Raw genomic sequence first — 139649 nt, forward strand, 5'->3', positions numbered from 1 at the left:
CCCCGAGCTCCGAGTGCCACCTCCAGGCACTGCTTGGACGCCTCCAGGGATGGGGATCCAAACCTCCCCGGGCACTTGCAGTGCCTGACATTCCCTGCCATGTAGAAATTCTTCCTGATAAACGAGCCTCTCTCCCTCTGGGCTGCTCTGCAAGGAACCGAGGCTGGGATGGTGTCTCAGAGCACACCCTGGGCTCCTCAGAGTCTTTCTCTGAACCAGATAAGCAAAGCAGCTGCTGCAGACTCTTCATCCCCTAATCCAAACACTGCTCCGTCCATAAATATTTGTGTTTTAAAGCTCCTCGCTTTGCCAGGAGCTCGCAGGGAGAAGGAAAACACTCCAGACATTAAAACTACAGTCTGGAAATCCTGAGAGAGAAACCTGCTCCTCAGGGAAATCCTTCTTAAAGGAAGAATGTCCCATTTGGAGCTGGAGCCCCGAGGAGGAGGGTACAGCCAGCTAAAGATGGAAAACTCAGAAACACAACCGGGGTAGAAGAGAGAAATCAGTGTAAAAGCTACAAAAAGAAACCCCCAGTACTGCTGAAATCTCTTCAGCTAAGCTTTAATTCAACAGCCACATACCCCTTGGATGACAGCTCCTGTAGGGTGTAACAAGGAAATAATGTGAATTCTGGCTTCCTTTGCTGCTTTATGGCACTTTTCAAGGGAGAGTTTATAACCACCCACATCCTTGAATTCTCGGATTGTCATAATCTTGGAGAAAGTACCCAAACCTCTCAGCAGTAGCACATTAAAAGACTGTTTTTCAACTTGAAAAGAATTAAATGTGAGGAGAAGGCCGCCTCCCGACTCCTCTGTGATGAGAATCTCAATTTTGGCAGCACCCAGAGCACGGACACGGAGCAGGAGTGTAGCACTCGCTGCTGCTCCTGCAGCTGTGCAATTACTGCTGCGCCGCCAGGCCCTGCTGCAACAGCAGGCTCTGTGCTACCTGAGCAGTTTGCAAGCAGAACATTTTCAGTTTTCTATTGCAAGCCTCTGCAGAAAGAACTTTCCAGTGATACCTCGGTGAGTAAGAAGCCCACACGGGGCTGGCGTGAGTCACCCCGAGAGCAGCAGATGATGCCACAGGAACCCCGAGCGGCTCAGCCACAGCGGGCTCCCCCTGGCAGCCAGGCCGGCCGAGGGGAGGAGGAGGAGGAGGAGGAGGAGGAGGAGGAGGAGGAGGAGGAGGAGGAGAGGAGGATGCTCGGCAGGCAGACATCGCTGACAGCCATCAGGGAGGGGACAGCCCCGGCTCAGGGCTTTTCCTGCCCGCGGCAGTGGCACGGTGCCTGGCACGGGCACGAGTGCCCGCCCGTGCATGGCAGCTGCAGCCCTGAGCCAGCTGCTCCAGCTGTTCCAGCTGTTCCAGCTGCTGGGAGCAGCATCCCCGGGAGCAGCAGGAGCAGCCACCTGAAGGCCAGTCCTGCTGCTCTGGTACTGAGTGGAAGTTCAGACACTCCAAGTCCCCTGTGCCCGTGCAGACCCCCAAATGCCCTCCCTCAGGAGCAGCTGTGGCACTGTGCTCCCTGGGATTACCACTGGCACAGCCATGAACCGGTGAGGGCATTGTGCCCTCTCTGCTGGGGGCACACTGTGCTCACTGGGATTACCAGGGGCACAGCCATGAACTGGTGTGGGCATTGTGCCCTCTTTGCTGGGGGCACACTGTGCTCACTGGGATTACCAGGGGCACAGCCATGAACTGGTGTGGGCATTGTGCCCTCTTTGCTGGGGGCACACTGTGCTCACTGGGATTACCACTGGCACAGCCATGAACTGGTGTGGGCATTGTGCCCTCTTTGCTGGGGGCACAGAGCCCAGGCTGGAACGCAGCGAGCTGCAGGAGCGCTGAGCCGCGCCGCAGGCCAGCCCGGCAGCAGAGCAGAGGTGCTTTAGGAACCTTTGTGGCTGGCTCTGCAGAGCAGAGGTGCTTTAGGAACCTTTGTGGCTGGCTCTGCAGAGCAGAGGTGCTTTAGGAACCTTTGTGGCTGGCTCTGCAGAGCAGAGGTGCTTTAGGAACCTTTGTGGCTGGCTCTGCAGAGCAGAGGTGCTTTAGGAACCTTTGTGGCTGGCACTGCAGAGCAGAGGTGCTTTAGGAACCTTTGTGGCTGGCTCTGCAGAGCAGAGGTGCTTTAGGAACCTTTGTGGCTGGCACTGCAGGCTCGCTGCTCGCCAGGCACAGGACTCCCAACACGTTTAAAAACCCCGTCCTTGAAGGGGCAGTGGCTGTGTCAGACAATGAAGCTGAAATAAGAGATGTGGAAGGAATAAAACTCTCTCCGTGCGGCGGAGCGGGACCCGGCCCTTTCACCCCCGACATGCCAGGATGTCTCTTTCCCCAAAAGATAAGCTGAGAGAGATGACTGTTCTGAAAATTACACTTTAGCTCCCATGAATCACATTTTCCAGCCTGAAGTCACTCCCAGCGAAAGCACTATGTGCCCAAGGACTCTTGATTTCCAGAAATAATGCTTGGAGTGGCTGGGGAAAACCCAGACTGCAGCAGCTGGAGGGATGCAGGGCTGCTACCGAGATGTGCCAAAATTTCCTGCAGAGACCACGAGCATCCCTTCCTTTTTAATCCCCCAGGTTTAGCAAAGGACAGTTGTGCTCATTCTTTACCGGCCCAGCGCAGGGTAGAGATACCCAGAGGTTGTGCCAGGGAGAGCCCGGGCAGAGGAACACGGGCAAACCCCCTGGTGCTCTCACATCTTTCACCTCCCCACCTTCTCCCCAGACTTTGTTTTCTCCTTCTGCTGGCAAAGGTAATTATGGTTTTAAATGCAAGATGAAAGGGATGAGCCGGTTGCAGAAAATCACAGTGCTTTATGTACTCACCAAATTGAATGTTTTCCTTTTCTTGGATGTTCACATGAGCTATTAATTTTGTTTTCTTTTAGGTATGGAAGTCGGAGCTTCAGAATAATCACTTGGCTTGTTTATTTGCAGAAGATTTTCTGATTTAATTATTTATAAGAATTATGAATTAAGAACGATGAATAAACATGTGTGACAATTAATGGATTCTTTGTTGAATTCTCCTATGGAACCAGATGGTCTGACTGATGCATGTAAACAGATCATTTATTTCATTTGGAATTCTGAATATTGAATAAGAAATGAGATATTTGCAGTTGAAAACCTCACCAAACGTTCAAGCTAATTCAGAACAGAGCTGGGGAACGGGTCGGACACGGAAATCCATCCAGAGCCTCAGCAGAATGGCCAAAGCTGAACAGGAGCTGATCACAACTGCCCGGGGGGAAATGTTTGCTGCCAATATTGATCAGTGATCAATGACCAGCTGATCCTGCTCCCTGCCTGCCCACTATTGATCAATGATCAGCTGATCCTGCTCCCTGCCTGCCCAATATTGATCAGTGATCAATTATCAGCTGATCCTGCTCCCTGCCTGCCCCACTATTGATCAGGGATCAATGACCAGCTGATCCCACTCCCACCATTGCTAATTGATCAGGGATCACTCGGGTCCTGTCCCACCATTGCTAATTGATCAGGGATCACTCGGGCCCTGCCCCACCATTGCTAATTGATCAGGGATCACTCAGGTCCTGTCCCACCATTGCTAATTGATCAGGGATCACTCAGATCCTGCCCCACCATTGATAATTGATCAGGGATCACTCGGGCCCTGCCCCACCATTGCTAATTGATCAGGGATCACTCGGGTCCTGTCCCACCATTGCTAATTGATCAGGGATCACTCGGGTCCTGCCCCACCATTGCTAATTGATCAGGGATGAGCCGGGTGAGTGCAGGGCAGCTCTGCACTCTCACTAACTGGCCTGGCTGATTGCTCCGAGCCCTTCTCACGGTGGCCCTGCAGGGACTCAGCTCCCAGCCTGTGACGCTGCTGTGGATCCAGGAGCCGAGGGGCTGAGCCCGGGGTGGCACCAGCCCCTCCCAGCCCCGACAGACAGACAGACAGACGGACAGATGGACAGATGGATGGACAGCCGGCCAGCCACTGCCCCGGACCCAGGCTGCCCAGCGCAGCTCCTCTCCCTTTTCCTGTGTGCAAGTGGCACGGGAAGGTGCAGGCGGGTCCCCCTGATGGGGTCTGCCCTCTGCTGACCCCGTGCCAATCCCAAAATGGTTCTGCTCAGCCCAGCTTCGCTCCTCACCAAACGAGCTTCCTTTGCTCTTCAGCCCCAGCCTGCACTCCTGTGATAGGCAACAACATTCACCTGCTTCGGAGACAATTACCATCCTTAATTAAGGACTGTTCAGCCTTGAGATGCTCGATGGCAAAGTTTATTCTTTATTATCAGAATAATCAGCCCTTAATGAGGAAAAATGCAAATTACTGCCAATAAATTCACACATGCACGTCCATCAATCTTTTTTGGATGTGATTATTTTGCAGTCCTGCTGGGTGAAGCCTCCTCCACCCCTGCAGCTCACCCACAGCTGGCACAGCAGCCCCGTCCTGGCGCTGCCCATGCCAGCCTGGACTGGCACAGCAGCAGAAATCTGCTCTGGGGGGTCTGGGGGGCTCTGGGGGGCTCTGCCCTCACCCCGAGCCCAGCCTGGCCACCCTGGCAGTGCCCGAGGCTGAGCCAGCCCTGGCAGAGCTGCCCCTGGGCAAACATGCAGAGGAGCCAGGGCACAGGCACTCTGTTGTGCTCTGCAGTGCTCTGAGGCGCTCTGCTATCGACTACAACATGATTCTCCTCTGCAATTGCTGCAATTAAGCTATTGAAAAAGCAAGGATTTAAAAATGAACTCCCCGGCTATATAAAAAGTAAAAAATCCAATAGTGAAAGTGTCATTAGTGGTAGAAATCACAAAGATTTTCACAGCATTTCACTATAGATGGAAGAATGAAAATTTTATCTCTAATTTTGAGGTCTGGGAGGGCCTGAGGTCCAGCTGGGATGATTGGAGCCAGCAGCACCAGTGGAAATCAGCCCCTATTCAAGCACTGAACAGAGGTTTAAAACAGCAGCATTATTGTTTATTTGACAGCTCATCAGCCTTGGTTTTAAAATTCTAGGAAATTCAGGGCACACACCTGGAAGTGCCTGCTCTGAGCCAGGGAAATGTGCCTTTGCAGGACAGCCTGGGCAGGAAGAACCCAGTGCCTGGCACACAAGCGAGCCGTGCCAGTGGGTGGCTGGAGATGAAAGGTGCTCCTTTCCCCCTCCCCACGTCCAGTTATCTCCCAGCCTCAATTATCCCCAGCCCTGTTTTCCTGTGGGTGTCCCATGGATTTCCTTTATCTGCACAGCACAAAGGGCACCCAGCAGTGGCTGAGGGCTGCCTGTGCCACCCCTGTGGGCACACAGGGGCTGTCACCCAGGCACCAGCAGGGCACAGGGCTCTGAGTCCCCTCAGAGCTCTGAACCCCCTCAGAGCTGTGCCTCGGGCACGCTGCAGGATCCCAGCATCCCTGAACCTGGAAAACAGCTCCAGGACCATCCTCACACCCACCCTGTGCCCCATCCCCACCCTGCCCCCAGCCCGGAGCACCCAGAGCCACCTCCAGCCCTTGCTGGGACACCCCAGGGATGGGGATCCAAACCTCCCCGGGCAGTTCCAGTGCCTGAGCCCCCTTTCCATGGGGAAATTCCTGCTGATGTCCACCCTGAGCCTGCCCTGGTCAGCCTGAGGCTGTTCCCTCTCCTCCTGTCCCTGCTGGCCTTGGAGAAGAGGCCAAGACCCACCTGACCACAGCCTCCTCCTCCTCCTCCTCCTCCTCCTCCTCCTCCTCCTCCTCCTCAATTTCCTTAACCCAGACCTGGAGAAGCTCAGTTACTTTTATCTGTGTTTGTTTTTCATCTCTAACTCGGTGCCCAGCTCTGCCCTGGTGCTTCCCCCAAGCTCCCGCTGCCAGGGGCTCCTGACCTGACCCTCACAGGAATTTTGGGCTTCAGATGGGATCTGGGACCTCCCCTGGGCAGGGGAAAGCTCAGCCAGGCTGCTGGGCCCGTGTCAGGCGTGGTGCTGCTGCTGTTTTGGGGTTTTTGGGAGCTGCAGGCACCCAGTGAGCAGCGCTGGGGGCTGGAGCCAAGCGGTGCCATTCCCAGAATTTAAATGATTAGCTGGGCTCAGGAGATGCAGCCTCCTCTAAGTGGCTATGAATATTCAGGTAAATATGTTTAGCTGAAATATTGAGTCAACATGCACAAAATGTACTCCTGCCTATTTGTCCTTAATTTCAGCAGCGTGCTGGCCAGCAGTGCTGGCAGCTGCTCTGCCGGGCAGGCCGGCTGTGCCCGGGCGGGCACTGGGGGCACACAGCCCCAAACCCCCGCCTGCAGCTCGGCCGGGGCTCGGAGCCCGGAGAGGAAGGATGGCCCGGCTCTCCTCACGGAGGGAGGGCTGCTGCTGTTCTGTGGGTGCTCCTCCCGGATCTCCGGGTTCTGGGGCAGGCAACCTGAGGGCTGCAGGCTCATTCCCGCTCCGAGCCGCACAGGGAAGCCTCTGGAGTCCAGCCCAGCAGCCCAGCCCTGCCCTGCTGCTCCTGCAGGGCAGGCTCAGCCCTGGAAGGAGCTGCTGTGCTCTGCCTGCCAGCCCCGGGTGCTGCTCCTGCCCTGGGAGCAAGGGAGGGAGGGAGATGCACCCTGCATCAGGGAGGGATTCCTGCAGAGCCCCCGTTTGCTGCTGTACCAGTTCCTGGCACAGAAACCCAGGGCTGGGAATGCCAGCCTGGAGAATTGCAGCAATCCAGGCAAACGCTTAAAAAACAAACTGGCGACAGAAAAGGGCGAACCCAGCACCCAAGCACATGCAAACGTCCGTGGATGGAAAAGCCAGGATTTTATCCAATATCAGTTGGGATTCAGCCAAGAAAATAGCCAAGGAAAACACGGGGTGGGCAGGAGTGGTGCAGCTTTCCAAGCACTGCTGGCACTTAGGGCATGGATAATGCTGGGCTGGCTGGAGTCTGCTCCCCTCGGAGGAGAACGGGTCCCTTTCCCTGCCACAGCTGTCAATGGACGTCTCCTGTCCTTTTCTGCACGTCCAACTCCTCATTCAGTGCCTGCAAAGTGTTCTGGGTGGGCCAACATCTGCACTGCACAGGGCAGAGCCACATCAAACCCCCGAAGGCAGAGAGAATCCCCGAGCTGCTGTGGGGCTCCCACAGAGCTGCCCTGGCTGAGGGGGCACTGCGATGCCCCACGGGCAGGTTTGGGGGGTAAAACCCCAGTGCCACACTTCTCCTTTCAACTCTACCCCGCAAGCCAGGAAAGTTCCCCGGGCTCACCCTGGGGAGTGGCACCGGCCCTGCCTGAGCTGCCCCAGTGAGCAGCACTGGGAGCACTGGGGGGTTTGGTGGGCACAGCACCCGTTCCCATCCCCAGGGTGGGCACAGCACCCGTTCCCATCCCCAGGGAGGGCACAGCACCATCCCCATCCCCAGGGAGGGCACAGCACCCATTCCCATCCCCAGGGTGGGCACAGCACCCATTCCCATCCCCAGGGAGGGCACAGCACCGTTCCCATCCCCAGGGTGGGCACAGCACCCGTTCCCATCCCCAGGGAGGGCACAGCACCATCCCCATCCCCAGGGAGGGCACAGCACCATCCCCATCCCCTCCCCAACTCGCAGGGCCTCCTGCCAGCTGCAGCCCCTCTGCTTTGCCATTTTTCCTGCTGCTGCTGCAATATAAACAGCCCCGGCTCTGGGTAAATGTTAGCTCTCGCTGACAGCCCTGCACGTATAGATTGCATACAGTTTACTCTGCCTGTTTTGGTTAGAAGGTCACAGGAGTGCTCAAATATTTGGAAGAGGCAGGAAATTTATAGCAGCTGAGGAGCTGGAGCGCCCAGCAAGCACACATACACCCGTTTGTGTGTCTGCTCACACGGGAGGAGCCTGGCAGGGAGTTCTGTCCTGCTGGCAGCCGGGGCCAGGCAGGGAACCCAAAGGTGAAGTTTTTCCCTCAGATGGAGTTTCAGGACAGGGATAGCCCCCCGCAGTCGGAGCTGCTCTGTTCTCTGCCGCCTGCTCAGCCCCAGCCCCACCAGAGCTGCTGCCCAGGGCTCTGCGAGCATCCCTGCAAGCATCCCTGCAGGGCCTGACCCCTCCAGGCTCAGAGTTACAGGCGAGCAAAACTCACAGAAACTTCAGAATTCCCCACACAGAAACTTCAGAATTCCCCACACAGAAACTTCAGAATTCTCCACACAGAAAGCATTTAAAACCCCTCATAATTAAAATAAAATGTGGTCATGTTTATGTACATCATCCTTTTCCTCCTTGGCCTATTTTTAGAGTTTGAGTTGCCATAACAACATATTTGACCATATAGCACATCCTGAAATGGGCCTGGGCTCCTCGTGGGGTGCAGCAGAGCCCTGACCGCGGGCACAGCCTGAGGGGAGGGAGCTGCCCCATCCCGGGGCACCCCCAGCACCAGCACCGAGCCCACCCAGAGCAGGGCCAGGAGCCAGGCACGGCCCCGGGGTCCCGGGCACGGCCCCGGGGTCCTGGGCACACGGAGCACAGCCCCGGGAGCAGCTCCAGCACCCCAGAGCAGCTCCAGCAGCCCCGGGGAGCCCCTCTCCCAGCCCAGCACCCCAGAACAGCTCTTACCTGTGCCCAGCGCCCTCCTGCCAGCAAAGCCACCCTCGGGGAGCTCCAGAGCCTGGTGCCTGCACTGGGGGACAGGAGAGAGTGAGGGGCACGGCCAGGGCAGGGGACAAGTGGGAAGGGCACATGGGGAACACCTGGGGGCGTGGGGACAATGGGCACATGGGGACACTGGGGTGTGGGCATGGGGACGTTGGGACACCTGTGGTGATGGGTAGTTTGGCATATTGGGAACACCTGTGGGCATGTTGGGAATACCCGTGGTCACAGGCAAATCAAGCACATTGGGAACACCTGTGGGCAGGGGCATGTTGGGAACACCTGTGGTGATGGGTAGTTTGGCATATTGGGAACACCTGTGGCATGGGCACGTTGGGCACATTGGGAACACCTGTGGGCAGGGGCCAATCCAGCACATGGGGAAGAGCTGTGGGGATGGGGGGCACACGTGGCTCATCACATCAACCAAATGGTTGTTGTTGGTCCCTTCCAGCTCCAATACCATGCCATGCCGTGCCGTGCCATGCCGTGCCATGCCGTCCCCCATGTGCCCAGGCACACCTGCAGCCCCCTGGCCCCTCTGTGCCGTGCCCAGCCCAGCAGGCTGGCAGGAGCAGGATGCTCTGTGCTGCCCCTGGCAGAGCTGGCACAGGGGTCCCAGCTGGGCAGGGGGACAGCGGCGGGCAGGGAGGGTCTCTGTGCCCATTACCCTGCTGCTGCCAGCACCCGGGAGTCTCCGTGCCTGGGTCCTGCTCGGGGGCTGCTCACTGCCTCAAACCCTGCTGGAGCAGGAGCGCTTCCCCTCGGTGCCAGCAGGACCTGGCTGCCAGGAGCGCCTGTCCCCGGGCAGGGGGCTGGGGGTGCTGGGCACAGCTCTGCCCGCTGGCTACTGAGCCTTCAACATTTCAGTGTTTCTGCTCTGCCCGGCTCCCCTTTCTGCCAGGAGGCTGCAGCTTCCTCCTCACAGCAAGGGGCAGGGCAGGGCAGGGCACGGGCAGGGGTCCGGCCGTGGGCATCCCCCAGCCCCGGGGAGGGACGTGCTCAGAGCAGCACAGGGCTGGGGAAGCACGTTCCCTGTCTGAGCAGCTGAAGGGCTTTAATGGAAACCAGGGGGAAAAGTTTTAAGTATAGAAAACACTATTTTCTCCAAAATTATTTGCTCTGCTTGAAAGCTAATGCTCTGTTTAAAGTCTGCTTTTATATGTCTCTTGGACTTGAGTTACGGCACATTAATTATGGCCCGAGGCAATGAAGAAGTGTTATTTCTTTACAAAGGAGACGGAGAAATTCAGTTAAAAATAGATTATAAGGCAGCGCTGTCAGGCACAGGCGTTTTCCTGCTCCGCTGGATTTCTGTTTTCCATTGACCAAGGAGGAATTTGCTTGCAGAATATAAGGAATTTTTTATATTACTCAGCATAATTAAGTGTAGCTGGTTAAACGACTGTGGAGGTCACTGGAACAGCCAGGAACTTTTCCCTGCTCAGGGAAGTGGCAGGTGGCCAGGACCCATCATCCTCTCCAGCCTTTCCTGGCTTTTGTAGCAGGGCTGCAGAGGATTTGGAGCTTCTGTGGGGAGGGCGAGGAGCAGGGGGCACACGTGCCCTGTGCCCCGGGGCTGCACCCCGGGTGGCACCCAGCTGGCTCTGGAATCGGACCCCAGGGACCCTCTGGGCACCCCGGTGACCCTCTGGGGACCTCGGTGACCCTCTGGGCACCCAGAGTCATCGCTGGGCTGGCTCAGCAGCACAGAGCCTGGCGACAGAAAATGCCAAGCATCCCTTCCTTCTCTTTCCAAATGAATCCCTGCGTCAGCTGAGCTGCCAGGGCACGGGCTGGACCTGATGATCCTGAAGGTCTCTTCCAGCCCCTCGATCCTGTGAATTCTGTGGGTCAGGGGGAAGCTCTGGATAATTCCCAGATCAAAGCAGGGCTCTCTCCTATGCTCGGACACATTAAATGTCTCAGCCGCGTCACCAGGGGTACCCCAAAGCAGCCCCAGCTCCGGCGGGCTTTGGGGGGCTCTGCCTCGGTGCCCCCCCTGCCCCTGTCCCCCTGCAGCTCCCTGGCCCTGCTGCGAGCCTGGCAGCAGAGAACGGATCCTGCTGAGGACGGACAGCGAGGGCAGAGCGGGACAGCTCCGGGACAGCTCCGGGACAGCTCCGGGATAGCTCCGGGGCAGCTCCGGGGCAGCTCCGGGACAGCTCCGGGGCGGCTCCGGGACAGCTCCGGGACAGCTCCGGGGCAGCTCCGGGACAGCTCCGGGACAGCTCCGGGCCAGCTCCGGGGCAGCTCCGGGACAGCTCCGGGATAGCTCCGGGGCAGCTCCGGGACAGCTCCGGGGCAGCTCCGGGACAGCTCCGGGGCAGCTCCTGGCCCCGCTGCAGCTCTGGCACCGCAGGCAGTGCCCAGACAAGGCCCGCAGCCGGGAGCGACCTCACCCGCAGCATCCCACAGTGTCCCCGCAGCGTCCCACACTATCCCACAGGGTCCCGCAGCATCCCACAGCATCCCACACTATCCCACATTATCCCGCAGCATCCCACAGCATCCCACACTATCCCACATTATCCCACAGCATCCCACATTATCCCGCAGCATCCTACAGTGTCCCACAGCGTTCCACATTATCCCGCAGCGTCCCACAGCATCCCACAGCGTCCCACATTATCCCACAGCGTCCCGCAGCATCCCACAGCATCCCACACTATCCCACATTATCCCGCAGCATCCCACAGCATCCCGCAGCATCCCACAGCATCCCGCAGCGTCCCACAGCATCCCACAGTGTCCCGCAGCATCCCACACTATCCCACATTATCCCGCAGGCTCCCGCAGCCCGGGCGCTCCCGGCGCACTCCGGGACTCGCCCATCGCAATGTGCCGCTTGCCATCTAGTGGCACCCAGCGCTGCCCTCCGGAGCCGGCTGCTCCGTGCCCGGCGTGGCCGGGCTCTGCTGACCCTGCGGCCCTCTGAGGGCTCGGGGTCCTGCCCGTGCCCCCAGAGCTGTCCCTGCCCCGCAGGGGTTCCCGGGGACCGGGGTCACCCTGGCTGGTGCCCCAGCCGGCGTGATGCTTTAAGGTGGGGATGGAGCCCGTCTGCAAAGCCTGGGCTGAGTTACACATCTGTGCACATCTGCCCTCCAGATCTGTGCCTGACATGCAGAATCCCTCTGGAGATGTGCTGAAGTAAAGCCTGGACGCAGTGAGAAGTATCGAGAAGCACAGCAATAAAAAAGCAGGCAGAAATTGCTGGTGCAGAGAATGATGCAGGTGGGTCGCTGGTAGCAGGATTGGTGAGCAGAAGGTAGAGAGGTAAACCCTGCCCTGCTGGGGCTGTTTGCCCAGCACACCTGGGGGCCTGGGCCTGGGTCCTGCTCAGTGGCCTCCTAACAAACATCCCCTTCTCTGTGCCCCCGTCCTCCCTCTGCCACGCAGAAATGACAACAATTAACCAACACCTCTGTGAGCTGCTCTGCAGGGAGAGGTGTCAGTGCCCAGGGGGCTGGGGGGGCTGCAGAGGGGCTGGGAATGGGCTGGGAGGGCTGGAGAGGGACTGGAGAGGGGCTGGCAGCGTTCCTGCACCTCCAGCCCATCCCTGCCCGGCTCATTCCCCACGGAACGGGCCCAGCCCGGCCCCAGCTCCCTGCGGGCTCCATCCCACAGGGGCTGGAGAGCAAACGGGGCCATGGCAACCAGGCCAACAGAGCTGGGTGGGATCTAAACACGAGCCCGGCGGCGGCCGAGCACACCGAGTTGTTTGGGGGATCACACTGCAGGTTTCCATGGAAAAAGCTCCCGCAGAACAGCCTTCCAGACAAATTACTGGGTAAACTGCAGAGGTTTCAGAGCTCCAGCCTGATGGGTTTAATGGGTCTTATCTCGCTGCTGCCAGCACTTTACAGGTCCAAACCTCAGCTTCGCTGCCTCTCCTCCAGTGTCCAGAATTGCGCCTGTGTTTGTTGGAAAACAGTGAAGGGCCAAGAAAGGGAGTCCCTGGCCACTCCATCACCTGCTCAGCAGCCCGGGGAGCCAGCAGGGAATGTGCAGAGGCAGCAGCAGGGAGAGAGCCGAAGGCAAACCCTGCTGCTCCCCCTCAGCAGGCTGGCTCTGTGCTCTGGGTGCCCCCAGAGCTCCCTGAGCTCGCTGAGCTCTCCCCCAGCCCCCAGCCCCGGGGCTTTCTTTCCTCCTGCCACCTCTAACAGCCCCTGGGCCTTGCAGTGGATCGGAGGAGTGGGGGGGGATGCAATCCCATTCCATCCATCAGCTCCAGCTCAGCACAGCCACCCTGCTGGGAATGGGGCTGGTTAGTGGCAGCTCTGACTGGGTGGGGAACTCATCCCGGCTGGATGTAGGCAGGAGGAGCAAATTCCAATTCAAACTCTACATTCAGGTCTGGAACAACACTAAGAATAGATTTGAGGCAGAATTAGGCCTTTTAAGCTCAATTAAAGCTCAGGCAGAACATGAAGATCATCAGCACAGGAGTGAAGATCTCTTGATTGCTGCAAATTTATTCTGAACTAACAGCGGTGGAAGGAGGGAAGAATTAATCCAATGATCAGTGATTGCACTGATCAATCATTTGTAATTATTGTAATTATTATCTTCTCTTTTGTCAATATGCACACTGGAAACTTAATTCTGATGGTATATCCAGCAATGACAGGAAAATCACCAGGGATGAAGAAGTGAAATTAGGAGAGGCCCATGCAATTAAAACCAACAAAACCCCCACACAGACTTTGATATTTAAAGCAGATAATTAAATAAATGAATGGAAATAAAGTACCCCATGGTGTTAGAATTGTCATCTTGACTGCGCAGACATGTGAATGCATCGATGCATTCTGACTGTCGATGCTGAAATCCCCTCAGAACTATTTCCTATCACCCAAGGAATGAGACACAGCCAAGGCTCCCCATTCCCAGGAGGAATCCGGGCCCGCAGCATCCCCATCACGCTGGAAGGGATCCGGGCCCGCAGCATCCCCAGCGCGGCTGGAACGGATCCCTTCCCTGCCAGGGACGGAGGCAGCTGGAGCACGGGAATGCGCTGCTGCTGCTGCGGGACAGCAGCGGGGAGAGCGGGAGGAGGGAGAGGCTCTCCAAGCGCTGCCCGGCCCGGCAGCAGCTCTGAGCGCGGCCGTGGGACCGCGGCGCTCCGGAGTTTGTACACACGGACCCGGATCCAGCGGGATTTCTGCGTGGGAAGTGGTTAAACCCTGCCAGGGGGGTTTGGATGCCCTTCGCCGGAGGTGCCCAGGGAATGCCTGGGCTGGGGACAGGCTGGGGTCGGGCACAGCTGGCACTCGGTCCGGAGGTTTCCCCGGCGCTGCCGGGCTCCGTGCCCGCTCCGGGAGCTCATCGGGAGTGCTGCACACCCACCCAGCGGACAGGCTGCAAACAGCAGCGGCCGCAGCCCGGCCCTGCGGCGGCCGGGGGACACCGGGGCTCGGGGGCTCGGGGGGCTCGGGGGACACGGGGGGACACGGGGGCTCGGGGGCTCGGGGGACACGGGGGCTCGGGGGCTCGGGGGACACGGGGGGACACGGGGGGCTCGGGGGGCTCAGGGGACACGGTGGGACACGGGGGCTCGGGGGCTCGGGGGACACGGGGGCTCGGGGGGCTGGGGGGACACGGTGGGACACGGGGGCTCGGGGGGCTCGGGGGACACGGGGGCTCGGGGGACACGGGGGCTCGGGGGGCTCGGGGGACACGGGGGCTCGGGGGACACGGGGGGACACGGGGGCTCGGGGGACACGGGGGCTCGGGAGACACGGGGGGACACGGGGGCTCGGGGGCTCGGGGGACACGGGGGGACACGGGGGCTCGGGGGACACGGGGGGACACGGGGGCTCGGGGGCTCGGGGGACACGGGGGGACACGGGGGGCTCGGGGGACACGGGAGGACACGGGGGGACACGGGGGGCTCGGGGGGCACGGGGGACACGGGGGGCTCGGGGGACACGGGGGCTCGGGGGGCTCGGGGGACACGGGGGCTCGGGGGCTCGGGGGGCTCGGGCAGCGCTCTGCCGTTGCCCCCGTGTCCGGGCAGCAGCCGGGCTGCGGTGCCAAGGCTCGGGCGGGTCTTTAACCCCCCAGTGCCCAGCCCCACAACAAAGCCCGGGCGCTGCCGGCAGAGCCGGAGCCGCGGGGCAGCAGCCGCAGGGACCCCGCAGCCCGGGGCTGTGCCAGCCCAGCCCTCGCCCCGGGCACGGCCCCAGCTCAGCCCAGCGGAGCCCTCCGGAGCCATCCCCGCAGCCTCAGGCTGCTCCAGAGCCACAGGGGTGGCAGGCACCTTAAAACACGCGGCTGGCGCTGGAATTTGCTGCTCTGGGAACAGAACCGGGGCAGCAGCTGCCTCACAGCACAAGGGACCTGAAAACCAGAGCCACTGTCACATCAGCAGCCTGGGCAGCATTTGAGGACTGGGGGAGTAACAAAAGTGGGTTTGAGAAGGAACTGCAGCGTTTGGTTTTGTGCTTTACGCTGAGCAGCACAAAGCCAAAGCAGGAGAGTGGTGCTGGCACTGCAGCTGAACCCAGGTGAGAAGGTGGGGGAAGTGGGGAAAGTTCAGACATGGAAAGAAAAGTCCTAATTGAGAAAGGCAAATGTGGGAGTACAGAACTACAGCCTCCAGTGCTGACATTCTATGGGAGGGGGACATTGAATCATCTGAAATGTAACTGAAATTGAAGCAAGAACTAGGACAAAACTTCATTACAGAAAGTCGATGGGATTGATTTTGGAAAGGCAATAAAGAGTCAAGGCAATCACATTAATTACTGAAGCAGAAGTTCGGGATCTTTAAGACAACCACTCTAGAGTAACACTGGTTTTTATCAAGTCCTCCATGAAGTCAAGTGTTTGACCTCCTGCTCTCATCTGCTTCTCTCTGCTCCCCAGAGACCACTCAGAAATTCAGTTACAAACTGCTGAATTCCATGCAGAGGAAACTCCGGGGCCAACCCTCGCTGCTGGAGCAGAGCGTGCAGCGTCCTCCACTGCTGACTTTGTAAGCATTTAAATCTAAATAAATCCCTTTTCCTATGGTTTCTCCAAACTCAGCAGCTCTATTGCCAGGGCAACACTGAGCTGCTCTTCCCGTGCACTGAAGTTTGCTCATGCTGTGATGAAAGAAAACATTATTTATAGTATTTTAATGCCCAGGTGATCACCCTGGAAGGTGCCTATGAAACCACTGCAAGGCCTTAATAACCTCCCCTCTGGATGTGCAGGATAAGCTGAATTAGCTGTTCCCAAAGCGCAGTATTAGTGTTAGAACCTTGCTCAAGCAGCTGAGGGAGCTCTTCTGTGTCCTAGAGCTGTGTTAATTTGGCTCACTGGCAATCAATGCTATTGATCTGCACAGACACAGGACAGGACTCCCTCCTGCTCGTCACTCACTGTAACAAACACCAAATCCACCCAATGAATTCAATTTTAAATGTGATTTTGTTTCAACATGAAAGTTTCTATTTTAGTAACTGAACATCAAAAATAAAGGTTAGGAAAATCAAACACCTTTTTCAAAATTTAAGGAAAATTTAATCAATATGCCTTAAATTATTTTACAATAACTACAATACTGACAAGCATAACGTTTTCCAAATGGTGTTTTCCTTGGAAGCACTGTGAGAGAGATTCCTCTTCATCCATCCAGCAGAATGTGCACCATGAGGGAAGGAACCTCTGCCCACATCTTTCAGAAACCCCAATTAACATAAAGCTACAGACACTCCAATGTGGTCATGTTTCAAGTGTGACAGAATCACAGATCCCTTTTCACTTTTAAGCATCTGTTTTCTACTTCATAATTTGAGTATCTCAAATCCTGAAATACTCTCACAGCAAATGGACAAATAATTGTGACTGGAGAGCTTAGGAAGATATTGGTTAAAATACGGGAAATACTCTAATTACATTTGTTCATTTGTGCATTTTTGGTGAGAGGGGTCAGGAAACAGGTTCCTCTTTCCTGCAGATTTATCCTAAGTCCCCCAAATTCACGGCAGCTTCTTTAACTGTTTGGATAAAAATCTACCAATGTGTAACTGCAACCCTTCGCCCTCCCCAACAAAACAAAACAAAATGAACAAAAATCTCAACCCTCAAATAAACAACCAAAAGTTACTTTTTCTAAATATCTAGGAATGGGAAAGAAATCACAGGAACTTGATAAGCATGAACACGTATTAAAGCTCTGGACTCCCCAGGTCATTGAAAACAGTATTCAAGGTCCTAAAAAAGTGAACACGAGACATTTCCATTGTTCCAGGTGATTCAAACAGGTCTAAGTTTCATGATAGCAACACGAGACAGTTGTTTGCAGCTGTTTCTGGTCCAAGTCCATGTTCCAAGCTGGGATTTTCCCCCTGGCCCCCCAGATCAGTTCAGAAGACGGAGATGAGGGCGAAGACTCCGTAGAGCAGCGCGCAGGGGTAGGCCACGAGCAGCTGCTGGCCCTCCATGGCTAAGGCAGAGATAAAGATCTTGGAAGCGGAAAAGCTGCACCAGCCAATAATTCCAGCCGTGAGAATGATCCCCAGCGTCCCCCTGGAGAGGCAGAGAGAACAGAACTCCTGAGAGCCCCGTGGGTATCCACCTGCAGGAGTCACACCCGGACTCATCCAACGCCTTTGCAGGCCCTGGCACCAATTTCAGCATTTGGCATTAAGTGAAATATTCCCTCTGAAAGCACTGGGAAAGCCCTGGCACAGGTGCCCAGAGCAGCTGGGGCTGCCCCTGGATCCCTGGCAGTGCCCAAGGCCAGGCTGGACAGGGCTTGGGGCAGCCTGGGACAGTGAGAGGAGGTGTCCCTGCCATGGCAGGGGTGACACTGGGTGGGCTTTTCCAACCCAAACCATTCTGGGATTCTAGAATTTTAGAACACTGTCAGTCAATTATGACAGTAAAAAGCCTCCTCAAAATTATGCATATGAAAATTTCAAAGCAGTGAGTAAAATAATTATGCCAAGCTGTTTCTTTTCAGTCCCTAAATTCACAGAGCCAAAAGGAATCATCTTTATTTTCTGGCATTTGTAAAATCCTAATTTGTGTCTTCAATAATAATTACTTTCAGACTTTACAGGTGCTGAGACCTGTCAGATTCAGAGCTGGCTGAAAACAAGCCTGAGATTGCTCCTGGAGTCTATGTATTCAAAAGCTGTTTAATGAGGTAAAGGCAGGATTCACCCCCTTTCCCCCAGAAAACACCTGGAGCCATTGACAAGGAATTCTTGCCCTGAGTGGAGATGATCCAGAGGTGCAGCACTGAAGGTGGGAGCTCCCCTCGGGGATTCCCTCCTGTGCAGAGGAAGGTGTGCCCGAGGGGCGAGCGCAGCACTTACTGCAGCGAGAAGAGGACGGCGAAGGAGGAGAGCAGGATCATGGGCAGCAGGCAGTAGCCCAGCACGCTGGCCACGCAGCCGAAGGACACGCCCGTCATGCTCATCAGGTTCAGCAGGCAGAACATGCCCAGGCAGCCGATGGCGCTGATCCCGTACACGTACCCGAACTGGATCTTGCCAGCCTGCAGCCGGGCACAGCAGGGGTCAGCACGGGGCTGGGATGGAACTGGGATGGGGTCGGGATGGGATTGGGATGGGATTCGGGATGGGGGTCGGGATGGAACCAGCATGGGATGGGCTCAGGATGGGATTGGAATGGGATTCGGGATGGGGGTCGGGATGGAACCAGCATGGGATGGGGTCAGGATGGGATTGGGATGGGATTTGGGATGGGGGTCAGGATGGAACCAGCATGGGATGGGGTCAGGATGGGATTGGGATGGGAGTCGGGATGGAACCAGCACAGGATGGAACCCGCACAGCATTGGGTCAGCAGAGGGTCGGGATGGGTCCAACACAGGATGGAATCAGGACCGGGGTCAGGATGGATCCAGCACAGGATGGACTCAGGACTGGGGTCAGGATGGATCCAACACAGGATTGGGGTCAGGACTGGGGTCAGGATGGATCCAACACAGGATTGGGGTCAGGACTGGGGTCAGGATGGATCCAACACAGGATTGGGGTCAGGACTGGGGTCAGGATGGATCCAACACAGGATGGAAGTCAGCATGGATCCAGCACAGGGAGCAGATCTACCCACCCTGGAACACAGCAGGGGTGGGCACAGGCACTGTCCCCCAGCCCCAGCTCCCTCACTCCCATCCCACACAGAGTTTCCCCCCAGAGTCCCAGGACATCTCATACTCCAGGAGCCTGGAATTCCTCCTGATTCTGTGGATCCTAATGAACAAGTTGTGATCTGATTTTTATTCTCTGATCTCAGCCCAGGAACTGTTTAGGGTTTCATCAAGGACTTCTCATGCTGATTGATTACTTGCAATAATGATCTTTACAGAAATAGGTGTAAAGACAAAAAAACTGTAATTTGGGAAGTTCTTGACAAACCCAGAGCTGAAGTTCTTTAATTTGTGGGAGAATGCACAAAGTTATAGCACAAGGAAAACTATTAAAAAAATCCCAGGAACAGCTGAGGCTAAGCTCTGGATTAGCTGAGGGAAGTTTTAAAAAGCCAAACCCAAATTTTGGAAGCACATGTGGGTTATGTCCATGTATTCAGGCCATCTCCTGGTTTTCCCACGCTGAGACTGCTGCTTCCTCTCCAGCAGCTGCCCAAGGCACCCCTGCAGGACACGGGGCTGGGCAGCTTCCAGGGTGTCCCCTCCAACAACTTCCAAACTGGATGTGCTTAGACCCAGCTCTCCTCCTCCCCAAGCAGCACAGGAAACAATCACACCTGCTGCAACCTCTGTGCCAGGCTCAGCCCACTTCCTTGCACCACATTCCATGGATTTTTTAAAAAGGAAACTGGAGAATTAAATTTTTAGGAAAAGAAAATTCAAATGTATATATTATAAACATGTTCATTAATGTGACTGGCCTAGTTTCCATAAATAAAAGTTACTTATTAAAGTAGGCTTGAAGGCCCCTTGGTACCAAAGTGTGTTTTAACTGTCAAAGCAATGTGAAATTTTAGGCAGAAATGACAAGTAGCGCCTGAAGCATTTAAAGCTAAAACGGATTAAAACCCCTGAAGCTTTCAATGCCAAGGAACACTGCTGTCATCATGAGCCATTAAAGCACAATGATTCCAATTAAGCTCAGTTAGAAAAGGTGACCAGGCTCCAGCAGTGAGCAACACAAACAGTGTGAAGCAGGTGTGCCCCAGAGCGAGCTGACCCTGACGCCCCACTGGAGTGCCAGAGCTCGTCCATGCCAGCAGGGTGAGAGGCCCAGCAGCTCTCCCACGCACACACACGTTTTTGTGCTGTGCAGGGTGAGGAGCTGACTCTGATCTCCCTGGGGTCTCTTCCCACTCAGGACATCCATGGAAAGGACGAGCTTTGCTGGCCCAGAGCTGCAGGGAGCCTGCAGTGACCCTGCAGCCCGTGTGTGCCCAGCCCAGCCGTGCCCAGCAGCCCCCTGGCAGTGCCTCACCAGCAGCAGGGTGGCCCCAAAGGCCAGGCAGAACACCATGGGCCCGGCCAGGTCCGTCTCGTTCATGATGGTGCCGTCAGCCACCTTCAGGGGGTGCAGCACCGTTAGTGTTTTCTGCCAGATGTGGTCGAAGTTGATCCCCAATTCTGAAAGTGAGCAGAATGTGGATTTCATTGGATTTAATTTCTTCCCTTCCTGGCTGCCCCACTCACTCCCCTCTTCCCATCTCCCCCAGATCTGTGGTGGGCACCAGGGACTTGAGCCCTCCCCTGTCTCCTCCTGCTGCCTCCACACATTCCCAGGCCCAGGTGATTTCTGAAGGACCAGGGAAGAGCCCAAGCACAGAGTTCTGGGTCCTTTTCAGCCCAGCTCCCTGACCCTGTTTTATTTATGTAAATAAAGTTATTAATAAAAAAGCCCAGGGGGTGGAAGGTGTCATGCCTGGGGACACGTGTGACAGATGCCTGGCTCTCCACCCTGTGACTGTTTATTCAGTTGTTTGGAACTGAAAAATAACAGAAATAAGCTGGAAACTGACCCCAGCAAGCCAGACTTAGCTGAATATCCAGCCTGGCACTCTGCACAGGCTGTACTCCACACAGGCATTTCTGCAGTGTTTAGCATTCCTGGTTAGCAATGAAACATTCCCATTCCAACCACGAATCAACTCTCAGCACCTGCAGGCACTTATTTTACAAAGTGGGCAGGTACAATTATTATTTGCAACATGAGCAATATTAAGCGTTTTGCCATGAAGTCAGGTCTCCCAGTTAACTGATTTAACTGCCACAGAGCAGCTGGTGTGAGGCAAGAAAGCACAAATTTCCAACTGCAGAAGTTCACACAAGAACAAGGATTTCACATGCCAAAATACAGGTTCAAATAGATAATCAGTGAGATTTTCAAATGCACTGAGCACTCCCAGCAGCAGGGAATCCACACACTGCTACCAACTTACGCCCAAACTAAGAGGAATTCTGGATTTAGGCCACTTTAGCAAAGTTTACCTTCTAATAGTGGAGGCTCATCCTCAAAGTTGCTTCCATAAAAAGACTGAGCTGAGGCTGGAGTGTAGCCCTGTGTGGGCTGGTAGATCTGCCCCGTGTAGGGCTGCTGCTGCTGCATCATGTCAGGGGGCATGAAGCCAGCCTGCTGGGGGTAGTCGTAGCCTCCATAGTGCCTGCAAAGCACAACCCCACGTTAGGGCACAGCCAGAGCTGCTGCTCAAACACCTCCTGCAAGGCAGAGCTTGTTCCAGTCAGCACGTCACAGCAACCCCTTCCTTCGGGCTTAAGGAGTTCCACAACATGACCCCACAGGAAGCATACCTCTTCAGGTGTTCTTGCCACTAATCTACCCCAAGTCTAACCACAGAGATTTCCAGAAACATTTCCAAAATCTTTATGGGAAGAGAAGGGAAATGCAGAATTCCTTGTGCCCCAGCACAGGGGGCACATTTGTTCAGGTCCCAGACGGCACTGACCTGCTCCATCTCAGGGAGCACACGGAGGGAGCAAAGCCCTCAGCCCAAGGCTGGACGTTCACACAGGGCTGCCAGGATCCCCCTGCCCCAGGAACACCCAGCACACCTCCCTGCTGCAGCCTGAGAGTCACCAGAACATTGGATGCTCACTTAGGTGACACTAATTTCTAGTTCCCAAGCGAGTGACTGGATATGGAGCTGCATTAGAACAGTATTTCTTCTCCCAAGGACATGAAGATCACTTGTATAATTAAGACTGTTCATACAACATGTCATTCAATCTTCTCTAACACTTGCTCTGAAATCTACCAGGCAGAGAGCTGAACACAAAATTCCTTCAGATCTCCACTTAGACAATGAGTTCAGCTCTCCATCGGAACAACTGGGACTCATTTCCAGAAACCAGCAGCTGGCTGACATGCAGATACAGACTATCCCAGAAGTATCCCAAGGAAGCCTAGAGGAGAGCTGGAGAGGGACTTCGCACATGGGCCTGGAGTGCCAGGACAAGGGGAATAGCTTCCCCCTGCCAGAATGGATGGGATATTGGGAATTAGGAATTGTGTCCTGGCAGGGTGTGAGGCCCTGGCAGCCCCTGGATCCCTGGCAGCGCCCAGGCCAGGCTGGACGGGGCTGGGAGCACCTGGGGCAGTGGGAGGTGTCCCTGCCACGGCAGGAGGGACGGGCTGAGACCGGGGCTGCCCCCGCCTTGCCCCGGGATGCGAGCCCGGGCAGGGCACACGAGTTACTTGTTGTACGGCCGCCCGCCGTAGCCGTAGGGCTGCGCCTGCTCCTCGATGCTGTAGCTGGTCTGGAAGAAGTCGGTGTTGAAGCCGTCGAACCCGGACATCGCCTCCCCTGCAAGAGACCAGCGGGGCGGGTTCGGGCGCTGCCGGCCCGGGCCCGGACCTCGCGCTGCGCCGGCCGCCGCTCCCCGCTCCGGCCGTGCCCCGCGCTGCCGGCCGCCCCTCCCCGGGGCTCCCGGTGCCGCTCCCCGCCCCGGGCTGCCGCTCCGTCCCCGGTGCCGGCCCCACCTGCGGCCCCGGCCCGGCCCCGCTCCCGCCGCCGCGGCCCCTGCGACGTGTCACGGCCGCGCCTCCGCTTCCGGGACACCGCGCGCCGCTCCGCGCACGCGCCGCACGGCACGGCACGGCACGGCCCCGCCCCGGCCCCGCCCCGGCCCCGGCCCCGTCCCGCCTCGGTTCCTCCCTCGGCCCCGGTCCCGCCTCGGCCCCGGTCCCGCCTCAGCTCATCCATCCCTCAGCCCGGCTCTCCCTCAGCCCCGGCCATCCCTCAGCTCATCCATCCCTCAGCCCATCCATCCCTCAGCTCATCCATCCCTCAGCTCATCCATCCCTCAGCCCGGCTCTCCCTCAGCCCATCCATCCCCCAGCCCATCCATCCCTCAGCCCAGCCCTCCCTCAGCCCGGCTCTCCCTCAGCTCATCCATCCCTCAGCCCATCCATCCCTCAGCTCATCCCTCCCTCAGCTCATCCATCCCTCAGCCCAGCCCTCCCTCAGCCCGGCTCTCCCTCAGCCCATCCCTCCCTCAGCTCATCCATCCCTCAGCTCATCCCTCCCTCAGCCCAGCCCTCCCTCAGCCCATCCATCCCTCAGCCCGGCTCTCCCCCAGCCCAGGCATCTCTCACCTACCCATCCCTCAGCTCATCCCTCCCTCAGCCCAGCCCTCCCTCAGCCCATCCATCCCTCAGCCCGGCTCTCCCCCAGCCCAGGCATCTCTCACCTACCCATCCCTCAGCTCATCCCTCCCTCAGCCCAGCCATCCCCCAGCTCAGCCTTCCTTCAGCTCATCCCTCCCTCAGCCCGGCTCTCCCCAGCCCGGCTCTCCCCAGCCCATCCCTCCCCAGCCCGGCTCTCCCCAGCCCATCCCTCCCTCAGCCCGGCTCTCCCCAGCCCGGCTCTCCCCAGCCCGGCTCTCCCCAGCCAATCCCTCCCCAGCCCGGCTCTCCCCAGCCCGGCTCTCCCCAGCCCGGCCCCTCTCTCGGCCCGGCTCAGCCACACGGGGTCGGTGTGGCTCCTGTGCAGCGCCTTCGCTCCCTTTCCTATGTCCGCGTGAAACATTTTCCTGTGGCCGCACGGAAACAGTTTGAAACTAGAGCTGTGAATCTTCTTGTTTCGTTACAGCCCGGCTTTGGCTCACCCCTCCCAAATAAGCTGCAGGACCTGGGCACACGGGGGAACTGAGGAAAACACTGGCACTGTGAACACACTCGTGTGAAAAAGCTCCTTTTGGGGTCACTCGCTGTTTATCAGCAGGGCTGGGGAAAAGGATTTTAGCAGCCTTTGGAAGCCTGTTAGCTAGAATTTGTTTTTATTAACCCTCTCATGTTCCAGAGCGGAGCATTGGGAGGAGCGACCATGCTGTGCTGGCTTGGGTGGGCTTTGAGGTGGCAGTGAGGGAAAACCCCGGCTGAGGAGGTGCAGCTGAAACTTCCGAATGAGCTGGGTCAGGACCGCTGCTTCGTCCTTGTTTTACAGCTTGCTGAAGGGGTGTGAGGTTCACAACTACACCAGAACCAGTTTCCATCCCGTGCACGATGCACTCCGAGCTCTGGCAGCCTCCTGGAGCCGAGCCCCAGCCGTGGGGGCACACGAGATTACACAGGCCATGCTCCTGGTTTAGGTTTGTGTGTGTTTTTCCTTTTGTGAAAAACGCCAATCCCTTGGTTTTTAAAAAATTTAAAAGTTTAATAATAATAATAAAATGGTTATAAAAATAGTAATACAATTAGAGTAATAAAATTTAGAGTTAGGACAATTACAAGACAATAAAAAGTTAAGAATTCCAGATGTCCGGATGCTCTCAGACACTAAGTCATGAAAAGCATGACTTGTGAACAAAGGAATAACCTTAAAACAATACACTTGTTGCATATTCATATATCCTTCATGGTTATGCATACATTCTATTTAAAACAAGAACTCTGTCTGTTGTATGTCAACTATTTCCATTAATGCCCATGGTGTCTTCGAGTCTGAGCAAGGCCTGAAGGAATTAGCTTCTTCTGATAAGAAAGCCATAAATTCCTCCCTTCTGGAAGATTCAGGTATTCCTTGAAGCAAGTATCTCATTCCTAAAAAAAAAACCTCCCCCCACATACACAGTCTCTATTTTAACTACTAAAACCTCATTTTAACTACAAAAGCACAAATGATCAATATAACGTAATACATATAGTAGCTATCTGTGTAGAGCCATATAATATGCATTTTTCACACTTTGGTTTTTTGAATTCATTTTGGCTCAGGATGCAGTTACAGTAATATTGTTACAAACCTGCATGTGCAATATTGTGCTGGTGAAATGACTGCATTTAAATTGCAGCCCTGTTCCAAGCCTCGCTGCAAAGCAGAGCTGATGGTGCGGAGTCCGTGGCACTGCCGAGAGCAGGCTCTGGAAATGTGTCACTGTAGAGCTGAATGGAGAGTTCCAGCCATGGAAAACAGATCAGTAACTGTGCCGTGAGCTGCTTCCTGCAGATTTGCGCTGCAGGAGAGTTAGTGTTTGGAGGCTGAGGGGGTGCCAGCGTTCATGCAAGACCTGCACGATGTGCGGGGGCCTCTGATGGCTGCGGCTTAGTGCCCCGGGCTGAGCTGTGCGACTCGCTGCGGCTCACTGGGCAGGGAAATGAGACCCAGCCCAGGCACTGGCCTGTGTAATTGGGACCTGCCGGGGAAACGCTCTTGGCCGAGGAATCTCTCTGGCTTTGCTTAGACTGGTAGGATTTCCTGGCGGCTTAGGTGGAGCTTTCGCTGAGGAGCTGTCCCTGCAGCGGGCATCTCAGCACTGCTGTCGGCACTCAGGATGGGCTGCCAGCCCTGCGGGACAGGCTGCTCTGCACAGCCCGGGGGCTCTAGGGGTGCGCGGGCACTGCAGCTGCACAGCTGCTCCTTCCCAATGCCTTGGGAAGGGCAGTGCATGGACAGCCTGGAGCTGCAGCCTGGAGGCACCAAACACCAAACACCAAACACCAAGCACCAAGCACCAAACACCAAACACCAAACACCAAACACCAAACACCAAGCACCAAGCACCAAACACCAAACACCAAACACCAAACACCAAACTTCAAACACCAAACACCAAACACCAGCACCGTCCCTTTGCTGGGCACCAGCTCCAGCTGCACTGGGGGCTACCACACAGTGCCAGAATCCCACTCTACTTTGGGGTGGAAAGGACCTTAAAACTCATCCCATCCACAGCCCAGATTGCTCCAGGCCCCACCTGGCCTAGAACACCACCTGGACAGGGAATTTGAATTTGCAAGAGACCTTGAAATGGCTGCAACCTGGGAAGAGTAAAAGCACACATTAAAGTACTCGTGTAGTACATGGGTTACACAGTGCTGGTATCATGATAGTGCTACCAAAGTTTGTTTTAGCTGTAATGTTTAAAAACACACTTTAATTACACCAGTGTTGATAACAGAATAATTTGAATCAGACTGAGAATAAAAGTATTATTCAAAGAACTGTGGAGGATGGGGAGGATGGGGAAAGGGGGAGGAGGAAGATGTCTGCTGAAACAGGCCTTCTTATGGCAGAACTCGAAAGGGCCTTGCAGAGGGGAGGCTGAAAACTGTGATTTTTGATTGATTTTAGTCCTTGGTTGCCAATGTGTCCGTGAGGTCTCTGCCTGCCTGCACATGCTGGCTCTCTTGCAGGGTCAGGGCTGTTTGTGTAGCAGATTGCTTTGTTGAACAGTGGCCATGGCATTCCAAAGGAGTTGTCAGCACACATATATCAATTATTCTCCAGAATGTTCCCTGATGTGCAGTGATGGATTTGGAGATCACTGGAACATGATTCCCTCGCACTGTCAGCTTTTGGAAGGCTCAGACCTTGTGCTGTGCGTGTGCTGGGGGTCTGGTGCTCCCCAGAAGGAGCAGAGGGATTCTGAGCAGGAGCTGTGACCCCTCTCTGTGTGGTACACGATGACAAAAAGCCATGTCGTGTCTCCATCTGAGCCTTGCTCCCAGCCTGTCTCACAGCCTGAGCAGCTGGGAAAGCTGCTCTTCCCCTTTGCTTGTTTGGGATGAAAATACATTATGCACTTGAGTTATGAATAAAAGATCAAGGGCAAATCTGTGTAATGCTTTGCTCTGTGAATAAACCCGCCTTCATGGCACTCACGCTCTTTGCTGGAAGATCCTTTCTCAGGGACACTCAGCCATTTAGTGCTGCTTTATGCTTTTTCTTCAAAGTGAAAGATTTGTTAGGGCTTCCCATTCGCACGTACCGCTGGATTTGAGCAGATGAGAATTTCACTGTGTGTAATTCACACTGCTGGATCAGGGGCTAATCTCTGATTTAGCTTGTTCTTGCCTGGCTCTCCTTGCAGGGAGCTCAGTCTCTGGGTGATGGGGAGGATCCTGCCCTGCTGGAGAGGAGCCTGGGTTAGAGGGCTGGAACTCGCAGGAGTCTGGGATGGGTTCCTCCAGGCTCTGTTCTCTGTGTGGCCCGAGGCTGGGCTGGCAGTCCTGTCAGGGAGCTCCAGTGCAGGACACCCTTTCTGCCTCTCGGGGAAACCGCTGGCCCTCTGACAGGCCCAGTGCAGACACTTATTGCTCTGCCACGGCACCATTCTCAGAAACTGCCCTCTTGCCGCTGCCTTGATGGAGTTCTGCCCTGGGAAACGCTGCTGGGCTCAGGGCTCAGACACAGCCTGCTGAGAAGCACAGAATGTTACAGGGAACAGGGCTGAAGGACGATTCATCCATCCTTAGGTGGCACCTTGAAGTCGTTCCTGAATCAAAGTGCCAGTCTGGAACTGGAAGTGCTGTTCTTCTTTCTTCCTTTTTTATTTTAACTATTGTGTGTAAAGATCACACAGAGTGATGAAAGTTCTCATGTGGCTTTTTAGGTAGAATCTTCTGTCCAAAATCCAGCTTGGATGTATTTTTTCCTCAGAATTACTACTTCAGCTTCTTCTTCTTTCAATTGCTCCTTCTCCAGTCACCCCAAAGCTCTTGTGTTGTTGCTGATAAACAGCTTCCATGTTTCTCACTACGTGTGGGCGACTTGATTGGAATTTCCAGCCTGTGTGTTTCCTCTGGAGATGGGAGGTGATGCACACAAACACACACACTCTGCTACTCCAGCCCAGGTACCGCTGCCCTTCCTTTCTAGCACTCATTGCTGCTGCTTTTCCGACACCTATTTCTAACACCCACCACATTCCATAAAGTCACTTGTTCCATGATTTCCTGAAATGCCAATTTAGCACTTTGTCATAAGGAATGACCTCAAACCTGTGAATGATGTCACTGCCTTCATGGACTGGCTTCCAGCACAGCTATGCTGGGACTTTTGGAGCATACACTTTAAGCTCAGGCTAAATTTTCCCTTGCCTGTGCTGGGAGTTATGAAGGCATGTGTCAGAAGTGAGAAGTGCTTCATCCTCCCTTTGATGGATACTGCTTTCCTCTTCCATCAGAACTGTAGCTGCTCCTCGATGTGGTCCTGACACATATTTTACATTTAGGTCATCATGTATTTAGCCCAGATTTTAAAGTTTCACTCTCTCAGGCTGCATTTTGATGCATTTGGTCCATGGCTTGTATTTAGCTGGGGAGCATTACGTGATGCTTTTACTCCTGAAGTCATCTCATCAAAGGAAATTGTGTTACAGTGAAATGATTGGAATGTCCCCGTGTGAAGAAATAAAAGCAGGTGCTGAATTGCTTTCATTGCTATTTGAAAAGTGCAGTTGCATTTCTAAAGCTGTTGTGATTAAAATTCTATGGTTTTTGTTCTTTTCAAAGAGCAATTCTGATGATAATGTTTCAAAAAGACTTCGAGCTTAGAGCTGTCTCTACTGGCTAATCACAGGGAGTCCGTGCCTGATGCTCATTAGAGCTTGCCAGGAGCCCCAGGTGTGGGTGACTCCTGTCCCCTCTCACCGAGCACCTGCACATCCCACTCGAGTGGTGCCCAGCAGCGCCGGGCTCAGCTCCACCCCAGCCTCAGCCTTTGGTGCTGTCACAGGGACATCACAAACGCTTCCGTGCTGGTTTGGACACCGCCAGCTCTTACTGGGGACAGGGAATGCATTCTCCAAGCCCTGCCTTTATGAAAATAGATTTTAATTAGATTGAAACTGCGTATGAACTAGCATGGACAACTGAAATATTTGCGAAAGCTGATGCAATTCTCCCTGCTTTTAACTGGGACAGCACTGTCACTGCCAGAGGCATCTGTCATTCCCTCTGGCTGGTCATGCAGGTGTTAAATCCTGTCTGCACCGACTGCGCCAGGCTCTTAAAAAGGTAATGAAGACATTTAAGTGAACATGATCTCACATGCCACCTTTAAATCCTCTGTGCAGGTGTTATGGAGCACTTGACCTGCGCTGCTTCAGCTGCTCTGCTGAGGCACAAGGGCAGGACACAGGGCTTGGGCTTTTCTGAGGCACAACCAGCACACCCTGTAGTGGCACCAGATTCTGCTGGTTTGAAAATAAGGATCCTGAGGTGAGAGACAGGCTCTGCTCAGGAGTGCAGCAGTTGCTTCAGAATGAATGAATTAAGGTAAAAATCAAGGGTTTGATTAACTGTTCAGTTCTCAGACTTAATTTGAAAAGTCTGTAGGCACATAAGTAGTGATTTTCTGTCTTAGCCTTGAAAATTATTCTTTTTGGCTATTTCGTTTTAAATTACAGCCATGTTTTCAGAAGACTCTCACTGAAGTATCTGCAGCCTCAGCTGGTGCTAATACAGCAAGGTTGTGGATTCAATTCCCGTGTGGATTTACTTAAGAGCTGGGCTCCATGATCCTTGACCCTTCCAACTCAGAATATTCCGTGAATCTGTGAACTTAAGTGCAGTCAGCAAAATCTACCCCTGCATGGTGACTCCATCAGACACAGACTTCACTCTAAAGCTTTCCTAGGGAAAGGCTTTCTTTTCTCCTATGTTACCATTCCGAGAAGAGTGTTTTTGCCCAGAAGCGGTGGGAGCTGGCACGGGGCTGTGCTGCCCCGTTCCCCGGATGCCCGGCAGTGCGGGGTGCTCGGGAGCCGCTCCCGCAGCTCCTCCGCTGGCTTTGGGCCGGGCGGCGGGGACGGACACGAGGTGGCGGTGCCGGCGCGCCCGCGGCTCTCCCCGTTAGAGACCCACGAGTAAAAGCGGGTCCTCCGCACCGCCGGAGCCGCCCCCGGTCCCTCCTCCTCCCTCCCGCGCCCCGCGGGTCCCCTCCCTGCCGGCTCCGGGGAGATGAGGAGCGGCGGCGGCGGGAGCGCGTCCCGGTGCTGCCCGGCAGCCGCGGCCGGGAGTCCCCGGGCAGCGCTGCCCGCCCGCATCGCCGGCGGGGACGCCGCGGAGCCGGGACAGGCACGTTGCGGGCGGGCAGGGGACGGGCGCTGCCGGCCGAGGGACGGAGCGGGAGGGACTGCGGCGCAGCTCGGGCGCTGAGCGGCGGCCGGCCCGGCCCGGCCCGGCCCGGCCCGGCCCGGCGAGGCGCTGCCCGGCGCTGCCCGCGGTGCTGCCGCTGTCCGCGGTGCTGCCGCGCTGCCCGGCGCTGTGCGCGTCCTGCCGCGCCCGCCTGTGCCCGGCGCCGGCGCTGCCCGGCTCTGCCCGGGGCCGCGCGGGGCAGCCCGCCTGTGCCCGGTACCGGCGCTGCCCGGGGCCGCCCGGGGCCGCCCGCCTGTGCCCGGTACCGGCGCTGCCCGGCTCTGCCCGGGGCCGCCCGGGGCCGCCCGCCTGTGCCCGGCGCCGGCGCTGCCCGGCTCTGCCCGGTGCCGCCCGGCGCTGCCCGGTACCGGCGCTGCCCGGCTCTGCCCGGTGCCGCCCGGCGCTGCCCGGTGCCGGCGCGGGACGCGGCGCCCATCCCGGCCCGACTCCTTTAAGATGATGCAATCGGCATCGCGCTCCGCGCCGCCGGCCCCGCGCCGCTGAGCGAGCCCGGAGCGCGCAGCGGGCGGAGCGGAGCGCGGCCCCGGCGCGGCCGCCGCTCCCGCCGGGCCATGGGGGAGCCGCCGCCGCGCTGCCGCCGCGGGAGCCGCCGGAGCCCGGCAGTGCCTAGCGCGGGCTGACGGCTTTCTGCAAGTCATCGGGGCCGGCGGACGCGCCCCGCTGCCCTCCCGCTGCCCCGGCCCGGGGCATCCACTCGGGAATTATTTTATTTATTCTTTTAGTTGTTTGTTTTAATTATTTTCTTCCGCCGTGCTGTATGTACTGCTTTCCTCGTCACTCGCCACGGTTAACTTCCCTGTGACTCGGTTTTACACTCGAGACCTCCGTGGATGCTGCTAAGAGCACTTCTGTTGCCTTTGCTGTCCCTTGCTTGGATCGGATTCACACTACCCGGACCCTGTGTGCCTGTATGTGTGTTCTGAGTGTCTTGACATTTTGGTTTTCTTTACAAGAGCTATGCATGAATTGTTACCAAGGTAAGAGTCCCCGTTCTTGTTCCCTCATGTGCATGTCTAATTTAGATGTTTCTTTAAAGATGAAGTATGCAGTTTCTTTTAAACGGTGGAGTCATATGTAGCCCTTCCATTGATGAATACTTGTGAAATAGAAGCGTAGAACTTGCCAAAAAAAAAGAGACCTATTTAACAGATTTAGCTTGGCTCTACGAGCTGCTCTGCTTTTCTCTGTTGCTGCAGTTGTGATGCTTAGAAGAGTAATTTGAGCCTTGTTTTGTTTTCCCTTTTCACAGACCTGTGAATGACCACAGACTTGGCTTGACCTTGATTTTGATGGCTTTGTTGGAAGAGCTGATGATGTGATTGCATGTCATGAGGTGATTGCTCTCCAGCCTCCAGCCTCCGTGGCTCAGTGTATAAACCACTTCTGCCACACTGTCACTCATGGACTATTCAGATTTTTTTTTTTTTTAACAATCCTTTTGGCTACTTTTGTTTTCTCGCTTCTCGTTTCCCCCTTGTTCCTTCTTAATGTTGGGAGCTTTATTCTAACCTCCGATGTGATTGATTGTCCTGCTTCTCCGTGCTGCTGGTTTCCAGTTTAAACTACAATGGCTCTAAGTGGCAACTGCAGGACTTACCTCCCTGCTCGGGAGCAGGGGACGGGGCTGCACTCCTTCCCCGAGGTGGTGGAGCTCAACGTGGGCGGCCAGGTTTACTTCACTCGCCACTCCACCTTGGTTGGCACCCCTCACTCCCTGCTCTGGAAAATGTTCACCCCAAAGAGAGACACAGCCAACGATCTGGCCAAGGACTCCAAGGGGAGATTCTTCATCGACAGAGATGGTTTCCTTTTCCGCTATATTCTGGACTATCTCAGGGACAAGCAAGTGGTTCTGCCCGACCACTTCCCAGAGAGGGGGAGGCTCAAGAGGGAGGCTGAGTACTTCCAGCTCCCGGACTTGGTCAAGCTCCTGACTCCCGACGACAGCAAGCAAAGCCCCGACGATTATTGCCACAGCGACTACGAAGAGGTGTCCCAGGGCAGTGACACCAGAATATGCCCCCCCTCGTCACTCCTGCCGCCGGACCGCAAGTGGGGATTCATCACCATCGGCTACCGCGGCTCCTGCACCATCGGCAGGGAGAGCCAAGCAGATGCCAAATTCAGGAGGGTCCCGAGGATTTTGGTTTGTGGAAGGATTTCTTTGGTCAAAGAGGTTTTTGGAGAAAGTTTGAATGAAAGCAGAGACCCGGACAGGGCTCCAGAAAGGTACACCTCCAGGTTTTATCTCAAGTTCAAGCACCTGGAGAGGGCTTTTGACATGTTATCCGAGTGTGGATTCCACATGGTGGCCTGTAACTCCTCGGTGACGGCTTCCTTCGTCAACCAGTACACAGACGACAAGGTCTGGTCCAGCTACACGGAATATGTCTTCTACCGTAAGTAGATCCGCGCGGGGGAAGGAGCGCCGGGCTGCGGCCGCCGCGGGAGCGCCCGCCCGGGCCGGGGCTGTGCTCGGAGCCGGGGATCAACCGGGACAATTTCCCCGTTTCCCCGGGAGCTGCGGAGCGAGCGGGGCTGAGCTCGGCGGGCCGGGCCTGGCTAGGTGGCAGCACAGACTGCCGAAAGCGCCGTGCCCGTGCCCGGAGGACGCGGCGCCTCTGGCGCCGTAGATCAGCAGCCGAGCGCCGAGAGCGCTTCCCGGGACGTGCAAACACCGCGAAATTCGTTACCAAATACCTTCAAGTGGGGATTCGCCTTGCAAAGGCAATAGAGGCTCGGTAATCACCAGGCACGGGCAGCCGAGCCATCTGTCAGCAGCCCTGACACGCTTCCACGCGGGGAGGGAGAGCACAATTGCAGCCTCTGGCCGCTGTGCTGGAAGGAGGGCCGCAGCAGAGGGGCAGGGCCCGGGCCGCGTTCCGCAGGCCCCCGTGGAAAGGCAGCGTCCTCCCCGGGAGGGCTGGGCCCCGCTCCCCGCAGGCACAGCCGAGCTGCCCGGAGCTGCCCGGAGCTGCTGCCCAGGGCTCATCCACTGCCGAGTCCCGGGTCATTCACTGCCGAGCCCCGGGTTATTCACTGCAGCACCCCGGGGTCATTCACTGCATCACCCCGGGGTCATTCACTGCAGCACCCCGGGTCATCCACTGCAGCACCCCGGGGTCATTCACTGCAGCACCCCGGGGTCATTCACTGCAGCACCCCGGGGTCATTCACTGCAGCACCCCGGGGTCATTCACTGCATCACCCCGGGTCATTCACTGCATCACCCCGGGTCATTCACTGCAGCACCCCGGGGTCATTCACTGCAGCACCCCGGGGTCATTCACTGCAGCACCCCGGGGTCATTCACTGCAGCCCAGGGCTCACCCACTGCAGCACCCCGGGTCATTCACTGCAGCACCCCGGGTCATTCACTGCAGCACCCCGGGTCATCCACTGCATCACCCCGGGGTCATTCACTGCAGCACCCCGGGGTCATCCACTGCATCACCCCGGGTTATTCACTGCAGCACCCCGGGGTCATCCACTGCAGCACCCCGGGGTCATTCACTGCAGCACCCCGGGTCATTCACTGCAGCACCCCGGGGTCATTCACTGCAGCACCCCGGGTCATTCACTGCAGCACCCCGGGTCATTCACTGCAGCCCAGGGGTCATTCACTGCAGCACCCCGGGTCATTCACTGCAGCACCCCGGGTCATTCACTGCAGCCCAGGGGTCATTCACTGCAGCACCCCGGGTCATTCACTGCAGCACCCCGGGGTCATTCACTGCAGCCCAGCGCTCATTCACGGCCGCGCCCCGGTGTCATTCACGGCCGTGCTGCCACCCGGGACCCGCTGGTTACCAATGGTAACACCGGGTAATCCGCATCCCGCGAGCCTGAACCAGAAATCATTCCATGTCTGCCGTGCCGAAACATCCCAGAGCTCCAGGAGGCTCTCGCTTCCATTTTCGTTTGAGGAGGATGAAGGATGGAGCAATCGCCCTGCCCATCAGTGTAGGCAGCTGCTGCTTTGGCTGGTGGCCTTGGGACAGAGGGACAGAGGGACAGAGGGACAGAGGGACAGAGGGATAGAGGGATAGGGGGATAGAGGGACAGAGGGACAGAGGGACAGAGGGATAGGGAGACAGAGGGACAGAGGGACAGAGGGACACAGGAACAGAGGGATAGAGGGACACAGGAACAGAGGGACAGAGGGACAGGGGGACAGAGGGACAGAGAGATAGAGGGCCAAAGAGATAGAGGGACAGAGGCACAGAGGGACAGAGGGACAAAGGGACAGAAGGACAGAGAGAGAAGGAGAATGCAGAGCTGCCCCCTGGGTGTGGTGCTCACAGTGAGCAGGCTCCTGGATGAGGAGCTGACAGAAGTTTGGGATGGAAGGTGCATCAGGAAGGGAGCAGTTTGGGTGTAATTCCGTGGATTCGGTGCCATCTACTCTTGTGTGGGGCTCAACAGGCAGCCCTAATCTGCTTATGTAATGAAGCTTAAGTTAGCATCCTGAAAAACCATCTGGGTTTTTGACATCTGTAGATGTACTTAAAATTCGTTTTCTAGCTGGATTTCTTAGCAAAATAGTTCTAAGGTCATGGATCCGCTTATATTCCAACAGGCATAGATGATTTGTGTTATTAAGAAGCTTCTGCTTGAAATTACGGTGTCTTGTACAAGTTCTAGGAGGAGACTTAATGTAGGTAAAGGAATGGATTAGAAAAATTGTGTTGGCATTTTTATTTAAAATAAGGAAAATATATAAGTTCTTTATAGCCACAATATCTGCTAATTGAAGAGAGGATGAACATAGACTTACCCTGAATTAACAAACAGACTCCTGATTTTCATATTTCTCAAATGTTTACCTTAAAGGATTGCTCACTGCTCCCACATCACTACAGCCAGGGAGGGACCAAGAGGAGAGGAACTGTAGAAATTCTGGAGAATGGAAGTCCATAGCAGGTGTCACAAAATCGTCTCTCATCAGTTAAATCCAACTGAAGTTCCTGGAAAGATTCCTATCCATTCAGCAGGCTTTGGATTTGGCTCAGATAGGTTTTGTGGGGTTTTGACACCGATACAGTTTCAGAGGTGGGTTTTTCAGAGGGTCCTTCCCAGTAAAAGCCAAAGCCATGGCTGTGGTGCCCATGACCCTTTCTTGTCCCAGTCCCTGTGGTTCAGCTCTGCCCGGTGCTGCTGCCACGGGGCTCTGGCTGCGGATCTTCCCTGCCCACGCTCGGGGCTGGAGCAGCTGCTGCAGCTGGCAGCGGGCTCCAGCACTGACCTGCAGCAAAGCAGCTCCCTCTCCAGATCTCCTGAAATCATTCCATGCCTATTGTCCCAAAGCCACTTCATCTGGAACTTCGAGGAGCAATAAAATGACATCTGGCTTTGCAGTGGAACACGACATCTCCTGTGCAGCTGCTTAGCCATAATTATTTCTTCAGATGCTGCCAGCTGTGTCTGTGCAAGCATTAATCCATCAGGCTGCTGTCAGCAGGTTAATGGGCCTGAGCCTGGGAGGGTCTAACACATCTGGGGAGGCAGAGGCAGAGGCTGAGGGGTCTTTGCAGGCTGCTCAGGAGCTGCTGTGAAAGGCCTGTCGGAGGAAACCTTCCCAGCTGGGGATGGATGATTAGTTCCAAAGAAGGAAGAATGCAGGGAGGAATGGTGTTTCAATACCCCAAACGCAGTGTACACTCCAAATACCACCGGGAAGGTAAATGCCTGTGGCTGGCACGAAGATAAAGAGCATTTTTCATGTGCAAATCCATCTGAGAGGGGCTGAGATGGACAGAGGGGGTGTGAGCTGAGCGGCTCTCACACGGTACGAAGCACTGCCCCATCAACATCGCACGGCCCTGCTGGGAGAGCTGGGTATGACAGAGAGCTCCCGAGGGGAGCCTGGCACTGCCAGCTCCGAGCTCAGGAGAGCCCGGCCGGGCATGGGGACAGCAGGGACACAGCCTGGCACTGCCAGCCCTGAGCCCAGCCGGGCGTGGGGACAGCAGGGACACAGCCAGCCTGGAGCCGTGTCCCTGGTCTCTCTGAGAAGGGCAGAGCTCACAGAGCTGCTGGGAGCTGCTGGAGCCTGTCCTTGCCCCAGCCCCTTGCCAGCTGCACACGGGGAGTGCCCAGCGCCTGCAGGGTGCCGAGGGCATGGCCAGAGGTGCTGCTGCCACAGCTCCAAAACCCAAATCTGGAACCACACTGCTGCTGCAGCCCCGTGCTGCTGCTGTGGCTCCAAAACCCAAATCTGGAACCACGCTGCTGCTGCGGCCCCGTGCTGCTGCCACAGCTCCAAAACCCAAATCTGGAACCACGCTGCTGCTGCTGCAGCCCCGTGCTGCTGCGCTGGCTCCCGGGGATGCTGGGCTCGCCTTGCTCCTGCAGCAGCTGGCCAGCTGTGCCTTGCAGCTGCTGGCACGAGGCTGGTGGGCAGAGGGGTTTGTGAGCCGGGCTCCAGAGCAGCCTGGGATAAACAGATGAAGCCCCTCAGGTGGGCATGTGCAGGAGGAAGAAGGAATGCCAGGCGATGTTCCCCGACCTCGCCCGTCGGGCACCATTCCCTGGGATAATCCTGGTTCTGCTTTACAAGGGGATCCATTTGGGATTGCTGCAGCCAGCTGGGGCCTGTCACTGTGCATGTGTGACTGAGCTAAAGGATCCCATACTGATGTGCCTACCACTGACTCATAAATTCATTGTGTGGCAGGAATTTGACTCACAAAACAGAGCAGCCTTTGCACAGTGACACCCACAGCTGTGCTGTCAAACGGGCAGGATGTGGGAGAGGAACATCACCCAGCTCTCTTTAAACCAGTACTGTCACATGATCCAGGAGCTGCTTCTGTCTGATTTTAAATCACTGAAGATCAAAATGACCCCAAAGTGAGCAAAATGAAGTCTAATCCAATGAATAATGCAAGCTCCTTCCCCGCTGGCAGGAGATGTTTCTGTTTCCAGGTAATTATTGTCATCATCGGTGCCTCTGGCTCCTCTTGCCAAAGCAAACCCTCTCACCAGGATGATCATCTGCAGGTGGTGGGGCTGCAGCCAGCCGGGTCTGTCAGTCTGCTCATGGCTGAAGGACCTTGCTCCGAGCTTTCGTGCTCTCCCAATTTGTCAGGACAGACTGAAAAACCTGCAGAGTTGTTGATTTGAGTTATGCCACAGATGAGAAACGCTGTTATTTATTGGAAACCAGTTGTGTCAAATCTGATTTTCAGATTAGGCCACGAATCTGCTGCTCGGTGAGCAAGCAAAGCAAACCTTGATGAAAGAGTCAGCTGGATTTAGGGCTCAGAGTTTGTTCTAACAACCCACAGAAAGTGGTGCTGAGGGGGCAGCAAGGGAGGCTTTGGCTGCTGGCCTGTCCCTGCCCAGTGCTCAGTGGCCCTTGGGTGTGACCTCAGGCACTGCCGTGGCTCTGTCCACCTGTGTCCCCCTGTCCAAGCACCTCGTGGGCATGGGAACCCCCAGGCCCAGCAGCTGCCCCGCAGCCAGGCAGGCTCCAGCCGTGTCCCCCTGTCCCTCTGTCCCTCTGTCCCCTCTCTGTCCCTCTGTCCCCCTGTCCCCCTGTCCCAGGAAGGGGCTTTGTGGCTGAGGAGATAAATCAGCACAGCCTGCAGGCTGTTGGGTGTTCCCTCAGTTTGTGTGTGTTCCCTCTCTTCCCAAGCTGCCAGGGGGGCAGTGTGCCAGGGGCTCTGGGGACACTCCCGCGGGGCTGGTGGAGCCAGGGCAGGGCTGTGGGCACGGCTGCGGGCACATCCTCGCTGTCCCCAGGCTCGCAGGCAGGGACGGGAGGCACGGCCGCCCTGGCACCTCAGTGCTGCTGCTGCTGCTCTGTGATCCAGGAAAAGACCACAGTGACCAATGGATTAGCCAAGGAGAGCTGGCACTCAGGGAAAATGAAAATCAATGTATCTGAAAGTGCAGCCTTGAGCTGGCTGGGTGCCTGGAGCAGCACCCGAGGCCCCATGGCCCCTCGGGGAGCTGGGCAGGGGCTGCTGTGCTGGGAGAGCTGTGCCAGGCAGGGCCGTGGCACAGGCACAGGCTTCTCTCTCTCAGGGCTTTTCATAGAGCAGCACAGAGGGAAGAAAGAGAAAACCATTTCTGTTTCTGCTCCTTGTTTTCCCATGTGGAATGTGTTTGGAGAATTGTTTCCCTGGGGTGATGCTTGGTTGGATTCTGGTGAGGATTGTTTGAGCTGGTGGCCAATCCAACCCAGCTGGGGCTGGGCTCAGAGAGGGGCACGAACTGTGAGTCAGATATGGGAGTTAGAACAAGTAGGTTTGTAGTTTGAGTATCTCCTTTCAATAGCATATTAATGTATTACAGCATAGTTCTAATAAAGAAATCACTCAGCCTCTGAGCTGGAGTCAGACACCAGCTGAAATCAGACATTTCTTCCCCCCGGGCTCACCTGGTTTGCAGCAGGGCTGTGGGCACGGGCAATGCCCGCCTGCTGCCCGGGTGGCAGTGCTGGCACCCCGACCCTGGGCAGGGTGAGAGTGGCCAGCTGCCCCTTCTGCAGCTCCTCCAGCCTGGCCTTTCCAGAGCTTGCTGAAATGTAGCTCTGGCTCTCAGAAAACAGAATCAGAGCGAGTGAAGGACTGTAAATGAGAAAACACAACCCGACATTCGCCGTTCAATAAATACCAGCAACATATTGTGCACACAGACAAACATTTCCTTGCAGCAGGTTGAGTTTTTTCTGTCCAGCCATCCTGGATTTGTTTAATTTTGTAACCACAATATTTCCTCACTTTCTCCTCTTTTTTTTTTTTTCGACTTTTCAAGTTCAAGGCTAGCGTACAATAAATACAGAGACACGAAGCAAAATCTAAATTACATCTTTGCACACAGAAAGAGCTTTGAGCTTCTTTGAGCTTCCTTGCTCAAAATTGTATTTTTTATGAAGGAAGAAAATAGACTGGAGTGCTTTAGGCTTGGTGGAATCATGCAATTGTCACTGAGGGGAAATGCTGCCTGAGCTGGCCAGAACAAGAATCCTGTGGCAGCGATTCCCCTGCTGCTCTCAGATGTGCTCAAGTAAATTCTGGAATCCACTCCAACATCGCTGCCATTACTGGGCCTCCTGAAGCTGCTCCAGGCGTGAGGAGCAGAGGAGCTGAAGCTCAGATCTGCTCGGGGAGGGAGGCGGCGTGGGGGTGCTTTGGGAAGTGCTGCAACCCGGAATCCCCCCGGGTCCCTCCCTGAGGACTCAGGTGTGGCACGGAGCCCAGAGGTGCCCCAGGTCCCCCCCTGAGGACTCAGGTGTGGCACAGAGCCCAGAGGTGCCCCAGGTCCCCCCCTGAGGACTCAGGTGTGTCACAGAGCCCAGAGGTGCCCCAGGTCCCTCCCTGAGGACTCAGGTGTGGCACAGAGCCCAGAGGTGCCCCAGGTGTCCCCCCCGAGGACTCAGGTGTGGCACAGAGCCCAGAGGTGCCCCAGGTGTCCCTCCCTGAGGACTCAGGTGTGTAACAGAGCCCAGAGGTGCCCCAGGTGTCCCCTCCTGAGGACTCAGGTGTGGCACAGAGCCCAGAGGTGCCCCAGGTGTCCCTCCCTGAGGACTCAGGTGTGTAACAGAGCCCAGAGGTGCCCCAGGTGTCCCCCCCTGAGGACTCAGGTGTGGCACGGAGCCCAGAGGTGCCCCAGGTCCCCCCCTGAGGACTCAGGTGTGGCACGGAGCCCCGTGGTGCCCCAGGTCCCCCCCGAGGACTCAGGTGTGGCACAGAGCCCAGAGGTGCCCCAGGTCCCCCCCTGAGGACTCAGGTGTGGCACAGAGCCCAGAGGTGCCCCAGGTGTCCCTGCCTGAGGACTCAGGTGTGGCACAGAGCCCAGAGGTGCCCCAGGTCCCTCCCTGAGGACTCAGGTGTGGCACGGAGCCCCGTGGTGCCCCAGGTGTCCCCCTGAGGACTCAGGTGTGGCACAGAGCCCAGAGGTGCCCCAGGTGTCCCCCCCTGAGGACTCAGGTGTGGCACAGAGCCCCGTGGTGCCCCAGGTGTCCCTGCCTGGCTCAGTGCAGGCCCTGGCTCAGGTCCCAGGCTCAGGGACCTGCTGAGCCCTGCCAGCCCCTCTGGGCTTACAGAGAGGGAATTTTACCAGCGTGGAGTGAACCCCAACCATTCATGGTTCCAGGACTGTGGCTTCTGGACATCCCTTGGAGCGATGGCCCTTGGCTTCATCTCTGCTGCAGGGCTGAGTAAGTGGCACAGGGAATGCCAGCAGGGCGGCTGGGCTGTGCCCCTCAGTTTGCCCACAGCTAACTCAGCTGTCTGACAGGCTTTGAAGGAGAGGAGAAGTCTGGAGCAGTTCCAGTTGTTTTGCATTTCAGTGGCTGGTCCAAGCCGAGCCCATAAATGTAAATTGGTCGATTGGAGGCTGCCCTGGTGACCCCTCTCCATCACTCTCGCTAATGTCCTTCCCATCCAGGAGCTGTTCGTACATCACTCTCTTACAAATTTCCCTGCACTGCCTCTGACTCCCCTAACGAGGTGATTAACGATTTCCAGGAGCTCATTGATTAGCTGTTAGGGCAGCTGAAAAATTCCTCTACCAGGAACAAAGCGAGGAGAACTGCGGCCAGCCTGGTCTGCAATCCCGGCTGGAAATCCTGCCGCTGTGATGCTGCAAAGAGCACCACACCCCCAGAATAACCCCGAGGAGGAGGAGGATGCTGGGCTTTGGGAGGGCTCCTGGAGCAGCCCGAGGGATCCTCTGCAGAGCCAGCACTGCCCTGCTGCCTCCAGCCCTTGGCCAGGGCCTCAAAGTCAGGCTTGGAGAAAAAAATCCTCTGCCCACTTTGGAGGAGACTCATTTCAGGGCTTCAGATTGAATTTCCATCAGTCTGAATCACGGTGTATTTTTACAGTGGAATTAAATCAGGCTGAAATAGAACCCAGTGGAACATGCTGATTTTGACTGAATTTTGCACTTTAAATATTTCCAAAGCCAAAAACTCCAAGCAAAGCTCGAGTAAGGACAGAGCACACCACCGGAGAGCTTGGGAAAGTGTCTGTGCTCCTGCAGAGGGGATGTCACTGGATTTCCCTCAGCTTTCACTGCTGGGGCAAGCCCAGCATGGTCCCACGAAGGATCCCAGCGGCTGAGCCCGAGGCAGGGAGGTGAACATGGCTCACTGCAAATCTGCCCTCCGATGCTCCCATGAAAATGTGATTTTTGACCACCACTTACACTAAATCTACCAGCAGGAGCCATGATGGGGCTTTCTGGACAGCTGGAACAGAATTTTCTCTCGCAGTGCCATTGCCTCAGTGTGCTGTGCTGTGGCAGGGGAAACACTGAGGTGCCTCACTGAGCAGCTCAAACCCCCTTGGTCCAACATGCCAAATCAATGAAAAGGAATTTGAGGAGTAACTGCTTGTTCTAGAAGTCTGCTGGCTTTGCTTTTCTTTGCTTTTCTCTCCTGACCTCAGTCAGTGCAGGGAACTGGGCCTCAAGGGGCTGCCTGGTGCTTTTTCCTTTGCTTTGATGCTGCAGCATAATTGTGGGGAAAATAAATGACCATTGTCCTCCTGTGGAACTGCATAGGGAATATTTTTCTGAATTAATGGTCCAGTGGTGGTCAGTGGTAGGATAATTTCTATACATAAATAATGCCATTTATTGTATTACCAATGCCCTTTCTTGCTGATGGTTTTTAGAGGCAGGAGAGCAGCTCTGGGGAACTCGGGCTGATGGCAGGAGCTGAGCTGAGCCCAGCAGGGCTGGCCCAGCGTTCGTGCTCCCACGGGGGCTGGCTGAGTGGGAAGGCTGCCACTGAATCTCTCCTTGTGGCACAGGGAATGCATTTCATGGGCTCTGCTGAAGTGCAGCTGGGCTGCCCTGGGAGGTCACTGCTGGGAGAACGCTGCTGAAAACTTCCTGGAAGTTGGGTTCCTTCTGCCTCAGGAGTTTGGCCATGACACAGAGTCCCAAAATCCCGGGATCCCTGAGGCTGGAAAAGCCCTCCCAGCCCATCGAGTCCCAGCTGTGCCTGATCCCCACCCTGTCCCCAGCCCAGAGCTCCGAGTGCCATGGCCAGTCCTGTCTTGGACCCTGCAGGGATGGGGATCCAAACCTCCCTGGGCAGTTCCAGTGCCTGACCCCCTTTCCATGGGGAAATTCCTGCTGATGTCCACCCTGAGGCTGCCCTGGCCCAGCCTGAGGCCGTTCCCTCTCCTCCTGTCCCTGTTCCTGGAGCAGAGCCCGACCCCCCGGCTGTCCCCTCCTGGCAGGAGCTGTGAGAGCCACAAGGTCCCCCTGAGCCTCCTTTGCTCCAGGCTGAGCCCCTTCCCAGCTCCCTCAGGAACTCTCCAGCCCCTTCCCAGCTCCCTCAGGAACTCTCCATTCCCTTCCCAGCTCCTCAGGAACTCTCCATTCCCTTCCCAGCTCCTCAGGAACTCTCCATTCCCTTCCCAGCTCCCTCAGGAACTCTCCAGCCCCTTCCCAGCTCCTCAGGAACTCTCCATTCCCTTCCCAGCTCCTCAGGAACTCTCCATTCCCTTCCCAGCTCCTCAGGAACTCTCCAGCCCTTTCCCATCTCCTCAGGAACTCTCCATTCCCTTCCCAGCTCCTCAGGAACTCTCCAGCCCCTTCCCAGCTCCTCAGGAACTCTCCATTCCCTTCCCAGCTCCTCAGGAACTCTCCAGCCCCTTCCCAGCTCCTCAGGAACTCTCCAGCCCCTTCCCATCTCCCTCAGGAACTCTCCATTCCCTTCCCAGCTCCTCAGGAACTCTCCATTCCCTTCCCAGCTCCGTTCCCTGCCCTGGCCAGGCTCCAGCCCCTCTGGAGCTGCCCCAGCCCTGGCGGTGCCCCAGCACAGGGATGGGCACTGCCCTGCCCTGCCCTGCCCTGCCCCCAGGGCTGGCTCTGACCCTGCTGCCAGCACTGCACACGGTGCCTTTGTCCCGGTCCTCCAGGGAGAGAGGTTTTGTCCCCGGGCCTGAGGAATTCCTTGGCACCGTTTCACCCAGCCCACGTGCAGCCCATGGGTGGCTTCGCCCTCCCTGGCACAGCCACAGCGACCAGGGTGCAAAACCTCTCTCCCTGGGAGAGGAGCACTTCCCAGGTATTCTTGATTTCGTTAATTTGTGAGCATTCAGGAGAACAAGCCCTCTGCTCTCTCAGTCAATGCACCTGCATTACGTGAGGATTAAAGCATTCCCTCCCCTCGGAGCAGAGTCTGCAGGCAGAAACCTTCCATGCCCTCCCTTGCGTAGCCAAAGAATATTTAAATAAGGATGCTGATAAAAATGCTTTCACTGGTGAAGACTTGATTAAAGAATCTGCTGGTGAGAGTCCTGTAGGTGAAAGCAGAAGTCAAGAGGTGCTTTTCACGCAGAGGGATTGAAAAGTTCGTTTAAGTCTGGTGTGTGGGAAGAATTTTCACAACTCAGTGACATCCCCAGGGCTGGGGAGAGCCCAGGCCCCAGGTCTGGGAGGTCACTGATGGGGAGGATCCCCCTGCTCTTATTTCCATTTCTAAATCTTCAAAACACTTGACTTGTCCCTAGGGAGAATCGGTGCTCGCTTTGCACGAGTTTTGTGGGTTTAAGGAGCCCAGATAATCTCTGGTGTGCTGGAAAGGGAGCACTGGAGCTGATCCACTGAAGTTGTCAAAGCTGCCTCCCTCCCCAGCAGCAGCCCACGCGTGCCCGCGGGCTCAGGGAGGCAGGTGGCACGCTGGCAGCAGGCCCTGCCGTGTGGGAGGTGGCACATCTGCCCCCTCCCCTGGCATCCTCAGCCCCTGGCGCTGCAATAACCGGCGTGCAGGGCTGCTGAGCTGCTCTGTCCTGCCATGGGAGGCTCCCACCCTGTGGGTGCTGCTGCAGGGACACAGGGACAGTTCCCACCCCCGTGGGTGCTGCTGCAGGGACACAGGGACAGTTCCCACCCTGTGGGTGCTGCTGCAGGCTGTGCCAGGTCCTGGCAGGGACACAGGGACAGTTCCCACCCCTGTGGGTGCTGCTGCAGGCTGTGCCAGGTCCTGACAGGGACAGTTCCCACCCCTGTGGGTGCTGCTGCAGGCCGTGCCAGGTCCTGGCAGGGACACAGGGACAGTTCCCACCCCTGTGGGTGCTGCTGCAGGCTGTGCCAGGTCCTGGCAGGGACACAGGGACAGTTCCCACTCCCATGGGTGCTGCTGCAGGCCGTGCCAGGTCCTGGCAGGGACACAGGGACAGTTCCCACCCCTGTGGGTGCTGCTGCAGGCTGTGCCAGGTCCTGACAGGGACAGTTCCCACCCCTGTGGGTGCTGCTGCAGGCCGTGCCAGGTCCTGGCAGGGACACAGGGACAGTTCCCACCCCCGTGGGTGCTGCTGCCGGCCGTGCCAGGTCCTGGCAGGTTCCCTGCCCACACTGGGTGCATCCCAGAGCAGCAGCGGGCTCGGAGCAGGGCTGGCACAGCTGAGCCTCGCTTTCCCTGCTTTTGCCCAGACACCACCGGGACTCCAGCCTGGAGCGGGGGAGCCTCAGGGACACCCAGCTGTGCCCTCCCGGAGCTGCCCAGGGCAGGGGTGGCACTGGGGGGTTGAGGCCCTTCCAGCCCAGCCCTGGCTCTGTGCTCTGTGGCGCTCAGGTAAAAGCAGGCACAGATTTCCTTTGGAAGACAATCAGCCCACAGCGGCGAGGGAAGAGCAGCCCTCCCCCAGAGCCCTGGGAAGCAGCTCTGCTGATGGAAATGCAGCGGAAATTCAGCGTTCTCCCGAGGAAAGCTAAAAGCTACATGGCAGACAGTAAATAAGTAATTGCAGGGAAACATTGCACATAGATTTCTGGGGGAACAGAACTTAATTAAATTTTGTGAACATGCCTACAGAGTTCCATTGATCAGGAAAAAATGGATATGGGCTACGTCTGTAAGATTTACTTGCTTGGTTGTGTTCTGCCTTTCTTCCCTCCCTCAGCTTCATTCACTTTATATCCTGCAGTGGTGAGGGAGCACATTTCTGGTTTTCCTCTGTGAAGAAATTGATTCTGAGCAGCACAGGACATGATGTATGGTTTGTAACTCTACAATATTGCTAAGCAAAAAAAACCAAAAGAAATCACTGAAGAAGGCCATGCAGATATTATATTAATTTCCATTTTAAAATGGATTTCTTCCCACTAGGACCAATAAAAAATATGCAAAGACTTTCAACAGCCTCTCTAGTAATGATTAATTAAAAGATGGGATAAATCTTACTTGGCTAATTTAGCAAAGCAGGTTTTTTAGACACTTCACAGGATATTTTTTGCCATGGAATCCAAACGTATACCCGATTTCACAACAGCAGCCGCTCTGGCTGTGGCTGGGATCTCCAAATGTGTTTGTGATCACAGCCAGAGGCAGGGAGGGGAGTGTGGCTGGAGCCTGGCAGAGGAGCCGAGGGCCGGGCACAGCACAGGGCACAGGGGGTGCCAGGGGACTGCACCTGCAGTGGGAGGTGATGGGGAGCCAGGGCAGGGGCTGAGCCCTGCTGGAAGGGCTGATCCCCTCTGGAAGGGCTGATCCCCTCTGGAAGGGCTGATCCCCCTTGGAAGGGCTGATCCCCCTTGGAAGGGCTGATCCCCTCTGGAAGGGCTGATCCCCTTGGAAGGGCTGATCCCCCTTGGAAGGGCTGATCCTGCCCTGGAAGGGCTGATCCCCTTGGAAGGGCTGATCCTGCCCTGGAAGGGCTGATCCCCTTGGAAGGGCTGATCCTGCCCTGGAAGGGCTGATCCCCCCTGGAAGGGCTGATCCCCTTGGAAGGGCTGATCCTGCCCTGGAAGGGCTGATCCTGCCCTGGAAGGGCTGATCCCCCTTGGAAGGGCTGATCCCCCTTGGAAGGGCTGATCCCCCTTGGAAGGGCTGATCCTGCCCTGGAAGGGCTGATCCCCCCTGGAAGGGCTGATCCCCCTTGGAAGGGCTGATCCTGCCCTGGAAGGGCTGATCCCCCCTGGAAGGGCTGATCCCCTCTGGAAGGGCTGATCCCCCTTGGAAGGGCTGATCCCCCCTGGAAGGGCTGATCCCCCCTGGAAGGGCTGATCCCCCTTGGAAGGGCTGATCCCCTCTGGAAGGGCTGATCCCCTTGGAAGGGCTGATCCCCTTGGAAGGGCTGATCCCCCTTGGAAGGGCTGAGCCCTGCTGGAAGGGCTGATCCCCTCTGGAAGGGCTGATCCCCCTTGGAAGGGCTGAGCCCTGCTGGAAGGGCTGATCCCCTTGGAAGGGCTGATCCCCTCTGGAAGGGCTGAGCCCTGCTGGAAGGGCTGATCCCCTTGGAAGGGCTGATCCCCCTTGGAAGGGCTGCACACGCTGCTGACTCTGCAGGATGGCAAATGGGTGCTGCTGTGGAGAATAAAACATATCCCATGAGAACGCAGAGGATTTCTCTCTGTTCATATGTGACTGTCCAGCTGTCCTGCCCAAATTTCCATGGGGGCCGTGGGGGCTCCCCCGGTGCTGCTGGTGGCTGGGGGCTGCTGCCCCACCCGGGGAGGAGGAGGAGGCCTGGTTCGGGTCATTCCCCTCCCAGTACAGCCCAGCAGGAGGAGGCTCTGCTTTGCTCTGGTTTGCTGTGGTTTTCTCTGGTTTGCTGTGGTTTTCTCTGGTTTGCTCTGCGGAGTTGTTTGCTGCTCTGAGCCGGTTCCAGGTCGCTCCCCTCCCAGCACAGCCCACCCCAGCAGGAGGAGGCTCTGGTTTGCTGTGGTTTGCTGTGGTTTGCTGTGGTTTGCTGTGGTTTGCTCTGCTTTGCCCTGCTTTGCCCTGCTCTGCTGTGCTTTGCTGTTCAGTCGCTCCCCTCCCAGCACAGCCCACCCCAGCAGGAGGGCTGGTGGGTGAGGGGGCTGCTGTCCTTGCTGCAGGACTGGAGCTGCCAGATTGGTGAGGCATTCAAATTCCCGTGGAACAGATGGTGTCAGGATTTTAACTTATGCTTATGAGACGCAGATGGTCTGAGGAGTGAACTTGTTCACCAGTTATTTTTATTTTGAACAGGTTAAGAACAAATTACTCTCTGACTATTGTTGTTACTGCTCTGCTTGTCATTTCTTCTTTCCCTGCGTGTGTTTGTGCCTGTGCACACGTACAAGTCACAGAATCTCTTTTCCATGGAACGACAGACTGGCACAGCCCAATTTCTGCCTGACACTCCTCTCCCTGTATTCGATTTACTGCTCCAGGTGCTCAGCGAGCTGTCCCTGTGCCCAGGGCAGCTCGTCCTGCCCCGGGCTCACGAGGGCTGGCCCCAGCTGCCAGCCCTTCCTGACCCCACACCTGAGGCAGGGCTTGCACACCTGGGCACTGGGGTGCCAGGGCAGGCTGTGCCCCGGGTCACACTGGAATAAGCCCAGGCTGCCCCACCTTCACACAGTAAGGATGTGCTTGTCCAACCCTGTGCTGAAACACGAGGCTGTATTTTTGTCATCACTTATAAGCTTGTTCTGTTTTTTATAGAAAGAAAAGACAAGTACTGCTACAAATTATTCATGCCCACCTGAATATTTCACAGCCAGCACACAGCACCAGTTTTCATGCGAAGCCTCAGTGCTTGGCACAAAGCCTGTGTTCATTTTCCAGCCTGGTGCCCCTGTCCGTGCCACACGCCCCGGGAGGGACCAGGAGCTCCGTGGCAGCCACGTGCCCTGTGCCAGCCTGGGCTGCGCTGGGGCTGCAGCCCCGGAGGGTCCCTGGCAGCTCCTGGGAGGGTGAGGATGCCGTGGCACACGGGGCTGCTCCTCGGGAGCTTTGCTGTGTGCAGCTGCTGCTGGTGTTTCATTCAGAGCCCAATCCGGGGAGCAGGAGAGTCCCAGAGCTCCCCACAGCTGGGAGGAGCTGGGGGTGTTTGAGATCTGGGGCTGGGAAAACAACATTTCCCAGGGGTTAAAGCACTGAGAAGCGCCTGCCCAGCTTGCTCCTGACAGGGAACCTACTGCTCAGGTCTGACTGTGACCCAGTGCTGGGCCAGCAGAAAGAAATCCTGCCCTGCTGCCTGTCCTGGGCGCGTTCCCGAGTCCCTCCCGGAGCACGGCTGCAGGGAAGGCTCCCAAAACCCGCAGACAGACGGACAGGGCAGAGGCAGAGTGCAGGTGGGGGCTGAGCAGCAGCACTCCTCCCTCCCTCGTGCCTGCTGCCATTACTCATCCTCCCTCCTGCTTGCAAATGTGCAACCACAGCTCCTGCAAAGCCCACGGAGCTCTGCTGGCCCCGCTCCCACCCGCCCAGGGCAGCAGCTCTGGGGGTGCAGCACGGGGGGCAGAGGCACCGGGACCCCGGCGCAGCCCTGCCCTGCCTTTTGTGCTGCTGGGCACCGAGGGGCTTTGGGGTGCTGGGAGAGAGCTGCAGGGGGGTTCAGGGCTCTGTCCTGCCCTGCCTTTTGTGCTGCTGGGCACCGAGGGGAGTTGGGGTGCTGGGAGAGAGCTGCAGGGAGTCTCGGGGTGCCCTGCCAGCTGTGCCCAGCTGTGCCCTGCCCAGCCATGCCCTGCCAGCCGTGCCCTGCCCTTCTCACCCCGCTCAGCTCTCCCCACACACCCCTGCATGCCCATCCCCAGGGGCTGGAGCCCAGGGGATGGGGCAGTCAGTGCCCTGCATTGCCAGGAGAGCAGAGCTGCATCCCGGGTGTCTCTGGGCTCTTGGTGCCATGGCCAGCACTCCCTGTGCCTGACCCTGCCAGCTTCCTCCACTGCAAGGAAAAATCCTCAGAGTGTTTTGGTGAGTCAAGTAATGGAATAATAAGTGGAATGTCAGAGATGCTGGGAAGTGTTTGCTCAGCTGGAGTGGCAGCCTGGGTCCCACACGATTTTTTGTTTGCAGCTGCAGCTTTTACAGACCATGGCTGTAGGACAGATTAAATATTGTTTGAAAAAGTGATCAGAGATTTTGTTTGCAACTGTGCTGTAGCTCTTCTCCAAATATTGGAAGGGTTTTAAATGGGTTTGTATTGATAATGGCACTGTAATGCCTTTCCTTGCTCGTACAGATCATCAGTGCTTTAATGTGCCTATTCCCAAGGGATACAGTGACTGAAAAGAAAAGATTAAGATAAACCTTAAAGAATGTTCTGTGGGGGGAAATTTATTTCCTTTGAGCAGGCTTTGTGTAAGGCCTTGGCTTGTGTTGGTGAGTGCTGCTGCGGGCAGTGGGCACAGCCAGCGCCTGGTGCCCCCTGTGTGCCACGCTGAGCCCGCTGTGGACACAAGGTGCAGGTCAGGGACATGCCAGGAGCCTTTCCTGAGAGGGGGTGCCCCCCGTGCCCTGTCCCTGGGGCTGGGCTGCTGGGGGTGCCCCACGTTCCTGTGTCCGTGTGTTCCAGCAGGGCCCTGGGGCTGCAGCTCCCACCCAAAGCTTCCCTCTTAGCTGGGAATGCAGAGGGGCAGCCTGGGCTGGGCTCTGTGCCCTGGGCTCTGTGCCCTGGGCTGTGTGTGCCATTCCCTGCCCTGGGCTGTGTGTGCTGCAGTGCCTGGGCTGTGTGCCCTGGGCTGTGTGTGCCCTTTCCTGGGCTGGCCTGGGTGTGCTGTGCCCTGCCCTGCACTGGGCTATGTGTGCTGCAGTGCCCTGCCCTGTGCCCTGCCCTGCCCTGCCCTGTGCCCTGCCCTGGCTGTGCCACTGCGCTCTCGGTGCCTGGGCTGGCACAGCCAGCTCTGTCCTGCTCTGTGCCAGCCAGCACAGGGCCACAGCCACTCCAGACCCATCCTCCTGATAAATCTGGAGCGACAGGGCTTGCCAGAAGCTGTTTGGGATTACAGGAGTCACATCTTCACCGCGCTGCTCTGAGCACGTCCCCCTGGATCCGAACCTCACCCCAGCAGGCTCCCTGCAGCGCTGGGACGTGTCCCGTGTGTCCCCCAGGGCTGGCTCCATGTGAGGAGCCTGGGCAGCAGCCCGGGGCTGCGGTGCCCCAGCCAGGAGGTGCTGGGGAAAGGGAATGGAGCTGTCTGGGGAAAGGGCTGGAGCTGTCTGGGGAAAGGGCTGGAGCTGTCTGGGGCAAAGGGCTGGAGCTGTCTGGGGGAAGGGGATGGAGCTGTCTGGGGAAAGGGAATGGAGCTGTCTGGGGAAAGGGCTGGAGCTGTCTGGGGAAAGGGGATGGAGCTGTCTCGGGAAAGGGCTGGAGCTGTCTGGGGAAGGGGCTGGAGCTGTCTGGGGAAAGGGGATGGAGCTGTCTGGGGAAGGGGCTGGAGCTGTCTGTGCCAGCAGGGCAGGGCTGCTGAGCCTGCATCCACCTGGGGGTATTGGAAATGCAGGTGAGCCCAGTGGAGGAAATGCTGAGGTCTGACTCCAGCTCAGAAGGCTGAATGTTTTCTTTATTATAACCATACTATAATACATTAATATGCTATTTAAAGGAGGTACTAAAACTATATAGTTACTTTTTCTACCATGTTTAATTCACAACTCGTGCCCCTCTCTGAGCCCAGCCCCAGGTGGGTTGGATTGGCCACCAGCTCAAACAATCCTCACCAGAATCCAACCAAGCATCACCCCAGGTAAACAATTCTCCAACACATTCCACATGGGAAAACAAGGAGCAGAAATAGAAATTGTTTTCTCTTTCTTCCCTCTGTGCACCTCTATGAAAAAATCTGAGGGAGAGAATAATGTGCCTGGCACAGTAGGGCTAAAATCATCTCAGTGAGACCTTTATTGGGTTTTCAGCTGTAGCTGAAGGCTGGGCTGCTGTGCACTGCACACCCTGCCAACAGTGTGCCAAACAACACAGTGCCACCTGTGCCACCATGCCCCCTGTGCCACTGTGGCCATCCAACCCCAGCAGGAGCAGTTCTGCTTTCTACAACAAGGTAAGGTCCCCTTGGTTTGGGAGCTGTTGGTTAAGTACAGGCTGGCACAAGCCTCTCTTGTCACCATGTTTTCTGCTCCATGCCCTTGGCCGTGGGCACCTGCATGGGGACAAAGCTCAGCCCAGGAGCAGCCCAGGAGCTGGCAGTGCCGTGTGGATGTGACACTGCCTTTGTTTACTGCAGTGAAAACACGACAAAACCCCCACATAACCAATATTTCAGCTGATCAGAAATGGTTTATTTGTTGGTTTTTATTGATGCTCTGATCTCTGGTGAGAAAATAATTGGCTTAAGCAGCAGAAGCCTGTTCCATCTAAGCCCGTGACAGCTTTGTTCAGTGACAGCAGTGGGTGACCCCGCTCGGAGTAAACAAACAAACAAACAAACACTCACGGATGCACCAGTTATGTGTTATGGAATGGAAACTCTGAGGTACCCGCCTCGCTTCGCTCTAATTATTGTGCTGGCTCCCTGCACATGTCTGCCCTCAGCTAATTGCAGTTTTTCAACTCTGGGTTGCACGGTGGGATATGGGCTGGTCAGAGCTCTGCAGGAGGCAGCCGTGCCTGGCAGCAGCTGGACATGTGGGTAGATATTTCAGTATTTTTATTTATATTTCATATATCTACATTTAGCCCTGGCATTGGCTCAGCTGGGCAGAGCACGGTGCTAACGATGCCAAGGCTGTGGGCTCAGTCCCTGCGTGTGCCATCCAGCCAAGGCTTGGACCCGATGGTCCTGGGGGTCACTTCCAACTCAGGATATTCTATAAATTCAGGCTTTATTTCTTTATGAATTTACTGTATGATCATCTGAGTTATTCTGCAGCTCTAAGACATGTGACGTTCAGACAAGAACACGAAGAGCAGCGTAGAAATTCAATTTGCTCTTCAGATAATCTGCAGGCACGTACAACTGCTCCCTGCGAGAGCCCAAGGGAAAGGAGTTGGGGCAGGGGAGCTGCGTGTCCCTCGCCCTGCAGGGCAGTGCCAGTGTCCCCAGTGTCCCCAGTGTCCCCAGGTGAGTGTCCCTCGCCCTGCAGGGCAGTGCCAGTGTCCCCAGTGTCCCCAGGGTCCCCATTGTCCCCAGTGTCCCCAGGTGAGTGTCCCTCACTCTGCAGGGCAGTGCCAGTGTCCCCAGTGTCCCCAGTGTCCCCATTGTCCCCAGTGTCCCCAGGTGAGTGTCCCTCACTCTGCAGAGCAGTGCCAGTGTCCCCAGTGTCCCCAGTGTCCCCAGTGTCCCCAGGTGAGTGTCCCTCACTCTGCAGGGCAGTGCCAGTGTCCCCAGTGTCCCCAGGGTCCCCAGTGTCCCCAGGTGAGTGTCCCTCACTCTGCAGAGCAGTGCCAGTGTCCCCAGTGTCCCCAGTGTCCCCAGTGTCCCCAGGGTCCCCAGGTGAGTGTCCCTCACTCTGCAGGGCAGTGCCAGTGTCCCCAGTGTCCCCAGTGTCCCCAGTGTCCCCAGTGTCCCCAGGTGAGTGTCCCTCACCCTGCAGGGCAGTGCCAGTGTCCCCAGTGTCCCCAGGGTCCCCAGTGTCCCCAGTGTCCCCAGGGTCCCCAGTGTCCCCAGTGTCCCCAGGGTCCCCAGTGTCCCCAGCTGCGTGTCCCTCACCCTGCAGGGCAGTGCCAGTGTCCCCAGTGTCCCCAGTGTCCCCAGGGTCCCCAGTGCTCCCAGGTGAGTGTCCCTCACTCTGCAGGGCAGTGCCAGTGTCCCCAGTGTCCCCAGTGTCCCCAGTGCTCCCAGGTGAGCGCTGGCAGCTCCAGCCGAGCCCTGCAGAGCCCCCGGCCCCCCGAGGGTCTCTGTGCCCAGCCAGGGTGGCTCAGGGTGCCCAGCCCCGAGCTGCCCCTGTCTGTGCCAGCCCCTCGTGCTGCCCCCAAGCCCTGCGGGGCGATTCCTGCTGCCCGGGCTGGGGCACAGCCACAGTTGTGCCAGACTCGTTCTTGTGCCTCTCCTTCCCCCCAGTGCCAGCGCTGCTCAGATAACAGCTCATGAAAAGACTTCTTCACATTCTTTAAGTGCACATTAAAATGCAAATCGGCCTTCTTATTAAAGACTTCTGGAAGTTCTCTGACAACACATTTAAATGCAAATCAGTGAAACGTAGACTCAATATTAAAATCCAAACAATTACTCCATCCACACGCCGAAATCAAAGTGGGAGCACGTTGTAGCATCCAGAAAGCCTTGGCCTTTCCACTGGCTTGCACAGATCATCAGTGGTTTCATGTCTTATTCCCTGGGATGCCAGTGCCTGGCTGTCCCGGGGTCCCCAGCCCTGCTGTCCCACACGGGGGTGGCACGGGGTCAGAGCTGTCCTGCGGCACACGGGGCACTGCTGCAGTGCCCAGCTGGCATTTCTGATAGAGCAGCTCCTCCCCGGGTGCCCCCGTGCCCGAATCCCTCGGGAGCAGCAGGCAGGGCGCTGGGGCTCTGCCCTGCCGGGCAGGTGGGGCTCATCCAGGGACGAGCCGGGAGCGTGGAGGCAGCAGCACACCATTCAAATCCCTCCTGAGCAAGGGGCCCTAGCTGGGTTTTGGATCCCTGCTCCGATGATGCAGCGTGAGGCTCAAGCCGTACCCCAGCCAAGTGCTGGTAATTCTTTGATGGACTTTTAGCGGGCATGGGCAGAGCTCTAAAAGCCCGGGGTGCCAGGGGAGGCCGCTCAGCTGAGCACATCAGATCTGCTTTATTTCACACTCTGACAATCCATTAGGAACAAGAGGCCTCAGCGATCTTAAACCTGAAGGAGGCTTTTGCTGTTGCTCTGCAGAGCTCCTGCCGCTCCTCAGGAGGAGCAGGAGCTGCTTTTGCACCCCCCTTTGCTCCCTCTCTGAATTTCTGGGGCTGTGGCCGCTCGCTTGGCTCCGACACTCGGGCTGTGACAGGGGCGTTTCTGTGCCAGGGCTTCTGTCCTGCTGCTCTCAGCGTTTCCTTTTGGAATTTGGCTGTTGTTCTGAAAACAGCGTCTTACATCCCAGCCAGTGTCCTTTGGAGGGCAGGGAAGGTGCTGGGGCGCTGCAGGAATTTGGGCCCGAGGTGTTTGGGGGAAGCTCTGCCTGCAGGAGGCTCAGAGGAGCAACCCCGGAGCCTCCCGGGCTCTCCACGGGCTGGAATAATTTCATTTATCACTTGAGCGGGCTGAGGGGACAGGGACACTGCAGGTCTCCCCTCTCACTTGGCCACGTCAGGTTTCATTGCTGGCTGATGTGGAGGCACATCTGGGGCTTCTCTGGAGAAAAAGGGGTTTCTTTTCTCTCCTGAACTGGAGATCCCACAAACGAGCTTTGCCAGCACCAACATTTTATTTATTTGGGGTGTTTGAGAGATCTGAAGCTCTGCTTTGTTCGGATCTTTTATGTCATTTCATGTGCTAATCAGGGCTTTTCAACTTGACTCTGTCACTCAAAAGATTCTTGATGATGATGAGCAAAATTAAGCTGTTTCACTGCTGAGTGTGCATCATCGGTGAATTTTAATTTTTAAAGGAAAAAGTGAGAGTTTTTCCATTTTTAAAAGTATTACTATTTTAAAAAGGACTCATAGTGGTTTTAGTTAATCTTCTAAGTAAAATGGAATCCAAAGTGCAAAATGGATCTGGTTGTTTCCTCTCCTCCACACTCCATTTGTTACATGAAAATAAATGTCATACCCAAGTAGATGTGAGTGATGCACAAGGACAGGGTGTCCTGTAGCTGGGATCCATCAGTCCTTGAAAAATGGAAAGAATGGGAAGTGTTTCAGCTGGTGATGCTGTGGGTTCCTTGTCTCCGCCCCACCCTTGACTGCAAATGTTTCAGTGTTGGGCAAAATCAAAGATCAGGTCATGAACTGTAAATGGAAATGAATTTTATATGTGAGCGGGTGGGGGCTTTGGGAAAGAAGGGAAGAGTCCCAGAATGCAGGGCCCTGGGAGCTGGGGGGCAGCCCCAGGACAGCTCTGGGATGGCCGTGTCCCAAATCTGCCCCACATCTGCCCCACATCTGCCCCAAATCCGCTCTCCCTGCGCCCCTCGCCGTGCCCTGGGGAGCACAACCCAACCCCAAACCCATTTTCCCTCATGGTCCCGGAGCAGCAGTCGGCAGCCAGCAGCTGCTTCCCGGGCTCCGAGGAGAATTCCTAAAGAAACAGTTTGCAGGAAATGTATCGGAAAATTAACTTTGTGCTCATCAACACATCGTTAGCGGCGTTCTCACTCTAACAATCCCACGTCCCTGGGTGCTCCCATCCTGCAGAAAGGTGAAGGCTGGCACCACGCAATCTGTTCTGCCATCATTTGCTCGTGGTCCCGGGGGGCTGCAGGTCCCTGCTGGGGGAGTGCAGGAGGAGGCATCTGCTGTGTTCCTGAGCCTGTTTACAGCGCCGAGTCCACAATCTCTATGGGTTGGAAGTGATGATTTTTTAAAACTTGTTTTTACAAGAAACAGGCATCATTCATGATTCCCTTTTGCCGTTCTCAGTTTTCCTCGCTTCTCCTTCCCAGCCTCCTCAGCCAGTGCAGCTTTTATCTCCTCCTGTGTTTTCTGGCATCTCTTCATTCTCCGTCAGCCTCCATCAAGAACATAATTTTTTATTCTATTTGGTTTTGGGTGCTGGTCCCCAGCTGTATGATTTGCTAAAGGAGCCAAAGTTTAGTTTTTCCTTTACTGTCACGGCATCGGTGTGAACTGAAGCCGCCCCCACCGCCCCACGCAGTTTTTTGAGTCACGAGTGAGTTGCCTTGGAGCCCACGGCTCCTCCTTGCTGGCAGGCAGTGGCAGCCAGCAGGGTGGGCAGGGCGGCTCCCGGGCTGCTGGGCACAGCCTGAGGCTGGCACCGGGGCAGGGGCGGTGGGCAGGGGGCTGCAGCCCCTGCCAGCCCTGCCAGGGGCGGTGGGCAGGGGGCTGCAGCCCCTGCCAGCCCTGCCAGGGGCGGTGGGGAGGGGGCTGCAGCCCCTGCCAGCCCTGCCAGGGGCGGTGGGCAGGGGGCTGCAGCCCCTGCCAGCCCTGCCTGGGGCGGTGGGCAGGGGGCTGCAGCCCCTGCCAGCCCTGCCAGGGGCGGTGGGGAGGGGGCTGCAGCCCCTGCCAGCCCTGCCAGGGGCGGTGGGCAGGGGGCTGCAGCCCCTGCCAGCCCTGCCTGGGGCGGTGGGCAGGGGGCTGCAGCCCCTGCCAGCCCTGCCAGGGGCGGTGGGCAGGGGGCTGCAGCCCCTGCCAGCCCTGCCTGGCCTGGGGGCCTGGCAGAACTGCAGAGCTGAGGGAAGTTCAGCAAACTCTGAACCTGCTCCGAGGGCTGGGCTCCTTTCCCCGTGGAGGAGCAGATCCGAGTTTGATGCCTGTTTTTGTCAGCGTCCCCGGGGGTTTTATTTCCTTGAGCTGCTCTGCTGCAAACGGTGCTGATTTGTTTGGCTGAATCCTCGTCGAGGCGCTTGAGCTAAAAATGAAATGCAAATGTACAGGAGCTAGTCCTGCTTTTTTCGGCTGTAGAAAGCAGGAATTGGAAAGATAAATTACCATAGTTCCCTTTAAGCACATATTTCTGGGAAGCAAACACTAAAACATCAAAATAAAGCCTTTTTTTCTCCTTGCCTCTTTTTAAAGCAAGAATATAATTATGCTCCATGGCTCTCAGCAGAGCACAGATCAAAGCCATTGAGTAACTGCTCCTGGCTGTTCTGCTGTGCTTTTGGTGGCACACCCAAAGTTTTTGGGGTGCCAGCGGCCGTGGCTGGCACTGCAGGGAGCAGCCCTGGCACCCGGAGGGCTCTGGGCACTGGGCACCTCTGTCCCGGCCTCCCCGGCTGTGCTGAGGGCACGAGGAGCCCCCAGGGCTGTGGGGGTCCTGCCCACAGCCCCTGGCCCTGTGTGCCAAGGCAAGGGCTGGGGCTGGGCACAGGGAGGTGCCTCCGGCCGGTGGTGAGGGGCTGCTCCTATCAAGTCACTGGTGGCCTCAGTGTCTGCCTGGCTTCTTCTCACTTAGGATAAAAATCTCTCTGGGAGCCCAGAGAAATGCAGGTGCCCCGAGTCCCCCCTTGCAGCAGCACAGACTGGATGCCAGGCACGGGCAGCCCTCCCTCTGAGCTCGGCGATGGGCACCGGGCTGTTTTCCCAGCACAGCCAGGAGATTGTGCACAGATAAGACTATCCATCAATTTTAACACGGGCAGCCTTGGCCAAAAAAAAAAAAAAAATAAAAATAAAAAAAAAAAAAATAAAAAAAAAATAGACATTTCAAGCCTGAAAGCAATTTCTATTTCCCCACAGAAATGTTCCCCTATTTTAAAAATGCAATAGTTCCCTTCGTGCCTTTTCTGCCCCTGCTCCTCCTGCAGGGCTGCTTGCTCCTGCCTGCAGGGAAAACTCCCAGCTCCTGCTGCCCCGCTGGCAGAGCAGCCCAGGGGAAAGGAGCTCTGGAGGGGAGAAGGGATGAAGGGATGGGGGAAGCAGGGAATGGCCCAGGGGAAGGCAGGATGTCCTGCAGGAGCTGCAGCACCCCGGCTCCCGGCCAGGCTCAGGCTAAAGCAGTTCCCGTTCCGAGACCCACCTGCGGCCAGGTGAGTGCCTCACCTCCTCGGGCACAGCTCCCAGAGCCCCGGGGGCTCGCTGGGACCCAGCTCCGGTGGAGTGCCCATCCCTGGCTGCCCCAGCAGGGGCTGCAGGTGGCACTCGGGGCTCTGGGCTGGGCACAGGGTGGGGATGGGCACGGTGGGCTCGGTGGGCTGGGACGGCTTTTCCAGCTCAGTGGCGCTGGCATTCTGTGCCCCGTGTGCCACAGAGCTGAAACCAGCTCGAGCCACCCTCAGTGGGGCAGGGCTGGCATCTGCTCGAGGAGTCTCGGGAGAATGACTCAGGGATTGTCCTGGTGACCTCCCCAAAAACCAACACGGGCATTTGTGGCACTGCAGAGAAGGAGCTTTGCGTGAGGGGAGGGGAATAGATCACCCCTTGGCCTGGTTATATCCAGAGGTTTGGTTTGGAAAAGTTTTCAGAGGAAAAGAACAAAGTCACCGTGAGCAATCTCTGTCTCATTTGCCTTTCCCCAGGCTGCTGGAGGAAAACTCTCCGTCTGTGCCATGGCTGCTATTGGGTCCCCAAAAAAGTTTCCTTTTGGCAGAGAAATGAACCCATCCACCACAGCATGGCTTCTCCCGTCCCTCCTCCATCCATCCCTGCCAACCCAAATCCCCCAGCACAGCAAAACACACAACGTTCTTGGCCTGCTGCTCCCGAGCTCAGGGGGATGGCAGAGCCAGCAGGGCAGGAGCAGCTGGATGGGCCTCCCAGTGCTCCCAGTGCTCCCAGTGCTCTCCCAGTGCTGCCAGTGCTGCCAGTGCTCCCAGTGCTCCCAGTGCTCCCAGTGTTCCCAGTTCTCCCAGTGCTCCCAGTGCTCATTTCCAGGGCTCCCTGCTGCAGGCAGCAGCTCCAGCCCAGTGCAGCCCTGCGTGCACAACTCCTGCTGGGCTCCCCGCCCTTCCTTTCCTAGGAATGGATTTGGCTTTTATTATGGATATCCTGAAAGGAGGATACCAGAAAACATACATTAGAGCAATAACCATATCATAAATATGTATTTGCACCGGAGCGGGCAAATTTATCTGCGGAATGATTTAAAACAAAATAAATTCGCAGGATAAATTATTCAGTGATTAATATTTGACCAGGCATGGTGTATGCAAAGTTACCTTAATCTGTTTGGAGGCCTGGGCAGCGCAGAGCCTCGTGCAAGATTTTTACAGCTGTTAAATATTAAGGGCCTCTTGGTCATGTGCACAGGGGCCCCATAAATCACGTTGTCTCTGTAAAGGGGCCTTGAAACACGAGTAAATCACTTTGCTGCTTGCTTTATGGCCCTTGTATGCAGCAAGAGAGATATAAAAATGCTTCATGTGTAAATGAGGCTCTGGCTGTGCTGCCTTGGGATCTCTGGTGCTTTCCCCAGAACAAACTCCCTGTGGGAAGCGGGAGTGTGGCAGGGGCAGCACATGAAGAGGTGGGGCAGCCCCTGGGCTGGCAGGGTCCTGGCACCCCCTGCCCTGCCCCTGGCACCCCCTGCCCCATGGTCTGCCGGGGTCCCCTGCCCTGCCCCAGGCCCTGGCACCCCCTGCCCACCTCGGGGTGAGCCCGGTGCCAGCCTCCGAGCTGGCAGGACAGAGCCCAAGGCTGCTGTGCCGGTGACAAGGGCTCAGCTCAGCTCATCTGCTGCCCACCAAAGAGTCACCGAGCCCCAGCCAAGCTGCCCCAGGCACTGCTGATGCTGCTTTCATTTTGGTGTTGGTTAGTACGTAAGAGGAATCTCTTAAAGGGAGTGAAATCCATCAGCTGGCAGGGTGGAAGCTGCTGGAGCCGAGCTGTCACTGTGATATCATAACTAGAGCAAATGGCTTTTGATTTGGTGATGGCAGCGAGACAGACCTTCAGCTGTAAATTATTCATGTACAGGACTAATACAGCAAACATTACAGCCATGCCAAAATACTCCTTGGGTATCTGCTGTGCTTGAGTGCCGTGTAGAGAGCGATTCCTTTGTCCTCGGTGAATCCCGGATCTCCAGCTACTGCTTATCACAGCACAAGCGCAAGCACCCATGAAATGAAATTTCACCGCATTAATTAAATATTTTGTGTTACAGATTAATCTCCCCCATTGAGTGAGAGTTTGCTCCATTCTTTGAAAGTAGTAGGCTGAACTGGAGAGTGAAATGCAATATCGAGCCCCCGTGAGTGGATAGATCCAGCAGCATCCATGGTCCCCCGAGTCCCAGAGCCCAAGGGTGCAAAAGGGGCTTCCTGCTGGCATAAAGGTGCTGCCAGCCCCTCCTCGCAGCCACAGCCCCCCGGGGCAGCCCTAGCCCCAGCCCGACCCCTCTGTGCCAGCCTGGGCACGGGCAGGGCCTACGCCAGGCCAGGGCTCCTGCTGGGCTCTGCAGGGCAGAGCGGGGAGCAGGGGGATGGATTCGGCTCTTCTGGAGCAGGGGGGGACCCTGGCTGGGTTCAGCTGCCTGGCAGCAGCTGGGGAAGTGCCAAACCACAGGGACAGGCAGCATCACCATGCCCTGGGGAATGCCACAAGCCACAGGGCCAGGCAGCATCACCGTGCCCTCAGCAAGCTGAGCATGGTGTGAGCAGGAGCTTTTCTCACTCACTCAGGTGTTGAGCTGAAGCTGGAACATTTTCACTCCTCTAATTGTAGTTTGGGCCTTTGCTCTGTTCATGCACCCCACTCCTGTGCTCACACACAGGTTCTCTGCTGGCTGGGCCGTGCCTGTGGCCAGGCAGGGATGCTGGGCTGGGCTCAGACCCTGCAGCCCCGGGGTTCCCCATCCTGGGCAGGGATGCTGGGCTGGGCTCAGACCCTGCAGCCCCAGGGCTCCTGTGGCCCAACGTGTCCCCCCTGGAGCTCCAGGCTTGTTCTGAGAGCTCCAAGCACCAGATTCAGACCTCCCAGCCGGTCAATAAATAATGCCCATAAAACACGACAAGGAGCCTCTTGACCAGCAGGTCAGGCATGCATTTACAGCATCATTTGTCTTTCCTCAGCAAGGGAGCTGGGCTGCAGCGTTTGGCTTCCACCAGATAAAGCTGAAATAAAGCAATAGGTGCGACCTGAGCTGCTGCTCCCTGCGCCAGCATCCAGAAATGACTCCCAAAATCGAGCTCGAGGCCACTTCCTTACGGCTGGGGTGACCTGGGGAGAGCTGAGGCCAGCCATGGGCTGCTGGGGTTCCCACCCTTGCCCAGCAGAGAAAGCCCCTTGCCCTGCTGGGCTCAGCCTGCCTGGGGTGGCAGGACCTGCCTGGGTTCTGTTTCCCTGTGCCACGGAGCTGCCTCATTCCTCAGCATTCCTCAGCATTCCTCAGCATTCCCCAACATTCCTCAACAAGCTCCTTCCCCAAATGCCTTTGTTTCTGTAGCTGATTTGGTGGCAAAGGGCCCAGGGGTGCAGAGGGAAGGGGCAGAGGGAATTCTCCAGCTCTGCGTGTGCTTGGAGCAGCTGAGCTCCGCTGCCCCAGGCCGGACCGAGGGCTCGGGCAGGGGTGCCCAAGGCTCGCTGGGCTCTGCTGCTTGCCCGGCTGCTGGGGGCTCCACCCTGAGCCCAGAGCCGCAGCCCTGGGCTGCTCCATGGAGCCTCTCCGGGCAGCACAACGCTCACATCCTTTCCAGGGGGGTTAGGACCACGTCTGTGCATCGCTGAGAGATCACTGACATTTTCAGCATTTCTCTGGGTCAGAGTCCAATTTTAGCCCGATTTTTCCCTATTTGATGTTTCCACCTTGCAGGGGGAAGCCCCTCCTTTGCCATCACCGTGAGGAACCTGTGGTGCTCCCGGCAGTGCGGGCAGACACACAGAGCCACTGCACTCACAGTCCTTCAGATTCTCTGTGCTCTATGGAGAGGTTTGATAGGAACCTCCACTATCTTCCTCGACTTCTTGCATCCTCCTCTAAAAATAATAATGAAGAAAATATCAAATTATTTTTTAGATTTGGCAGGAAAAAAGAATATTTTCTTCTGTAACTGCAGGGCAGAGCTGCAGATTAGTTAACCCAAACCAGTTTAGTTTATTTTCCCCAAACCTATCCAATAAAAAAAAAAATTAAATTATCCTTAGTATCAGCAGGGAGAAGTCTCTCAGGAGCTGGTAGCAAACCCTCCCCAGGGGATGTGCAGCAGCTGCTGGTGTCGGGTGCCAGGCTGGCACTGCTGCAGGGTTGGACCCCACATCCCCTCGGTGCCGCCCCCCTCACCCCCGGGACGGGATTTATCTGCTCAGGGTGTCCCAGAGCATCGCTCTGGCCACGGGCACTGTGCTGCGCTTCCACCTGGAAATGTCAGCATTTCCTGGAGTGCCGTGAAGTGTCGGCATCCCGCATTTCCCAGGAATGCCGGGATTCCCATGTGAAGTGTCAGCATCCCGCATTTCCCAGGAATGCCGGGATTCCCATGTGAAGTGTCAGCACCCCTCATTTCCCTGGAATGCCGTGATTCCCGAACCTCAGCACCCCTCATTTCCCTGGAATGCAGGAGCAGGAGCCGCTGCTCCGGGGGCTGCGGGCCCGTCCTGCTGCCCGGCCCCGCTCAGCCCCTCCTCATGCCCTGGAAGCTCCTCGGAGGGAAAAGCTCCTGACCCAGAGCGTTCGGCGTTGCCAGCCCTGGTCACCGAATTGCTCCTGGCAGCGCTGCTGGGGACGTCTGGGATGAAGCAGTACCTGGAGGGTCCCCACCGCCTGCGTTCATTTGATGCAAAAGTGCCTTGCTCAAGATGCTAAATCAGATAAACCAGACCATTCATTTCTGAAAGTTCAATTCGCCACTTAGAGGATAGAAAATAAACCAAGCTAAGCCACAGCACCGCAGAACAGCGAGATACGAGGTTTAAGGCAAAGCCCACTGTGCCTGGGAATGTTTCTCACATAAATCAAATTTATCTCTGTGGAGCAGAAGCCCAGTTTATGAGGTTCAGACAGGGAAAAAATAAGAAAACTTCCAGAGAGGGTGTCTTAAATGGCTCATAAAAGCCGAGCCTGTGCCCCGGTGGGAAGGGATATCTGATAGTCCCAGAGCAGTGCCAGCCCCGGCGCAGAGCTCAGCCCGGAGCATCCCTCCCCTCCTCTGGCAGCTCTGCCCGTGCCCTGCCCCAGAGACCCACAGCCAGGGACCCTGTGTGCCCATCCCTGTGTGCCCATCCCTCCTGTGTGCCCATCCCTGTGTGCCCATCCCTCCTGTGTACAGTGTGGTGAGAGCCAGGAGGGAAAGGAGAGGGAACAGGGTACGACATTCCACCATCAGGAGAAAAAAGCGAAGCGTGGGCCCTGCAAAAGGAGAGCCGGGCTTGTTGCAGCTGGGTCCAGAAGACAAGGCCGTGAAAGGGCAGCAGAAGCACAGCTGGATGCAGCGCTGCCTCCCTGGCTGCTCTGAGCAGGAACTGCTCACTCAGGGGCTGGTTTTCACCCAGCCTGGCGTTCCCCTCGGTGCCAGGGGGGACCAGCCTGCCCAGCTGGTACCAGGGTGGCAGTGGTGGCAGTGAAACAGAGACCTCAGAGCTGTGCCTGGCCAGCGGGGGAGGCGCAGCCCCAGGAGCTGCCCGGACCCCTCTGAGCCCCCACCCTGCCCTGGGCACCCAGAGCTGCTCTGCCCTTGCCCTGCCAGGGGCAGCAGGAAATCAGCAGCTCCTTCCTGCTCCTCTTCCTCACTCCGCTCCCTGAGATTGCTCTGCACTGATGTCACTTGTGCTGGGGGGTAAAGGGGAACTCGCAATTTATTCTCCATTATGTTCAGAGTAATGACAAGCCTTAAAATAGCTCTCAATTAGCCATTGATTGCAATTAATTGGAACAACATAGGCTGACATGATAGCTTCAGATCTCCAGAGCATTTTTGAGTTCATGAGCTCTAATTTCCAAAAATCCAAGAATTCTGGCTCCCACATTACCACAACCATCTGTCAGCAGTTTCTCACGCAGCTCTTGGAGAAGCAGGAGCAATAAACGCCCTGGCTTTGCTAATTAAGGCAGGTGTCCCAAACGGGACATTTAATGGGAACTGGGGGGTCCATCCAGGTGTGGAATAGCCAGGTACTGCTGTGGGTGCCACCCCCGGAGGTGTCCCTGGGCTGGCGCTGCCCTCAAAGCTCCGGAGCAATGCCAGCACTGGGCAGCAGCGGGGAGCTCTGGTTGCTCAGGCTGACGAGGCTGTGCCCGTGCTCCGTGCGTGCAGGGTTGGGTCTCTGCCAACCAGAGCTCGCTCCATCCCTGCCGTGCCGGCGGCTCTGTGCCACAGCAGAGGCTCTGTGGGTGCCCCTGCAGCTCAGCCTGCCCAGGGCACGCCAGGCTCACCCCGAGGACGGGGAAACCCTTGGCCCACCCTGCTTCCCTTCCATCAAACCCCACTGCCCGGGTCTTGAGCGTGAACTGAAGGTAACAGAGAGCAAAAGGAAAGGCTGTGCAAGGTACTGGGTTAACATGGCACCGAGGAATCAAAAATCCTCCCAAAAGCCTTACACTGAGGAGGCAAGGCTGAACTGGAGGAGGGAGGATGCAAACAGTGGCAGCTGGGAGAGCTCTGTGCTCCAGACTTACCCGAGCTGGAGCTGCTTGCCAGAGCAGAAAGAGCAAATGCTGTGGGCAGAGGAAAGCTGAAGTGCCAGGTTTTCATGCCAACAGCATTTTCCCAGGAGAAAATGCACAGCAGTGCCTCAGTCCTGGTGGCCAAATGTGGTTTCTGTTCACAGTCCTGGAAAGGGGAGCACCCTGGGGGCTCCCAGCTGGATTTGGCGGTACAGCCTGGGGCTGCAGGGCTCACAGCTGGATTTGGGGGCACAGCCTGGGGCTGCAGGGCTCACAGCTGGATTTGGGGTACAGGGCTGGCAGGGAAGGCTTGGCCGTGCAGGTATGGCCAGCTCAGCACCAGCAGAGCCCAGAGAGTTCCCTGCACAGCCCAGGAGGGTGAAAATGCCACAGGAGGGTGAGTGCCAGGGGAGGGTGAGTGCCACAGGAAGGTGAGTGCCAGGGGAGGGTGAGTGCCAGGGGAGGGTGAGTGCCACAGGAAGGTGAGTGCCAGGGGAGGGTGAGTGCCAGGGGAGGGTGAGTGCCAGGGGAGGGTGAGTGCCACAGGAAGGTGAGTGCCAGGGGAGGGTGAGTGCCAGGGGAGGGTGAGTGCCACGGGAGGAGCTGTCTGGAGCCGGGCGGCTCCAGCTCCAGCAGCTCCAACTCCAGCAGCAGCTGCTCCCTGTGCCTCCCCGTCCCGCTGCTCACACCCAGGCTGCTCCCTCCTCTCCCAGTTTTAACTTCAGCACATGTTACTTTGAGAGGATCCCTATATAAATATTTTGGCTCATTTAATATGCCTTCTGGTGTTTTAACACCAGGTCTCTTTTTCTTCACCATTTGGGGAACTTATTTCTATTTTCAAACAGATTTGGTACTCTTACAGAAGTTCACTTCCAGCACCAAGTGTTTCGGGGAGGATTGCAGGAGTGCTGGGGAAGTGACAGAGTGCTGCGCTGGGAGGCTCCTGACGGAATTTGGGTGCTGCTGGGGACTGGCTGAAAATCACCGTGCACGAACAAGACAGACCAGGGAGCAATTCTGGGGCTCGTACTGGGTCGGCAAGTTCAGAATATTCAAATGTAAAACACTTTGAACTAGAAATTTTAAATTTTAATTTAAATTTCAATCGGATTCAAATCAGATGGCAGCGTCCAGGTGTCCCCAGCTGCCCCCAGAAGGGTAAAAATTGTGTGAGCTCCCTAAGGGGGCTGGAACAGGCACGGGTCTGCCTGTTCCAGGAAAACTGCTCAAGTGGTGATCACAGGCTGGGAGGTGGCTACAGCCACACACGTGGAGGTAAATGGGCATCTGGGTACAGAAAATATCCCTGTCTGCCCCCAAAACGGGCACCAGGTGTGTGTGGGCTGTTGCCGGGGGCCCCCATCCCAGCCTGCCGCAGAGCTCAGGGCAAAGGGCTGTGCCAGCGGCAGAAGCTGAATAAAAGGAGCATTGCTGTGAGAAGGAGCCTGGGGGGGCAGAGCTGTGGGAGAGCTCAGTCCCCAGCCCAGTGAGCGCCCTCCCAGGGCTGCGACTTTCAGTCCCAATTAAACAGGGGTAAAAATGAAAATGTTGAGGTTTCCTAGAAAATGGAAACTCATAACATTTGTTCTGAAATGTGCCAACATTGTATTTGTGGGCACGGGGCCTTGGGGCACTCTCAGAGCCCTCCGAGGGTTTCTGCAGCCCCGCTGCCGCCGGGGTGGCACTGCCAGCTGGGGGGCAGAGGATGGGGAGGGATGGGGAGGGATGGGGAGGGATGGGGAGGGATGGGGAGGGATGGGAGGGGGCCCTGCCCGTGCCCCAGGACTGTCTGTGCTGCTGCTCGTCCCAGCCCCAGCATCTCCCAGTTCAAACCCTGGCCAGCGGTGTCCGAGCTGGGGGAGGCTCCCTGGGCCACCTCTCACCATGGAAACTCTTCACTGGCTCTGTCACTCGTGGTTTCCATCGCGGCTCCTCGCTCCTCCCCGGTTTTCTCACAGCATCTGTCCTCCCGCTCCGGGATTTCCCGGTCCCTCCCTGCAGCCTGCTTGCTGGGAAGGAGGGAGAGGAGAAGGGGAAAACTGGGTGGCTGCTGGCTTGTGTGTCAATTATACATCAGAGGCATTGCTGTTGCTTCAGAAGCTTCTAATAATAATTATTATAATTAGGGCACTGGGAGAGAAATATGCTGAGATCAGGGAGGAAAGCAGGAAAGCCAGGCCAGAATTAATTAGCCGCTTTTATCTAAGAATCTCAAAGCATTTAGACATTAATTACCGCGTGCTGTGGTTAAGTCAGCCGATGCTCCTTTGCTGCCGTGGTGGCGCCGGGCTCGGGCTCAGCCCCTCCTCGCCCAGCCCGGGCTGCTGCTGCTGCTGCTGCTGCTGCTGCTGCTGCTGCTGCTGCTGCAGGCGCCTCCCCAGCGCTGAGGGCACAGAGATGGAGCTTGCATCCCTCCGGTGCTAGCTGGCACCCCCAGGCTCCGAGGAGAGCAGCCGGGCAGGTGTGTGCCACTGTGCCCAGCCCGGGCAGGTGTGTGCCACTGCAGCCGTGCCCAGCCCGGTCTGGAGCTGGCCCTGGCACACTGAGCACCCCAGTTCCCGTGGGGAGCAGAGGCTCCCGATGCCCCCAGCCCCGTTCCCGTGGGGAGCAGTGGCTCTCGATGCCCCCAGCCCCGTTCCCGTGGGGAGCAGTGGCTCTCGATGCCCAGCCCAGCTCCACCCGTGGCACTGAGGTTGGCCCCAGGGTTCCAACCAAACTGTTTTATCGGGGCAAAGTCCCTTCTGCTCCTGGTTTACCCGCGGTGTGCCATTGTTGGTGAATATTCATTAAGTGAAATTAGCATCTAATAGGTCTTAATTGGCTTACAAAAGCCTTGTTCGGTGCTAATGAAGTCTCTGCTGTAGCTGCGCTTGACGGCAGCTGGTGGGACCCTCTGCCCCCTCGGCTCCAGCCCTGCTCCTGCCCCATATCCCGGGAAGATGCTCCTGCCCCAGCCTGGCAGCGTTCACAGCCAGCCTGGAGAAACCTGGGCCCGTGGGAGCTGTCCGTGCCCGTGGGAGCTGTCCGTGCCCGTGGGAGCTGTCCGTGCCCGTGGGAGGTGTCCCGGGCCCTGGCAGGGGCACTGCAGTGACACGAACATCCCCTCCAGTCCAAACCACCCTGGGAGCGTGTGACAGCCTTCGAGCCCAGCTGGAGAAGGTGTCGGTGGCCTGAGCACCGTGTGCAGGTTTGCAGAGCTGCTCTCACGATGCCAGCAGTGCCCTGGGCCCTGCAGCGGGGTTTGGGGCCGGGTGCAGGGTTTGGGTGCCCAGGCACAGTCGGAGCTCTGCTCCTGGGCTGGAACAAAGCCCTCGGTTTCGGCGCTGTGCCGCTCTGTGGGATGTGGGCACCAGCTGCCCCCACAGCTCTGGAAGTGCTCTCAGAGCACGAGGGTCAGGGTTCTACAGGGCTCCGTTCATAATGCCTTTGTCCAAGCCTAGAAACGGACACAGAATTGCAGTTTAGCCGCTATTGACTGCTCAGACAAGGCACAGGGCAGCTTTGAAGTGCGTCTGTACATCGGAGCAGCCCTGCAGCTCCCAGACTGAGAGACTCCTTCAGCATTGACAAGGGAGAGGAGGGAGGAGATGGGGAGGCTTCCTGACTTCTGGCTTCCGCCTGTTCCTGTAAATTGTGTCGCTGTGTTCTGGCTGGGTAAAGATGGAGGCACGGGGGAGCAGGGCAGTGCCAGCCGGGCTCCAGTGCCCGCAGCCCCTTCCAGGCTCTGCATGGCACCAGCGTCTGCTTCTCTTTTTCTTCCTTTCCCCCCATTTTCCAGTGGGGGTCTGCAGGGAGGCAGAGCGGCAAAAAGTGACCTCAGGCCGTGGTGCGAGGAAAATTCCCCAGCTGGCCCCACAGGAGCTCTGGTGTGGCTGTGACACCCTGTCCCCGCGTGTCCCCGCCGCCAACCCCGGGCTCAGCCGCAGCTCCAGCCGCACCGCCCCCGTTCCCTGCGGCTCCCCCAGCCCCGTCCCGCTGTGAGGGACCCTCCGGCCCGGCTGTGGCCCTGGGTTCAGGTCGTGGCTCCCTGTCCCGGTCCGAGCCGGGCTGCAAAGCCGGGGGTGCCTCCGCCCCGGGGCTGTCCGGGAGGATGGACGCTCCCGGTGCCCGCGCTGGCCGCGCTGGCCGGGCACGGAGCCGCTGCTCCCGGTGCCAGCTGTCCCCTGGTCACGGAGCCGCTGCTCCCGGTGCCAGCTGTCCCCTGGTCACGGACTGCTGCGGCTGGGCAGGGCTCCAGCTGGAGAGCAGCGCCGCAGCGCCGGGAGTCATCCCTGGCCCAAATGGAGCACCCGGTGTGCCCGGGGCTGCTCTGGGTGTGCCCCGGCCCCTGGGCGGGCAGGCGGCTCCGAGGGAGGCAGGACTGGGCTGTGGGGAGCAGGGGGATGTTGGGGGGTGATGCCCGCCAGGACGGAGGCTGGCAGCGCTGGCTGCCCCAGCTGGCTCTGCCGTGGAGCCCGGGGAAGAAACGGCGTCCGGGGACGGGTGGCGTGTGTGCAGGAGCCTGGGGTGCCTGGAGATGGGTGGGGTGTCCGGAGAACAGGGGGCTCCGGCCGTGGTTGCTCAGTCGGACACTCCCGGAGGATCTCTGAGGATCCTCCCTGGGGATCCCTGCAGAGGTCTCAGCCCCATTGGACACTGCCAGAGGATCTCCGGGGATCCCTGCAGAGGTCTCAGCCCCATTGGACACTGCCAGAGGATCTCCGAGGATCCCTGCAGGGTTTCAGCCCAGATGGACACTGCCAGAGGATCTCTGAGGATCCCTGCAGGGTCTCAGCCCAGCTGGACACTCCCTGAGGATCCCTGCAGGGTTTCAGTCCCATTGGACACTCCCCGAGGATGCTCCCCGGGGATCCCTGCAGGGTTTCAGTCCTGTTGGACGCTCCCGAGAATCTCTGAGGATGGTCCCTGGGGATCCCTGCAGGGTCTCAGCCCAGCTGGACACTGCCAGAGGATCTCTGAGGATCCCTGCAGGGTCTCAGCCCAGCTGGACGCTCCCTGAGGATCCCTGCAGGGTTTCAGTGCTGTTGGACACTCCCCGAGGATGCTCCCCGGGGATCCCTGCAGGGTTTCAGTCCTGTTGGACACTCCCGAGAATCTCTGAGGATGGTCCCTGGGGATCCCTGCAGGGTCTCAGCCCCGCTGGATGCTGAGCAGCACAGGCACGGGTGGCTGTGGAGCTGCAGGGCTGTGGGGATCTGCGGCTCCCGGCTCTGGGGGAGCTTTGCTGTCGCCCTGTGCCGGGGTCCGGGCAGGTCCCCGCGGGTTCCTGTGGCCAGGCTGCCCTGCTGGCCCTGGGGTGCCGGGCAGCCTGTCCCGGGCCGTGCGGGGCTCCGAGCCGCCGTAACGCCGGGCTCTCTGTCCCCTGCAGGCGAGCCCTCCCGCTGGTCCTCGTCCCACTGCGACTGCTGCTGCAAGAACGGCAAGGGCGACAAGGAGGGCGAGAGCGGCACGTCCTGCAACGAGCTGTCCACGTCGAGCTGCGACAGCCAGTCCGAAGCCAGCTCCCCGCAGGAGACCGTCATCTGCGGGCCCGTCACACGCCAGCCCCACATCCAGACCCTGGACCGGCCGGCCAAGAAGGGCCCGCTGCAGCTGCTGCAGCAGGCCGAGATCCGCAGGAAGAGCGACCTGCTCCGGACTCTCACCTCCGGCTCCCGCGAGTCCAACTCCGGCAAGAAAAAGGCCGTGAAGGAGAAGCTCTCCATTGAGGAGGAGCTGGAAAAATGCATCCAGGATTTCCTCAAAATCAAAATCCCAGACCGCTTTCCCGAGAGGAAGCACCCCTGGCAATCCGAACTGCTGCGGAAGTACCACCTCTAGGCCGCGGGCGGGCAGGCCGCACGACCCGTTCCCTCAGAGCCCGATGACACGAAAGGAATCCCCAGTAAGAACTATTCGTTAGGTCGCCAGAACCAAAACCCATCTCTAGTACTGCCCGATTTGCCTATTTCACCTTAACCTTTCTAGTCGTAGGGGGACGATATTTTTGCAGTCCCGGAAGCACAATGACAAACGCTCTTGTTTGTAAACTCGGAGTCTTACACAAGCTGAAAACCTTAAGGGCACGGCCAGGCCCACCCCGAGGGACGCTGGTGTGGCCCCGGAGCGGGCAGGGCGGGCTGGCGAGGGCTCCGTGCCCTCCATGAGCGGCTGGAGGGAGCAGCACAGCACAGAGCCCCAGCCCTGCCCCGGCAGTTTAAGCATGTGTATTTATATATGTGCATATATATATGTGTGTATATATATCTCTGTGTATATATATATATGTATATATATATCAATATATATTGCTTAAAGATTTTCTGGCTCTCTCCTTATAACTGCACTTTCTCAGAAAAGAGCATTTTTTTAGTCTGTGGATGTCCCGTTTTTTTTCTCCAGGCCTTTGAGGGCTGAACCGTAGAAATCCATCTCCCTGTCTCTCTCTGCTCCCCCTGCCTGGGGCACGGGAATTGTGTCCCAGTGGAGACCAGGGGCAGTCCCTGGGTGTGTGTCACCATCAGCAGTCCCTGGGTGTGTGTCACCCTCAGCAGGGGCAGTCCCTGGGTTTGTGTCACCATCAGCAGTCCCTGGGTTTGTGTCACCCAGCAGGTATCCCGTTGTTTGGGGTGCTCCTGTCCCTCCCGTGTTCCCCGGGGCTCTCGGCTGTTAAAGGAGTGCTGGAAAGCCACCGGGGTGGCTCCAGGCCGTGTGGGGATGCAGGGGATGGCCCAGAAATGGCCCAGCCGGGGGCTCTGAGCGTCGCTGCAGGAGGAGCGGGGCTGTGCCAGGAGCAAACCCAAAAACCCAGCCCCGAGGAGCTCCCTCGGCTGGCCTGCGGGTGCCAGCTGTGCCAGTGCCGTGCTGGCACTGCACCAAAGCAGCCCTGGGCTGCTCCTGCACTGCCCCGAGCCCCAGGTCGGGCCAGGGGAGGGGGCACAGACTGGCCAGAGAGGGGCTGGGGCTGGGCACTGGCGTGGGGACGCCCCGGGCTGGCCAGGGGCTCGGGGTGCTGGGCACTGGGAGGGACAGAACGCTGCAGAGCCCCAGCTGGGGAGGCCAGAGCTGGGAGCTGGAGGATTTGGGATCGATCATTCATTTTCCAAAGGCACATGAAGAAGATTTTATTTATATATTTATATATATACATATATATATATATATATATATATATATATATATATATATGACAATGAAAGTGGGCAGTGCCAGTGCTGGCACTCACACGCTCGGGCTCCGGCTCAGTGAGGGTCCTGCAGGGTCCAGGGCTCCCCTCCTGCAGTGCAGCCGCTGCAGTGGAGCTGCTGCCCTGCCTGCACAGCTCCCAGAGCAGCCTCGGTGTGCAGGGCTCCATCGCCCCGGCTGGCCGGGGGTGCCCGGGGGTCCCCAGGAGCCCCCAGTGCTGTCTGGGGTCGGTGAGAAGGGAAGCAGTACCTGTCCTGAGGGGTCGGTGGGCAGAGCTGGCTGCAGGGAGGGAACCCTCCCAGCCACACACCTGCAGGGTGGGCTGGGAGCCCGGGGCACCCCTGGGTGCTGGGGCTGGAGGATCAGCCGTGCCGCCCCGCCGGAGCTGTGGGTGCCGCAGGAGAGGCTCTGCTGGGAAATGCTCCCTGGAGAGGCTGGGCACTGCTGGGACTGTGCCAGGGCCAGCAGGGGCTCGGGACATTCCCCCCCTCTGGAATTCTTGTGCCACCCTCAGCTCACAGGCTCAGATCTTCCCATCAGCGTTTTGTACAAGCTCCACAGATTTGGCCCTGTTTAGTTATTCCGTGGTTAGTTTATAGCATTTTTCTCTCCCTAGCCGACCTGTCCTGCACCTTGTCCCCCCGGGACCCTGCCCCCTGCTCTGGCACCAAGCAGGAGCTGGGGAGCAGACGGGTGCAGGGTGGAGGAGCAGGCGTTGGGGGTGTGAGTGAGTGTGAGAGTGTGTGTGAGTGTGTCTGTCTGTCTGTGTGTCTGTCTGCCTGTGTGTGTGTGTGAGTGTGTTCCAGGGACACGGGCCTGCTCCATGATTAATCACTGGGGGAAAATTGGACCAAATGAAATGTGCCCAAGTGGGTTTGATTTATGTGGCCTTCGTGTCTCCAGTTTGAGATGAAATGGTTCTTGCCCTCCAGTGCTACAGAAATAACAGAAATCCCAGGCAGGCCCAGCCTGCAGGGAAAGGCAGCCTGGGCTGGGCAGGGCAGGGCAGTGCCAGCGGTGGGGCAGTGCCAGGCAGGGAGTGCCAGCGGTGGGGCAGTGCCAGCCGTGGGGCTCTCTCTGCCTCTGGGGCTCTGCTGCCCTGGCTGAGCCCATGCCCAGCTGCTTTATGAAGGTTTGGCAGCTGGGGCTGTGCTGGCAGGTTTTGTGCTGCTCAGAGGGACTGGGGGGCTGGAGGTGGCACACAGGGGTCCTGGGCAGCGCTGGGGGCTCTGACAGCCCTGGAGGGGTCAGCAGCTCTGCCCAGCACCCCCAGAGCTGCCCAGAGCTGCCCTCCTTCCCTCCTCGCTTGCTGCTCTCTGCCCCACCCAGAGCAGCCCTGAGCCTTTGGGCACCCCCTGGGCAGGGCTGGGGTGCCTGGCAGGGGTGCAGAGAGGAAACTGGAGCAGAGATTGCCTGGCAGAGACGGGGCTCGGGCTGTAAAACATCCTCTGCTCCAGTTCGGCTTGGTTTCACTGAGAGAGCCCCTGTGTCTCCCAGGACAGGTTCTGCAGCAAGCCAAAATTCAACCCCACTCCTGCAGCACTTTATTCTCTCTAAAGTAGCTGGCACAAAACTGGGCTTTGAGCTTCTTTCCACCAGTAGCAAGGAGCGAGTTCTGTCGCAAGGAAGCTGAAACCTCGCCCAGCCTGCGGCGGGCTGGGGCTCGGCTGCAGCAGCAGAACCCCGGGTTCCAGGGGCTCGGGCACCCCTGGGAGCAGGCAGGGCTCGGGGGACACGCTGGGAACATTTCCACAGAGCCTGGGCACCAAAGGCTTTGCTGTCCCCCTGCACACAGGGCACAGAGGCTCCCAGGGCTCTGGGGTTGGGTTGCTGAGCCCATCTATTCATTTCACTTGCACGCTGTGGGCTGCAGGAGAAGACAGGCTTGGGGTTTCCTGGCAGTGGCCACCACGTACCGAGTCCCTCACCGTGTCCTCCCCTGCCCTCCCGACCCCGGCAAGGCTGGAGAACTTCCCAGCCCCTGCCCTCCCCAAGCCCCCCAGCACTGCCAGTACGGGCTTGATTTCAGAGGACTTTATGCACAAGGCCCCATGTGTATCATGGTACAAAATAATTGTCCAGTCTTATGGATAGTTTATGCCCCAGCGGGGTTTTGTAGATTAATAGTAAAAGAACAAAAAAAAAAAAAAAAAAAAAGAAAAGAAAAAAAGAAAAAGCACTTTTAAATTATTTATATTATTAAAAGACATTCTTTATTTTTCTTGGCATTGATGTCACTTGGCTAAAAAATCCGTTTATAAGTAGGATATTGCAGATTTTGAACTATAGCAATGCTGAAGCAGACAGGAGTTGGAGTTCCACAGAGAAAAGCACCGAGGTGAAGCAGGAGGGTGGCAGGGCCCCGCTGGCCCGGGGGTGCTGCTGCTGATGGGGGGGACGTCCCCGCGAGGTGCCCCCGGCTGCCCGGCCGTGGGGCTGTGCCAGTGCAATATTCCCAGCCACGGCTGCAGAGGGGCTGTGGTGCCCCTGGCATTGCCAGGGCCCTGCTTTCCTTACGTTTTCGGACCTCATTCAGCACCAATGACTCCGCCGAGGCCGAGTCAGTCTGTTGCACATTGATGTAGATTAAGTGGCACCCACTGAATTACCTCTCGACTTTCCAACGTGGTTCACCTGTACATAAGTGTAATGTCAAACTGTTTACAGGTTCTTTTGTGCGTAATTGTGGAAAAAAAAAAAAAGTTTTAACTACAAATTTAAAGGAATCGATTTTACTGGAAGGTGTTTAAAAAAATGAATGTGCTTAATACAGTATAGACATCCTTGCTAATGGTCTCACCTGAATGCATGTATCCGTGTTGTCAGTCCCACCAGTGAGGTTATTGGCAATATTCTGCAGTCTGTGAATAGCAAATATGCATAAACTACTGTGACTCTGACAAATATAACTCGGTGACTGTTTCTGCTGTGGTATGTGAAAAAACCCTGTAGCTTTTAGCCTGCTGTATTTCCCTGGTGCAAAGAGCACCAGGAAAGAGCGAGATCTGGGAGAAACGAAGTCACAGCTGTGCCTGAGCAGGGAGGTGGGGCCCCCGCCGTGTGGCCGTGCCACAAGAGCTGAAAATGCCATTTTCAGAGGCTGGCAGGTGGAAGGGAAGGTGCTGCTGCTGCCCCTGCTCTGGCATCGCTGCAGGAGTGGAGCTGGCACTGAGCTGGGGCTGGGGCTGCGGCTGGGCAGGGCAGGGCAGGGGGACCCTGCACGGGGGAGCTCAGCCCTGCTGGGTGTGCTGGAGCCAGCTGCAGGCAGCTGCTGTGTGCCAGTGCAGCTCACAGTGGGTGATCTGCACTGCTGTGTGCCAGTGCAGCTCACAGTGGGTGCTCTGTTCTGGTGTGTGCCAGCCCAGTTCACAGAGGGTGATCTGCACTGGTGTGTGCCAGCCCAGTTCACAGTGAGTGCTCTGTACTGGTGTGTGCCAGCCCAGTTCACAGTGAGTGCTCTGCACTGATGTGTGCCAGCCCAGTTCACAGTGAGTGCTCTGTACTGGTGTGTGCCAGCCCAGTTCACAGTGAGTGCTCTGCACTGGTGGGTGCCAGCCCAGTTCACAGTGGGTGCTCTGCACTGGAGCTGCTGTTGGCCACTGCAGCTCGCAGTGGGTGCACAGGGAGGGCACAGGCCAGATCCCAGGTGTTGGCAGCCCTCAGTGGTCACACACACTCCCAGAAGCGCATCCATGGATCCATCCAGGCTTTCTGCTCACAGGGGTTTAGCCCTGGCTCGTGGAACCCCTTCCCTCCAGCTGGCTGGCTGTTATCCTCCCCCCAGGGCGGTGGGGCTCTCCCCAGTCATTTCTGGGTTGGTTGTTATTGTTTTTCTCTGCAGTGCTTGGCTGTGCTCGGGAGGAACCCCCTGCACTGCCCTTCCTGGAGCAGCTCCGAGCTCCGCTCCGAGCATCTCCCGGCGTGGTGCTGCCCGGGCTGGCTGCGGGTGCTGCGGTGCTGCTCTCGTGGGAGCTGTGGGAGCCGTGTCCCCGTGGGGAGGGGATGTTCCACAGGGATGCTCCCTGAGCTCCCTGTGGCACCAGCCCGGTGCTGGCAGCCGGGAGATGCCAGGATTCCGTCCTGGCACAGCCCTGCAGGCGGCCCTGCCCTGTGCCCCAGGTGCCCTGCCAGCTCTGGGGCAGCTTCTGCCCGTGCCCTGGCTGGAGCCCAGGGGCTGGGACAGCGCAGGGGGAGCAGGGGGACCCTTCTGCTCCTGGGCAGAGCGGGGCTCAGCCTGCTGCCCCCTCCTGACCCTGCTCCCTGCCCGGCTGGGCTCGCCCCGCTCTGCAGCCAGCCGGGTGCCCGGGAAGGGGCACGGGCTGCTCTGGCCCTGGCTGCTGGCAGCCCCTCTCCCGGCCAGGGCTCAGCTCCCTGCCTGCCCGCTGGCACTCCGAGCAGGAAGAGCATTTTGGTTATCTGAGCACCTCTGGGCACTGCCTCGTCTGCTTTGCACGTCAGGGCAGATGTGAGAGAGCAGTGGGTGCTGGGGTAGAGCACCTGCACAATAATTACTGGGGATGTAATCACCTCCCCCACGCAGCACGGGGTGATGTGCACGGAAAGGAGATTCCCTTTGGTACCAGGTGATACCAGAAAATGATTTAAATCTGCCTTACAACTGTATCATTAAGAGAGCTTATATATAGGAATATCTATCTATCTATCTATCTATGTCCCCACAAGTGTATTTCTGGCTGGGAGCAGGGTGGGCCCTGCTCTCTGCCCGCTGCTGCCACAAGGGCGAGCGGCTGGGAGCAAGAGACAAACCCAGAACTTGTCCAAGGAGAGGGGCCCCTCCCAGGGACAACCCAAACCCCAAAGGCTGAGCTGCCCCAGCGCCCCACACCTGGGACGAGCTGTGGCCGGGGAGGCTGCGCTCGGTCCCTCTGCTGTGCCACCCTCTGCTCCTGAGCAGGTGGGGAGGGGGAACCTGGGGTCACAGGGTGTGAGAGTTCAGGGGTGACCCTGCAGGTCACAGAGTTGGGGTGACCCTGCAGGCCACAGGGGTGAGGGGTCAGGGGTGACCCTGCAGGTCACGCTGGGCTTGCCAGGGTGGGACTGAACTCCTGCCGTGCCCAAGCCCGAGCACAGGAGGATCCCTTGGGCAGGAGGGCGAGGCTGGGGCACAGAGCATCCTCCAGCCACCCCCTGTGCCGAGCAGGGCCGGGGGCAAACTGCTGCAGGGTTTGGGGCTGGGGCTGGCTCGGGGCACAGGACAGCCCTGAGCCCCGGGTCCCTCCCGGCCCCGCTCCAGAGGGGCTCCGGAGGGAGAACTCTGTAAATACAGCAGGTTAAAAACTGGCGCGGTGTCTGCGAGTCTGTACTTGATGCAGATGTTTCCCATGTTTTGTAGTATTGTTTTATTGATAAATAAAAATCAGCCAAAGACAAAGCCGGCATTTGGCGTGGTCTGTGTGACTCTTGGGCATCTATAGAGACTGGCCCTGGCTCGCTGGGATCCTCCTCCCAAGCACACAGCAAGGAAATGGGAATGGAAATGGAAATGGAAATGGAAATGGAAATGGGAATGGGAATGTAAATGGAAGTGGAAATGGGAATGGAAATGGAAATGGAAATGGAAATGGAAATGGAAATGGAAATGGAAATGGAAGTGGAAATGGAAATGGGAATGGAAGTGGAAATGGAAGTGGAAATGGAAGTGGAAATGGAAATGGAAATGGAAATGGAAATGGGAATGGAAGTGGAAATGGAAATGGAAATGGAAATGGAAATGGAAATGGAAATGGAAATGGAAGTGGAAATGGAAATGGGAATGGAAGTGGAAATGGAAGTGGAAATGGAAGTGGAAATGGAAATGGAAATGGAAATGGAAATGGAAATGGGAATGGAAGTGGAAATGGAAATGGAGGGGAGGAAGGACAAAACGTGCCCTGAGCTCTGTGGGAAGAGGAGCCCTGAGCTTTGTCACCATCCCGGGTGTGCCCCACGCTGCCCCAGCTCTGGGTGTGGCACTGGCACCCACCAGGGCTGGGGTGACACAAACATCACTAATGGCTCCAAAATAATCCCAAAACGGTTAGGATTTGTAAAGCACAGCAAGAAAAGCAAAACTTGCAGCAATTAAACTGCATCTTAATGAGCTGCCTCCAAAAAAATAAAAGCTTGAGAAAAATGGGTTCATCAGAGACTCATTAAAAAAAAAATCACTAAAACCATTAATACTACAAACATCCTCTCTGTGGCATAAATTTTGCATCTTTCCAGATGTGTTTTTATTATTATGCCCACTTTATGGGAGGAGAAAACAAGGCTCATCTCTTTGGGTTATTTTGTCCCAGGGATGCCAGCAAGCAGCAGCCAGGCGGGACCAAAGCCACCTCCTCTTATCAAATTCCTGGGCAGGTGTGCCCGTGCCACACCAGGCTGCCACATCCAAACCCTTTAGCAGATTTTGTTTGGTTTTTACCAGAGGAAAAGATTCCTGATTTTGGGACTCAGTGGTGACTGAAGGGGGCAGTGATGTCTGTGCCCTGTGAGTGGCCCCGGAGGAATCTGGACAGACTCTGCTTGGCATTTCAGGCCCTGCGCTGCCTGGGAAGGGCTTGCAGCAGCTGCCAGCTGCGGGCAGTGCCAGCACTCTGGGCTGGCTGAGCTGTGCAGCAGAGCGAGCCAGGGCCATCCCTGCTCCTGCTCCCACATCCCAGAGCCGGCCCCAGCCCCGAAATCGGGGGGTCCCCCTGGGAGATGGGGCTGGGATGGGCTGGGATGGACTGGGATGGGCAGGGATGGGCAGGGATGTGATGGGCAGGGATGGGCTGGGCAGGGCTGGGCACATTCTTCTCTCTCTCAGGATTTTTCATAGCGACACAGAGGGAAGAAAGAGAAAACAATTTCTATTTCTGCTCCTTGTTTTTCCTATGTGGAATGTGTTTGGAGAATTGTCTACCTGGGGTGATGCTTGGTTGGATTCTGGTGAGGATTGTTTGAGCCTGGTGGCCAATCCAATCCACCTGGGGCTGGGCTCAGAGAGGGGCACAAGTTCTGAGTTAGTTAGATATGGGAGTTAGAAAAGTAGGTTTGTAATTTGAGTATCTCCTTTAAATAGTATAATAATGTATTATAGTACAGTTATAATAAAGAAATCATTCCGCCTTCTGAGCTGGAGTCAGACACCAGCATTTCTGCCCACTGGGTTCACCTGCATTTACAATGCCAGGACAGTGCCAGGACATGGGCTGCCCGTGTGTGCTGGTGGCACCAGCCATGCCCTTGGACCTCCAGGAGGAATCCAGAGCTCCGGGAGGAACCCAGAGCTCCAGGAGGAATCCAGAGCTCCAGGAGGAATCCAGAGCTCCAGGAGGAATCCAGAGCTCCAGGAGGAATCCAGAGCTCCCCTCTCCCATCACTCCCAGGCATCCGCCCTGGCTCCATCCTGCTCTGGCCCAGCTGGACACCTGGGAGCCAAAATGTGAGTTCTGCTTTCTCTGTGGGCTTGCCTCTGCTATTGAAGTTGCTATTAAGTTACCTTATTTAAAAAAAAAAATCCAATAAAGGCATGTAATTTGTGCAATTTTAACATAATGTGCTGGGAATGAGAGTTCAGTGCTATTCCCAGTGCTAAAATCAATGGCTCTACTCATGGAGCTGTAAGATTTTATTTTCATCATCAGGCCAAGAGAACAAGTCTGTATCTATCTATATGTATATATATATATATATATATATATATATATATATATCTAGATCTGTATCTATATCATCATCTAGAAAATCTTTATCTATGCGCATAATTATTAATATGAAATAGAATAACAAAATTTAATAATATAAAATATGGATAATTATTCATTAGAACCATTACAGCTGGCCCCTCCTGCTGACCATGAAACACTCCCTGCCTCCCCATGAGCCCTGGGAGCAGCCCTGGAGCCCTGCTGGGCTTGCTCTTTAGGTTTCTGACATCACTGGGCCCAAGCTTAATGAAAAATTGCTTTTTTTGAATTTCTGTTGGGATAGATCCAAGCATAATGAAAAATTGCTTTTTTTTGAATTTTTGTTGGGATAGACCCCTCAGCTCTGAGCACTCTCCTGTCTCTGTGGCACCTGCAGCTGGATTTTATCACTATTATGAGCAATCTCCTCCGGGTTAAACCCTCAAAGCTGTCCCAAATCATGGATTTAAATTATGGCAAAAATTCCCTGAACTCCTTAAAGTTAATGACGATCTTCATTTTCATTTGTCACATATTCCTCTCCCATAATAGCCATGTGCTAAACCTTCATGAGATTTTTTATAGTTTCACTGAAGGAATATTTGCATAATTATTAGTGCATAATCTGCTTTAATGGGCCCGCTGATTTTGCTGTTCCAGATAAATGCACGTGGTGGGGAACTGAAGCACAGGAAGGTCTGGGCAGTGCTGGCTGTGCTGGGGAGCAGTGCCCAGGGACAATGTCCCCTTGTCCCCTCTGTGTGCCAGCAAAGTGCCCCGGGGCAGCCAAAAGGACACTGCTGTGTGTAAATGCAGGAATAATGCTGATGTCTGCCTCAGCTCAGAGGCTGAATGGTTTCTTTATTGTAAATATAGCATGATACATTAATATTCTATTTAAAGGAGATACTAAAACTATATCGTTACTTTTCCTAACTCCCATATCTGACTCACTCCCAACTCGTGCCCCTCTCTGAGAGCCCAGCCCCAGGTGGGTTGGATTGGCCATCAGCTCCAACAATCCTCACCAGAATCCAACCAAGCAACATCCCAGGGAAACAATTCTCCAAACACATTCCACATGGAAAAACAGGGAGCAGAAATAGAAATTGTTTTATCTTTCTTCCCTCTGTGTCTCTCTATGAATAATCCTGAGAGGGAGAGAAATGTGCTGCCACACTGCCGTGTCCCTCCCTGTGCCTCAGAGCCACCAAACCCAGCCTGCTCTGGGGGACAGACCCCAAATCCCTCCCAGTGCCACCCTGCCATGGCAGGGACACCTCCCACTGCCCCAGGTGCTCCAGCCCCGCCCAGCCTGGCCTGGGCACTGCCAGGGGTCCAGGGCAGCCCCAGCTCTGGGCACCTGTGCCAGGGCTGCCCACCCTGCCAGCCGGGCACAGCCCCCAGATCCCTGCTCCAGCAGCACCTGGGGCTGGGGGCTCCTGCTCGGGCCCCGTTTGGAAACTTCCCCTGCACTGACGTGGGAATGTATAAAAAGGATCTGGTGGAGTAAGAGCAGTGAGGTGTGGGGAGGGTGTGATGACAGCAGCTATATAAGGAGGCAGCACAGAATTCTTGAGGGAAAGCATCAAACTTCTGCTATTTTCCAACCAGATCATACCCTCACTGTGAAATGTCATTTCTGGAATTTTTTAGACTGTTCTAATAGATACTGATAAATGTTCTTCTCCTCAGGGCTTGTCAGGAGCAGACGTGATTGATTCTATCTTCAGAAGGAGACAAAAATGTTCTGTGCAGGATCTGCCACTGTGGCAGGCCTCAAAAACAATGGTCTGAACTGAGCAGTACAGAGCACTTCCAAAATATTTAAAATTCCTACAACAGCAATGCAGTTTTGAGCCCTACTTCATTTGGAAAGTAAAGACCTTTTCTCAATCTGGGAAAACAATGAGAAAAGAAAAGCATCTCAAAATCTGTAGGCAACAGCATAGCCTGAGTAGAGTCTAGGGCAAGCTGCATTTTCTGTACTGTTTCTGGAAGTGCCAATATTCAATTGATATTTTTAAATAAAATATTAACATGTTTTAATGGAGCCATTCTGCAGGCCTGAGCCTGGAGGCTGGGAATGCCTCTGCTCTCCCAATCCCAGCTCAAGCCCAAAATTAAGCTCTTAATGCCTTAATAAGGCAGCGAATTGAGTGTACAATGACCTGTTCTTTAAGTGATATATTAAATTAACTTTCCTTATGTATTTTCAGATGGAAGTTAAATATTTTCACATAGTTCAAGACCGCAAAAGACCATCAGAAGGGATTAGATGAGATTCTTTCTCTATTAAATGAGAAATCTGGTGCCGTGTGTGCAGCAGAGCCCACCCACACCTGCTCCCTGCCCTTCTCTGCTGTGCAATTCCCACAGAAAGCCCTCAGGGTGCCCTCCGTGGTGGGCACTTGGCTTGGCAGAGGCCAGGGGGATAAGGAGCCTCCTCCTGGCGTTTGGCACATCCCTCGTGCTCCCCGGGGCTCTCAGCGATCCCAGGGCAGGGTCGCAGATTTGTTCTTCCATAAAAGCTGACAAAACCCCTTCATTGCTCTGCTGTTATCCAGGCAACAACAGGAGGGGTTTGAGATTTTTATTGCTGCAAAGGGACCCTGTCAGAGTGCCACGGCTGAGTGCTGCTGCCACATCCCCAAAGGGGATCTGTGCCCTGCAGCCCTGGGGTTCTCATTCCAGGAGTGGCTGCAGAGCCCCAGTGAGGGGCTGGGACTGCCCTGCTGCTCCTGCAGCCTCTGGGTGTGACCCTGGGGTTTGTCACCTGGAGCAGGGGTGGGACTCTCCCTCTGACACGGCTCAGAGCTTACATCCCAAAATAGGAGTTAAAGCTCACACAGGGATCTGAGCCTTCCTCTGGCCTCCTCTGCAGAGGCCGATTTTTATAATGGCTGGTTATTAACTCTTACATGTAGGACATGGGGAGTGCTTCCCACTGCCTGGGGGCAGGGATGGATGGGAGCTGGGAAGGAATCCCTCCCTGGGAGGGTGGGCAGCCCTGGCACAGGTGCCCAGAGCAGCTGGGGCTGCCCCTGGATCCCTGGCAGTGCCCAGGGCTGGGTTGGACAGGGCTGGGAGCACCTGGGACAGTGGGAGGTGTCCCAGGAGTGGCACTGGGTGGGCTTTGAGGTCCTTCCAACCCAAACCATTCTGGGATTTTGGTATCAGGCTGTGCTCAGTGCACTCCAGAGCAGCAGGCTTCCTTTACTGGGGCTGGGGCATTTCCTCAGGGCTTCCAGCAAAATTTGTGGAAGAGAAAAATCCCCCTGCAGAAGGGAGCCCTGAGCTGGCGAGCCTTGGCTGCTGAGGCTCTGCTGCCTGTGAGAGCAGCCTGGAGCAAGCAGGGTGCCGAGAGAGGCTCAGGAGTGTCCGTGGACTGTGGATGTCCCCTCCACGCTCGGCTGGAACACTCAGCCCTTTGTCCCTTTGACAGACACACGCTCAGCGTCCTCCTTTGTGAGGGATGCAGCTGGAAGAGATTAGGGAATAACTTCTGGATAAATAGATTTATTGGTGCAATTTGGTTTTACATGGCCAGAATGGAGTGTTGATAAAATATTTATGGAGTTTTCCTTTGCAGTGATGGAACAAGGACCAGTTTAACAATGCGTGGGGCTCCATCAGTGCTGTTCCACAGTCAGGTTCGCTCTTGTCACTTCATTAAGCTGGCCCTTGTGATAGATTGGCCCAAAACACTAATTAATAATTACCTCTTCTGTATAAAATCAGATGCCTTGAGTTGGCACTACTGGCCATGAATTTAAGATGATGCATAAACCTGTGTGCATTTCTCTGCTCCGTGTTTAAGTCATCCCGCTATTCATCCAAAACCTCATCAGAACAGATAATAAAGCACTTCATGAACAGATGTGCCACTTATTCATCCAGTTCTATCATGATAATGAGGAAAATTTAATCTGGAGTGTCTATGGAAGATGATCTGAGAGACAGATTGGTGTGAATAACGAGGGCCTGCAGAAGGAGAGCAGGCTGCCTAGAGGGGCTCATCGGTGCCCCGGGCACGAGCCTGGCTTTGGCAGCCCAGCAGAGCCACACCAGCCCCCCAGCCCAGCCCCAGGAGCCTCTTCCTGCAGCTGGAAACGCTGCAAATTGCTTTGCCTTTAAAGAAGTATAAAAGGTAATAATTGCTCTTACAGCTGTGAGCAGCATCTGACGCTGCAAAACCCTGAAAGCACATGGAGGAGAGCTTGGAGAGTCCAGATACATCCAGGGTGAGGAGGATAGCATGCAGAGCTGAATATTTAGCCAAAACATGAAAAAATGCAGGCAAGTAAAAATTTATGAGGCCAGCTTGCTCTGAAGTGCCATTTACCCCTCGTTATCCAGATATACATTTATTTATCTGTCTCCTCATACAGGCCCTTATTGATCCTTGCCAATGGAAAACATCAGGAACGTGGCACCGGAGGGAGCCACACTGGAGGTGAACATTTGCAACTGGAGCTGCACAGCTCTGTGAATCCTGTTAGCAGTCGAAAAGATCATTCCATGCCCAAAGTGCCTTTGAAGAGCACGAAGGCTCTCATCCAGCGCTGGGGAGATGGCCTGCATTGGCACTGCCATGCTGCCACTGCCACAGCAGGAAGGCGCAAACCCTGCAGGGTGACACGCCAGAAATGCAGCAGCCTGCTTGGAGGGGGTGGAACAGGACACCCTCCTGTTCCCGTGGGTGGCACTGATGCCAGCCTGCCCTGTCCCCTCTGTGCCAGAGCAGGGAGACACCCCCTGCACGTCCCCAGCCAGCAGAGCCAAAGTTATTCCCTCTCAAAAACGACCCAGAGGGGAGCCAGCCTCATGACAGTAAATCTTTCTTTAACAGCTTGTCAGCAAAGAAGTCCTGCTTTTCACACCAGAAATGCTGTCAGCCTCCCTCAGCATCTGTCACAGCAGCACAGCAGCAAGGCCACAGATCTGGGTTAAAGAGATGGGAAGGAAAGGGGTTTGAGGGGACACTGTGGGAAAAGGGGGTTTGAGGGGTCACTGTGGGAAAAAGGGGTTTGAGGGGACACTGTGGATAAAAGGGGGTTTGAGGGGTCACTGTGGATAAAAGGGGTTTGAGGGGACACTGTAGATAAAAGGGGTTTGAGGGGTCACTGTAGATAAAAGGGGGTTCAGGGGACACTGTAGATAAAAGGGGGTTTGAGGGGACACTGTGGATAAAAGGGGGTTTGAGGGGACACTGTGGATAAAAGGGGTTTGAGGGGACACTGTGGATAAAAGGGGTTTGAGGGGACACTGTAGATAAAAGGGGTTTGAGGGGTCACTGTAGATAAAAGGGGTTCGAGGGGACACTGGATAAAAGGGGTTTGAGGGGACACTGTGGATAAAAGGGGGTTTGAGGGGTCACTGTAGATAAAAGGGGGTTCAGGGGTCACTGTCGATAAAAGGGGGTTCAGGGGACACTGTGGATAAAAGGGGTTTGAGGGGTCACTGTAGATAAAAGGGGTTTGAGGGGTCACTGTCGATAAAAGGGGGTTCAGGGGCCGCTGTGGGCACCGGGGCTGGCTGGGGCCCTGCTCTGGGCCAGCGGAGGGAGGGGAAGGCTCCGGCCCCTTCCCTGTGGGGCTGCAGGAGCTGGGATCCACCAGGACACGGCTCCTTCCCTCTCTGCTGCTCCCTCACCCAGTCTGGGCCACATGCAGGTTGTGACTTTGCTTTTATTGACGAGGGGCTTTGCTTTCCTTCCCTGAGCCCAAAGGCAGCAGGCAGAGTCTGCTGGACACCCCCGGGACCTGGGCAGGGCACCCGGCCAGGAAAGGACTTGGAACTGCTGCCCTGGCTCCTCCAGCCCCCGCTGGCGGGGCTGGCAGTCCCCTGTGGACCCCAGGGTCACAGAGGGACCCCAAAGCCTCCCGACAAAGCAGATCCCCCCGGAGCTCTGGGCTGCCCTTGCCGGGTGAAGGGCAGCGGCCCCGCAGAGCTCCCGCTCGCCGTTCTGGGCATGGCAACACGCAGCAGCAGATTCTGGTTTCCTTGGTGATCGCTGTCAGATCTGAAACACAAAACTGAAATGAAAATAGGAATGTATCAGAACTAATTATATGCATTCATGTTAATTATACACCTTCCCTCGCAGCCTTTCAGGGAGGTGATTTTGGTGCTGGATCTCTACTTCTCAAGGACAGGCATGAACTGGTCAAAAGGAGAAGCGTTTAATCTTCTGCTGGTAAACCAGACATTTTAATACTGGAGATTGTTTTATTCTTAGGGTACCTTTGATACAGCATATGCATCTTCCCAAGGACAAATAATTACTGCAACAGCCTGGAGCAATTTGTCAGGAGAATGACCCTGAGAGTAGTTAAAGTTCATAAGGTACAACATGAGTCACCATTACAAAATAACAGAACTATTTCTCTCAATGACAAGAGGTGAAAATTCAACAGCAAAGGGAGGTGAAATATTAGGACCCCAGCTAAATGAGGGCTGAGTAGATGAGGGATTACAGTCGGTGCTCATTTGGGAAGCAAATGTGAGACTATGTGTTTTGAGTGCTCGAGAGAAAATTTGGTATCTTTGGTAACACAGCTACAAGGGAAGAACCTCCAAATAGTTTTCAGTTCTTACTGTAGCCATGGAACTCAAAAAGGCAATGAATAATGAGTGAGTAATCCCAGGAAGCATTTAAGGACTCCACATTCCTCGTGCTGCTGGCTCAGGGGCCAGCGCTGGTCCAGCAGGACACAGCAGGACACAGCAGGACACAGCAGGACATGGGGACAGCAGGGACACACAGCAGGACATGGGGACAGCAGGACACGGGGACAGCAGGAAACACAGACAGCAGGACAGGGTAGGGCAGAGCCCACGGGATGAAGCCCAGGGGCTCCCCCAGCCCTGGGACTCTGGGGCAGGGGCTGTGTGTGGCCCAGCTCTGGTCTAGGGGCTGTGTGTTGGGCACAGCTCTGGGGCTGTGTGTGGCACATTTTTGGGCAGGGGCTGTGTGTGGCCCAGCTCTCTCCCTGCCCCTTGTGCCCTGTCCCCGTGGCTCACCCCTGTGCCAGGAGAGCCCCATCCTGGCAGGGAGCCCCTGCTCTGCCCTGCAGCTGGCAGAGCCCAGAGCTGCCCCTGGAGCTGGCAGAGCAGGGCTGCAGGCAGAGGAGGGATGCAGGCAGTGCAGGGATGCAGGCAGGGCTGCAGGCAGAGGAGGGATGCAGGCAGTGCAGGGATGCAGGCAGAGCTGCAGGCAGAACTGCAGGCAGTGCAGGGGCTGCAGGCACTGCAGAGCTGCAGGCACTGCAGGGCTGCAGGCAGAGCGGGGCTGCTGCACAAGGCTCTGATGGATAGCACACAATGGGAAATATTACAGCAGAGCGTATTTCATCCAGACAGGAAACTTTAAGCAGGACACAACAGACATTTTTCTTGCAATATTAACAATTTACCATCTGAACTTTATCTTCTCCTTGGATAATATCCACCAGCCACGGGGTAAAGGAACAATTGATTTAAGATCTCAATCAAAGGAAAGCATTCCTCTTATCTGGATAGCCAGGCAACGGAGCAACAGTCAGCTGGGGCTGGTGTACATTTGTCAGTCCATTAAAAGCACGGGCTCCCGATCTATAGAAGGGCTGTAAGACATTTGTGGAAATGACTCTTGCAAAAATCTTTAGTGGTTAAGTGCCTGCCATCTAAACCTTCCCTTGATTTCCACAACGTTTACTCAGAAAGACAAGGGAAAAAATTATAACCTCTGTACTCAGACTTTCTTCCCTTTCTCCACACGCTTGTCCTTGATGATGGAATTACTCCAGGATTTAATTGCTGCACTGACGAGCAGCAGTCTATGCACAGGGGGCTCCCCCAGAATCCCTGAGGCTGGAAAAGACCCCCAGGGCCCTCGTGTCCCAGCTGTGCCCATCCCCACCCTGTCCCCAGCCCAGAGCACCCAGTGCCACCTCCAGCCCTTCCTGGGGCACCTCCAGGGACGGGCACTGAGCCTCCTTCACCACTCACCTCGGAATTACCACTGCTCCAGGCCAGCAGCTCTGAGAGCAAGCATTCCTCCAGATGTTTCAGCACGGAGCCCCTGTGCCACGCTCAGTACAGATGTGCCAGCAGCAGCAGCAGCAGCAGCAGCCCGTGGTGCCCACCTGGCAGGTGTCCCAGGGAGGTGGTGCCGTGTCAGAGCCCAGCACATCCCTCTGGCTGCCCTGGCTGGCTCCAGACCCTGCAGAGGCTCAGAGACCCTGGCAAGAAGTCAAAACCACCTGTGGCTTCGGTTTTAGCATGTGGAAAGCTGTCAATTTTGTATGAGGAATTACAAGCCACAAGGTTTGAGTAGGGGGATATTTGAATTAACACAGGGTGAAAAAACAGAATTTGGGGATTTTTAGAACGGGGTTCAAGGGGGTACAAGATGGAGATAGAGAATGGCCACAAAACATTTACTGTCAAATAAGCTCCAAGTGCTTTTAGAAGTGTTACTCATGTCATGGGATGCTGCTGAGACATGGTGATAAACACTCCCAGCCATAAAAATGTTATGTATTTGCTTTCTAAGTCACCTCCAAGTGTTCCAGTGTGGAAAACTTTTTGATAAGGTCACTGAACTGAGCTGTGGGAGCTCCTGCACCTCCTGAGCAGCACCCAGGGCTCCTGTGGGATGGTTGGACTCCACGATCTTCGAGGTCTTTTCCAACCTTAAGGAGTCCATGATATGAGCAGGGTCATGTGAAGAGCCTTGCCAACATCACCAGGACAGGCTGGCAGTGTGGGAACATCCCTGGCTCCAGAGGAAACCCAGACTTGCTGGGTGCTGAGTGCCAGCCTGGCATTGGTGAATATTCCCTGCTTATCCTCCTTCCCCTCTCTCCATCCCTGTTTTTCATCAGGGGCCACACGGACCAGGACAACTTAATGTGGTGGGTTTGGCATTTCAGGGCTTCAATCTGTCACAGGGACACTCTGGGACCAAAATCCAGATGTTCTCACTCTCATCTTCCCTCTTTGCTCCTGCCTTCCCATCTCAGCCAGATGGACCTCAGCTCCTCATCCCTTCAAGCTGTGGGCAGTGAGCCAAAGGGGAACTTCTTTTTCCTTCCATCAGCAATTTTCTACAGTAAATAAGAAAAGAAAATGGAAAGCCTTGTAGGAAGTCCCAGGCTGCTGAGGCTGTTTAAATGGGTTCAGAGCTCAGGCATGAGACAGATTAATCACAAGCCAGACAGGTTGAGCCAGCACAGGAGATGACATCTGAGGGCTCGTGCAGGGATGAAGGATTACCTGAGGGACGGGGCTGGGAACAGAGGGAACCTGAGCAGGAACCCCCAGGTGCAGGGGGGTCGGGATGTGACAGCACTGGGGCTGTTCAACAAATAAAAGAGGATCTTGCTTGCAGACACCGTGATGGGGTTCTGACATGCCTGCCAGGAGCCGTGCTGATGGATTGGATCATTTCCAGCCCTGCCCTGAGAAGGGAATGCTCTGCTGCTGCTGCTGCCTGATTTTTAGAATGCGATTCAGGGGGACAAGATGGAGGCATTTGGGCCGGGGTCCCCCCTTGCTCTGTGCCCCCCTTCACCCCGTGCCAGCAGCCCCGTGTCAGCTGTCAGCGCCCAGCAGGCTGGAACTGGGTTAGAGTCAATCTGGTGGAGCAGATTTTGGTCACCCTACAAACAACAACACCCCCCTTTCCCTCACAGCCCTCCCACACACACATCTGCCAGCTCAGGCTGGGAAATCAGATCACTTGTGCACTCTGCCTCGGGAGAACAGGCTTGGAACAGATTAACCCCTTCAGCGGAGCTGCCCGAGGCGGGGCAGGGGGCTGGGGGCACAGGGAGGGGAACAGCAGAGAGGGCAGAGGGCACTGCCAGGGACAGGGGGCAGAGCCACTGCCCCAAGGGGCTCCGGAGGGGCTGGCTCAGGGCTGGGGGGGACAGGCAGAGCCTCTGCTCACAGAGAAGAACCCCACGCTCCCCGTTTGTGGGTCTGTGGGACATTTTCTGGCAGAGAGATGAAAGCTCTTCCAGAGAACCCCGAACATGAATTCTCACCGTGCTCAAGTGCTGCTTTCTCAGAAAGCAAAGCTGCAGCACTCGCTCACAACCAGCCTGGCTGTGGTGATGCCACCGGGCTGCCAGCGAGGGACCCTGAACTCCTGGAACATGCACGAAGAGAAGCTTTCCTTCAGAAGCTGCTCCACGCTGCCCCGTCCCTGCCGGGCTGAGCTGGCACTGAGCTGCATTTCCAGAGGGATAACACCAAAGCCAAAGCTATGCCAGTACTCCATTCCACTTCCAGTAATTAATTCACTCATTAACTCAGCATTAATTTCCAGCCAAAGGAAAACCCCGGAGCAGGGAATTTCACCTCTGATCTTCTCCACTGGACACCACCAGGAAGCGTCGTGTGCGCTCCAGTTCTGAGCCTGGCAGGGACAGGGCCGTGCCCCCCAGCACCACCAAGCTGCTGCTGGCACAGACACGTCAGGGGCTGGGAAATGCCAGCCCTGGGCATGCCTGTGTGCCCGTGCTGGCTGTGCCCGTGGTGGCTGTGCAGCCCTGTCTGAGCATCCTCCTGCAGGAGCCGTGACCCCTGGAGAACAAACACAAAACCTCGGAAAAGGGATGGGCAGGGCCGGGGGCTGAGGATGGGGTAGTGGCTGGGCACGGCTCCGGGGTGGCTGTGAGCAGACCCAGGGTGCCCGGTCACAGCCCCAGGGTGCTGGTCAGAGCCCCAGGGTGCTGGTCAGAACCCCAGGGTGCTGGTCAGAGCCCCAGGATGAGCAGGAGCAGATCGATCCCTGTCCCTCACAGAGCCACCACCGTCCGTGCATTATTCAGCAGAGCCTCTGCTGCCTTTCCATTTAATCTATGTGAAAATTGGATTTATGGCGCAGGAGTAAGAGCTATCTGAACATGGCCCATAAAACTGGAAGAATCATATTTTTCTCTTCAGCAAGCAACTTTTAACAGCTCTGCTGGGTGCTTATTTGCAGTCACCAGGCAGAAATTTTCTCTCTGCTGTTTACGACCCCTCCAGTCGCTGCCGGGGCGGCGGGGGAGCTCGGGGCGCGGGGCTGCGCCGATGTCCCCACCAGTCCCCACCAGTCCCCACCAGACCCCACTGCCTGGGTGGGCAGGAGCTGCCCGTGGGTCCGGGTAGCTCAGACATTCCGATTTTCCACCCTGGGACAGCCGGGGATGGTCGGAGAGGCCGGAGCGAAGATCCCGCTGCTGCTGAGCCCGGGGACAGTTCAGCTCCTGCGGGCACCGCTGCCAGCCCAGGCTGGGAAATCCCGGGTGGGATTTACCCCGGAATGCCAGCCGAGCCCAGCCTGACCTGCTCCCTGCTCCCGGCTCCAACACTGCTGCTCATCCCCTGAAGGGAGAGCCAGAGCAGGGCAGGGAAAGAAACCAGCACCAAGGGAAGGGCAGCAGGAAAAGCCTGTGAACACCTGCAAGCAAACACCTGCAAACACCTGGAAATACCTGCAAACACCTGGAAATACCTGCAAACACCTGCAAGAAAACAGCTGCAAACACCTGCAAACCTCGCCAAGGTTTCACCCCCACCCTCGGCTCACAGGGACCCAAGGGCTGCTCAGCCCTGAGCCCAAGCAGCTCCACCAAATCACCCCAAAGATCCACTTCTGTCCATCCCCAGCACCTGCTGGGAGCCTGGCACAGCAGGGCATGGCACGGCACAGCATGGCACAGCATGGCACGGCATGGCACAGCATGGCATGGCATGGCACGGCACAAGAAGCTGACAAGCTCCCGAGGTCCCGGGAGAGCTGAGGCTGCTCCTGCCTGGAGCTCCCAGGCTGTGCAGCCGCTGTTTTTGTGCTTTGGCAGGATGCAGATAAGGAGGGCATCGAATTTGAATGTTATGCTAATAAGAACATCTGTGTACTTAAATCAGCACCGAGCAGCTGGTACATTTAAAACAGCCCTCAGCATGTCTAAACACTCTGTAAATACAGAGTTAATATCTCCCGAGATCAACTCATCATTAATAAGTTATAAATCCAGGATTTGAGGCACTCTGAATAAAAATAGCCTATTCTTCCCTCGGCCCTGGGTCTGTGAGGAGCAGACAGACAGACGGACAGAGCTGCTCAGACCAAGGCTCAGGGCTGGCCCCCGCAGAGGGGCACTGGCCACCGGGCTGGACAGGGCCTGGAGCAGCCTGCTCTGCCCATGGCAGGGGGAACAGGATGAGCTCTGAGGTCCCTTCCAGCCCAGACCAGTCTGGCATTGATTCTGCACAGACACCCCTGAAACTCCAACATCTGCCTTGGCTGAGCCTGCCCAGTGTCACTAAATACCCTACAAGGATCTGCACATCCCCCAAAAGACTCCTGAGAGCATCTGAACCTAGTCTGAACACTTTAGAATGCCACCTACTAAGCTGTAAGAATTAGAGCTGGTGGCTCTGGTGAAAGGAACCCCTTTTCCTCTGCTGTGAGCAGGACTGGACATATATATCTGTACTTCACTTGTTAAGCCTCCTGGATCCACAGACAGAGCCTGCTTCATTAAATGTGCATTTTATGCATGCTGTAAGCTCAGGGGATCTGCGGAGCTCCAGGTAGCAGCCAGGCTGTGCAGGTGGCATTTTGATCGATGCTGTGTGCAGCTGTAAAGCCAAGATACTCCTCTGCACACTCGGAGGGCTTGTTTTCCCCTCCCTGCTCTCTCTTCCTGGAACACTTTTATCTCGCTCTGGTAATTGGCAGCAGCGCACCCACGAGTGAACCGTGCCAGCCGCGTTTCCCTGCTCAGCCCCGGCTCCCTCGGCTCCCAGCCCGGGACGAGCACCGTGCCAGGCACGGCTCCCACTGCTGTCCCCATCCCATGGGCCCGGGGCCACGAGAGGGGGCTGGAAGGGCTCTGGGGAGGGGACTGTGCTTTATTTGTCATGTTTGCTACAGTCCCCAGCCGCGATCTGCTCCAAGAGCCAAACACGCCCGGGAATTGGTGCTTTTGTCCACATTCACCCTGTCGGGAGCAGGGAGCTGCCACGCAGCGTGCACCGCATCATCAACCTGGCTCCTGCCCTGCAGCAGTCAGAAACTTCACACCAAGACTGAAATATCAGAGCCCCAGAGTGACAAAGCTAAGATAATAAATAATTTTCTAGATTGGAAAAGCGGAGCAGAGGCTTTGACAATGTAAATGTTCTCTGGAGAGGTTTGTCTGAGCCCCACAGGCGGTGAGCACGGCGCTGAACTCAAACCCAGAGAAAAGGTTTGCAGCACAGCCCTGGACAGCAGGAGAAGTGGGAGCAGGGCACAGAGCAGCTGCAATTCCCAAATTCCAGGCCCCAGCAGCGCTGTGCGGGAAGGCACAAAGCAGAGAGAGAAGGAGCCAGGTCCTGGGGGAGCAGCACTGCTGGGGGAGCAGCACTGCAGCTCTTCTGGAGGAGCAGGAATTCCCCAGCACAGGAGGGAAGGTGCAAACTGCCCTTCCCAGAGCTGGGATGTGTCAATAACCAGGAACACAGCACTTACTTTTCCAAGCAGTATGAATAGCAAATGAATGGCATTTTCCTGGCCAGAAGCGAGCAACATTTCTTGATGTATTGGGATGCCATAAACTGAAAATCTGTTGTATAGTAAAGTGCATTTAACATTTACTCTCTCTCCTGCTCTATTGCTGCTAAACTGCCAATAACTCCCCCTCTTCACACGCAATTTCTGCTGGGGATTTGAAAGTTCTGCAACGTGAGGAGAGACTTTACCTTGACAGCAGATGGGAGGGAGTCCAAACCCCCCAAACAGCGACCTTGTCCTCATCCCTTCTGTCCGTGGGATATTTCTGGAGTGCCTGGCCGCAGTGTCTGCCTGAACTGGTGTCCACACTTCTGGAGCAGGTCTGGCCAAGACAAGGGATGGAGCTGCTGTGACTGAGGCACCGTCTGTTCTGGCAGGAAAAGGGTTAATCCAAAATTACCCCCGGCCTTCACCACGGTTCAGCCTCACTGGAAGGCTTGACCCAAATAATAATGAAAATCAACTAAAAATATCTCCAATTCTTGTCAGGTATTGAAAGAATCCCAGTATATAAAAGCATAAAACTTCTGGTAAAATAAACCAAAAACAAGAGAATGGCTGAAAATGTTCTGGTGGGATAACCAACACTGCAGCTCTTCCCAAGTGGCACTTCCAGGACAGATCTGTCCTGCAGGACTGACCAGGGCCCAGCCCGGGACAGCCCAGCCCTGCCCCCAGCCAGGAGCCCTCACTGCCCCACCTGACAAACCACTGCACTTCTCAGGTTCTCCAGATGTAACTCAGTCACGTTCCCGGGGGCTGGCAGGAGAGGGGAGAAATAAAGAAATCAATCACTCGATGAGAGACAGGCTTGAACCAGTGCCAGAACCCAAATTCAGGGAAGGGAGCCTTTCAATATTGATGAGGAAGGCGTGTTTGTGTCAGATGTTTACAAGGCTCAGGTGTTCCCAGGTGCAGAGCTGTCTCCAGAAGCATTCCAGAGGAATTCCATCCCCGCACACCCAGGCTGGCTGAGCAGAGCTGCCCAAGCCCCTGGGGCTCGCCCCGGGAGCCTTTGGGGCTCTGCTCCCCCTCCGTGGGTTCCCCCACTGCCAGCACAGCTGAGCTGCTCACAAGCTGAGGGTGATGGGCACAGGTGGCAGCGGGTGACAGCCAGGGACCCCTGCAGCTGGGCAAGCCCTCAGTGCCACCATCCCCATGCCAGGGCCACCACTGCCTGTCCCCGAGTGCCACCACCCTGCCCTGGGCAGCCGGGCCGGGGCCCCGCTGTGCCAGGCACATTCTCCGCTCTCAGAATTATTTATAGAGGAGCACAGAGGGAAGAAAGAGAAAACAATTTCTATTTCTGCTCCTTGTTTTCCCATGTGGAATGTGTTTGGAGAATTGTTTACCTGGGGTGATGCTTGGTTGGATTCTGGTGAGGATTGTTTGAGCCTGGTGGCCAATCCAACACACCTGGGGCTGGGCTCAGAGAGGGGCACGAGTTGGGAGTGAGTCAGATATGGGAGTTAGGAAAAGTAACGATATAGTTTTAGTATCTCCTTTAAATAGAATATTAATGTATTATGGTATATATTTACAATAAAGAAACCATTCAGCCTCTGAGCTGGAGTCAGACACCATCAATTCTTCCCACCAGCCTCACCTGCATTCACAATACAACAGCCCTTTGGGGAGGAATTTCATTTCCACACAAATGGGGGCTCCCAGAGCAGCAGCTGCCCAGGAGCAGTTCCAAGAGCACATCAGATTAATCCCTTTAAGGATGAATTGCACAGGTCAGGCCTCAGAAGTGTGACCAAAGGTGCAACAATTGCTTCCCTCCCTTCCACTCCTGGGCCAGCCACTCACCCCAATTCACTGCAGCAGCACTGAATAGAACTTCAAATACTCTGCTGTTTATTTAATCTAGTATCTTCAATGCCCAGTTCAATTTTTAATCTTCACAATTACTGAAACAGGCAGTCCAGACTCACAAAAATTAATTTTCCCCTCCAATCTTAGTTGTATCTCTGAGAGGCTGCTTGCAGCCTTAATTAAAATCTATACACCAAAAGTACCATTTCCCCACTAGCAGCAACATCCGTGTAAATAAAATCAGCAGAAGCCCCTACCTTCCAGCCACTCATCGATTGTTTTACTCAGGACAATTGAAGAATCCTTTAATTTTACTCAGGACAATTGAAGAATCCTTTCATTCCCCCAGCAGCCTGGGGATGACCATGGAATGAGCTCCCGTGGGCAGAGGCTGGGTCCCTCCCAGCCCCAGCTCCTCTGTCTGGCTCTCAGAGCAAATCCCCGAGGTTGCAGTCTCAGGCAAACCAGCCTGGGAGAGGCAGGATCAATAGCTGAATAAGAAACAGGTCAGCTCATTACTTCTCATATTTTACTCATTGACAATAGGTATTGACCTCCATTGATGTTCTACAATATGTGTTTAAAGAGCAGATGATGCTTTACAGAAATATTTGGAGTCCACTAAGAAGAAGAACAATTACCCCCATGACAGAAAATCTATTTTTGTTTGCCATCATTTTTCATTAGGAGGAGCATTCACAGCAAAAAATGAAGCATCAAGAGGCAGAGGTCCTTTCTGAGCTCCCAATTTGTGTACGCAGAGAGCAGCTCGAGCGGATTGAATTGCAGATACTGGATTTCTGCAGATTTATCGATCGCCTTTATGGGATTTAATCTGCAGCTCCATCTGTGCTACACAATTCACAACCAGATAGAGACCATCCCTTTCTACTGGCTGCTACGGGCTTCTGAAAAACCTGCAAAGTGCTTTTCTGTTTCTTCTGCATTGCCTAAGTTTCCTTCCCAGATAAATCTGGTGGTGCTGATCACAACCCAGCCCCACACGCAGCACGTTTCAAGCACGCTGCCCTGCAGCCACCCACAGCAGAGCTGCAGCTGCCCTGGTGCTGCAGCTGCTGCAGCTGCCCTGCAGCCACCTGCAACCCTGCCTGAGCCATTCCTGCAGTGACTCCTCCTCAAGGCACCCAGCCTTTCACAGGCACCTTCAGGACTGACCCACAGTTCCAAATTAATTCAGAGATAAGGTTCGAAAGGAAGACTTAAATTCAAATGCTAACCCAAAATTAAATATTTTCTCCAATGTGTCTTACGATTTCTTTTCATTCATAACACTGAAACTGGAGTTTCAGTGCTCATTAAAACAGCTTCCAAGTGCTGACTTGGAAGAAAAATCCCCTTTGTAAACTGAGACCCAATATTCAGAGTATAAATCAGTACAGGGGGTGCCATTGCTATAATGGTCTTATTTGCTTGGTAGAGGAAAGACAAAACATAAGGAGAAAGAGAATTATCAGAGCTCTGGTCTTTTTTAAGGCAGAAATTTTTACCCTACATTTTTCCCTCCCCAGAAAAATGAAGTGAAGCCAGTCCATAGCAGTAATTAAATCCCATTTCTTCCATTTCTTTTCCAACAGATGTGTTCTACAAATGGAGCTTGCCTTTGTTTTGTCACGTCCTAATAGATTCCAGAGGAAATTTAATAATTTTCTTCTATCCTGAGTGACTCAGTGATGCAAAATGGATGTTAAACAAGGAAAGAACAATTTATTTATCTGTTCTTGTGCTCCGTTTGCTTTCATTTGCATGTCAGCTGTTTGGCTAAATGGTGGGATGGGGAGGACGTGAACACTGCTCTCGCCTTGTTCTGCTGATGTAATGACAATGGGAGGATTATTTCTTAATTTTCAGTGTGGTAAGTGGGTAATTATTGTCCAATTAGACTTGCTATTAACCTCTCTGCATCTCATTTTGCCATCCATAAACCAAGAATAACAGCACTTCCCACTCTCTGGATTCCGGGAGATTTATTGGTTAATGCAGGGGAGCAGCAGGGAGATGAAAAGCTGTGTGTGCTGCCAGGCAGGTGCTAGCCCAGAGCCCTCTGAGCGTGCCACAGCCCTGGCACGGGCCCTGGCACGGGCTGGGAGCCGACCCTGCCGTGGTGCCCCCGAGGGGTCCCTGGGTGGTGGCAGCTGGGTGGGACTGTGCAAAGTGGGGTCCAGAGTCAGCTGCACTTGGTGAACGTGCTTTTTCCTGACGTGTTTCCCTCAGCTGGGCAAGTAAAATCTCCTAAAAGAGAAATTATACCAGCTGGGATCAAAGTCTTCTTGAGCTCCCTGAGCTGAGCACGTTGCTCGTGGCACATCTTGTGTGCAGTGCTGGCCCTGAGAGGGGAGCTCCAGGGGACCCAGGGGACACCAGGGCCAGGGGACACTGCCCAGCCTGGCCAGGGCCAGGGGACACTGCCCAGCCTAGCCAGGGGACACTGCCCAGCCTGGCCAGGGCCAGGGGACACTGCCCAGCCCAGCCCAGCCAGGGGACACTGCCCAGCCTGGCCAGGGCCAGGAGACACTGCCCAGCCCAGCCCAGCCAGGGGACACTGCCCAGCATGGCCAGGGGACACTACCCAGCCTGGCCAGGGCCAGGGGACACTGCCCAGCCCAGCCCAACCAGGGGGCACTGCCCAGACCAGCATGGCCAGGGGACACTGCCCAGCATGGCCAGGGGACACTGCCCAGCCCAGCCAGGGGACACTGCCCAGGCTGGCAGCACGGGCACTGTCTGAGCCCCTGGCTTTGCATCACTCAGGGATAATTTAATTAAAGACTGCACCAGCTGATGCACGGGAAGACACCAGCAATGAGAGTATTGTACCCACCAAGGAATAAAGGCATTTTCAGAACCGTTCTTTCTGCAGCTCAGCTCTCGTGGAAGGGCTTGGGAGGTTTCCAGCTGTCCCTGCTGTTGCTGCTCCCCTCTGTCCCCCAAGCAAACCCAGCACAGACAGACACACGGACACGGCCATGCCACCCCACAGAGCCCAGAGCCCCCAGGCCTGTGGCACAGCTCAGGGGGCAGCCAGCGAGCCCAGAGGGGGCTGGCTGTGGGACACAGGAGTGGGACACAGCTGTGGGACACAGGAGTGGGACACAGCAGTGGGGACAGCAGTGGGACAGCAGTGGGGACAGCAGTGGGGACAGCAGCACCTGGGGCTCTGGGCTGGGGACAGGGTGGGGATGGGGCACGGTGGGACTGGGTGGTTTTGGGGGTGCTCTCCCAGCTCAGCGGTCTCGGGGTGAGCTGAGCCCTGCAGGGAGGACAATGCCAGCCTGCCCCGCTCCCCAGGGAGCAGTGTCACCTCTCCTGCTCTGTGACAGCCCCTGCCAGGCTGCTGTGGCTCCTGGGGACAGGGTACAGGCAAGCTGGGGACTCAGGGTGGGGAGCAACCTAAAAATGACACAAAACTCAGCTGAAAAGCTCTTCCACTTAAACAAGTTGCCTCTGCTAAGAACATTTTGTCTTTCTCAGGGAAAAACAAAACTGTTGTCTCGTTTTGAAACGAGTGCTTCCTTTAGGGCTAATTAAGCTGACAAATAACACTTGCTGGGATTGAGCAGTTTAACTGATGACAAGGCAGCGCTGCCGGAACCCTGGGGAGGAGCAATCGCTGCTGTGCACAGCTGGGAAAATTACTGTGTCCCCTCCGTATCACGACAGTGAACGAGGGGAAAATAATACCTCGTTCATCTTCCTAATGAAGCCCTTCCAAAGGAGACAATTCCGTTTTACGGTACACGCGGGGTGCTGGGAGCTCTGCTGGCTGCCCCAGGGGGTGCAAACCCCCCCAGCTCCAGCCCAGAACCCCCATGTCTCGGGCTGCAGAGACCCCAAAGGCCACCCCATGGCAGCGACACCTCCACCCTCCCTGTCCAGCCTGGCCCGGGCACTGCCAGGGCTGCAGGTGCTGCCCCAGCCCAGGGATGGGGCTGGCATCCCCCAGAGGGCTGGGATCGTCTGGCTGCTGTAATGACTACAGTCAAAGCAGGACAAGGGGACAGATGGCAGAAATGGGGTTGGGGTGTGGGCCGGCGCTGTGATGCCCAGGAGCACCTCCTGAGCCCTGGGCAGGGGGCTGGCAGTGCCTGGGTGGTCCTGCCCTCACAGCACAGCCCCCGGGAGGGGACGGAGTGCCCGGGCAGGAGGGACACTAATTACTGCTCCTCTCACACAATAATCCTCGCACAGCCCCAGCTAAGCACCGAGGTGCAGCCTCTGCTCTGTGCGTGCTCCGCTCTGACCCCATGGACTCGTCCCAAATCCGGGGATTTGGGGGTTGCACCCCCAACCACGAAGGTGCCTCCGTGGAAGTGCAGGGACTTCTGAACCCTCCTGGCCTTCAGTGAGGCCCCAAACCTGCAAAGTCCTCATGGCCCTTCCCTATCTTCTGTTACACAGTTTGAGAGGAATTCTGATAAAAACCTCAATTCTCAACGGTGCAGCGAACCCTCAGGCATCCACGGAGTTTTTGGATCGCTAAATAAATAATATTATTTACACAAACATCCTAAGGAAAGGGAATCCATCACGGAACAGCCGTGTGGGTATTTCCTTCCTGGAGGAATGACAAACCTCCCTCCGAGGCTCAGCAGTGTGTGATGGACACGGGCGGTGGCACCTCAGGGGTGGCCAGGAGTGCCAGGGAACATGGGGACATGGGGACACGGGGACACAGAGGTACAGGGGGACACGGGGACACCCTGGAGCTGCCTGTGACCTAGTGACCTCTGCTCCAAACCAAACGCAGCTGGAGCTTTGCTGAGTCTGGGCTGTCCCTTCTGCTGTCCCTGCTGTCCCCTCTCTGTCCCCTCCTGTCCCTGCTGTCCCCGCTGTCCCTGCCTGCCCATTCTGGGCACAGTCAGGCTGCCCTTGGTGCTCTCCTGTCCCCTGCCAGTGTCCGCTGTGCCCAGCAGGACCCGGGGCTGGGGCCCGTGTGGCCCCAAGGCCCCTCTGGAGCAGACCCTGGGCTCCCGGGGTCCCCAAATCCTCCCTGCCTGGCCCAGCCAGGAGAAGAGGGAGCCCTGAGCCCATCCCAGGAGCTCCTGGGGATCTCCAGAGGATTCTGCCTGGAGCAGAGGCCACAGGAGCGGGTGGCAGCCACTTCCCAGTGCTGCAGAGAGGTGCCAGAGCTGGGGAACGTCCCGGGAGCAGCCTGGGGCTCCCTTCCACGAGAGCCTCACCGTGAGCTCCCTCCCACAGCTCAGCTACGGCACAGACAGGAGCTCCTGAGCATTTGCCTTTCCTGGCCCTCCAGCGCAGGGCTGGAGGCATCTCAGGGCGTGCTGAGCAAGAAGCAGGCTTCAACTTCAAAGCCTTGCACGTGTGTGAAATCGCTTTCCACACGAGCAGTGCCCCTTCAGAGCAAGGCTGTGTCCCTTTCTCCAGCCCTGACTCCTTGGCACAGAGCTGGGGTGGGAGAAATTCAGCTCTGGGGTTCAGCAGCCCTGAGTGGCCCCACCAGCCCCAGTGGCCAAGCTGGCTCTGGCACTGACAAATCCAACCCGGCTTTGTTTGCTCCAGCACTGCCACCCCCTCCCAGCTCTTCCCTAACACAATCTTGTTATCTCCGGGCCTTGCATGGCTTTTTAATGATCATTATTATTCATATAGCACGGTGCACGCAGACAAATTTAATCATGTTGTTTACATGAGCAAACCTGATCGACTAATGGAGAAATTACACATTTTGTTCCCACTGTTGGCACAAATGCAATTTCTTTTCTCACTCTCATTAACACAGTTAATGTTTATAAAAGTCTGGTGGTGCTGGAGATGAAAGTGTTTTCTCCAAAGAACAGGTAAGCCATAAACAATAACAAGAGTTCCTCCCACCCCGATACTGCAATAAATGTGTTCCAATCCCTCGATGAAATGAGTGGGGAAAGTAGCCAAAGAATCAAGTCCAGATTAATCATATTTGATGAAGAGCTATTGGAAAGCACAGGAAAAAATCCTACAGAAAGACAAAAAAGGGAGAAATGGCTGGAAAACACCAACCTGATGCCAAAAGGTGGGAGGCAGAGAGGTGAGGACAGGGCAGGGGCTCAGGGCTGGGCAGGGGGCAGAGCTCGGTGGGCAGAGAGGGAGCTCAGGGAAACCAGGGGGAGCCAGGGCGGGCAAGGAAAAGGGCAAAGCCAGGAGTGCCTCTGGTGCCCAGCATCAGAAAGGGCTGCCAAGCACAGGAGCCAGGGCTGGGGCTGCTCTCTGTGCAGCCCTGACACTGCTGCCCCTGCCAGGGACTGCCCGGGACACGGACGGCAGGAGGTGGCACGGGGGATGGCACACGGGGATGGGACACGGGGGATGGAACATGGGGAATGGCACACAGGGGATGGAACATGGGGAATGGCACATGGGGAATGGCACATGGGGAATGGCACATGGGGGATGGCACACAGGGGATGGAACATGGGGAATGGCACATGGGGAATGGCACATGAGGGATGGCACATGGGGGATGGCACATGGGCACTGAGCACCAAGGAAGGAGCTTTGCCACGGGCAGGAATGGGCACAGCCTGCGCTGAGCACCAAGGAAGGAGCTTTGCCACGGGCAGGAATGGGCACAGCCTGCGCTGAGCACCAAGGAAGGAGCCTGGCAAATGCAGTCAGTGGAAATCCCTCCAGCAAGGTCCCACTGAAGTAACAAACTGCACCTCCTGATGTTTCAGACTCTCCACAACCAGGGTCTCCTTGTCCAGCTGCTGCTGCCCAGCAGCTCCTTGCCTGAATTCTGCTGCGTTTGCCTTCTGCCTCCTTCATAGGCTTGCACTACAAACAAACCAAGAAAACATCTCTCAGCCTCTGATTTAAGCAACTTTTTAATACTTGGAGATTTGTTTTTGTGCCAATTCAGTACAAAACAATTTTTATTTTCCACCAGGCAGAAATAAAAAGGTGATGCTGGCTGCTGGGCAAGGCTGGAGCCTCACCAGGGCTCCTCAGCTTGAAATGCCAGGGAAAGCAGGACAGGCCCACGTCCACACCACCTTCCTCTTCCTGTGAACCAGAACATCCCAGGGGAACCAATTCCCAAAAGTCCTGGGCCTGCTCCACCCACGAGCAGAGCCATTCTCTTGGGAAAGGAGAAGCAAAGTCTGCCACAAAATCAAAGCTACACTTTTCTGCACTTAGTTTGTCTCTTCTGTCCATTACACCACCAAGAACTGCTGAAGCACAGCTACAAAACGGATCTAAACATTGAGGAAGGTATAAATCCAGTTTTAAAATATCATGTTACAGATCCCCAGCTGCCAGGTGTCAAACTGTGAGGTTTTGTAAAAGTCATAAAATTAACAAAAATGTTTTCTGAAATATTTTATGCAGTGCAAGAACCTGCTTGCTGTTGTAGCACATTATATGCAGATATTCTATAAACATTAATGAAATTAAACTAAAAAACATTTCAGCAATTAATAATTAAGCAGCATCCAAAATTCTGCACATTAGACCAGTTTTGAATCAAGCCCAATTTGCAGGATTAGGTGATTACCATGTTTGCATGGAAAAACCACCAGATTTTCAGTGACTTTCGAGTCAGTGTTTCACTGATACAAAGATCACAAATATTCCTGGAATCACCACTGCACATGCGGCTGAAGCTCTCCTGACACCTCCTGTTCCACCCTCACACCAACCAGAAAATAAAAGCTGCTAAAAGTCACCCAGGATTTCGCAGAGCAATCCACCGAAATTCCTCAGCAGCACTTCAGGAGCTGCAGTTGCACATCCTGGATGGGATTTATTTTATATTCTCTCCCATAATCACAGCTCCAAGGCTGCAATCCACCACAGAAATGAGATTCCGGGGTGGGGAACCTGGATCTGCCAGCTCCATAATTGCCTTTTCATTGCCCTCCTGGAGCTGGAATTTCTGAACAAATTAATGCTAACAGCACGCTGATAAGGAACGTGAGCAGGGCACAGGGTGCAGCCCTGGGGCACAGCAGAGCAGCTCTGGCACTGCCAGGTCCCCCCAGGCAGGCTCAGAGCCCGGGGCTGCCCCAGAGGGGGGAAATTCAGCCCCAGCACTGGCCCAGCCCAGAAAATCCCAGCTCTGGGCTGTCCCCGGGGCTCTCTGGGAGCCCTGCTCCTGCAGGGGCAGAGCATCCTGCTGGCTTCCCTGTCCTGGGACCAGCCCCTCCTGCTGGCTTCCCTCTCCTGGGACAGGAATTATGGATGCTTTAAGGGTGGAAAAGCCCTGCCAGCCCATGCAGCCCCAGCTGTGCCCATCCCCACCTTGTCCCCAGCCCCGAGTGCCACCCCCAGGGACAGGGACCCGAACCTCCTGGGCAGTTCCAAGACCTGAGCACCCTTTCCACGGGAAAATTCCTGCTGTGCCCAAGCTGAGCCTGCCTTGGCCCAGCCTGGGGCCATTTCCCTCAATAAACCCGTGAGCTCCTGCCCCCGTTCCAACGCAGCTCCCATCCCACATGGGTTCACTGAAGCTGCTGGGCTCACTGGGCTCCCCCATCCTGCACAGGTTCACTGGAGCTGCTGGGTTCACTGGAGCTGCTGGGCTCACTGGGCTCCCCCATCCCACATGGGTTCACTGGAGCTGCTGGGTTCCCTGGGCTCCCCCTGCAGAGACCCAGGCCAGAGTTCCCCCACAAAAGCCCTGTCAAGAGAACAGAGAGAGAAAACTCTGTGTGGGAGCCCTGGGAGCTCAGCTGCCCTTCCCGTGAAGCACACAGGGCTGTGGGAGGCTGCACACAGAGCCGGGAGGCTCAGCAGCCTCTCGGCAGCTGGAGGAGAGCATGGAGCAGTACCAGGCACAGAAACCCCCGTGCCCATGGCAGGGGAGCGGGGACCCTCACCCAGACACCCGCGCCAGGTCCTGGCAGGTGAACGCTGCCCCTGCCCCGCGTGTCCCAGCCGGGAATTCGCCATTCCTCGCTCATTCACCTCTGACCACGACCGGCCCCACCCCAAAGGTCTGTTCCCAAGGTACCCGGGGTGTTTGTGCCAATTAATGAGGAGCTGCAGCAGGTGAGCGCTGCTCCCTCCTCTGGGAGCGACACACGCAATTACGGAGGAGATGGATGAAAGCAGGGCAGCAAAACACAAGTTCTTTTTATTTCTGCTCCACGCCTCGCTGGGTACTTCCAACTCGTTTTTATGCAGAGGATTTGTGTGTTAGGAAAAACCTACTTGCCCCCATCCTGTGCATTACACTAAGCATCTTTTAAAATAATTTAAATGGCACTGGCATTTTTGTGTCTCTAACAACCCGGGCAATGGCAGCCTGAGCTCTGCACGTCTGTTCCTGCGGGCAGCCTGCCCAGGGATGGGGCATTTCATGCACATGCAGGGGGATCCCAGCTCTGGCTGGGCTTGGGCACCGCGAGGGACCCCTGAGCCAGCAGGCAGCCCCTCACAGCCACAGCCTGCTCCTCTGGAGCCTCTGTCCCCCTCAGGGCTTCCATCCTCCTCCTCCCCGTGCACCAGAGCCTCTGCTGGGCTCCGTCCTGCCTGGCCGTGCCTGACAGAGGAGGTTCAAGGATTTGTTCCCAGCCCCATTCCAGAAACCCGGCCCGGTGGGTTTGGTTGTGCCCCAGCAGGACGGGCCGTGAGCAGCTGGTGGCACTGCCACAGCACTGCTACCCCCAAGGAGCTCCACTATTTCTTACTCCAGTGAGGATGAGCCCAACAGCTCCTGCAGGAGGGAAACCAGCATTTCAAATGACAGTCTTGTTATTTTGGCAGCTTATCTCTGCGTACAGAGAGCAATTACTGCTGGAACGCATTCAGGTTTTGTTCAGCTTCGTTTGGAAGGTTTAGCATCCCCTCCTCCCCCTGCTGCTCCCGGATCGCTGAGACAACGCCCTGCAGAGCCATCACACGGGGACTCTGGTAAAGGACAAACGGTGCCGCTCTCATCTGAGCTCCCAGAAACCCTGACAAGCACCCGAGGACACACAGGTCACAAGAAAATCCCAAGCACAATGAACAGAGCCAAGGCTGGAAAGGTCTCCCAGGCTATCAGAGATCCAGCTGCTGGTGCAGCACCAGCACCACGCTCAGCAGTGCCTGCACAGACTCTCCTGAGCTGGGAGGGACCCTCAGGATCGTCCAGTCCACCTCTGGGCCTGCCCAGCCCCAAAATCCCAGCCTGGCATCCCTGCAGCTCTGGCAGCCTCGGGCCGTGCCCATCCCTGGGGATCTGGGCAGTGCCAGCACCTCTGGGGAAAACCTTTCCCAAAATCCAACCCAAACCTCCCCTGGCCCAGCTCCAGCCCCATCCCTGCCCCAGAGATTGGAGCTGCAGCCCCAGGTGAGCTCTGACCTCACACTCCTCTGCTCCAGCTGAATAAACCAAATTATCTACATCATTTTGTCAGGTTCTCCTAAAAGTGCCTGGTCCAGGCCTGTAGGAAGGTGGAGGCACAAAGAGGCTGCCCAGAAGGAGAGGATGGAGCAGCTCAGAGCAGGGGAGGGATTGCCCAGCCCCCTGCACCTCAGAGCCAGGCACAGGTGAAATAACCTGGGCTCCTGTACTATTGAATTTATTCCTGAACTCTCAGCCAGGCAGAAATCCTGGACATCATGGCAGAGAAACCAAATCAAACCTGAAGGAAAGGCTACCAGAGGGTACAAGCTTTGTCCTCTCTCATGATTCATTCTCACTTTTGGGAGAAGGAAGGCAAGGGCTAAACAGCATTTGCAGAAGTTTCATCTCTTGGATAATGTTATCAGCTGTTCTGCCGTGTTCTTATTAGAACAGAATTCCCTTTTTCCTTCGTGCAGCCTGAGCTCTCACACCAGAGTGACTGCACAGGGAATTAAACACCTGAGCCCAGAGGGGTCACTCGCACAGCCCCTTTCCTTACCAACAAATTAATTTTTTCTGGAACTTCTCATTTTCAGCTCAATCAGAGCTGAAAGGAAGGCACAGAATGTTTTAACCCTTCTTGAGTTGAGAGTAGGCAGAATCCATGGTATCACAGACAGAGTTAATGCAGAATTCAGGGGTGGTGATGGGAGGCAGTCAGGAGCTGTGGAGAGGCAGGAGATGCTCCTCACAGAGAGTTTGGGGTTACAGAAACTGCCCCAGTGAAGAGCAACGTGATCCTTGCTGCTCCACAAACAAGAGATTTGGTTCTCAATCCCTCTTCCCTCTTTGCTCTCGTATATGTGTGTGCATCTAGGTGAGATGGAATTTCCTTGGGAAAGATCCAGCTTGCTGAGTTTGATGTGGAAATGCTGCTCTGAACCCAGCCCAGGCTGGTTTGAATGTGCCCGGACCAGGGCAGTCCTGAGTCCTGCACTTGGCACCACTGCTGCCAATTCCTCTTTTCTTCAATTTCCTGTGCCCATCTCCCATGGCCGGGGAGGGGGAAGGGATTCCAGCCAGGAGAGCCCAGGAGCAGGAGCAGACCTTGGCACGGCTGTGCCCAGAGCAGGAGCAGACTTTGGCACGGCTGTGCCCAGCCCGGGCAGAGCTGCAGGGGCTGCAGGAGCTCAGCTGTGCCAGGGCTGGGCTGGAGGCCAGCCTGGATGGACCTGGAGCAGCCAGGCTGGGCAAGTGGCCCTGGCAGGGTGGGGTGGGATAATGGGGTGCTGGGGCTATGAGTTAATGGGGTGATGGGATAATGGGGTAATGGGTAATGGGATAATGGTTTGGGATGGGCGTTAAGGTCCCTCCAGCCCAGCCCATTCCGTGATCCCACGAAGCCTCTGCACAGGGCTGGGACCACAAGCAGAGCACGAGGCTGCTCCTCTGAAAGTGTTCTAGCAGAGCCAGAGAGTGGGGCCAGCAGTGGAACCCCGAGGGGGCTGAGGGGGGGATACTCCCTGCCCTGAGAGGGGACACCCCCAGCCCTATGGGGACACCCCCTGCCCTATGGAGACACCCCCTGCCCTATAGGGACACCCCCTGCCCTATAGGGGACACCCCCAGCCCTATGGGGGATACCCCCAGCCCTATGGGAACACCCCCTGCTCACCCTGCAGTGCTGCTCCCGTGCTGACCCTTGTGCACAGGAGAGGACACAGCGGGCACAGCTGGCACAGCTGGCACAGCGGGCACAGGCTGACTCAACACCCCAGCTCAGGAGAGAACAAACTCACCACAGAGTTCACCCCTAAAGCTCTCTCACCTTGTCAGGGCAGCTGCTGGTACCACCATGAAATGTCTGAAAAATAATGCACATATCTAAAGTAAAAGAAGTCCCAGTCTGTGCGAAACACAAAATCTCAGAAAGTTTTTCCTGCACCAGCAAAGTCCCTGTAAGTGTTTCATATGATCCACAGATGAATTAGTTAGCAAATGATTGACATCTTACTGCTGTGATTTGCAATGAAAACCCATAAACTCTGTGCTAAATATTCAGTTTACAGATAAAATATCAATTTAAGCACAAATGATTTAAAAGAAAAAGGAGATACACAACACAGAAGAGGAATAACCACACAGTTCAATCAAAAATCTGTTCCAAATGGATTTCACGGGTCAGGGCTGAACCAGTGAACAGCCCTGCCCGAGCTGTCCCCGTCCTGCCACCCAAACCCAAGCCCAAGCCCAGACCCAAACCCAAACTAACACAGGGCTAAGGGGCCAGAGCCCAGCCCCACGCTCGCTGCTGCTGGAGGAGAGCTTTCATTCCATCCCCATCAGGCTCCCCAGGCTGCAGCTAATTATACAGGATTTATCTGTGCCAAAACACGGGGATTAGGCAAGGCAGGAAAAGCAGCTGAAACGTATTTGCAGGTTTTGTTTAATAAAAAGCTATAAAAGCCAGGGTTTGTACAGAAGGAAATCATTTCTGAAACATGTATCTAAAGGCAAGGGGAGGGGGTCAGCACTCAGGTTTTTCCTGTTTCCCATCCTTTCGTGCTGAGCTCGGGGTGCTGCTGCTGCTCCCAGGGCTGCAGCAATCTGCCAGCCCGTGCTCCCCCAGGTGTGGGGTCTGTGAGGAGCTCAGCCCCAGAGAGCGAGATCCAGCCCCTTACCCAGCCAGGGGGTGCAGCCCTATTGGCCAGCCCCATTGCCCAGCCCTGTTACCCAGCCCCATCCCATCCCATCCCATCCCATCCCATCCCATCCCATCCCATCCCATCCCATCCCATCCCATCCCATCCCATCCCTCGCTGGGCTCCCACTGCAGCAGCCCTGAGAAGGAGCTGAGAACACCACAGATCCTGTTTTGTTGGGGTTTTCTTACCCCTGCCTGAGAAAATCCTGCTACAAACATTTCCAAAACACAGCTTTTAATCCTGACCTTTCCATTTCCTCCCCTTAATTTGGCAAATACTGCTTTTACTCTTGTTTCTAAAAAGCCTCCTCAGACTCTTCCCCTCCACTTCGCTCTCGTGCAGTTTTCCCTGACATTAATTGGTTGTTGGACATGGATCCTGGTCTGACACACCCCAGGAGAGCCCAGCAGCCCCTCATCCCTGCTGTTTGTGACTCCTCTTCTCTGTGAGAGCTCTGCAATAAATCAGCCTCGTGACAGGAACGTTCTGCAGGTTGCACACGCACACGGAATTCAATTCCTCACCAACTCCTTCATCATATTTGCATTCCATCACCCGATTAAACAACTCCCCGTGTCCCCTCCCACCCTCCAGAGCTCAGCACTCCTCGGGAAGGCCCAGGGTGAGTGTCCAGCCCCAGCACAGCCCCCCTGCTCTCCATCCTAGCACAGGATCTCACAGTGATTCCTGTCCCTCCTGCTCTCCATCCCAGCACAGGATCTCACAGTGTCCCTGTCCCTCCTGCTCTCCATCCCAGCACAGGATCTCACAGTGTCCCTGTCCCTCCTGCTCTCCATCCCAGCACAGGATCACACAAATCTTCCTGTCCTGTTTTCAGCTCGTGCCAGAGGCTGTTGAAGAGATTTTGCAGGAAAAAGTTGCTTTCTATTTGGTCTTTCTATTTTTTGCTGCCAAGAGGGAAATACTGGGGCTAAGGAAGGTGAGAGGAAGGTGGAAGGAGCAGGAGCAGTCCCCAGGGAGTGCTGATCACAGCACAGCACACCTGCAGCATGAGCAGTGGGAAAACAGGGAGAGAAGAGAGAGCAGCTCTGTGGAGCAGCTGGGGGAGGCAGGACAGGGACAGGAACCTGAAGATCTGCACTGAGCTGAGGGACAGGATCCAGCAGAGCTCAGGGACAGGCAGCAGCAGAGCTGAGGGACAGGAACCAGCAGCAGAGCTGAGGGACAGGAACCAGCAGAGCTGAGGGACAGGAACCAGCAGAGCTCAGGGACAGGCAGCAGCAGCTCTGCACTGAGCTGAGGCACCACCACAGGCACAGCCCGGGCCAGGGCAGAGCCCCAGCGCTGTGTCACAGCATTCAGAGCACGGAGGGTGCCACCAGACAGCTCTGTCACCTCAGAGGTGTCACCAGAGGTGTTCCTGGGCTGTGCTACAGCTGCTCCTGTTTCACAGGGGCTGCTCAGCATGGGAATGGAGCCCGCGGGTGTCCAGCTCCCTGCAGGCTCCCCCAGCACTGGAACAGGACAGGAGGGGACACATCTCCCAGTCTGAGAGTCACCTGTCCCCCTCAGTGGGGCCTAGAGCAGTTTGGTGATTCGAGAGAACCGAGAGGCTGATTTTGGGTCAGAAAATGTGTGCTGTAAATAATGAAATACACAGCCTGCAGAGAAGGGCCCGAGCTGGAGCTCAGTGATGCAACAAAGATCTGAGAAGATACAGCTGCACAGTTGGCATGATAAAATTTTCAGTGCTGCGCTGGCATTTCTCAGCTCCTGGTAAAAATAGCACCACTGGGGTGGTACCAGGGATGGCAGAGCCTGGAGAAAGTTCCAGCCTTGCACAGGAATTAAAAATAAAACAGCCCACTGGGAGTGGGGATTGAAAACCACACGGGGAGAAATGAGGTTTATGTGTGTGAGAACAGCAACCAAATGCTGGGAAAAGCTCTGGGGGAGCAGGTCTGGAGCTGCTCGTGCTGGCACAGCCAGGGACAGGTCCCCGTGGGGCTGGGACAGGTCCCTGTGGGGCTGAGGGGTCTGTCAGGGGACAGGTCCCCGTGGGGCTGGGACAGGTCCCCGTGCGGCTGGGACAGGTCCCTGTGGGGCTGTGGGGTCTGTCAGGGGACAGGTCCCCGTGGGGCTGGGACAGGTCCCTGTGGGGCTGTGGGGTCTGGCAGGGGACAGGTCCCTGTGGGGCTGGGACAGGTCCCTGTGGGGCTGGGACAGGTCCCTGTGGGGCTGTGGGGTCTGGCAGGGGACAGGTCCCCGTGGGGCTGGGACAGGTCCCCGTGGGGCTGTGGGCACAGTCACAGCTCCCAGCACAGCCAGGGACTGCAGCACATCATCCAACAGCAGCTCCAGGCTCTGGGTTAAAGGATCAGAGATCCAACACCCGCTCCTGACAGAGCCCCTGCTAGGGCAGCACAAATACACTGAGCCAGAACTTTCCCAGAGTAGCAGAGGGACCTTGTGAGATTGTGATTTCACGTTCTTGGAAGCTTGTGAGGCTGCTGACATCCCCTCGAACCTCCCCCAGAAGCTGTGTAAATCTGTCATTGCCAGTGTGAGGCATGGCAAAGGCCACGGGAAAATCAGTGAGGGATGGAGCCCCCCAGAAAGCTGCCAGCAGCAGCTGCAGGCACTCGGGCCTCCATCCACCCACCCCAGCGGGTGCCAGGGCAGGGCCGCAGCCCTGGGGCTGCTCTGGGAGCACAGTCGGGATGGAACCTGCCCCGGGAGCAGCCAGCCCGGGACTCCCGTGCCAGGGCAGCCCCGGGGCACTGCACAGGGGGTACAACAACCCCGCTCAGCCACCCACCCTCGTGCCGTGCTCCCGGCTGGCCCTGCTCTCCAACAGCTCAAAATACTAAAAGAAAAATCTCTCATCCACATCCCAAGTTTATCCCACTTCGAGCTAAATCCCTTTTAAAATTACGCTCTTGGCACTTGCACCCCTCACACACCAGCAGCTGATTATCACAGCCACTGTTGCTGTTTATCCAATTTAAACATTTTGTTCTTTTAATCTTTCCCTCCGAGTTCCTCAAGCTCCTTAATCACTTCTGTTGTACGTCCCTGGCTCGTTGTCACCCACAGCTTGCTGGCATTTTGGTGCTCTTGATAATAACACTTGTAAGTTAATAGAGTCATGCCAAGAATGAATCTGCTCAAATCTACAGAAGCATTTTTAAGAGGCCAAAAAAAACCTGTAATCCATCTTCAAACAATATTGGAAATGCTGCACCCAGGTTTCTGCATTCCATTCTGCATATCTAAATAGTTGAAGGAAATTAATGACTTAATTATCTCAAAATTAAGGGGAATGGACCGGAAGACACCTCAAAGTCCATCTCGTCCCACCCCTGCCATGGCAGGGACACCTTCCACAGCCCAGGCTGCTCCGAGCCCTGCCCAGCCTGGCCCTGGGCACTGCCAGGGTGGGGAGTCCACAGCCCCAGCTGCAGCTCTTTGCTCCCCACCTGCCCCAGAATTCCACCTGAAAATATTTTTTTTTCCAGTTCTCTCCTTCTGCCTGGTGCCCAGAGCCCCAGAGGGCCCCCGGGGCTTGGCCAGGACATCCCAGTGAGGAGATTCCTCCCTGGAGAGGCTGGGCAGGAGCTCCTCCCTCGGCACAAGAGGCAGCCCTGCAGAAAGTCTCACTGGCACAGCTGCCAAAGCTCTCTGGTGGCCCCTTTCCAAAATCATTGCACTTCCCGTGAGTTCCAAAGCCATTCAACAGCTCTGTGCAGTGAGAGCTGCCCTCGAGGGAAGGCACACCTTGGCAGCAGCTGCTCACCCAAAAACCCCAGCACAAAACCCCAAAGCACAAAACCCCAAAGCACCAAACCCCAAAGCACCAAAGCCCCAAAGCACCAAAACCCCAAAGCACCAAACCCCAAAGCACCAAAACCCCAAAGCACCAAACCCCAAGCACAGATATTTTGCTCCTCACACCTCACTTCCCCTGCAGCTGAATCTGTTTCATCAAAGGCCCCAGAACATCCCATCCACCTTGGCCAAAACTCAGGGGTCACCCTGCAAAAATTGATTTCTCCCAGTTTCATCCTTGCTAAATTTTCCTTTCTCATGTATTTTAAGCCGCTTTGGTTAAAATTATTTCAGTTGTAGAGAAACAAATCTGCATTTCTAAAATTCTGTAATTACTGATTATTGACAGCTGAGTCCTGCTGTGGAGCAAATGCTGTTCTCCTGTCAGACAAAGAGACTTCACATAGCAAATCAATGGCTCAGTGGGACATTTAAAACCAAGCAAAATTGCCAGACAAAAAATAAACTAACCCAACATAAAAGGATTCCAGTCAGCCAACTACTTTATAACTGTGAGAATAAATTCTAGAATTTACCTGTTGCAAGGGAAATGTTTGGACATGCTTTTAGAGATCTACCATTAAACTGTTAAAGCCTGACTGGAACTTGGGGAACAGCTGAGCTAAAACTTTTTATCCCTTTCTTTGTAAAAAAAACCCAAAAAAACAAAAACCAGAATGAATAAATCAAATCAAAGCTGCACAGGACAGGCCAGCCTTCAGCTCAGCTGGCACCACGCTTTTTTTTTTTCCATCTTAAGGGCATCTCCAGCAGCTCCAGCCCTTTCCCGAGCACTGCCCTGTCACCGAGGGGTTTCTGCAGCTCTGCCCTCGCTCCATCCCCCGGGCACGGCTGCTCCTGTTGCCATTAACTGCACTCGAGGAGACGATTCTCATCTGCTCTGAGCTGTGTTACAAATTTTAATTTGCTCTGTTTATTTAATGAAACTCATTGAGACTTATCCTCGTTTTCTAGCGAGTGTCAAAAAGTTCCATTGAATTAAAATTAATGACCTTCACACCTACGGAAGGTTTTCTGGATCAGAGGATGGGATTTAACATTGCACAAGATACAAGTACAAAAGCAACACTCAATTAAATGAGGAAAAAATTCTGAAAAAGACCATCATTTCTATAGATAGATTCAACTTCTGCTTGAAGGGGAAAATATAGTCAGCAGAGGGAAAAAAATATGTCTCCTAATACTGGCTACACTCTGCAGTCATAAAAAAGTGTTTGTAGTTTAATTGCTTCCAGTAAATTTACTGAAATAACGTTCATTGCCTCTTTTTAATTTTCATTCTTAAGAATTAATATCACAATGGGAGCAACAGGAAGATTGGATATATCATCATTAAACAGGCCTTCTTAATATGTGGGATTTCAGACACGACAGGTTTTAGAAAGCAATGGCAAAATGAAATGATATTAAAAGTCTGACGAGGAGCATGACTAGTGAGCAAATGGCGGAGCACATCCGTGCCCCTGCCGGCCCAGCCCGCTCCTGGAATCCGTGTGCCCTTCCCAGGCTGGATGATTCCCAGGTAATGACCCAGCTCGGGATCCTTCCCAGGCAGCCTCTGGATCATTCCAGGTAATGACCCAGCTCGGGATCCTTCCCAGGCAGCCACTGGATGATTCCCAGGTCATGACCCAGCTCAGGAACCTTCCCAGTCAGCCTCTGGATGATTCCAGGTCATGACCCAGCTCGGGATCCTTCCCAGGCAGCCTCTGGATGATTCCCAGGTAATGACCCAGCTCGGGATCCTTCCCAGGCAGCCGCTGGATCATTCCAGGTCATGACCCAGCTCGGGATCCTTCCCAGGCAGCCACTGGATGATTCCAGATCATGACCCAGCTCGGGATCCTTCCCAGGCAGCCGCTGGATCATTCCCAGATCATGACCCAGCTCAGGAACCTTCCCAGGCAGCCGCTGGATCATTCCAGGTCATGACCCAGCTCGGGATCCTTCCCAGGCAGATGCTGGATGATTCCAGATCATGACCCAGCTCGGGAACCAGAAATCCTCTGAGCCGGGGCCAGCGCTGCCCGCCCATCCCGGACACAGCCCCAGGTACAAGAATTGACCCTTCCCAGGGCAGTTCCTGCTCCTTGCAGCCGTGGGAAGGCGTTCCCGACTGTGAAGGAGCCCTCCTGCACGGCTTCGCTGTGTTCTCGCATTTCCCGTGTGGCTTTGTAATGGAATCACACGTTTGTGCTTTAGGTGTGTCCGTGTTAAACCGATTCTGCTTCACAGGGAGATTACAGAATCCTTTATTGGAATTACTGTGGCAAAGCGGAACATGACAAATTGATGTGTGGGAGGTGAGTGTTCCTAATTCTCTAATTAGCACTTGAAAAAATTACTGGAAAGCCAAAAGACAAAAACAACAAAAGAAGCTCGCGACAAAAAGCCCAGCAAATGCAAGAGGCAGCTGAATGTCACATTCCAGGCGGCAGGAGCTGAGCTCCTCCTGCCACGCTCCGTGACCCTCCTCGTGGCTGGGAATTCCAGCCGCTGCCGATCCCCCGGAGCCAGGACCCGGCGTTCAGCACGGGCTCGCAGCTCTCCACACTGATGCTTCTCGGGCAGGAAAAGGCAAAACATCGCCCAAACCCCACTAATTTCCACATTCACCACGGCCCCATATCCCTGGTTCTTTTGGCGCTCACATTTTACTCTTTAAACGTTGCTGGAGAAAGTCGGTTTTCCTCCTGTCCGCCTGGTAATCTTCACAGCCTGTTGTGTTTTGCCAAGTTAATGGATATATTTTCACATTTATTTTGAAAAATGTATCTGCCAGAAATTCCTCCCGAAGCAGCTCTGTTTGTTCAGGTTTTTGTGTCCCCCAAGTTGCCCCCTCCCCTGTGCAGGGTGTGAAACACCTTTACCTACCCAGCCAGAGCCCAGCCGGGCTCATCCTGTGTCTGCAGGAGTCTTTGTTCTTTAAAAGTATGCAACTGACGTTTTGAATTAATCTAAAATTGAATTTACTTCCCTGAGGAAAAATAACCAAATTCTATCCGGATTTGGATTGAACATTTGAAAATACTCTGCTGATTGTGACTTCATTCAAAACTCGTGTTTTTTCTTTCTAAAACAAGCATTGTGTTGGGACATCTATCACATTGAAAGCAGTATCTCCACATGCCCCAGACCGATTTTTCCTCAGCCGGCCAAGCAAGGCCGGGTCCCCGGAGCGGGCGCCGGGCGGCACAAACCCCCCGGAGGCTGCGGCCGTGCCCGGGCATCCTCCGGAGCATCCTCGGAGCGCTGGGACCGCGGCTGCCCCGGAAAGCTCCGCAATGCACCGCCCAGACGGCTCTAAAGGGCTCTAAAAATAACCTTCTCTGCTATCCGAACAGCCTCGGAAATAGCCGTGCTGGAAAGAAACCCGCCTCAGAGCAAAGCTTCCCTGGGCCGAGGCTCCGGAGCCCTCCCAGCCCCGGTCCCTTCCCGGCAGGGCCCCGCGCTCCCGGTGCCGGCGCCTTCAATGGACTCGCTCGTTCCGCAATTAAGGTAATTGGGGCCTTTTTACGCTGAATAATTCAGAGGCATTTCTAAAGCTAAGCCATAGCTGCGGCTGAGCCCTGCTAGAGCTGCAGCCCTACACGAGGGTCTGATTCCACGGGTGATGGAAGGGAATATTCCAGAGCGCCGTTCCAAAGGGCCCCGGTGACATCCCAGCTGCTTTGGAGCGGGAATTGAGCAGAGTCCCGGCGCAGGGGCACAGAGGAAAAGGAAAAGGCAGGACCCAGCCGGGGTTCAGGTGTGATCCCCACTGCCGGGAGCTCGGTGGACCCGAGTGCTCCGGGCTCTGAGGAGCCCCGTGGGCACGGGGCACAGGGCTGGGCACTGTGCACCCTGTGCTCGGGTCTGAGCCAGCCCAGAGCCAGCATCGGCTGAAACACGTGCAGAGATTACTTCAGTGCCACTGAGGGAGCCCTGGCAGCTTTTATTCCAATTGTTCCAGGCAGCGTGATGACTGTTGGCACACTTGCCCAAGGAGAAATCCTTTGACACTGTTTTGGTGAAGACATTTAAATATTGTACTAATAGAACAACCACAGAAAAAGAGAGACAAAAAACAACCAGAAAGCAAAGCCCAGAGAGCCAAAGAGGAAAACTCCAGTTCTGGGTGTCCCTGCCCGTGGCTGCACAGGGGCACAGCAGGGGCTGCACCTCCTGAGGCACCATCGGGGTCTGCTCCCGCTCCAGGGCTGCAGGAGCCCGGGGGAGCCCCAAAGGGAGCCCGGGGGAACCCCAAAGGGAGCCCATAGGAACCCCAAAGGAGCACATAGGAACCCCAAAGGGAGCCCGGGGGAACCCCAAAGGGAGCCCATAGGAACCCCAAAGGGAGCCTGGGGGAACCCCAAAGGGAGCCCGGGGGAACCCCAAAGGGAGCCCATAGGAACCCCAAAGGAGCACATAGGAACCCCAAAGGGAGCCCATAGGAACCCCAAAAGAGCCCGGGGGAACCCCAAAGGGAGCCCAGGGGAACGCCAAAGGAGCACATAGGAACCCCAAAAGAGCCCGGGGGAACCCCAAAAGGAGCCCATAGGAACCCCAAAAGAGCCCGGGAGAACCCCAAAAAGAGCACCAAGGGAGCCCATGGATGGATGTGGGCCCAGCCTCCAGGCACTGCTCTGGGGCCGTTTCTGAGCCAGTGCTCAGTGGGACACGCTCCAAAGCCAGCACATCACCTCAACAATGGGGAAAGAATTCTGATCCGGTCTCAAGAGTGAGAAAGGCTACCTGGTGAAGATAAAAAACAAAGATTAAAAAAACACTCAGGGTGCTGACCCTATGGAGAAAGTGTTCCCAAATCTGATGCTTCCTTTGCTCTCCTCCAGCTCTATTTCCAAACTCAGTATTTTCTTCCTGAACATCCCACGTGAAATAAGCAGCAGTTGGATTTACTTGGATTTCAAATCCAGGTGGGCATGGTGGCCCACAGCAAAGCTGGAAGAGCTGGCACCAGCAGTCGGTTCTCTCTGTGCACAATGTCTGAAAGAAAAACCTTTATGAATGGGTTCCTTAAAGGCAGAAGCAAAAAATTCACATAAAATTCAATTAAAATAATTTAGCCTAATCTGCTGTTAAACTATTAAGACTTTGCAAAATCAGGGATAAAATTTACATAAAAATTAAATGAACCCATGTGCAATATTGAGCTTTTTCTGAATTACCAGTAATTTAATAGAATACGTTTAATGGTTTGTTATCAGTGTGATTGTTGTGGATCCCTTCAGCGCCAGGGAGGTAATCAGGGCCTTGCACCCCCCAAATCAATTATGCCATAAACCCCAACCTAATGAAGAGACGTTTTCATATTTTGGCTTATTTGAAGCTGCTTTATTTGCATGTTAATATAAACATGTGCAGCTCATTTCAGAAGCAGCTCGCATGCATAATTGCACAAGGTTCAGGGGGTGGGAGCTGCCTGGGGCTGAAGGCACAAGGGTCCTCCCAGGGAGGGCAGAGCATCCCCAGGTGTCTGCCAAGGGGCACAGTGATCCTCCAGGGAGGGCAGAGCATCCCCAGGTGTCTGCCAAGGGGCACAGTGATTCTCCCAGGGGACGCCCCAGCCCACTTTGGGGTGCCACCCTCGGAGCACAGCGAGGGGCAGGCTGCACCCCTCTGTCCTGGGGCTCCCTCGTGCTGCTGGAGCTGCTGGGCCTGGTCCTGGAGGGCTCCTGGGGGCTGGGACCTGGGCTGGGAGCTGCAGCCGTGGGGAAGGAGGTGCCCAGCTGTGGAGCTGGCACAACAAGCGTGGCCATAGGGAGGGCAGAGGTTGGCTCCAGCTCTGCCTCATTCTCCATCCTCAGCCCTGTCCAGGCTGACCCACGCCAGAGGCACAGAGAGGAAGAAACACCGAGCTGAAAAATCAGTGACAGCTGTTAGCAAGAATAAAAGAATAAACAATGCAATGGGTATTATTCAACAGACCATTAATGCTACAAAGACATAAAATAGGCACATGGGAGTTGTACCTATAATCATATTTTTTTAAAAAGGGTAGGGTCAGAATAAAATGCATGACCAGGAATATTCTGCTAGTTAAGAGAATTACGTGTTACACAATGGAAGAACTCAATAATAAAAAGGGGAATAATTACAGTTATTTTGGAACAATGAGAATTCTGGGAAGAGAAATCTGATCTATTTTTTCTTCATTTGAAGCACAAAGTCCAGTTGCTTTCAGACTAGGCTAACTTCACACATTTGTTTTCCATGTCTAAGAGTCTTTCAGACTGGGAAAAAGGCAAAAGAAAAACGACCCCGCCAACCAATTTATATTTGTAACCATTTCTGCTTGAGAAATAAGGATTAGTCAGGCCAGTGTGGGAGTCAGTCACAGGCAAGGCTGAAGGTTTTTGTTTTCCTCCTTTCCCCGAGGCAGCAGCAATGGTGCCAATCCAACCCAGCCCGTGCCCGAGCCAGGCACGGCAGGAGGATGAAGGATGGATCAAGCTCTCATCACAGGGAGCTGCCAGCTCATGCCTGGCCCTGCTGGTGTCTCCTGCCAGCCCAGCCCTCGTGTCCCCCTGGGTGTCCTGCACCAATGGCCACACTCCCTAGGAAGGAGAATGAGCTCCCTGCTCACCTGGACACAGACAGCAGCCAGAGCAGAGCAAAGCCTGCCCTGGACAAGGGCAGCCCGGGGAGGGACTGGCCAGGGATGTCTGGTACCCGCAGGGATAACTCAGCCTGGCCAGGGATGTCTGGTACCAGCAGGGATAACTCAGCCTGGCCAGAAATGCTCTGGTACCAGCAGGGACAACTGTAAGTGACCCCTCAGCCTGGCCAGAAATGCTCTGGTACCAGCAGGGACAACTGTAAGTGACCCCTCAGCCTGGCCAGAAATGCTCTGATAACAGCAGGGATAACTGCAAGGGACCCTCAGCCTGGCCAGGGCTGCTGATAACAGCAGGGATAACTCAGCCTGGCCAGAAATGCTCTGATAACAGCAGGATAACTCAGCCTGGCCAGAAATGCTCTGATAACAGCAGGGATAACTCAGCCTGGCCAGGATTGCTCTGATAAAACCAGCAGATAACTGCAAGGGCCCCTCAGCCTCCTCCTCTGTCCCTGGCTCCTCCTGCCCTTTGTTGTCTGCTCCACGCTCACAGAACCTCTCCTCGGGTTTCATTACCAAATCCAATAACAGTGTTCTCTTCCAGACCAGGGTATGCTGCTCTCCACCTGAAAAAAATCCCGGCATTGTATTTCTCATAATAAGTTTTAATTGGATTTTAGCTCTCTGCCTTTTATACTCCATCTTAGGCTTTATTTGGCTTAATTACAAATCCATAGTTATTTGTTATGTGGCTCTGGTTTGATATTTTGCACTGACAATTACATTTTTATTCGAAGAAAAAAAATGTATTAGGAAAAAATAGCAAGAGACGGGCTCTTTGTATGAGCTGATTAATTGAATTCTAGTTTTATGTGCATTTATGATGAATGATTGTGTGCCAAAAAGTGACTTGGATATTAGATCAGAGTACACTTATTCATTTTAATTGGTTTGCACAAAGTGCAAGAGGCTGTAATAATAGATCAGCCCTGAGAACACAACAGTAATGGAGGCCCCCAGTGCCCTGACTCTGATGGCTCCTGAAACTCTGCCCCTGAGCCTTTAAAATCTTTTTCTGTGGAAGAGCAGTGAGATGGACAGTGAAGCTCTGGCACTTCCATGCCAGGGAAGCAGAAGAGAGGCTCACTCTGCTCTGCTTGCCTCTTTTGAGAGCTGCAATTTGGTTTGAATTATTCATAACACTCATTAACAAAAAAGGTGCTGTATGGTTTTGCAGAAAAATAGAGAAGCCACTGGAATTCGAGATGGTATCTCAGTGCCACAACACCTTTCTGGGAACACTGCTCAGATAGACAGAAAATGGAATAATAATAATGCAAGTGAGCACCGTGCCATGGGTACTGACCATGGGCTGCTCCAGGATGGGTGTGGGGGCAGCAGTGCTGCTGCAGGAGCTGCAGGAGCTGTTCCTGCAGCACAGGGATGGGTGTGGGTGTGCACACAGCAGTGCTGCTGCAGGAGCTGTTCCTGTGCTGCCCTCCCTGGGCAGCTGTTCCAGGGCCTGCCACCCTCCATGGGAAGGAAGTTCTTTGTGCTGAGGTGGAACTCGCTGCGTTTGAGTTTATTGCTCCGTGTCCTGTCACTGGCACCACTGAGCAGGGCCTGGCACCAGCTCTGCCAGCCCTTGGAGATGCTTCCATGGATGGATGGGATCCCTCCCAGCCTCCATGGGACAGGCTCCTGCAGAAGGGACCCATGGGAGCATTTCCAGCCCTGGCACGACGGGCACCAAGGAACCCAGCCTGACAAACCACACCACGCCTCGCTGAAGGACACAAATCTCACTGCTCGCTTTCCTCCCCAGCTCCATCAAACCCAGGTTGCCAAGAACTGAGGCTGTTCAGTCACCCCGTTTTTATGGTGACACATCAAATTAGATGAAACTGGGCAAGAACAAATAGCTGCACACGAGCACACCAGGCTGCTGCTCTGAACCGAGCCTCAGGGAGGAAAAAAACGCCAAGTCCTGCTTTTGGAGAATGAGCTTTGCAATGACAGAAAATTTGGTAATTTATTACCACAGAGTGATTCAATTCCAAAAGAAAAAGCATATTTTAAAAAAAATCTTACTTTGTTCTAACAGCCTGTGGGAAGAGCAACCCAGGCCTTCCATGTGCATTTAGCCTTCCATGTGCATTTAGCCTTCCATGTGCATTTAGCCTTCCCTCCAGCCAGCAGTTTGTTACATCAGGCCTTCATTCCCAATCAATATTCCTAGTTACTCCTTTGGCCTGTGCTTATTGACCACTGCTCTCCTCACATCTCTCTTACTTGAAACAAAAGATAGTTCATGATTAATGAAATTGTGGGAGGAAAAGCAAATTTGGTACTCTGAGCTTGGCAAAACAAAGGACAATCATTGTAAGCCAGAAAAAGAAATCTAGACTTTTCCCCTGGAGACCCCTGGGCCAAAACCCAGCGAGGACCACTCTACAAGCTGCACGTCTGCAAGCCCTTGTAAGCTGGGATTTTGTGGGGGTTTTCAAGCTTAACAAACAGCTCTGGAAGGGGAATTTGGTGTCACAAGCACTGACCTAGATCATAGCAAATTTACTATGCAGAAAAATAAACTGTAGACTCTGATTAGGCAGGGCCGTGGTGACTGTTTGATTGCACTGACACCGCTGGGACCGCAGCGGCACGAGGAGCTCACGGAAACCCCGTGAGGGCAGCGACAGGAGCGGGGGAGCCGGGCTGTGCCCCCAAATCCGCGGGGACACGAGGCAGGGCTGGCCAGACCCTCCCCAAATCCACGGGGACACGAGGCAGGGACAACCAGACCCTCCCAAATACCCAGGACACGAGGCAGGGCTGGCCAGACCCCTCCAAATCCGCGGGGACACGAGGCAGGGCTGGCCAGACCCCTCCAAATCCGCGGGGACACGAGGCAGGGACAACCAGACCCTCCCCAAATCCGCGGGGACACGAGGCAGGGACAACCAGATCCTCCCCAAACACCTGAGACACGAGGCAGGGCTGGCTAGACCCCCCCAAATCCGCGGGGACACGAGGCAGGGACAACCAGACCCTCCCCAAATCCGCGGGGACATGAGGCAGGGCTGGCCAGACCCCTCCAAATCCGCAGGGACATGAGGCAGGGACAACCAGACCCTCCCCAAATCCGCGGGGACACGAGGCAGGGCTGGCCAGACCCTCTGTGGCACACACATTTCCAAAGCCCCCCCAGACTCTCCCTGGCACACACATTTCCAAAGCCACCCCACACCCGCCGTGGCCCCTCTGCCCTGGCGCTGCCTCCTCGGCCTCAGCGGGCAGAGCGGGGCCCAGCCCGGCCCTGTGCTCTCCTCCATTTCTGCAGGCGTCCCCAGGATGGGGGGCACACAGCAAACCCCTCCTGCTGCTGCAGCTGCAGGACCGGCCGTGCCACTGGTACTGCCAGCCCCATGCCCACCCTGCCCACCCTGCCAGCCCCGTGCCCACCCTGCCAGGCAGCACCAGGGCATGGCTGCAGCAGCTGACAGAGGCTGCAGCATCTCCCATTCATGACAAATTCTGTTTTTCTGCCTCGGGAGAGGTTTCAGGTTGCAGCCACAGAGGGGCCGTGCCCATGGGGAACCGAGGGAAGCCCAGCGCCAGCCCCCCGGAGTTAACGTGGGATTTTCCTGTCCCCACAGAGCAGGCTGGACAGCACCCGTGCCCAGGCAGGCTGCATTCCTGCACGTGCAGGCACAGGTTTGTGCCACTCACAGCACAAATAAGAGGCTTCCACAGCAGAACTGACAGAGGGACAAAGGAAGAACAAAGGCTGGACTCGGGCAAGGACAGACACTGCCAAGCAGACAGGAACCAGGACAGTCTGAGGTCACATTCTAATTTATATTCAGAAACAGCTTCCAGTTTCAGCCTCAGGATCAACTGTTATTTTTCCCACCTATTATCTTCCTAAATGTCCTTGTGCTGAGAGGAAGCGACCGTGACTCGTGTCTGTCCTTGGAGAGATGCTCCAAGGACTGAGGGGCTGCAGCCCTGTGCAGGCTGTGCCAAGGGGCAGATAACACAAGGGGCAGGTCCTGGCAGGGAACAGGAGCTCTCCCAGCTCCAGGGAAGCTGCTCAGGGCTCCGAGCAGGGGACACACAGCACACACTGCTCTCCACACTGCTGCTGCACAGCAGAGCCCACTCAGCTGCTCCCTCTGCATTCAGGGCAGAATATGCTCCACACCCTCAGAATCTGCAAGTTTATAGTTAGATAAAGGGGAATTTTTGCCTAATTAGCATGCCTGGTGCTTAAAGACAATGGGATTGTTGTGACTGTTTGTAAAATCCCTGTTTAAACTCTCCAGAGTGTTTAGCTTCAAGAAAATTACTTGGGTAATTCTGTGCATCTTGACCCTTCCAAAATTACAATAAAATTAATTTCAAAATGAAACTATTTTGAATTACTTTAATGCTTCATCTGAAGCCCAAATTATTTCCTTCTCAGGGAGGTTTTGGGGCTATTCACTAATGAAGCAACTTCTGAACTGAAGAAGTTTTCCAGCTCATGGCTAAGCTGCTGCTGCCTGTCATGGAAGCAGCAGCATCTCACAAATTGACTGCTTCTGAGAGCCCGGCTGTTCTCGCCTGGCCGTGCTCTGCCCACAGCTGTGATGCTCCTGTCACAGAAACACAAACCCCTCTAATGGCCCTGTCGCTGCGAGGGGACCTGCAGAGAGCCAGGGCTGGCAGCTGGCAGCGCTGCCCGCACGGGGCTGGCAGGAGCCAGGGCTGGAAGGCTCAGGAGCCACGGGAACATTCCGAAGTGATGCTCCCACTTGCTTTGAGCTCTCACACAGCAGCTGCTTCCTCTGCCCGCCCGAGCTCGCGGTGCAGCACAGACATTTGCACTGCTGGCAGTGCCAGGCTAAGCTGCTCAGGTTGCCAGGGAGATGCATCGGTGCCCCCGGCGGATGGACGGCTCCAGCCCACATGAGAATTTCTGTCCTTCAGGGAAAGGCTGCCCGGCCCCGGGCAGCGATGGAGCCCATCCCTGCAGGGCTTGAGCAGACACGTGCATGGGGCATCTGGGGACGTGGATTGATGGGGCCCTGGCGGTGATGGAGGCACTTGGACTCAGTGGAGGTAGAGGGATTCCCACCCAAACCATTCTGTGGTTCCACAGCACCTGTACCCACGGATAACCCACGGCACGTCAGACACAGGGGTGGCTGCAGGAGGGCTGCTGGATGCTGCAGAAGCAGGTCCTGGGGAATGAGGCTGTTCTTGGGAATGAGGCTGTTCTTTGGGAATGAGGCTGTTCTTAGGAATGAAGCTGTTCTTAGGAATGAGGCTGTTCTTTGGGAATGAGGCTGTTCCCAGGAAGAGCTGGAGCACAGCTTTACCTTGGAGTGCTCCTGGAAACGCCGCCCGCGGTAATGAGCGGCGGCAGGAGGCAAATTGGGAGCGAGCCCACGGATTACAAATGTAAAACTGAGGCCCCTGCTCTTAACAGCAGCGGGAGTGTTTCTGAAAGAGATAAACGATCCTGATGGGAGAAGCTGAGCAGAATGAACGAGGGAGGGAAATCTCCGTGCTTTGATAATTGGCAAAGGACTGGCCAGCCACAGGAGCAGCAACACCTGTGCAGCCCTACCTGCTGCCCGTGGGGACTAACACCCACCTGTTCTCCGTGGTAGCCTGCCAAAATGCAGGCCATGTTTCTTCCTTTAGCAGATTTGACAAAGCAATAACACCCCCTGCGATGAACCCTTCCCCGTGCGGCTGGTGACAGCCCAGCCCCGAGTGAGCTGGGAGCAGGGATGCGATCATTGATCGTTGATCATTGATCATCGATCATCGACCCCGCACGGAGCGCGGCGCTTGCTGAGGGTTGATGCTCCCTGCGCAGCCCTCCCAGCGGGCACGGGTGGTGATTTATCTCCGTTTGCTGCCGGAGCGCTCAGGCCTCGAGCCGCGGCCCCGCTGCCCAGCCCTGGGGTGGGATGGAGCCGCTGTCCCCGTCCCAGCCCTGGGGTGGGATGCTGGGATGGAGCCGCTGTCCCCGTCCCAGCCCTGGGGTGGGATGGAGCTGCTGTCCCCGTCCCAGCCCTGGGGTGGGATGGAGCCGCTGTCCCCGGCCCGGCCCTGGGGTGGGATGCTGGCATGGAGCCGCTGTCCCCGTCCCAGCCCTGGGGTGGGATGCTGGCATGGAGCCGCTGTCCCCATCCCAGCCCTGGGGTGGGATGCTGGCATGGAGCCGCTGTCCCTGTCCTGGCCAGGGGCTCACGGACAGTGCCTGCGGCAGCTGCTCCGTTTAACCAAAGCCGATCAAATGTGCATTTCCATCTCATTGCCAGCCGGCCTTGGCAGGCAGCAGATCCAGCCAAACACCGCCAAATCCACACAGATCCCCAGTGGACACACGTCCTAAAACCTCAGAACTGGGACCAGCCCGGGCAGGCAGGTGTTCTGGAAAGCAACACTTCTCTTACTGAGCCATCCCTCAGGTGTGCTGGGTTTTTCCTGCTGAATAATGTGTATTCTCTGGAATTTGTATTGCTATTTGCTTGACTGAAAAACAAGAATTTCCATTTCTGAGAGGAAAAGCCCGAGGTATGATCTGGGAGTAGCTCTTGCTAAATTCATGTGAAATGAAATAAGGCCCTTCATCTTCAGATGCATTTGAAAACCCCAATGCAATTCCTTTGCATCTCTGATAAGAGAGCTCTGAAAGTAACATCCAGTGTTTGTTTTTCAAATAAACCAATGCAGATTTAATGATAGCCTCTATCTACCTTGCCTTACATTCCCGATCTCAATTTTGAAATACTCCAGGTATTGCAAGCATCAGCTCCTTCCCAAAAATACATCCTTATCTTTTTCTCTACACAGGAAAGCATTTATCACTTCTCCCCTTTTGTAGGAGTGTCAGCATTTGTGTGCTAACGCCTTTCTGGTACTTTGTCATGTACTCAGCCAGGGAGATTATCTGGGAGGCTTTAGCAGGCAGCAAACACACACAGAAGGAAGCATATGGTGCTCTGTTTAGAGAGGCAATGCCAGTCCCATCACTGCCGAGGTCCCAGAAAATGCATCTCAGATGCAAATTTGTTTCATGAAAGCAGGGGGAAAAATAACAGTCATATTTCTGAGGAAATAGGGTGAAAAAATATTAACTCTGAGCAGACTGAGCAGCACTGGCAGGGCTGCCAGTCAGTTTTTCAGTAGTCAGTACAGTTTTTTCCCCTGTGAGAAATCCTACCTGTGTTTTTCTTCTACCTCAGCTTCTGACAGCCGAGACTGCACACTGGGGAATTAATTCTGAAATTGGAAATCCCAGAAGATGAAAATAAGCAAATTTCAGAGCAGTTATATGAACATATGCCATGAAGGAAATGTTTGCTTTGCTTGCCCCCACTCAAATCCCAGGGATTCTTTCCCTGAGCCTCCCAAAGGAGTTTAACAGCAATAACCTTGCACTGAGAGCTGAGGGCAGCAGGAAAGGATGCTGCCTCCCTGCTGCCTCCCTGCCCTCGGTGGGGGTGAGAATATTCTGTCACAGCCACGCCACTGCCAGAGCCAGCTCCCAGAGAGCACATCCTCGGAGGCAGGAACGAGGCAATTGGATTTTGGGCAGCTCTCACTGCCCATTATGGCACACTTTTGTTGGAAGCTCAGGCTCCTGTGCTGCAGAGTCTGTCAGCACCATGCCTGAAGCACAGATCTCCCAGCTCCTGCCTGGAGCCCAAAACCCAGGTCAGGGAGGTGTCAAGCAGCTCAGAGGCCTTCAGGCACCGGGGAAATCCCAGTGGGACAATCCCAGCGGGGCAATCCCACCAGGGCAATCCCAGCGGGACAATCCCAGCGGGGCAATCCCACCAGGACAATCCCACCAGGACAATCCCACCGGGGCAATACCAAGTGGGACAATCCCACCAGGACAATCCCAGCAGGACAATTCCAGCGGGGCAATCCCACCAGGGCAATCCCAGCGGGACAATCCCAGCGGGGCAATCCCACCAGGACAATCCCACCAGGACAATCCCACCAGGGCAATACCAAGTGGGACAATCCCACCAGGACAATCCCAGCAGGACAATCCCACCAGGGCAATCCCAGTGGGACAATCCCACCAGGACAATCCCACCAGGGCAATCCCACCTGGGCAATCCCACCAGGGCAATCCCACCGGGGCAATCCCAAGTGGGACAATCCCACCAGGACAATCCCAGCAGGGCAATCCCAGTGGGACAATCCCAGCGGGGCAATCCCAGCGGGACAATCCCACTAGGGCAATCCCACCAGGACAATCCCACCGGGGCAATCCCAAGTGGGACAATCCCACCAGGACAATCCCACCAGGGCAATCCCAGTGGGACAATCCCACCAGGGCAATCCCACCGGGGCAATCCCACCGGGGCAATCCCAGCAGGACAATCCCAGTGGGGAAATCCCAGCAGGGCAATCCCAAGTGGGACAATCCCACCAGGACAATCCCACCGGGGCAATCCCAGCAGGACTCCGCAGCAGCGGGATCGGTGATGTCCCTGAAGCTGGGGGGCTTAGGGAGCACAGCAGGAACGTCCCCCCAGCTGGCTGCAGCTGAAGAGGCAGGCACTGCTGCAGAGCCAGAGGGGCTCGGGCAGCACCCAGCTGGGCAGGGCAGGGGCTGTGCCCAGCCCCTGGATCACCCCACACATCCCAGCACAGAGCCCACGTTCTGCCAGCCCACAGCTGTGGTTCTGCAGCACCCAGCTGGGCAGGGCAGGGGCTGTGCCCAGCCCCTGCATCACCCCACACATCCCAGCTCACAGCCCACGTTCTGCCAGCCCCACAGCTGGTCCCACCTTGGGCACCCCCAGGCTTTCCCTGGCACGGGCTCCTTGCCCCGCCAGTGTCCCGGGTGGGCACACACAGCTCTGCCCCCCCTGCTGCATGAGGATAATTAATGTCCCTGGGCAAAGGCAAAACAAAACACAGCACAGAACACTTGCTCTGCTTTCTTGGGAGATGTGACAGAAGAAAACAAGCTCCCAATCCCCCTGTTATTTTGCATCTTTATGCAATCATAAAAAGCCATTTTTCCTTGCTTTGTTTGCTGGTTTACTACCAAGGCCCCCTCAGATTTTATTCCGACATGAATATTAATTGAAATATCATTGATATTGTGAACAAAATGAAAAAATATCTCAAGGCTGTTACGAATCCTAGTTTTCCTGGCAGAACAGTCTGGCCTTTTTAAGAAAAAACACCCAGCTATTATGCCTATATTAACTGGTGCTTTACAAAATCAATACAAAAGCACAGTCCGTGCATGAACGGTTTCCACTGGACTCAGCTCTGCCTCTTCTCCCAGCTGGTGCCACAAGGACCTGCCTAAGCAGCCTTTGCCCTGCAGGCTCGTGCCCAGCTCGGTGCCCACAGCCCCTCAAGGCTCCTGAGGAGATGCTGGGTGCACAAAGCCTGTGCCCAGAGCACGTGTGACATCGGGTGCCACTGCTGTTCCCCACCCTCTGGAAAACTGCCCTCAGGAGCCACTGAAATGCTCAAAGCCTCTCCCAAAACAAGTGGCAAAACCAGACTTCAAAGACCTTCAGGAGTACAGAATTTTACCTCTGAAAAAAACCCCCATTTTTGCCGTAATATACCAGTTTCTGTCCCTTCTTTGTCCAGGTCTGGCCTGGTGGTCAGAGCCCATGCACTCCAACATTGCCAGAAGAACGGGACTCTGAGAGCAGAAATTATTTCTGTTCTCTTCCAGACGCACAGAATTCTTTTGCAATCCCCGTGGGTTGAGCTTCTGTGGCACAAGCAGAGCTTTACAGACCTGAGGGGAAGAGTGGCTCAGCCCATGGCCCTCCCTGCATTTGCTGCCCTGGTCTGATCTTGCCCAAAAGGTGCCACGGGCTCTGGGTATGGGCTGGCACCTGGATGTGAACGCCCAGGGAAGCAGAGGGAGATGCAGGGTTTGAAATGGGGCTGCAGCAGCAGGGATGAGGAGCCGAGGAGCAGCGGCTGCCCAGGGGCACCCCAGGGTCCCCCGCCAGCCTCAGCAGCCCCAGGGGCACCCCAGGGGCCAGCAGATGCTGTAAGGACCCTGAGAAAATCAGCATTTCTGTTAAAATGTCCCAATAGCTTCTGCTGCTGAGAGCTTTTGCTATTGCACAGAACTGTAAAACACTTCTTGGTTCTCCTTCAGAGATTGTTCCTTGGCCATGGGGAGGTTAAGCACTGGCAATGGAAGGACTTTGGGAGTAGCTGCTGGGAGCATCTCATGGCTGCAGTCGTCCCTGGCTGCCTGCGAGGAGCAAGGAGCAGCGTTTGAAAGCACACAGACCGAAACAATAATCCCCACAAACACAACCAGCACAAAGTACTAAAGTGCTGTCCCTCCCAAGCCATAAACAAGGATTAGCAGAGTTTCTTCTGCTTTTGTTGAGGGAGCTGGACCAAGAGCCAATGCCAAAAAATAACACTGAGAGTGGAGAAACCTAGCATGTGGCTAAAGATGATTACTAATATTTATTAAGCTTATATTTCAAAAACATCCAAAAACCTCCAGCCTCTTGAACCCCTGCTCCTGTGATGCTTTCACTGTCAGCTGTGGCTTCTGCAGCAGGGACCTGTTTACATCCCTTTTGTCCCTCTCCCTGCTCCCCTAATTGTTGCCTTTTCAATCTCTTGCCTAGGGGTTCACTTCAGGACCAGGGCTTTTAACAGGAATTACCAGGGCTTGTTGCCATTTACTGTGTGTACAGATAGAGAAATTGTGAAAAGGGGAATGGCATTTCTCCCTGCATAACACTCACCCAAGAGAAAAGGGTCGAGAAAAGGTCAGGATGGAAACTATTAAAGCACTGAATATCCCAAACACAACCTAATGTTCCCTACAATGATGCTTGGCCGAGCACTACAGCCAAGGGAAGAGACAGCTTCTAAAAGGCACACTGAAGAAAGGCAGGAACAGCTTCAGTGGCCTTGGGCTGTCCTGGAGAGGAGGTTCCTGAGGGAAGAGCAGGACCAGGCTGCTGGCAGGGCCACCAGCATCCCCAGGGCACCCACAGGACACGGGGACACACGCGGGACCTGCTCCCCGGGCAGCTGGGCAGGGCCCTGGGACCAGCCCTGCGGGCTCAGCTGGGCTGGGCTGATCCCCTGCAGCCCAGCTCAGAGCTGCTGCCCCGGCTGTGGCCAGAGCCTCCAAAGAGGAGTGACTGCACCAGGGCACTCGGATCCCCCAGCCTTGCACACCGGGCTAATGCACATCCCAACAGGAGTTATTGAACCAGGGCACTTGGATCCCCCAGCCTTGCACACCGGGCTAATGCACATCCCTTCCAAAGAGGAGTGACTGCACCAGGGCACTTGGATCCCCCAGCCTTGCACACCAGGCTAATGCACATCCCTTCAAAGAGGAATTATTGAACCAGGGTACTCGGATTCCCCAGCCTTGCACACCGGGCTAATGCACATCCCTTCCAAAGAGGAGTGACTGCACCAGGGCACTCGGATCTCCCAGCCTTGCACACCGGGCTAATGCACATCCCTTCAAAGAGGAATTACTGAACCAGGGCACTCGGATCTCCCAGCCTTGCACACCGGGCTAATGCACATCCCTTCAAAGAGGAATTATTGAACCAGGGCACTCGGATCTCCCAGCCTTGCACACCGGGCTAATGCACATCCCTTCCCAACAGGAGTTATTGAACCAGGGCACTTGGATCTCACAGCCTTGCACACCAGGCTAAATATCTCCTTTCCATGAGTTCTTCTCATGTCTGGCTGCACATCCCTTCCCAAAGAGGAGTTTTTGAAGCAGGGCACTCGGATCTCCCAGCCTCACACACCGGGCTAATGCTCCTTTCCTCATGTTCTTACCGAGTTCTCTTGTCTGGCTGCACTTCCCTTCACCAGGGCTGCTGAGGAGCATCCTCAGGCTCCTGGCGCTGCCCTCGGGCTGCTCTGGGTGTGCCAGGATCACCTGGCACAGGACCAGCTCCCGTCCTGGGTGGGCTGGCAGCAGCTGGGGTGAGCCCAGCGCAGTCCCACTGCTGCCTTTGCTGCTGTCCAGCTCCACCCCGGGGGCTGGCTGAGGGCTGCCCTAGGAAAGGTGTTTTATTTGTTTGATTTCCCCCTCTGTAGCTGGGAGGATGAGGGAGCCTCGGAGGTGTTCTGGGGGGAGCTGGCTCTGCCCAGAAGCAGGGCCGGGCTCAGGCTGCTGCCCTCAGCTGTGAGCTGCTCTTACACAAACCTTCCCTGCCCCAGGATGGGCATTTCCTCTCTGCAGCCTGCTTCTGTGGTGCTCCAATGCCTGCTAAAACGCTTCCTGCTTGGAAAGCTGTGTGAGCAGTGCCAAGGAAATGGCAAGGCGTTCCACACAATTATGCTTTAGTAGAGCTTCATCAAAGACGCTGTGGACTCTGCTAGCACCAGAGGCGTCCTGCAGATGTATTGATTTCCACTCTGAAAGCCATAGCTGTGTGCTGGAGCATGCAGAGAAACAAAAAGCTGGCCTTGTGAATCCTGGCTGGAAGACAGTTGGGATAAGCTTGATAAATCAATGTATAAATGGGCTGTTTCATTTGCCAGGAAAAAAAAAAGTAAGGCAGAGCTCTTACTCTCCCACCACCTGAGCTTCTTTCCTTCAGAATAAACACAGGGGTTGGTTTGAAGCATATTTCTCTGCTTGGTAACTGGAGATGCTCTCTGTGATCGGGGAGGCTGAAATACTTTATCCTCTGAAGCTGAAGTGCTTCAGCAACCCCGGAATGTTCCTCACAGCAGAACTGGGAGAGACCAGCGCTGTCAGTGGGGATCAGGCCATGCCTGCATTTCTCATTTGGCTCAAGCTGTAATTCAGGGTACGACTGCCCAGACCTGCAGCACGTCCCTTTTTCTGTGGAGTTACCTGCATTTGCAGCACACGGTGCTGAGTTCATGGACCTTAACAGCCGCAGGGCAGGAGATTCCTGGGGCCAGCCTGGGGAGGAAGATTGAAGTGCTGCAGCCAAAGCAGGAGCTTGCAGCTCCTCTGGCTCAAAACAGGACTGGAGCTGCCACTGGACCCCGAGAGCCAGGACCTGCTGGACCACCAAAACTGCTTCTGCGTCCCAACACCAGGATTCTCAAATCTCCAGTGGGCTGAAAAACCTGTTTATCTCCTCATCTACATTAAAGAACTCCCCTTGCCCAGGAGACTGGCCAGAATGCTCCAAGTCTGGGCATTTTCTGTGTATTTGTTCTTGTTTTTATTGCACTTCAAAATACTAACTTCCAAAGGGGAATGCTGTTCATCATCTGTGCTGCGTGTTGCTTGTTGGAGCTTACACTATCACGGTTATTTTAAAAAAAGAAATAGGAAACATGCAGATAGATCACACTTAACTAGTTTTGTTGGTTTATTGATTTACCCCCCAGCAGACCTGGGGCCACCTGCAGACATTTGGGCAGGAGCCAAGGGGCTGGAGCCCAGGGACCAGCGCTGGCTCTGGGCACAGTCCAGCCCAGCAGAGACTCTGCAGATCCTCTATTCCTGCCCCAAAAGGCTGATTTATTACAGGGGAAATGCCTGTGGGAATGTTTCAGCTGCATCTTCAACTGGAATTCTCTCCCCAGCTACTGGATGGAAGTGCTGGTCTGGCTGAGGGGCTCAGGAGCCCAGCACTGTGCCCAGCTGGCAGAGGGGCAGGAGCTCAGGCCTCCCACCCCAGGCTCAGGCACTGCCTCCAGCAAGAAATGAACCCTTGGCTGCCTGTCCTTCCTTTCCAACCACTGCAAAACCATTGGATTTGCACCAAAGGAAAACAATTAAATCTCAGGCTCCAGCAGGCAGGCAGCAGATTCCCACCTCTCGGGATCTACTGTGCACAGACAAACACGCTCAGGTGTGCACAGCCCTCACGGTCCAAGAGAACATTTTCATGTGGATCCTTTTCCTCTGTCCAAGAGAACATTTTCATGTGGATCCTTTTCCTGGGCAGTAGAGGCTTCCAAAGGTGCAGTCCCAGCCCAGCTGTGCTGCCCCAGGCACAGAACAGCTGGCTGCCTCCAGCAGGCTCCAGCATCCCTTCCCAGGAGGCAAAAGCAGCAGAACCAGTGTTTCATTAGGAGAAACAATTGATATTTAGGTATGTGGCACATCCATTAAGTGACTTGAAAGGTCACCCCTGCACAGCAGCAGAGGAAGGTCCCCACCTGGAATACCAATGGGGGAATTTCAGCACCAGGAGCCTTCCCTTTAAACAGAACAAACAGAAAGCTTTGTGCTTCTCTTATCTTTAATCCTTACCTTTCTCTCCAGAGGTTTGCTCCAATTAGTCATTCCATGTTAATCACGTCAGCGCTGCTCATTTCCTCCTGTGCCTGTGGCAAAGGACACCAGGACCTGCCCTGGGCAGGGCTCGGGCACAGCTGGCTGCTTTGGATTTTTCCAAACCCCTGCACACGGGGAGATCTCGTTCTGTAATTGCAGGTGTAAATCTGCCCACGGGCTGAGCAGTTTGGCCAAAAGAGCTGGAGTCAGTGCAGATCTCCAGCGTTTTTCAGCTGGGGATTGTTTGATGCTATAGCTTATGGGGATGGTTCTCTTATTTTAACATTTGATGGCTTATCACATGCTAAAGCCATGTGAGCTCTAGATCATCATTTTCTGTGTAGAGTGGGGAGGGACTGATGAACTTTGTAAAATTAAGAATAGCAGAGTAAAGGTGAGTAGGAAAAAATATGAAAAATACAAGCATAAGGGACATAGGAATAGATTACTCCAGCAGGAGTCTGCGATGCCTCAGGACAGCTCCCGGGAATTCCGGGAATTCCTGCTCCGTGGTGTGTGCTGATCGCAGAATCAGGAGTGCAGAGGCAGAGCACTGTCCCTTCCCAGGCTAACACCTCCTTTTGTCCCTTCCCTTGTCCCTCCCCAGGCCAACACCTCCTTTTGTCCCTTCCCTTGTCCCTCCCCAGGCCAACACCTCTTTTTGTCCTTTCTGGGGATGCCAGGGCCCGAGAGCAGAGCCCCTCCTGGCACAGCTCCTGCTCCTCCCAGCTCCCATCCCAGGGCAGCCCCAAGTCCCAGCAGCAGCTCCAGCATCACCCCAGGGAGCACCCAAGGATGTCAAACCCAGCAGCTCCCTGTGCTGGGCCTCACAGAGCACAGCAAAGGAATCAGCAGTGCAGCAGCCCTGGCACTGCTGGGCTCTGCCTCCAGCCTGGGAAACCAGGGAGCACCGGGGCAGCCCGAGGGGCCTCGAGTCCCCTCCCTCATCCCCTCCCTGCTTGCTCCCAGCTCAGCCTCTCAACGACGATTTTCTCTCCACGTTCTGACCCCGAGCTGAGCACCACTAATCAAAGAGCTGCTGTGAGACGGAGATGTGCTTTGGGTTAAAATGCACGGAATCTGAGAGTTTCCTGCCAAGGAGTACCAGCACCACGCTTGCCAGGTCAGTGCCAAAAGTTCATCCCCCAGTTCATCAAGTTTAACCTTTCCTAAGTTATTATTCCCATAATTACCTGTATTAACTAACTGCATGGAGCACTACAGCCACAACAAGCTGAAAGCAGGACACAGCGAGGCAGGGCTGAGTGCTGAGTCCTCAGCACAGGAGCTCACCTGGGGTGGACAGAGCAGCTGCTGTGGTGCCCACCCCGAGGTGCCCACCCCGAGCTGCCCTGGCACAGCACCACGCAGAGCCATCCTGCCCGGCCGAGCTGGCTGCGCTGCTGCAGAGCAAACACCAAATATTGCTCTTTCAGTAGGCTCAAGGATGCTTTTTGGTTGAAATGCCAGCAAAACAATAGCCAAGGATCTGAAACCTGGTTTTCCCTCTTTGGTCTTTCTGGACCTTCAGAGGTTAGAAGAAGGTGAAGCCCTTGTCCAGCATGGGGCAGCGGGGCCTGGGGTGCCAAGCACCCAGCAGAGCAGACTGGCGTTTCTGCAGATCCTCACAGGCAGCAACTGCAGCTCTGCCTCGACACCACAACAAGCTCTCCTCCTGGGAAGCGTTCCCATGTTTATTTTACTCCTCCAAGTAAAAAATGTAAATGTTCTTTTTTCCTCCACATCTTCTGTCTTTGCTTCTCTGTGTTTTGCAGAACATTTGTCACCCTGCTGGGCCCCACGGCAGCTCTGATGTGTAAGTGTGATCCAGCCTGTTCTCACGGGTGCCAGTCCCAAACACCAGCGGGAGCAGCCCTGGGGGAGCTGAGCTCCCACACGCAGCGTGAGGAGCTCCTGCCTGGGAAGGGACTGCTGCTCCTGGGCATGGCACAGCCAGAGCAGCACAGAGCCACTCAAGGCTGGAAAAGACCTTTAAGGTGAAGGAGTCCAACGTGAAGCAGCTCTGCCAAGCCCATCCCTCCTCATCCTCCTCCCCACAGCAACCTCAGCTGTGCATGAGCCCCAGAGCTGGGGTGCAGGGGGAAACTGGCTGTGTTGAAAGCCATGAGAAGCACTCACCACCCACCTTCTGCGTCACTGCTCCCCACCTCCATCCCCACTGCCTCTTCTCCAGGAAAAAAACGTGCCTTTAGAGCTCCTCGTCAACCCACAAACGACACTGAGGTGGGAAAACACATCCCTGCAGCTGGTCCTCCCTCAGCATCCCTGGGCTTTCCTCCAGCTGCCTCTGGAGCAGCCCCTGCCCAAGGCTGTCGGGCTGGTGGTGCCACCACCGGCATGGCCAGGCCACCTCCCCAGCACGGGCTGGTGCCAGCGCTGGTGCCCCAGCCCCTCTCAGCAGCCACCCTGCCACTCTGCAGGTCACACACAGCTCCCCTCCAGCTGTGATCCATCCAAGGGGACAGATCAGGCATAATTTTTTTTGTTTTCCCAATAAAATCTTCAAAAACTCCCACTTTCAATCAAGTCTGAGCAAGAAAACTTTCTGATATCTCAAGGACATATGAGGAATGGGAGAGCTGCAGCCCACAGGTCTGAGCCAGTGCTGCTTTTCACTCTCTTGAAGCGTGACAAGAAACAGCTCCTAGTTTCTGGTTCTGAGAAAAAAAATCGATTTTTATCTTTAGCAGCTTTCTGTGGGGCTGTGCTGAATAACACATGGCACAACTGTGCAGTTACCATATGGAAATGATGAATGAATATGAAACGGGAGGAGCAGCACAAGTCATTTTCCCGTGGCCCTGGGATGCAATGGGAGCTCAGCTGGGAAGGAGGATGAGGAGCTCAGGGAGCAGCACAGCTCAGCCAGCCCGTGCACAGAGCCCAGGGAATCTCCTGCCCTGGAGGAGCCCAAAGATCCTTCCAGCCCAAAGCACTGCCCAGATTCTGTGTTTCTGCTGCTCTGCTCCTGCACAAAAGCCAAGAGCAGCACATCCATCAGGTGCTTTTTCTTTAGAGGGTGAGGCTGCTCTGGAAGCTCAGGCACAAGTTAAATTAGGAGGAAGTTACTTCACAAATCTCGCAGCAGCGTGAGGGAGTTGCCAGCCAGAGAAAATGATTTATTCATGATCCACAAGGAGCTTCCCCAAGGAGGGAGTTGCTCCTCTCCTTTCCCCCCCGGCTGCACAATCTGCCTTGCCACTGGCCAGTGCAAAGCCCATTAAGAAGTGCTTCATTATTGATACTGTACATTGATTGGAGAGAAATGAATTATAGATGTGCAGGCAGAGGCCAGCGTCCCCCACAGCCCTGTGCTGGGCAGCCTGGCTGAGCCCCAGCCCAAAGGAGCCCCGTGCACCCCTGTAGGGATTGGAACACAGGGGTGTTGATATGGAATGCTTTGGTACCAGTGCTGCTCTTAATGCAGTAATTGCACCCAAACCCTCCTTCAGTGCCTGCGAGTATTCTGGACCATTACACACAAAGCCTCATGGAACAACTGCCATTATTTTGCTTTTATGTTCAAGAAATTTTTCCAAGAGGTTGGGGGTTGCTTTCGTGGCCTTTTTCCCTACTCTGAAGCCATTATTTGCCCCCAGCTGAGATTAATAACAGCAGTTTATCACACCACATGCACTCATCAGCCTAGGGGAATACTCCCTGATTTGTTGGTTTTTCTCTTTCCTCCCATAAAATGCTTCATCAGTTCTGACAATGTAAAAAGTAGATCAGGAGTGAAAATTGCAGTTACCACATGATCACACTTCCCATTCTCCAGGATGAAGTCTGAGTATTGATTCCAGTTATTTTTGTGACAGAAGATTTGCTTGAACTCCTGCTCAAGTCAAAGGAAGGGTCCCAGTGGATTCAGGCAGTGCAGAACTTAGGGAAGAACCTTCAGCAAACCTACAAAACTAATTAATTTTTTAAGGTCAGGACTTTTTTTTCAATGGCAAATTGGCTTGTCAAGTGAATGGCCTTTTTCCACAGAAAAGGTTTCTGCAGGGAAGCACTTCCTTCCCTGCTGGAGGATGGCAGCCTGAGAAGAGGAATGTTTAGAGGCAGAAAAGGTGCTGTGGCTGCTCCTCCTGCTCAGCCCAAACCAGCCCTGGTCAGCCCATCCCATCCCATCCCATCCCATCCCATCCCATCCCATCCCATCCCATCCCATCCCATCCCATCCCATCCCATCCCATCCCATCCCATCCCATCCCATCCCATCCCATCCCATCCCATCCCATCCCATCCCATCATGTTATTCTCCAACTTGGAATCTTTTCAAGGGACCAGTTTCATTTTTCTGTATTTTCCACAGACCAACAAAAAAAGCGACCAGAGCAACAGGAAAGTTTTGTTCTGGGTTTCAGAGAGACTGACTTTAATCTCCAGCGTGACACTGATCTATGCCCCAGCAATTCATTCAATCCCCTGGTGTCTGTTTTCAGTCTTTTCAGTTGCTTACCTTGCTGCTTAATATTAAAGTTTTCCAGAGCAGAGAATATCACTTACAGGATTTCTGCAGCATCCAAAACACTGGGGCCCTAATCTGCACACTAATACAAGGTAAATGGTTCATTTCCAGCTTTGGGGGTTTTGCATATTACAATGAAAAGAAGTTTTCAACGCTGAAAAGACAACTGGGCTGATTAAAAACCAACCCCTGGAGAAGGACAAGCTCTGCTCCTTCTTCAAGGATGCATTTAGAAATTATAGCTCCATTCAGCAGCTGGGGAGAGACTGGAATCCATTATTCACCAATCAAGTTGTCATCACCTGGAAGATTAGATGGTGGCCCAGGAGACAGAGGCAGCAGAGGTTTGTAAATTTCTCGAGGATAAATAATAAAAACTAAAATGCAATTTTAAGGAGGGCTTGGTCGGGGAAGTGCGGGGAGAGAAGGTCCCGGGGGGCAATGGCCACCAGCAAGGGCGTCTGAGCCACGGTGAGCAGAGCTCCTCCAACTCGCTGCCAGGAGAACTCAGGAGGCACAGAAAGTCTGAGGGAAATCCCACAGGGGCAGAACGAACCCCCTGAGCCTCGCCAGCCCCGGGGTCCCTGGGATGGTGAGAGGCTGATGGGGCTCAGGGGGATCCTGCTCCCTCTGGGCTGGGGCACAGGAGAGGCTGATGGTGACAGGAGTGATTGTGAGCTCGGGAGGACGGGAGCAGAATTCCAAGTGCTCTTGATGCCGTGGGAGTGCTGGGAAATCAGCAAGATGAAGGCAGCTCAGAGAGGAGAAATCACTGCACAGGCAGCAAATGGAGAACATCTGGCGAAGCAGCAGGACCGGGAAAGGCTCCTTTGGTGCCTGGATGGGGAACAGCAGCTCTGACACAGAGCCTGGCCTGCAAAGGAGCTGCCACAGCACAAGGACGGGACAGGGCTCTGGAGATCAGCCACCTCCGAGGGCTGGGAAGGAGCCCCTGCTCCGCTGCCACCCACCTGTGCCCCGGGACAGCTCCGTGCCCAGGGACAGGGACAGCTCTGTGCCCCGGGACAGCTCCGTGCCCAGGGACAGGGACAGCTCTGTGCCCCGGGACAGCTCTGTGCCCAGGGACAGGGACAGCTCCATGCCCAGGGACAGCTCCGTGCCCAGGGACAGGGACAGCTCTGTGCCCAGGGACAGCTCCGTGCCCAGGGACAGGGACAGCTCTGTGCCCCGGGACAGCTCCGTGCCCAGGGACAGGGACAGCTCTGTGCCCAGGGACAGCTCCGTGCCCAGGGACAGGGACAGCTCCATGCCCAGGGACATACTCCTGCCCAATGCCCCCTGCCCAGGACATCCCCCCTGCCCAACGCCCCCCTGCCCACACGTCCCCCTGCGTGCCCCCATCCACCAGCGGGGCTGGCCCCTCGCTTGGGGCTGCTTGCAGCAAACCACGGTGAGCAGGACACTCCCAGGCACTCACACCTTTCCTCACAAGTCCTTGGGCCACCCCTGCATGGCAACTGATGTCTCCTTCTCCCAGAGCAACCCCAGGCACCCTAATGAAACAGGGGAATAAAAGGAATGAAATCCATTTAAAATGGGTGTTTCCAGCAAATATGTTACAAAGCCATTTCAGATCCTTCACTCTGAGTGTCCCATTACCAAAACACAAACAGTCATCTCTCAGCTCTTAATACAGCTGGAATTATCTTACCTGTCCTCTCCATTATTCTTGGTGACAAGTGAACGGTATAAATGCCCCCCAGCCCTTGGATAAATAACTTCCCACACAGATTAGGCTCGATCATGCAGTGCTAACAAACATGTCCATGAAAAGGAAATGGACGTGCTAATCTATAAAGATTGAGGTGAAGGAAGAAGCCATCAATCTGTCAGGAGTTATCAGGTTGTGTTTCTCCCTGTGTTACTGTAGAGATTTCTTCTTAAACCCTACCCTCAGTCCTCTGGAGATTATGCAGGAATTGCAGCTGGAACACAATTTAAAAAACAAAAATTAGGGCTGTACCAAAAGGGGGTCCATCCTCCAGGTGTGAAGAATGCCCTGGCAAGGAATAAGTCTTCTCTTTGAAATTAGTCTTCTCTTTGAAACTTCTGTTTCCCTAGTTAAGGAAACATTGTTATAATGGCATTAGATTAAAATATATTCATACTTCAAATGGTGACTGTAAAGTTCCTATCTCCAGGCTGAGGTGCCCCCTGCCATGTTTTCAGTGGGAGCTAACAGAGAGCTCCAGGGTTACCTGGTTTGTCCCAGCCCCTCTGTGCACACACTGACCACCCCCAGCTGTACCCGTGGGCTCTGAGCTCCTGCCAGGGCAGGATCTGCTCCTCCATCCCACCCCAGCTGTACCCGTGGGCTCTGAGCCCTGCCAGGGCAGGATCTGCTCCTCCACCCCACCCCAGGAGTACCCGTGGGCTCCACCAAACCCTGTGGATCCCGGGCACTGAGCAGCCCCAGCAGCTGAGTCTGCAGGAGCTGATCCGATCAAAGACCGAAGTAGAACAGCCCCGGGCAGCAGGAAGCACCAAACTGCATCTACGTCAACTCAGCGCATATTCATTCTACCTAAAAAATAGATTAGAAAAATAGCAAATAACTCCTCTGTGCATGCTCCGCAATCAGCTGTGAGCTGTGTGGCTGTGGCAGAGCAGAGAGGGGCACGGGTTTACAGGGAGAGCTCGGTGCCCGGCCCCTCGCTGGCACGGGCACAGCGGCTTTGGCACTGCTGCTCACGGCTGTGTTGTACACGGGCTCGTCCCCAGCTCTCAGAATCCTTCCCTGTGTGGCCACCTCGTGAGGCAACCTCAGAGGCAGCACAATGTTAAGACCTGTTGGAACATTAAGTTTTGTCTAAAGTGTGGGCGATGCATTCAGGTAGGGCTGAGCTCCTGAGCTCTGATTCCCTCCTGCGCTCGGTGCAATGTGTCTGCTCCTCAACAGCACTCCCTGTGACAAACTCCTCCAACACAAAATCTCCAACACAAAACACACCCCTGGCACAGCTGGGGCTGCCCCTGGATCCCTGGCGGTGCCCACGGCCAGGCTGGACAGGGCTGGAGCAGCCTGGGGCAGTGGGAGCTGTCCCTGCCATGGCAGGGGTGGGGTGGGATGGGGTTTAAGGTCGCTCCCAATGCAAAGCATGATTTTGTGCTAAGGGGGCAGGAAATGAGTTCCCCATGTTTTAGAGAGCTGTGGATGTGTTCAGGAGCAGAGGGACTCATTCCTCCAGCAGGTGCCCTGCAGCAGGGCTGGCTTTGCCTCTCTCCAGCCCCTCTGTGGCTGTGCTGCATGCTTTGCTCAGCTCTGACTCCTGACCCAGCTGCAGGTGAGCCTCTGGCTGCAGACCCCGCAGCAGTGGCTGCAGTAATTCCTGTTTTTCTGAGCAGGAGCCGTGTTTGAACTCTGCACAGAGCCCATGTCGATGCCGTTCCCATCACTCAGGTTAATGAGCACAGTTCATCAGCCCCGTCCCTTTGACTTCTTCTCTCCTAAAGGGAAAATAATGCATTTAACATGTCAGATATTTAAAGGGTTCTTTCATGTGCAGCCTCAGTTCATCGCTAATAAAATACATTTTACTCTGCTGTTTCATTCCCTGAGCATTCCATGCTATACTGAATTTAAGATAGAGCTTCTT

At 55.5% G+C, this 139649-nt stretch overlaps 3 protein-coding genes across 8 annotated transcripts; 1 reads left to right on the forward strand and 2 right to left on the reverse strand.

Moving 5' to 3' along the window:
• Positions 1–16024: 16024 nt before the first annotated feature.
• Positions 16025–22633, reverse strand: YIPF5 (Yip1 domain family member 5). The gene is made up of 6 exons (XM_021541257.4): positions 22557–22633; positions 22272–22380; positions 21047–21219; positions 20040–20185; positions 17922–18103; positions 16025–17127 (listed from the first exon to the last, which is right to left on the reverse strand). Exons 2-6 carry the CDS (start codon positions 22370–22372, stop codon positions 16965–16967), a joined length of 765 nt encoding a protein of 254 aa, XP_021396932.3. The 5' UTR covers positions 22373–22380; positions 22557–22633; the 3' UTR covers positions 16025–16964.
• Positions 22634–29718: 7085 nt separating this feature from the next.
• Positions 29719–73800, forward strand: KCTD16 (potassium channel tetramerization domain containing 16). Of its 3 annotated transcripts, none has more exons than XM_077786637.2 (3): positions 29719–29876; positions 31207–32356; positions 69083–73800. In XM_077786637.2, the coding sequence occupies exons 2-3, from the start codon at positions 31525–31527 to the stop codon at positions 69532–69534; spliced, it is 1284 nt and encodes a 427-aa protein (XP_077642763.1). In that variant the 5' UTR covers positions 29719–29876; positions 31207–31524; the 3' UTR covers positions 69535–73800. The 3 variants fall into 3 exon arrangements, with proteins under 3 accessions (XP_077642763.1, XP_021396963.1, XP_021396964.1); XM_021541288.4 differs by lacking the exon at positions 29719–29876 and adding an exon at positions 30456–30934; XM_021541289.4 differs by lacking the exon at positions 29719–29876 and adding an exon at positions 30456–30865.
• A 6162-nt stretch (positions 73801–79962) lies between these two features.
• On the reverse strand, positions 79963–105840 carry LOC146766212 (uncharacterized). 4 transcript variants are annotated; one of them, XR_014958363.1, is made up of 4 exons: positions 102741–105840; positions 100581–100695; positions 86544–92453; positions 79963–86158 (listed from the first exon to the last, which is right to left on the reverse strand). XR_014958363.1 is itself a non-coding variant. In XM_085591626.1 (3 exons), the coding sequence occupies exons 1-3, from the start codon at positions 102822–102824 to the stop codon at positions 91612–91614; spliced, it is 1041 nt and encodes a 346-aa protein (XP_085447752.1). In that variant the 5' UTR covers positions 102825–105840; the 3' UTR covers positions 79963–91611. The 4 variants fall into 4 exon arrangements, 1 of the variants encoding a protein (XP_085447752.1); XR_014958365.1 differs by having other exon boundaries at positions 79963–84576; positions 85970–92453; XR_014958364.1 differs by having other exon boundaries at positions 79963–84589; positions 85970–92453.
• Positions 105841–139649: the final 33809 nt, after the last annotated feature.

Source organism: Lonchura striata, chromosome 13, assembly GCF_050655825.1.
Source record: "Lonchura striata isolate lonStrDom1 chromosome 13, ASM5065582v1, whole genome shotgun sequence".
NCBI lineage: Eukaryota > Metazoa > Chordata > Aves > Passeriformes > Estrildidae > Lonchura > Lonchura striata.

Bases quoted from the DNA above. Each gene is read 5' to 3' on its own strand.
- YIPF5 (XM_021541257.4), bottom strand. From the start codon at position 22,372: ATGTCCGGGTTCGACGGCTTCAACACCGACTTCTTCCAGACCAGCTAC. The intron at 21,220-22,271 runs GTAACTCGTGTG...TGTGCTTTGCAG, and splicing joins GGCGGGCGGCCGTACAACAA to GCACTATGGAGGCTACGACT. The intron at 18,104-20,039 runs GTGAGGCACTGC...GCCCGGCTGCAG, and splicing joins TTGGGGCCACCCTGCTGCTG to GCTGGCAAGATCCAGTTCGG.
- KCTD16 (XM_077786637.2), top strand. From the start codon at position 31,525: ATGGCTCTAAGTGGCAACTGCAGGACTTACCTCCCTGCTCGGGAGCAG. The intron at 32,357-69,082 runs GTAAGTAGATCC...TGTCCCCTGCAG, and splicing joins CACGGAATATGTCTTCTACC to GCGAGCCCTCCCGCTGGTCC.
- LOC146766212 (XM_085591626.1), bottom strand. From the start codon at position 102,824: ATGAGCGAGGAATGGCGAATTCCCGGCTGGGACACGCGGGGCAGGGGC. The intron at 100,696-102,740 runs GTGAGGGTCCCC...GTTTGTTTGTAG, and splicing joins GACCTGGCGCGGGTGTCTGG to TGCAAGCCTATGAAGGAGGC. The intron at 92,454-100,580 runs GTGCAGTTTGTT...CTGCCAGAACAG, and splicing joins AGAGTCTGAAACATCAGGAG to ACGGTGCCTCAGTCACAGCA.